General features: G+C 44.1%; 2 protein-coding genes and 1 long non-coding RNA gene across 8 annotated transcripts in view; 2 read left to right on the top strand and 1 right to left on the bottom strand.

The window, feature by feature from the left end:
- The window catches only part of LOC141173841 (uncharacterized), a 92,079-nt gene extending 73,460 nt beyond the window's left edge, over window positions 1–18,619 (bottom strand). Inside the window, exons 1-2 of one of the 2 annotated variants that reach the window (XR_012252690.1) lie at window positions 18,530–18,619; window positions 17,971–18,440 (exon numbers count right to left, since the gene is read on the bottom strand). This is a non-coding gene — a long non-coding RNA (uncharacterized lncRNA). The other variant, XR_012252689.1, reaches the window with a different exon arrangement.
- Window positions 17,230–32,366, top strand: CTCF (CCCTC-binding factor). Of its 5 annotated transcripts, none has more exons than XM_073658315.1 (11): window positions 17,230–17,298; window positions 23,866–24,650; window positions 25,246–25,416; window positions 25,630–25,763; window positions 26,975–27,095; window positions 27,935–28,084; window positions 28,258–28,418; window positions 28,886–29,068; window positions 29,551–29,698; window positions 30,120–30,293; window positions 30,705–32,366. In XM_073658315.1, the coding sequence occupies exons 2-11, from the start codon at window positions 23,876–23,878 to the stop codon at window positions 30,887–30,889; spliced, it is 2,202 nt and encodes a 733-aa protein (XP_073514416.1). In that variant the 5' UTR covers window positions 17,230–17,298; window positions 23,866–23,875; the 3' UTR covers window positions 30,890–32,366. The 5 variants fall into 5 exon arrangements, with proteins under 5 accessions (XP_073514416.1, XP_073514415.1, XP_073514418.1 ...); XM_073658314.1 differs by having other exon boundaries at window positions 17,230–17,416; XM_073658317.1 differs by lacking the exon at window positions 17,230–17,298 and adding an exon at window positions 17,447–17,537.
- A 16,544-nt stretch (window positions 32,367–48,910) lies between these two features.
- LOC141174534 (capping protein, Arp2/3 and myosin-I linker protein 3-like) lies at window positions 48,911–141,757 on the top strand. Its single transcript, XM_073659470.1, has 26 exons — window positions 48,911–49,159; window positions 62,676–62,767; window positions 63,836–63,886; window positions 65,864–65,923; window positions 69,559–69,680; window positions 70,687–70,781; window positions 88,097–88,167; window positions 93,192–93,265; window positions 94,249–94,324; window positions 95,649–95,737; window positions 97,600–97,694; window positions 99,666–99,752; window positions 104,271–104,380; window positions 107,637–107,714; window positions 107,814–107,890; window positions 126,901–127,005; window positions 130,062–130,131; window positions 132,663–132,744; window positions 133,162–133,258; window positions 134,356–134,413; window positions 135,191–135,363; window positions 136,420–136,488; window positions 138,005–138,098; window positions 139,820–139,891; window positions 140,808–140,879; window positions 141,171–141,757. The coding sequence occupies exons 1-26, from the start codon at window positions 49,132–49,134 to the stop codon at window positions 141,198–141,200; spliced, it is 2,127 nt and encodes a 708-aa protein (XP_073515571.1). The 5' UTR covers window positions 48,911–49,131; the 3' UTR covers window positions 141,201–141,757.
- Window positions 141,758–144,179: the final 2,422 nt, after the last annotated feature.

The raw sequence follows: 144,179 nt of genomic DNA, 5'->3' as shown, positions 1-144,179 counted from the left end.
CCTGCTGTCACTTGCCGTGACCATCCGCCTGTCAAGAGACTGTCCCCGTCACTTGCCGTGACTTCCTGCCCCTTCTACCCAGAGACTGTCCCTGTCACTTGCCGTGACTACCTGCCCGCCTTCCCTGGGAGCCACCCGCTTCCTTACAAGGACTGCCCCTTTGTATAGTTGCTCAGAGGTTCCACCTCCCAGACCCGTTACAGAATAATTACATTTTTACCACCAAAGTTTTGTTTTAGCCCCAGATTTTAAATTTTCACACTGGGAAATGGGTAAACATGGCACCAAAAATTGGCACACAATTTTTTGCTGAATGTAGAAATACCCCATATGTGGCTGTGCAGTACTGCTTAGCCACACGGCGAGACTCAGGAAGGACAGAGAGCTATTTGCCTCCTGAAGCGCAGATTTTCCTAGAATAGTATGCAGACTCAATATACAGAGACCCTAAGTGCTATAAGAGCAGAATCCTCCCTCAAGTGACCCCATTTTGGAATTTTTACCCCTTTGGGAATTTCTCTACTGGTGTGGTGAGGATTTTAACTACATGTGTTTTCCAGAAACAAGAAGCACTGGATGTTGCGGAGTGAAAATTGCAAACTGCCATTAAAGTGACCAGTACATTATGCCCAGCTCATGCTTCTGGAGACATGCACCCGTAAATTAGGCGGGCTCTCATCACTACAGAAATGTGGACGCTAACTGCGGTTTAGGCACACTGTGGAGCTCAAAATGGAGGTGGGTAATTGTATTTGGGAGCACAGAATTTGCTGAACTTATTTTGGGGGGCAAGGGCAATTTCGCTTTTCCAGTGCCTTTGTGCTACTAGTAACGTGGAAGCCCCCTATATTTCCGTTAACAGATGACGGACCGGAGTGGGGACTTGCTTTTTTTGTGGATTGAGTCAAAGCTTTTATTGTGATCCAAAATGTTATGTAAAATGTTCCCATTTATCCTGTGCTCTACGCTGAGCACTGATATTGGGTTTCCATTTAAATCTCCAAGTCACATAATTCAGATGAAACCCCCAAGGGATCCATTCACTATAATGAGGCAGCAGAATTAACTCTGGACTCCATCTGGCCTTTGTTTAGCGGTGTCCTTTTTTCAAGAGGTTCTCAAAACTGTGGCCGACAGCACTTTTATGCGCGCCTAATAAAAGACAGACACCGTGGGATCACAGGTCAGACGAGGTCCACGGTGCCTCTATCTGCCTCATTACAGGGAATCTTCCACCAGGGGTTCCATCTGAATCACGTATTTCAGAGATTTACACGGAAACCCCGGTGTAAGCGCTCAGCGCAGGATAACTGTAAGCCAACTCATACTGCAATCCTTGGGAGGCAGAATGAACAAATCAGCAGCAGGTGAAACACTGGATTTATTTATATTTTACGCAGTTACTCGTGTGGTACAAGTGATTAGATGACTTTTTTCTTTGGGTTGGTGCGATTACAGCGATACCAGATTTATATCGGGTTTTTATGTTTGGCTGCTGTCACACACTAAAAAACACTTTTTTTTTTTGCAAAAACTAGTTATTGCATCGCCATATTTTTAAAGCAATAGTTTTTTCATATTTCAGCCGACAGTCATGTAAGTGCTTGATTTTTTGCGGGACAAGTTGACGTTTTTATTCGTATCATTTTTGGGCACGTGACTTTTTATTGCTTTCTATTCCGATTTTGGGGAGGGAGAATAAACAAAAACTAGCAATCCATGAATTGTTTTTTTTATGCCGTTCCACGTGTGGTGAAATTGATAAGGCAGCTTTACACTGTGTTCCAAATTATTATGCAAATAATATTTTCTCAGATTTTCCCTAATTACCTATATGAATTGCAGTCATTGTAATTTTCCAGTCAAATAACTATTGTAACGGGTCTGGGAGGTGGAACCTCTGAGCAACTATACAAAGGGGCAGTCCTTGTAAGGAAGCGGGTGGCTCCCAGGGAAGACGGGCAGGTAGTCACGGCAAGTGACAGGGACAGTCTCTGGGTAGAAGGGGCAGGTAGTCACAGCAAGTGACGGGGACAGTCTCTTGACAGGCGGATGGTCACGGCAAGTGACAGCAGGGTAAGAGTCTCTAGATAAGCTAGCAGGCAGGTAGCAGGTGATCGCTCCCAGGGGAGCAGGTAAGAGTCTCTGGACAGGCAGGTGGTCACGGCAAGTGACGGCAGGGTCTCCAGGTAGGCTAGCAGGCAGGTAGCAGGTGAGCGCTCCCAGGTGAGCGGGCAAGAGTCTCTGGACAGGCATGTGGTCACGGCAAGTGACGGCAGAGCCTCCAGGTAGGCTAGCAGGCAGGTAGCAGGTGAGCGCTCCCAGGTGAGCGGTCAAGAGTCTCTAGACAGGCAGGTGGTCACAGCGAGTGACGGCTAAGCCTCCAGGTAGGCTAGCAGGTAGGTAGCAGGTAAGCGCTCCCGGGTGAGCGAGTAAGAGTCACTGGACAGGCAGGTGGTCACAGCAAGTGAAGGCTAAGCCTCCAGGTAGGCTAGCAGGCAGGTAGCAGGTGAGCGCTCCCAGTTGAGCGAGTAAGAGTCTCTGGACAGGCAGGCAGGTATCTGGCAGGTACTTCCTGGTCCGCAGGCGGACTGATCCATAGACAGACTGGCAGGTGCTGGTAGGCAGACTGTCGGACCACAGGATAGCAAGCAGGTAAGCAGATATCAGGCAGGTATCAGGCAGGAATCTGGCAGGTGACTGGCAGGTAACTGGTAACGAGACCTGAGGGCTGAAGCAGAGTTGAAAGGCTTTGCAAAAACATTGCTCGGGCACCTCCATTTTGGAGGAGGTGCCTTATATATGTTGAGGTCCTCCGGCCATTGGCCGGGGACTCCTTAGGACGGCGCGCGCGGTCCCTTTAAGAGAGGGGGAGCGCGCGTGCCCTAAGCACAGAGGCCGGGAAGCAGAGCGCGCTGCCAGCAGAGCGGGAGGAAGACGCCGGGCACGGAGCGGAGAGGTGAGGGGAACGGCATCCCTGCCTAGCAGGAGGCAGGTACGCCGATGCTACAACTATTAGAGTACAATTGAAAGGTTTTTGTACAAACTGCCTATGATAACAGTATATTTAAAAAAAAAAAACAAACCTCAAACTGCACTCAAAATGCATGTTCCAAATTATTATGCACATCAGAGTTTTCAACCTTTTAATTTTAATAAAGAACAAAAAAATGGTAATTTTTGAAATTATAAGCATTAGCAGGTTATTGCAAACTGAAATCAAACAGTTTTCAACTCAAAACTTTATTCTAGGTGATGTTACATTTGCACATAGGACCCCTTGTTCGAAATGAGCTTCTGAACTCTCTCGTCCATTGAATTTGTCAGGTTTTGGATGGTTTCTGCTTTAATTGTTTTGCATGAGGACAGAATACCCTCCCAGAGCTGTTGCTTATATATGAACTGCCTCCCGCCATCATAGACACTCCTTTTGATGATGCTCCAGAGGTTCTCAATGGGGTTGAGGTCAGGGGAGCATGCCACACCATAAGTTTGTCCCCTTTTATGCCCATAGCAGCCAGAGATGCAGATGTGTTATGTGCAGCATGAGACGGGGCATTATCATGCATGAAATGATCTCGATGGTCCAGATGGATGGAGTGGAGGATGGTTGGTTGATGGACATCCCATGCAAACATGGCTACGGCGCTAACAAGGAGGAGGTGGAGTAATGTTTTGGGCTGGAATCATGGGGAGAGAGATTGTCGGCCCTTTTAGGATCCCTGAAGGGGTAAAGATGAACTCCATAATGTATGTTGAGTTTCTCAAACAGCACTTCCTTCCATGGTTCAATAAGAAGAACCGTGCATTCCGCAGCAAGATCAATTTCATGCATGATAATGCCCCGTCTCATGCTGCACATAACACATCTGCATCTCTGGCTGATATGGGCATAAAAGGGGACAAACTTATGGTGTGGCACCCATGCTCCCCTGACCTTAACCCCATTGAGAACCTCTGGAGCATAATCAAAAGGAGTGTCTATGATGGCAGGAGGCAGTTCACATCTAAGCAACAGCTCTGGGAGGGTATTCTGTCCTCATGCAAAACAATTAAAGCAGAAACCATCCAAAACCTGACAAATTCAATGGACGAGAGAGTTCAGAAGCTCCTTTCGAACAAGCGGTCCTATGTGCAAATGTAACATCACCTAGAATAAAGTTTTGAGTTGAAAACTGTTTGATTTCAGTTTGTAATAACCTGCTAATGCTTATAATTTCAAAAATGACCATTTTTTTGTTCTTTATTAAAATGAAAAGGTTGAAAACTCTGCTGTGCATAATAATTTGGAACATGCATTTTGAGTGCAGTTTGAGTTTTTTATTTTTTAAAAAATATACTGTTATCATAGGCAGTTTGTATAAAAACCTTTCAATTGTACTCTAATAGTTATTTGACTGGAAAATTACAATGACTGCAATTCATATAGGTAATTAGGGAAAATCTGAGAAAATATTATTTGCATAATAATTTGGAACACAGTGTATTCTTCGGGTCAGTATGTTTACAGCGATACTACATTAATATCGATTTTTATATGTTTTGTGCTTTTACACAATAAAAACTATTTTCTAGAAAAAAATCATTTTTTTGCATCGCTTTATTCTGAGAGCTATAACTTTTTTATTTTTCGGCTGATGGGGCTGTATGGCGGCTTGCTTTTTGCGGGACAAGATGACTTTTTTTCAGCAGTACCATTTTTATTTACATTCATCTTTTCAATTGCGTTTTATTCCACTTTTTGTTTGCCGGTATGAAGATAAAGCATAGTTTTTTGCTTTGTTTTTTTTATTTTATTTTTCTACCGTGTTCTCTAAAGGGGTTAACTAGTGAGACTGTTTTATAGGTCAAGTTGTTCCGGATGTGGCAATACCAAATGTGTACTTTTATGTTTTGTTTTGTTTTTCCATAATAATATTTCTTTATGGGTATAATTATATATTTTATTATTATTTTTTGATTTTTTTTTAAATAATTTTTACAACTTTTTTTTCTTTGTCCCATTATGGGACTTTTACTTTCTGCAGTCTGATTGTAGATATAAAAGATATAGCAGTGCTATAGTTAGTTAGATCATGCACTGCACCTGCTCTAACTAGCTTACTAGTGCCTGGTGACCCGGATGTCGTCATGATTACATCAGGTCACCATGGCAAAGATCGGGACCACGTGATGACTTCGCCGAGTCTCCCATCCAAGAGCGGAGGTGCTTCTGTCCCTCTGCTCGCTTCCTAAATGCTGTGATCACAGCATTTAACGGGTTAAAGTGCCGGGAACGGTGCGGGCACAACTCCTGGCACTGAGTCTCAGGTGTCAGAATCAGCTGACACCCGGCGGCAATCGCACGCGCACAGCCTCGGTGCGCGCAAAATCACCGAGACGTATCCATAGGTCCCAGGGCACAGGGACCTATGGATACGTCTCATGTCAGAAAGGGGTTAAACACATTTTATATGTGAAAAAAAAGCTTTTCAAGCTTGACAGTGTCATAATTGCACTGATCCGGAGAATCATGTTACCAGGTAATTTTTCTCACACAATGAACATTGTAGAAAAAAAAACAAAAAAGAAACACAAACAATGGGGAATAAGTGTTTTTTTGTTCACTAATTCACTTCATTTAGATTTTTTTCCCCATTTTCAGTACATTTTATGATCAAAAAATGAACAGTCTTTCAAATCTACAACTCATCCCACAGTAAAGAAGCCCTGTGTAGCCCACAGTAGAGAAGCCCTCATACGGCTATGTCTGAGGAAAAATAAAAAAAGAAGGTTACAACTCTTGGAAGATGAAGCAGGGAAAAACAAACAAAAAAACGCAAAAAAAATAAAAATTTTCCAATAGGGAAGGATTTAAATGCAATCTGTAACCTCGAAAATGCTACTTAACTGACTGTAAAAAAAAAAAAAAAAAAAGTGTTATCCAACACTTAATTCCCTCCTCCACCCATTGTTGTCCCTCATTTTTGCAGAAGACTTTGCTGCACATTTCAAAAAGAGAGTCAACCAAATCAGGCAAGTCTTCACTAATCAACCACCATAAACAGACCAATACCCTTCCCCCATAACCTTCCTCCCCACCATCACTGAAGGAGAGCTCTGGTGTTTTCCCTTCAGCTTTCAAATACGCCACAATCACACCTATTGTAGCATCGGCGTCTCTGCCCCCTGCTAGGCAGAGACGCCGTTCCTCTCACCTTCCTGTTCCGGACACGGCGTCCTCCAGCGCTCCTTCTCTCGCACCTGCAGGCGCGCGCTCCTTCCCGGGCACTGAGCTTAGGGCGCGCGCGCACCCTAAGCTCAGTGCCCGGGAAGGAGCGCGCGCGCGCTCCCCCTCTCTTAAAGGGACCGCGCACACCGTTCTAAGGAGTCCCCGGCCAATAGCCGGAGGACCTCCCATATATAAGGCATCTCTTCCAAAATGGAGGTGCCCGAGCAAAGTTGTTGCAAAGCATCCTCACCTCTGCTTCAGCCCTCAGGTCCCATTGCCAGCCTGACTACCAGGCCAGTCTGCCTGCTTGTCTGCTCTTCAGCCCGACAGTCGGTCTCAAGCATCCACCAGTCAGTCTATGGGCAAGTCCACCTACGGACCTGGAAGCACCTGCCAGTTACCTGCCTGCTACCTGCCGTACTTGCTAGCCCGCTCACCTTGAAGCGCTCACCTGCTACCCGCCTGCTAGCCTACCTGGAGGCTCTGCTGTCACTTGCCGTGACCACCTGCCTGCCTGCCAAGAGACTCTTACCCGTTCTGCCGTCACTTGCCGTGACCACCCGCCTGCTCACCCAGAGACTGCTACCCTCCGGTTGTGTCCACCCGCTACACCGGTCAGTCCCAGCTATCTGACCCGTGGGAGCCACCTGCTCAATTACAAGGTCGTCCCCAGACTAACACCTGCCCCTCGGGGTCCCTACAAACAGAGTGATCTATTTCAAGTGTTTATTTCTGTTAATGTTGATGATTATGGCTTACAGCCAATGAAAACACAAAAGTCATTATCTCAGTAAATTAAAATAATTAACAAAAAACACCTGCAAAGGCTTCCTAAGCATTTAAAAAGGTCCCTTAGTGTTTCAGTAGGTGCCACAATCATGGGGAAGACTGCTAACTTGACAGATGTCCAGAAGGCAGTCATTAATACACTCCACAAGGCCCCAGAGTCGGGAGGAAGAGTGGAGAGGCCACAATCCAAGCTGCTTGAGGTCTAGTGTGAAGTTTCCACAATCAGTGATGGTTTGGGGAGCCATGTCATCTGCTGGTGTAGGTCCACTGTGTTTTATCAAGACCAAAGTCAGTGCAGCCGTCTACCAAGACATTTTAGAGCACTTCATGCATCCCTCTGTCGACAAGCTTTTTAGAGATGGAAATGTCATTCTCCAGCAGGACTTGGCACCTGTTCACACTGCCAAAAGTACCAATACCTGGTTTACCAACAACAGTATGACTGTGCTTGATTGGCAGCAAACTTGCCCGATCTTAACCCTATAGAGAATCTATGGGGTATTGTCAAGAAGATGAGAGAAACCTCACCTGCAGGCTGTTCCGGTCCAATGGGGGTCGCTGGTCTTGATACGATGCCTCCTCTCTTCTTACGATCGCTGACCTCCATCCCTGCTTTGCTTGGATGACACTTGCCCTGTAGAGGAAAAAAATTCCAGCGTATAGGTCTTCCATAAAAGAATAAATGTTATTAGTAAAGTTAAAAATCGATCCAAAAATCAATCCATAGTCAATGCAATGATTAAGGATCAGTATCTGAAACGCGTTTGCTAAATATCCTCTTATACGTTACTGCGGTTGTGACTATGGATTGATTTTTGGATCGATTTTAACTTTACTAATAGAATTGATATCTTTATGGAAGACCTATACGCTGGAATTTTTCTTCTCAGGATTGGCTCCCACACGGCAGTGCTGGCTCAGTGTGTTTGATCTCTACATGGGTGAGCTGACTCTTTACCCTTTTTTCTATTGACACATCCTATCTCATCCACACGGTACCCAACATCGTGCTCCTTCGCAAGTGCACTTCTCTCTGCCCTGTCAAGGGCAGAGCAAAGTACTCCGGTGCGTATGCCCAGGAAAAGGACAAAGAACGCCGGACGCATGCGCACTATAGTACTTTACTCTGTCCTCGACAGGACAGAGAAGGGTGCCTCTGCGATGCTGGACACTGTGTGGATGAGATAGGATCATGTCATCCACACGAAGCAGTGAAGGAAGACGGAGATAGCAAGAAGAGAGGAGGCGCCGGATCAAGACCAGAGACACCCATCGGACCGGTCCGCCCTGTAGGCGAGTATAATAAAAGGTCTTTTTCTTCTCTTGCCTGCTGGTTTGGGGACATATATACAGCATATTAGAATGCTGTATATCAGGGCTGAAAGGTATTAACCTTACCTCATATGGGACAAACCTGGTGACAGGTTCCCTTCAAATCTCTAACCCCACTCTTCCCCATTTATACCTTTGGCCTGGGACAGAATGTATATTAGGGATATTCTCCTTCTCCTCTTGCTTCCTAAAACTCAATGTAGACAAAATCAAACTCATCACCTTTCCTCCATCCTACTCAACCCCATACCCAATCAATAAATAATATCATGCTTTCCCCTGTACCAGAAGTCTGCTGCCTTGGAGTAACCCTGGACTCTGCCCTGTCCTTCAAACCACACATCCAAGCACACGCCACCTTAAAAACATTTTTCAGATTCTGCCCTTTCCTTAACCCAGAATCTACTAAAAAGTTAGTCCATGCCCTCATCATCTCCCACCTCAACTACTGCAGTAGCCTTCTCTGTAGCCTCCCTGCTAACACTCTCCCACCTCTCCAGTCCATCCTTAACTCTGCTGCACAACTAATCCACCTCTCTCCTCTGAATATCCCATCATATGCTCCCAATTCCCCAATGTATCCAGTTCAAACTACTAAAATTTACCTAAAAAGCCACCCATAATCAGTCTCCTCAATATACCTTTAAACTAATCTCCTGATATCTTCCCAAGACCTTCTTCTCTCTTCCACAGTTATACGTTCCTCATCCAATCACCTCCAAGACTTCTCTTGAGCTACCCCCATCTTCTGGAATTCTGTGACCCAACACATCCGATTATCCGCTAGTTAAGGAACTTTCAGATGGAACTTAAAAACTCATCTCTTCAAGAAAGTTTAAAGCCTGCAATGACCCAGATGTCACCTCAACACCGCCGAGCTACTGCAACCCCCCAACCTACTGTCTCCTTCTCAATAATCCTGTAGACTGTAAGCCCGCAAGAGCAGGGCCACCCTCTCCACTCTGTATCAGTCTGTCAGTGTTAGTTTATTCATTGTACTTTATATTTGTAGGTAACTCCTTCTTGTGTACAACATTATGGAATCAATGGTGCTCCAAATATAAATAATCTGCAGGTAGCAATGCCGCCTGGCCGTCTTACTTAAACAGCAGTTACAGGGAGAAAATGAACTTTATACCTCCTGGTAGCCGCCAGCTTTCAGTCATGGGGCCGGTGGTAGAGAGCGATTACAGTTACAGTTCACTATACAGTTAGCGTCGGCTGCAATCATTCCCTGGCACGTTGATTGACAGCTGTCTCTTCAGTGAATCAGTGCAAAGCGAGCCTACAGCATAGTGAGTGATGACTGAAAGCCGACAGCATTGTAATGCTAATTACCTGCAGATCAACCCTATATATGAAGGTAAAAAGAGCTTTCCCCGAGGAGATAGGTTCCCTTTTAACTGCAGCATTCCCAAAGTAATTGTGAAACAACATATATTTATTTTACTCACTTATATAGCGCCTTTAATTCCACAGTGCTTTACAGACATTGTGAGCCCCGATGGGAACAGTGCCCTTAATCTACATTCCCTATCAGTATGTCTTTAGATTGTGGGAGGCAACCGGAGAACCCGGAGGAAACCCACACAAACATGGGGAGAACATACAAACTCCTTGCAGATGTTATCCTTGGTTGGACTTGAACTCAGCACCCCAGCGCTGCAAGGCTGCAGTGCTAACCACTGAGCCACCGTGAGATATAGAGATATATATACACTGCTCAAAAAAATAAAGGGAACACTGAAATAACACATCCTAGATCTGAATGAATGAACTATTCTCATTGAATACTTTGTTCTGTACAAAGTTGAATGTGCTGTTAACAAAATCACACAAAAATCATCAATGGAAATCAAATTTATTAACCAATGGAGGCCTGGATTTGGAGTCACCCCAAAAATTAAAGTGGAAAAACACACTACAGGCTGATCCAACTTTGATGTAATGTCCTTAAAACAAGTCAAAATGAGGCTCAGTATTGTGTGTGGCCTCCACGTGCCTGTATGACCTCCCTACAATGCCTGGGCATGCTCCTGATGAGGGTGCGGTTGGTCTCCTGTGGGATCTCCTCCCAGACCTGGACTAAAGCATCCGCCAACTCCTGGACAGTCTGTGGTGCAACGTGACGTTGGTGGATGGAGCGAGACATGATGTCCCAGATGGAGGCCGTCGTTTACCGACCCCCAGGGCAAGCCACCACCTTCTTAGACCATTTCACCACCTGGCTGCTTCACTTCCTTTCCACTGACATAATGGGTGACTTCAACATCCCCATTGACACTTCCCACTCGTCTGTCTCTAAGCTCCTATCCCCCCACTTCCTCCTTTGGACTCACTCAATGGTTTTCCACACCCACCCACAAAGATGGCCACACACTGGACCTCATCTTCACCCGCTTCTGTTCCCTATCTAACCTCTCTAACTCACCACTCCCTCTCTCTGACCATAACCTCCTCACATTCTCTACCCTCTCCTCTCCAGGTGCACAATCCCCACTCCACAAACTCACACACCCTCGCAGAAATCTCAAACACCTTGACCTACACTCTCTCTCTGAATCCCTCCTTCCTCTCACAGACATAAATTCCTTACACGATGCAGACGTTGTTGCTGCCTCATATAACACCACAATAGCTTCAGCTCTAGACTCGATCGCCCCTCTCACACACACCACACCTCGCACATTCAACAGGCAACCCTGGCACACTAAACTTACCATAGAACTGTGCCGGGCCTCCAGGGTTGCGGAGCGGAGATGGAAAAGGTCTCACTCCATCGAGCACTTCATCGCATTCAAGCAATCCCTCACTAATTTCAAGTCCGCACTCACTGCAGCAAAACAAACCTACTTCTCATCTCTCATATCCTCCCTATCTCACAACCCTAAACAGCTATTTAACACTTTCAACTCTCTCCTTCATCCCCCAGCACCTCCTCCCTCTTCTCTCATCTCAGCCGACGACTTTGCCTCATTCTTCAAACAGAAGATTGACCCCATCAGACAAAACTTTTGCCTAAAGTCCACACAACCCCTCCTCATATCTACTCAACCCTCCTCCTCCAAACCCCACTTCTCCACCATTACAGAAGGTCAAGCCTCCTCTTTACTCTCCAAATCACACCTCACCACCTGCGAACTTGACCCAATCCCATCCCACCTCATCACTAACCTTACCACAGTCTTCATCCCAACCCTAACCCACCTCTTCAATCTGTCACTAACAACCGGAGTCTTCCCTTCATGTTTCAAACATGCCGCAATCACACCCATCCTCAAAAAGCCCTCCCTTGACCCTTCCTCCCTGACTAGCTACCGCCCCATATCACTCCTCCCCTTTGCCTCAAAATTTCTAGAACATGTCCACCTTGAACTGTCCTCCCACCTCTCCTCCTGCTCCCTCTTCGACCGCATCACTCGACTGAAACTGCCCTGACCAAAGTCACCAACGACGTACTAAATGCCAAATACAAGCAACACTACTCCATCCTCCTCCTTCTGGACCTGTCATCTGCCTTTGACACAGTGGACCATTCCCTCTTACTCCAGATTCTCTCATCTCTTGGCATCATGGACTTGGCTATATCTTGGATCTCCTCATACTTAACAGACAGGACATTCAGCGTCTCCCACTCACGCACCACCTCCTCATCTCGCCCCCTATCTGTCGGTGTCCCCCAAGGTTCAGTTCTAGGACCTCTGCTCTTCTCCATCTACACCTTTGGCCTGGGACAGCTCATAGAGTCTCACGGTTTTCAGTATCCCTCTATGCTGACGACACACAGATCTACCTCTCTGGACCCGACATCTCCTCCCTACTAACCAGAATTCCACAATGTCTGTCCGCCATCTCATCCTTCTTCTTCGACAGATTTCTAAAACTCAACATGGATAAAACAGAGTTCATCATCTTTCCACTCTCTCATTCACATCCCCCATCCGACCTATCCATCAACGTCAATGGCTGTTCACTCTCCCCAGTCCCACAAGCTCGCTGCCTTGGAGTAACCCTGGACTCTGATCTCTCCTTCAAGCCACATATCCAAGCCCTTTCCACCTCCTGCCGACTCCAACTCAAAAACATCTCCCGGATCCGTGCATTCCTCAGCAAAGACTCTGCAAAAACACTAGTGCATGCCCTCATCATATCCCGCCTCAACTACTGCAACCTCCTGCTCCGTGGCCTCCCTTCCAACACTCTTGCGCCTCTCCAATCTATCCTAAAGTCTGCTGCTCGACTAATCCACCTGTCCCCCCGCTATTCCCCGGCCTCTCCTCTCTGTCAATCCCTTCACTGGCTCCCCATTGCCCAGAGAATTCAGTTCAAAACCCTAACCATGGCATACAAAGCCATCCACAACCTGTCTCCCCCATACATCTGTGACCTAGTCTCCCGGTACTTACCTGCACGCAACCTCCGATCCTCACAAGATCTCCTTCTCTACTCCCCTCTTATCTCATCCTCCCATAATCGTATCCAAGATTTCTCCCATGCTTCCCCCCCCCCCTACTCTGGAACTCTCTACCCCAACATATCAGACTCTCGCCGACCGTGGAAACCTTCAAAAGGAACCTGAAGACTTACCTCTTCCGACAAGCCTACAACCTGCAGTAAACACCACTGCACGACCAGCTCTACCCTCACCTACTGTATCCTCACCCATCCCTTCTAGAATGTGAGCCCTCGAGGGCAGGGTCCTCGCTCCTCCTGTACCAGTCGCTGACTCGTCTTGTTAAGATTATGTAAATGCTTTTGTTATGTATATCCCTATCACATGTAAAGCGCCATGGAATAAATGGCGCTATAATAATAATAATAATGTAGAGTCCATCCGTTCACCTTTTCTGCGTCGCACAAAGACACGGTGGTTGGAACCAAAGATCTCAAATTTGGACTCATCAGACCAAAGCACAGATTTCCACTGGTCTAATGTCCATTCCTTGTGTTCTTTAGCCCAAACAAGTCTCTTCTGCTTGTTGCCTGTCCTTAGCAGTGGTTTCCTAGCAGCTATTTTACCATGAAGGCCTGCTGCACAAAGTCTCCTCTTAACAGTTGTTGTAGAGATGTGTCTGCTGCTAGAAATCTGTGTGGCATTGACCTAGTCTCTAATCTGAGCTGCTGTTAACCTGCGATTTCTGAGGCTGGTGACTCGGATAAACTTATCCTCAGAAGCAGAGGTGACTCTTGGTCTTCCTTTCCTGGGGCGGTCCTCATGTGAGCCAGTTTCTTTGTAGAGCTTGATGGTTTTTGCAACTGCACTTGGGGACACTTTCAAAGTTTGCCCAATTTTTCGGACTGACTGACCTTCATTTCTTAAAGTAATGATGGCCACTCGTTTTTCTTTACTTAGAATTTGTATTATGGCAAGAAAAAAGCAGCTAACAGTCTATTCAGTAGGACTATCAGCTGTGTATCCACCAGACTTCTGCACAACACAACTGATGGTCCCAACCCCATTTATAAGGCAAGAAATCCCACTTATTAAACCTGACAGGGCACACCTGTGAAGTGAAAACCATTTCCGGTGACTACCTCTTGAAGCTCATCAAGAGAATGCCAAGAGTGTGCAAAGCAGTCATCAAAGCAAAAGGTGGCTACTTTGAAGAACCTAGAATATAAGACATATTTTCAGTTGTTTCACACTTTTTTGTTAAGTATATAATTCCACATGTGTTAATTCATAGTTTTGATGCCTTCAGTGTGAATGTACAATTTTCATAGTCAGGAAAATACAGAAAAATCTTTAAATGAGAAGGTGTGTCCAAACTTTTCGTCTGTACTGATAGATATATATATATATATATATATATATATATATATCTATATATATATATATATATATATATCTATCTATTAGTGCTGGCCAAAAGTATTGGCACCCCTGCAATTCTGTCAGATAATACTCAGTTTCTTCCTGAAAATGATTGCAATCACAAATTCTTTGGTATTATTCTCTTCATTTAATTTGTCTTCAATGAAAAAAAACACAAAAAGAATTGTCCTAAAGCCAAATTGGATATAATTCCACACCAAACCTAAAAAAGGGGGTGGACAAAAGTATTGGCACCCTTTGAAAAATCATGTGATGCTTCTCCAATTCGTGTAATTAACAGCACCTGTAACTTACCTGTGGCACCTAACAGGTGTTGGCAATAACTAAATCACACTTGCAGCCAGTTAACATGGATTAAAGTTGACTTAACCTCTGTCCTGTGTCCTTGTGTGTACCACATTGAGCATGGAGAAAAGAAAGAAGACCAAAGAACTGTCTGAGGACTTGAGAAACCAAATTGTGAGGAAGCATGAGCAATCTCAACGCTACAAGTCCATCTCCAAAGACCTGAATGTTCCTGTGTCTTCCGTGCACAGTGTCATCAAGAAGTTTAAAGCCCATGGCACTGTGGCTAACCTCCCTAGATGTGGACGGAAAAGAAAAATTGACGAGAGATTTCAACGCAAGATTGTGCGGATGGTGGATAAAGAACCTCGACTAACATCCAAACAAGTTCAAGCTGCCCTGCAGTCCGAGGGTACAACAGTGTCAACCCGTACTATCCGTTGACGTCTGAATGAAAAGGGACTGTATGGTAGGATAGCCAGGAAGACCCCACTTCTCACCCCAAGACATAAAAAAGCCAGGCTGGAGTTTGCCAAAACTTACCTGAGAAAGCCTAAAACGTTTTGGAAGAATGTTCTCTGGTCAGATGAGACAAAAGTAGAGCTTTTTGGGGAAAAGCATCAACATAGAGTGTACAGGAAACACGGTCCCTACAGTCAAACATGGCAGAGGTTCCCTGATGTTTTGGGGTTGCTTTGCTGCCTCTGGCACTGGACTGCTTGACCATGTGCATGGCATTATGAAGTCTGAAGACTACCAACAAATTTTGCAGCATAATGTAGGGCCCAGTGTGAGAAAGCTGGGTCTCCCTCAGAGGTCATGGGTCTTCCAGCAGGACAATGACCCAAAACACACTTCCAAAAGCACTATAAAATAGTTTTAGAGTAAGCACTGGAGACTTCTAAGGTGGCCAGCAATGAGTCCAGACCTAAATCCCATAGAACACCTGTGGAGAGATCTCAAAATGGCAGTTTGGAGAAGACACCCTTCAAATATCAGGGACCTGGAGCAGTTTGCCAAAGAAGAATGGTCTACAATTCCAGCAGAGCATTGTAAGAAACTCATTGATGGTTACCGGAAGCGGTTGTTCGCAGTTATTTTGGCTAAATGTTGTGCAACCAAGTATTAAGATGAGGGTGCCAATACTTTTGTCCGGCCCGTTTTGTGTGAAATGATCAATGATTTGATTTTTGCTTCTTTCTCTTTTGTGTTTTTTCCTTGCAAGCAAATTAAATGAAGATAATAATACCAAAGAATTTGTGATTGCAATCATTTTCAGGAAGAAACTGAGTATTATCTGACAGAATTGCAGGGGTGCCAATACTTTTGGCCAGCACTTTATATATATATTCCTATTTTTTTGAATATTGATTAAAATATAATATATTATAATTAATTTATTAGAGATGAGCGAATCAGACCAAATTCGAGTTCACCCATTTATGTGGATTTTCTCAGGAAATTTGATTTGCAGAATTTATTCTCTGTAGACCCCAAAGCAAAGTAAACATAAGATTATAAAATATATAATATAATATATAAGAAAGGCTCAAACACAGAGCCAAAACGTTGCCTTAGCTCTTTTGCGTTAAAAAAAAAATCACTGGATTTTCTACAGGAGTGTTGTCTTCATTTTTTGCAATCTACAGTACAGACCAAAAGTTTGGACACACCTTCTCATTTAAAGATTTTCCTGTATTTTCATGACTATGAACATTGTACATTCACACTGAAGGCATCAAAACTATGAATTAACACATGTGGAATTATATACTTAACAAAAAAGTGTGAAACAACTGAAAATATGTCTTATATTCTAGGTTCTTCAAAGTAGCCACCTTTTGCTTTGATGACTTGTTTGCACACTCTTGGCATTCTCTTGATGAGCTTCAAGAGGTAGTCACTGGAAATGGTTTTCACTTCACAGGTGTCCCCTGTCAGGTTTAATAAGTGGGATTTCTTGCCTTATAAATGGGGTTGGGAAAAAAAAATAATTTCTCTGGAATAGCCCTTCGACAGGATGGAACATTTGATTGCCCAATCCCCCACTGACTGTGATAGATATTGTGAGACTGGATTGATTTCCAGGAATCCGATGCCTACCGTCTTACATCAGACTGACGTCACCCACCTTTTGATATATAAAAATTGAAATTTGAAAAAAAAAAAAAAACTCTTCTGCTCCTGATTGCATCCTTTGATCCCTGATGCTCGCGCTCTAATCCCCGGGCCTCTCATGCTCAGTCTGGACTTTTGGCCTTGATGGGGTCCGGGAGGGATTTGTGCAAGGTCACGGTGCACACGGCAGCGTCATGTGACCTTTTGTGCATCTGGGCAGAACCCTCCCGGCCCGGCATGAGATGCCCGGAGAATTCAGCGCTGGCGGTGACCGGATGGATGAAGTGAGGGACCTAGGAGTATAAGGATTTTTTTTTAACTCTGATGGCCTTATATGATCAGTAAAAATGGCAGCCAGCAACTTACTGGAGCCAAAGAAAAAAAAAATGCATTTTTTTCAAATGCAGATTTTTGTACAGTTAGAGTATAATTCACTCATCTGTAACACATAGAAATCTATATAAGTGGAGCACGGAACTGCCCTGACACCTGTGTAACCTGCCACATCCGGGGCTGCACGTCCTCCTCCTACGTCATCACCTTTCAAACTTGGCGCTCAAACTGCGTCTGCTCGCCTCCTCCCCGGAGCAGTTATGTAGTTTCTTATTCTGCGAGCGCTTCAAACTACAACTCCCAGAAGCCCTCACGGCCACGCCTTGGACTGCGCATGCCCAGTCGCCGATTATTCCGCCATTTTGTGAAGCAGGGGTTTCGGAGAGATTAAACGGTGAGCTGGTTATCGCCTTGGCGCCTCCTTTCTCGTTTGTGCTCCGGTTTGTGGAGTCTGGATCATCCAAATCTGTCCGAAAAGCAGAAAAAAACAGAGAAAAAGCTGCTCTAGGGAGGTAAGGAGAGGGGGAAACGCGATTTTGCAGGATCTTTCTCCGGCCTCTAGGTGTCACGATGGGGCTCCGGTTCGGGCGGCTGATGGGGTGTTTGTCTCCCTCTATCGTTATTAGTATTTTGGTAAGATGTCTGCAGCCCGGGCCCAGGAGCAGCCGCTGTGAGGCGGTGCGATGCCGGAGCTCCCCAGGATGGCGCTGCTCTGGGCTGCGGATGGCGCTGCTGCCGCTCCTCAGGGCCTCTCCTCCATTTTCCTCTCTGCTGCCTTTTTTTTTTTCCTTGTGCATCCAGACTTAGTCGCGCCGCCCGGCCGCCACAATCTGTCACACACAGATTCTTATAGACGGCTTGTGCGCCATGTTTTTTACTTCACGATTACGCGGACTATATTATTACAGATTTATGCGCGCGAGGTCGCTTCCCGCGGTTTTTATAGATATATTTTTTTTACCTCTTCTATATTTTCGTGAGGAAAACTATTTAATAAAAAACGCACAACGCCCGTGTTATTAATAACAAATATATCTACCCACCCGAGCAGCTGGCGGCCTCTTACCTGTGTGGATGGAGCAGGAGGACGGAGCCGCTTCTCCTCCGCTGAGGGGACAGGACGCCGCTGCTGCTGCTGCCTGGTTTTGGCGGTAACTCTGAGCCGCGGCTGCCGGAGGCTCCTTATGGCGGAAGGGACGGCACACCGGCCTGAGCCCGTCTGTGGCGGCTCCCGGTGCCCGGCCTGAGCCCGTCTGCGGCGGCGGCGGCTCCCGGTGCCCGGCCTGAGCCCGTCTGTGGCGGCGGCGGCTCCCGGTGCCCGGCCTGAGCCCGTCTGTGGCGGCGGCGGCTCCCGGTGCCCGGCCTGAGCCCTTCTGCGGCCGGCACACCGCTCCTCAGCCGTCATGGCAGGTGCTGATTTACTTTTTACGCCTTTACCTCCGAGGCGGGGACGCGTCTGTGGCCTCTGGGGCTCTTGCTCAGCTGTTTTGGGGTTCTGAGCTGTAGGTGATTTTTTCCCCGGAGTGGAAGCGGCATCTGGGGAAACACATTTGTCAGGGAGGAGAATGTGGTGCGGGCAGGTTTGTCGCTTCGGGGTGGATAGGGGCCGGTGGTGCGTGTGTTACCTCAGAGGTGGAGCTGGCTGTGACACTTGTCACCAAGGGGCTGTAATGCAGGTGGCGTGTTGCCTCGGAGGTGGGGTGATGGGGGGGCCTGTGGTGTGGTGTGCGTGTTGCTTCGGAGGTGGGGTGATGGGGGGGGCCTGTGGTGTGGTGTGCGTGTTGCTTCGGAGGTGGGGTGATGGGGGGCCTGTGGTGCGGTGCGCGTGTTGCTTCGGAGGTGGGGTGATGGGGGGCCTGTGGTGTGCGTGTTGCTTCGGAGGTGGGGTGATGGGGGGGCCTGTGGTGCGGTGTGCGTGTTGCTTCGGAGGTGGGGTGATGGGGGGGCCTGTGGTGCGGTGCGCGTGTTGCCTCGGAGGTGGGGTGATGGGGGGGGCCTGTGGTGTGGTGTGCGTGTTGCTTCGGAGGTGGGGTGATGGGGGGGGCCTGTGGTGTGGTGTGCGTGTTGCTTCGGAGGTGGGGTGATGGGGGGCCTGTGGTGCGGTGCGCGTGTTGCTTCGGAGGTGGGGTGATGGGGGGGGCCTGTGGTGTGCGTGTTGCCTCGGAGGTGGGGTGATGGGGGGGCCTGTGGTGTGGTGTGCGTGTTGCTTCGGAGGTGGGGTGATGGGGGGGGCCTGTGGTGCGGTGCGCGTGTTGCCTCGGAGGTGGGGTGATGGGGGGCCTGTGGTGTGGTGTGCGTGTTGCTTCGGAGGTGGGGTGATGGGGGGGGCCTGTGGTGTGGTGTGCGTGTTGCTTCGGAGGTGGGGTGATGGGGGGCCTGTGGTGCGGTGCGCGTGTTGCTTCGGAGGTGGGGTGATGGGGGGGGCCTGTGGTGTGCGTGTTGCCTCGGAGGTGGGGTGATGGGGGGGCCTGTGGTGTGGTGTGCGTGTTGCTTCGGAGGTGGGGTGATGGGGGGGCCTGTGGTGTGGTGTGCGTGTTGCCTCGGAGGTGGGGTGATGGGGGGGCCTGTGGTGTGCGTGTTGCTTCGGAGGTGGGGTGATGGGGGGGCCTGTGGTGTGGTGTGCGTGTTGCTTCGGAGGTGGGGTGATGGGGGGGCCTGTGGTGTGGTGTGCGTGTTGCTTCGGAGGTGGGGTGATGGGGGGGCCTGTGGTGTGCGTGTTGCTTTGGAGGTGGGGTGATGGGGGGCCTGTGGTGTGGTGTGCGTGTTGCTTCGGAGGTGGGGTGATGGGGGGGCCTGTGGTGCGGTGCGCGTGTTGCCTCGGAGGTGGGGTGATGGGGGGGGCCTGTGGTGCGGTGCGCGTGTTGCCTCGGAGGTGGGGTGATGGGGGGCCTGTGGTGTGGTGTGCGTGTTGCTTCGGAGGTGGGGTGATGGGGGGGCCTGTGGTGTGGTGTGCGTGTTGCTTCGGAGGTGGGGTGATGGGGGGCCTGTGGTGTGGTGTGCGTGTTGCTTCGGAGGTGGGGTGATGGGGGGGGCCTGTGGTGTGGTGTGCGTGTTGCTTCGGAGGTGGGGTGATGGGGGGGCCTGTGGTGTGGTGTGCGTGTTGCTTCGGAGGTGGGGTGATGGGGGGCCTGTGGTGTGGTGTGCGTGTTGCTTCGGAGGTGGGGTGATGGGGGGGGCCTGTGGTATGGTGTGCGTGTTGCTTTGGAGGTGGGGTGATGGGGGGCCTGTGGTGTGGTGTGGTGTGCGTGTTGCTTCGGAGGTGGGGTGATGGGGGGGCCTGTGGTGTGGTGTGCGTGTTGCTTCGGAGGTGGGGTGATGGGGGGGCCTGTGGTGTGGTGTGCGTGTTGCTTCGGAGGTGGGGTGATGGGGGGGCCTGTGGTGCGGTGCGCGTGTTGCCTCGGAGGTGGGGTGATGGGGGGGGCCTGTGGTGCGGTGCGCGTGTTGCCTCGGAGGTGGGGTGATGGGGGGGGCCTGTGGTGCGGTGCGCGTGTTGCCTCGGAGGTGGGGTGATGGGGGGGGCCTGTGGTGTGGTGTGCGTGTTGCTTCGGAGGTGGGGTGATGGGGGGCCCTGTGGTGTGGTGCGCGTGTTGCTTCGGAGGTGGGGTGATGGGGGGGCCTGTGGTGCGGTGCGCGTGTTGCTTCGGAGGTGGGGTGATGGGGGGGCCTGTGGTGCGGTGCGCGTGTTGCCTCGGAGGTGGGGTGATGGGGGGCCTGTGGTGCGGTGCGCGTGTTGCCTCGGAGGTGGGGTGATGGGGGGGGCCTGTGGTGCGGTGCGCATGTTGCCTCGGAGGTGGGGTGATGGGGGGGGCCTGTGGTGTGCGTGTTGCTTCGGAGGTGGGGTGATGGGGGGGGGGCCTGTGGTGTGCGTGTTGCTTCGGAGGTGGGGTGATGGGGGGGGGGCCTGTGGTGTGGTGTGCGTGTTGCTTCGGGGGTGGGGTGATGGGGGGGGGCCTGTGGTGTGGTGTGCGTGTTGCTTCGGAGGTGGGGTGATGGGGGGGCCTGTGGTGCGGTGCGCGTGTTGCCTCGGAGGTGGGGTGATGGGGGGCCTGTGGTGCGGTGCGCGTGTTGCCTCGGAGGTGGGGTGATGGGGGGGGGGGGGGCTGTGGTGCGGTGCGCGTGTTGCCTCGGAGGTGGGGTGATGGGGGGGGCCTGTGGTGTGGTGCGCGTGTTGCTTCGGAGGTGGGGTGATGGGGGGGGGGGGGGGGCTGTGGTGCGATGCGCGTGTTGCCTCGGAGGTGGGGTGATGGGGGGGGGGCCCTCTGGTGCGGTGCGCGTGTTGCCTCGGAGGTGGGGTGGGGGGGGCCTGTGGTGCAGTGCGCGTGTTGCCTTGTGGGGGGAGTTCCTGTGGTGCGGTGCGTGTTTTGCCTCGTGGTGGGGGGGTGGTTCCTGTTGTGTGGGTGTTTGCTGCCTCACACCAGTGGGGGTGGAGCAGGCTGTGACACTTTTCGCACCAGCACCACAGCCCCTTGGTGTCTGTCAGCTCGGAGGTCCAATACAAAGTATAAACTAACTGGCGGCACATCTGCAATAAAGGAACTTCTTTGTCTCTGAATTTTTATAAGCAATACAACTGGCAAAGCAGGTTATAGGCGATGGATGTTTTTCTTCTACCAACACTTAGGGTATGTGCACACGATGCAGAAATGCTCAGGATTTTTTCCTGAGCTTTTCTGCATCTCTCTGGCAGGAAAAAACGCATGCGGATTGTACATGCGGTTTCCTGCCAGGGACATGCGGAAATGAAGCGGTCTTCACTTTCATTTCCGCATGCGGGTTGACAAGCGCTTCCCAAGCGATTTTAGCATCACTTGGAAAGTGCTTGTCAACTTCACACTATATAAATCCATGCAACCGGCATGGATTTATATAGTGTGTGTGAATGTCAAAAAATAAATATATACTTTACCCTCTGATGGCCCCCGGTGTCCGGCTTTGCTCGGTCCCGGCTGCCGGCAGTGAAGACTTTAGGACCTTCCGACGTCAGCGTCACGTGACCCGTCACATGACTCTGACGTCAGCGAAGGTCCTTCTTCATTCAACCGCGAAGTGCGGGGAATCAAGCAGGAGCGCTGCGCCTGCCGTCAGAAGGTGAGAATATATATATTTTTTATTTATTTATTTTTTTAATGGTACCTGGGTCTGGATGAGACTCTCCTCTCCTCCACACCCGGGTACCATCCGCACATTAGACCGCATGAAAAGCACATCAACATATACAGTGATGCGGATTCCATGCGGTCTAATGGAAGTCAATGGCGGCAAAAGAGCAGCGTTTCCGCAAAATTAATTGACATGCTGCGGATTTTTGACCGCAGCGTTTACGCTGCGGAAAAATTCGCATCATGGGCACAGCACATGCGGATTTCAATTGGGGAACATTGCTGCCCTTCTACCATGCGTTTTTCATGCGTTTCCGCAACTGCAAAAACGCTGCGGAAACGCATGAAAAACGCATCGTGTGAACTGAGCCTAACAGTAATTTTGACCAGGGGTGCCCAAAGATTTACATGCCACTGTATGTCATCGGTAGCACTGTCTGGATACTCATCTGCTCTATCATTAAATGAGGCTAGCAAAACTATATGTGACCTGCAGGGGAGGGGGGGGGGGGATATGGTAATTTAGCACAGAGGCGGCAGATTAGAGGGGTTTGCTTGGGGTCCCCTGGACAACAAGCCTCTGGAAAACAGACTTTATAAAACCAGATTTCTCTGCAATCAGACCTCTGCCATGGGCCATACAGGTAAGTATGGATTTACTTCTCTATCACCTGTATGCCCATAGGAGAGGTCTGATATCACCCAGGGGAATGACAGATTCCCTTTAATGAAGACATTTACGTTAAAATATGTAAGGAAAAGTGCAACAATTCATGGAAAAGTATAAAGGATTCCCATATATGACTAATTTGGCAGAACAAAATGTCCCGTGCTCTACCATATTTTTTTGGATTGATTTCATATGGAATTTTTTTTTCACCGAGAATCATAGCAAAGTGAGTCAAAATGGAAATCTTGCCACGCTTCGAAGATGTGATAAAATGTCGATGTTCTCTGCTTCTAAAGGGGGAGAATATCTCTGTAATATGGGGCCATATGGCAAAATGGACACTGATATTATATAGGCTCTTTGCAGAATTTGGAGAAATGGGGGAAAAAATAAATATAATCTTGAGAATGGGGAAGAAAAGTTCAGCTTTCAATTCCTTTTAAAAGGGTTGTCCTCTTTAAGAAAATCTTGGTCACCAAAGGCAGCAGTTACGGTATATAAAACAAAAAAATTAAACTGCGTCACTCACCGTTCCTAGATCCACCTATGAGTCTCTTCAAAAGATGCTTGTGAGGACACCGTAAAAAAATGCAAAAAAGTTTGAGCCTCTAGTTCTGCAGCTGAAAACTCCGCACGTATCCCTCCTAACAAGTGCAGCTTCTTCAAGTAAACCATGGATCCCGGGTTTTTCTGGTTTTATTAAGATCTTGTGGAATGTCAACGTTTTTGACAACCCTTTTCATTTTGGGTGTGTGCTCTTATTGAAGGTGTTCTTTACTTTTGATATTTAGATGGTATTGGAGTTTAGCCTCATTCACCTATAAGGAACTTTTCAGGAGGTTGATGCTGCCCAAACTACGGGCACAGGCTTCTCCTCAAACGGCCATGTTTTATCCTGTGAGCGGACAAGGGTCAAATGGAAGCCATGATGACATTTTGAGCAGTGGTATTAAGCTTTTTTATATGGAAAGGCCTGTTCCTGATCATTTCTCTGTGTAAACATGCCCTGTGATCAGCTAAATTTATTTATTTTTTTTATATATATCCTAAAAAGTAAAATAGAGATAAAAATTACTGTATCCACAGACTGGTTTTCTGGCAGTGGAAACCCCCTTTAAGACTTAAAATTCTTATGTATTGCATCTCCATTATACAATGTTATATATTACATTTGCATCTTTATTTCTTTTAGTTTGTTAATAATGGAAGGTGAGATGGAAGAAGCCATTGTAGAAGATTCTGAGTCGTTCCTGAAAAGAAAAGAAACAAAGACATATCAGAGACGCAGAGAGGGAGGCGCAGACGAAGATGGTTGTGTTTTAGTCCAGAGTCAGACAGACGTGAGCGACGTGTCCAGCGATGTCAGCAGCAACGTACAGATGGTTATGATGGAGCAGCTCGATTCTACCATACTACAGATGAAGACTGAAGTCATGGAGGGTGTAATCCCCCAAGAGGGTGATTCTACAGTGGACGATACACAGATTATAACCTTGCAAGTTGTAAATATGGAGGAACAGCCAATTAATTTAGGAGAACTCCAGCTTGTTCAGGTGCCAGTAGCGGTTCCCGTTGCGGCTACCTCAGTGAGTGAGCTTCACGCCGCTTACGACAACGAGGTGGTCAAAGAAGTTCTGACAGAAGGAGAACCCATGATCTGTCACACATTGCCTCTGCCAGAGGGTTTCCAAGTTGTTAAGGTTGGAGCAAATGGTGAAGTCGAAACATTAGAGCAAACAGAGCTTCAGTCACCAGACGAATCAACATGGCAAAAAGATCCCGATTATTCACCACCCATCAAAAAAGTAAAGAAAATAAAGAAAAGTAAACTGCGCTACACAGAAGAAGGAAAGGACGTCGACGTTTCTGTTTACGACTTTGAAGAGGAACAGCAGGAAGGGCTGCTCTCCGAAGTGAACGCAGAAAAAGTAGTCGGAAATATGAAGCCCCCTAAACCAACAAAAATTAAAAAGAAAGGTGCAGTAATCTAACTTCTTTTTTGAGGGGGATGGGGGGAAGAAACAGCCATTTGGCCATTGTGCCTTGAGCTTTGTCGTTCACTGTAAAATTGGAACAATACTGCCTTTTTTTTTTTTTTTTCAATAAAATGTCTCGCGTAAGAGTTAATCACTCATAATACACTAAAATACTTTATCGGCATAAAGGTTACACGTTAGGCTTAATTTGGCCCAACCCAGTGATTTTGTGGTAGTTGACTGCTATATTACAACCTCGGAGTTGACCAACGCCACTCATTTCCATAATGGGAGGTGAGCGGTGCTGATGTTGCATCTGCACGTACCTGCTGGGACATGTGCACGATCCCTGGGTATCATGCACTCCTGATGCTGGTGAGCAATGCCATACAGCCCTTTTTAAGGTGGCCATACAAATTCTCCATGTGTGCATAGTACCTAGCATTGTGTGCTCAGCATCGGCACTGCTCACCTCCCAATGCAGAAGTGATCAGTGCTTGATAATCCCTTAAATGCTGACATGTCTTTTAATGCCCTGCATCTGACAGATAAGCTTTTTGACTAATTTGTATTTCTTTTTTTTTTTTTTCTTTCAGGTGTAAAGAAAACTTTTCAGTGTGAACTTTGTAGTTATACTTGTCCAAGACGTTCAAACCTCGATCGCCATATGAAGAGTCATACCGACGAACGACCTCACAAATGCCATCTATGCGGTCGGGCATTTAGAACGGTTACCTTGCTTAGGAACCATCTGAATACCCATACAGGTTGGCTTTAATCATCAGTTTTTTTTCTTTACTATTTTATTATATATCAGGATAAAGTAAAAGGGTAGATTTATTGACATAAACTTCATAAATTGGATTGTGTTGTCTAAGAAACAAGTAATGACCAAGATTATTAATGATGTACTTTGTTTAAAATTTACTGTTCATTGTAGCTTTTTCTATAATGTTGCGTATCTGCTCATTTATTACTAGGTACTCGGCCTCATAAGTGCGCAGACTGTGACATGGCCTTCGTGACAAGTGGCGAGTTGGTCAGACATCGCCGCTACAAACATACTCATGAGAAACCTTTTAAATGTTCCATGTGCGATTATGCCAGTGTTGAGGTAAGTGGTAGTAAAGTGGGGGTTTGTTTTTTATAGTACATCTGTTGTCAAATTTGACGCATCCAGTGCAGATCATCGGCCAAAAAAACAACTACTGATCAGTGTTTTGAATGTTTACAAGCATTTGTTGGCCAGTCATCAGGGAACAACCACTCATTTCACTGAAACAACTGTTGATCGTTCTTTATCATTGAAATCTGCCATTTCTCACTTGACACAGACACGCATGGCTGTGCGCACTACAAAACAAGGATTGGATCCAATAGAGAACCATGAAGCTTTCTTTATATTTTTCTTTTAAGGCTATGTTCACACGTTGAGTTTTTGCTGTGTTTTTTAATGCGAATTATAAGATGCTTTTTTAAGGTACCAGAAAAAGCTGAGATTTCAGAAATATCATGCACACAGTTTTGTTTTTTTTTCCTGACTGAATTGAAAAACTGCTGCTTTTTTGAAAACTGCAACATGTCACTTGTGTTTTTTTTTTTGTTTGTTTTTCACCCATAGAAAGCATTGAGTAAGTGCAAAAAAAGTTACCATCAGTTTTTGCTGTGTTTTTAGTGAAAAAAAAAAAAAAGCATGTACAGCAGTATGTGAAACCCATTTCCTTTTTCAAGTTTGAACCAAAATGTTTAGGTGTTCTCACCTGAGAATGGCAGTTAGGATTAGTACAGTTTAATTAAAGTAGTAATGTGTAAAGTAAACATTCCCTGACCAATGTGTGAAATTGAACAATGCCTGACCTACATAATGCACTGCTAATGTCTTGGTTAAACTATTACCGACCAATTCAACTCGCCCAGCTGTTAAATTTACAATTGTTTTTTCTTTCACTAACTTTTTGTTCAGAATTTTTCCACTAAATGTGATCCAATTGCCCTTTTTTCAAAAAAAAAGTTTTATGGTGCCACATATGTCTTGCATTGGTGGCCTAACACCTCGCATTGTTCATGCTTGTATGGTGGAAGCAAAGCTGAACTTTAGGACCCTGAAAAACGCAGAAAAAAAAAGTTAGCAAAACCTGCTTTTTATCTGGAGCCTTTATATTGACCAAGAGATCAGGTTTTGGCTGCAAAAAAGCAACATGTGAACATAGTCTTAAACCCACTCATGGGATTTGCAATACAAAAAATGATTTCCATTAAACAATAGAGTGTGAGTAAGACTTTGTTGCGACTATTAATCAACAGAACAAAACGTTTAATTTTTAGGTAAGCAAGTTGAAGAGACACATTCGCTCTCATACCGGGGAGCGTCCTTTTCAGTGCAGTTTGTGCAGTTATGCCAGCAGAGACACCTACAAACTGAAGCGACACATGAGAACTCATTCAGGTAAGCTCACCCCCGCCTCCTCAATACGTTCAGAGCACATACTTTACAGCAGCTGTATGTACATGGAAAGCAAGAGACTAAGGATATTCTTGACTTTTAAAGGATTTTCCCAAAATTGCAAGCAAGCTCCTATTTATTCGATAAGGGATATATTTTTGTGGTTCTGAACCTTGGGAGCCTTCTCTCTGTCCCTCCCCCCAGCTATACAGAGAACATGGCTCTGAAGAGATGCATGTTGAACAAATTGGAGGAACGCCGCTCCATCTGTTGTCTATAGGAATGCTGGAGAAAGCATAGTACAACGCTCTGCAATTTCTGGCAGTCTCATTGACAATGAATATAGCGGAAATCTAGAATGTGCACATCTACTTTATTCACCATAGTGCTCTGCAGAGTCACATTTTCTTGATTGCTGAGTTGGGGATCCTAGCGGTCAGATTCCCAGCAATCTGCAAACTAGGCCCTATCAAATTGTTTGGGGTAATTTGTGATTTGCAAATAACCCCTTTAATAGCATTTGTCCTGTACCGTAATGGAGGGGAGCTGTGACAGGTATTGTGCTTCATTGTATTCCTTCCTGTGATCAGGAGTTTACTGAAAAGTGATCAAAATTTTTAATAGGCTGTTCAAAATAAATAAAAAATGCTTTCACTACCTGTAATTAAACAAGTCTATAGTTTGCCTTCTGAACACTAGGCTTAATAGACTGACATGGAGGACCTGTATCAGAAAATGCAGTAAAATTTTAGATCCGAACAGACTAGAGGTTATCAGTATCTGCTTTCTCCATTTAATGTTTTCTGCTGGTAATCTGTAAATTTTCTTGTAAATTCTTCTAGGTGAAAAGCCATATGAATGCTATATTTGCCACGCACGTTTTACCCAAAGCGGTACTATGAAAATGCATATATTACAGAAGCATACGGAGAACGTCGCTAAGTTCCACTGTCCGCACTGTGATACGGTTATTGCAAGGAAAAGTGATTTGGGTGAGTTGCACACAGGGTACAAGCGTGAGAGAAATAAAGAACATTACTGCAAATCATTTTACAGACTTTACACCATGCAATGATCTCTAGAACACGCAAAAGTTCTTCATGGCAAACCAGTGACACTTTAGTTATGGTGTGTTCTTTAATTTTTATTTTTTTTCTTTATTAAGGTGTCCATCTACGTAAACAGCATTCCTTCATCGAGCAAGGCAAGAAGTGCCGCTATTGCGATACGGTCTTCCATGAGCGTTACGCCCTCATACAGCACCAGAAGTCTCACAAAAACGAAAAAAGATTTAGGTGTGACCAGTGTGAATATGCCTGCAGACAGGTAACGTAATGAAGCGGGGCAGCAAGTTTTTCTTACCCATAGGGAAAAGCAGTCTGAGTTCTTACCAAGTGGAATGGGTGAAGAAGTCGTCAAAGTAAAATGGGGGAGGGGAGACAGCAATATTTCATAGGGTAAATCCTGGTCTTTTGTGAAGCCCACCCTACCATCACATAGTAAAGGGGTGATCAGCAGTGCTCAGAGCTAGCTCACACCTCTGCTGGCTCTGCCATTTCTGGTGCGACTTCTGCTCCTGAGCCTGCTCCGTATACTCCCTGACCCTTTCCATGAGGTGTATATCCATCATAGTGCATGGACTAGTTAAAACCTTTAAAATAATATATACACTTTAAAAAAACAAAGCTGAAGTCCAATTTCATAGCTTTTTTTTTTTTTTTTTATAGATGGTGATTTAAATGGGGCACTACTGTTTATAATTTGTCTTAAGTCTTTTTCTATATTTTATTCAGGAGCGTCACATGATAATGCATAAACGTACTCACACCGGCGAGAAGCCTTACGCATGTAGCCATTGTGACAAAACTTTCCGTCAGAAGCAGCTCCTGGACATGCATTTCAAGAGATACCACGATCCAAGCTTCGTTCCTGCTGCTTTTGTCTGTTCCAAGTGTGGGAAAACCTTTACACGGAGGGTAAGGTATTTGCTGTTTTTGCTTTTAAGAAAATGACTGTATTGGCTTTTTAGCCACAGGAAAAAGTTATGGCAATAAGCAAAGGTTGTGTACAGAAACTACTAGGCAGTACGCACAGGGTCGAAGATAAAAAAAAAAAAAAAAAACTAATGTAAAGCAACCCTGAAACAACTGTGATATAAATATACTTTGTTTCCTTTTAAGGGACTTTATTTTATACACTGTATAGCAACCACTATCAAAACCATTTTATGCCTCACAAGCACTGCGCATGCTCACGTCCCAATGTGTTTCTAGCATTCCTCGCTTCGTGCCATGACAAACCCTTTGGGCCTGAAATGTTTATAACCTCTGTATGAAAAGGGTTGAATCCTTTGTCTGCTCTAATGTTTTTGTCCCTTTGCATTAAATATTGTACGATGCATAGTTGCTTTTTTATGTGCTGTTGATGCAATAATGGTTTTGTCAACTTGTCGCTTCAGAACACAATGTCAAGACATGCAGATAATTGCACTGGCCCTGATGGCACAGATGGAGAGAATGGAGGTCACAGCGAAGTATTGCATAAAAAAGGGAAACGTGGCCGCAAGAGAAAGATGCGCTCCAAAAAGGAAGGATCAACGGACAGTGGTAAGAATATACAATTTGGGTAAATGGCCCACAGTTGTTGGCTTTACTGAATAATCACCTTTTTAAGTATCATTGTCCTTTTGCATTTCTTTTCATCGGTGATGGGTGAAAAGTTTTTAACTAAATGGTGGTCTGGATTTTGGGACACTGAACGGCTTTTTTGGCTCTTGAGTCGAAAGCTGAAGGTGAATCGGCCATAGAAAGTGAGTGAGCCCATACACTCTCTCCCAGGAAATAGGAAATATGGCTCCGTCTTCAGTGGAACGGACACAGCTCATCTGTTGGTTTCCACCAAATAGTTACAGCAAGTTGTTGGGGATTTTCCCACACCCAGTTCCCAAATGATCAATTAGGGAATGGATACACTTTATTGCTTTCATTTCTGAAACTTCTTGATTGAGGTTGTCTTGTCAATTTTTAGAGGATAACGCAGATCCAGATTTGGATGATGATGATGAAGATGAGGATGACGAGGACGACCTTCCAATTGAAATAGATGCTGACCATGATCATGACTCAGAACATGCCCTAACTTCTCTAAGCCCACCTGTTAAGAAACGCAGAGGAAGACCTCCAGGAAAAGCTAACAAACAAAGTATGTTTAAGTTCTATTGTGATCACATGAAGTTAGGTGGTAGTGTAATAAAAAAAAACCCTAGAACATCAGCCACTAGCTCTAGGAACAAACTCCTATTTTATTGGCTGCTAGTGATGCTCAGATGCTGATTTTATTTTTGCAGTGGTTGTATCTAAGCTGTAGTACAAAGCCACTACAAAAAGTGCCTGGTAAGAAGGGAATGAGTGCTCCAGCCTCTTCCTTCAGCCAGCAGATCAGTGGTGGATGGAACAAAGTCAGTTTTCATCTTCGAGGAGATTGAGGTTTTAATGTTTGGTTTAATGGGGATAAAGGTGGTATACTTGCATTGTCTGAGCACCATCAATAACGTGAGCTTTGTCAAGTTTTGCTGATCTTTATACCTCATTTTAAAACTTGTTGTCTTTACAGTTTCTAACATTATTCAAGTGGAGGATCACAGTACAGGAGAAATTGAAGACATTATAGTACAAGTGAAGAAAGAAACTGATCTGGAAGCAGAAGTAATAGTAGATGCTCCTCCAATTGCTCCTACAGTCGAAGCTCCGAATGGAGATATTACCGCAGAGATGATCTTTAGCACGATGGACCGGTGATGACTGAAAGATTTATTTTCTTCTGATTGAACTGGCCCGGGCTGTGTTTAAATGGCTCACTTCTATTTTATGGGAAATTTGTTTTATTTTTTTCACTTTTTTTTTTTTTATTCATTTTTTTTTTTTTTTTTTTGCTTTCAGTAAGTTTTAAGGACTTTTACAAAAAACCCATAATGGGAAAAGTGGTGATGCACATCAGCCGACTAAAGGATGTGATCTTCAATGTCGGAGAAGCCTGAAATCATGGACTCGTGAGCTGTACGTAGTAAGGATGGCATTTTAGCCATTTCACTAAGAAAAGAAGAGTTGACTACTGGTCATGGTTGCTCATTTTTTTATGTATTGACATTGAGATCGCAAGAAGGGTTTTTCTTTTTTTCCCCCAATTTAAAAGAAAAAAAAACGTGTACTTTTAGCAGATTCTTTCAAATTTTAAATGGTAAATAGGCATATGTGAAGAAAGGTAAATGTCAACTGCAAATGGACTGGCTAAATTGTCAGATATTACTTTTGCTTAAACTGTTATGTTTGCATTAAGGAGCATTGAATTCTGGTAAGGCCTATATATATATATATATATATATTTTTTTTTTTTATTAAAAAAAATTACGGCATAAAACATTGTTCCGATAAGTGCAACTGATTGCAAACCATGGATGTCCATCATTAGTATAAATATATATAATATATATATATATATATATATATATATATATATATATATATATATATATATATATATATATATATATATATATATATATATATATATATATATATATATATATATAGCATGCTTAAATGTTTATTTTGACTTTCTTTTCCAGACTTTGGCTTTGTTGTGCAACACTTGATTCTGTAAATAACTTTTTTTACATTTAATCTTTTTCTATCAAGAAGTTAAAATCTGTGGAAAGCTGTAGTCAGATCAATTTTAATTTCTGACATGGGGAAAATAAATATACATATGCGTTCATGGATGCTACTATTTGCAAATCCAGTACTGTCAAATTCCAAATGTTGTGTTTTTTGGGGTTTTTTTTTTTTTTTTTTTTCTTCCTTCCTTTTCCCCGTCCTCCATCCGGCCATAAGTTTAATGATGTATGGTAAGCATTTTGACACATTTTCTTTTAGACTATTCTTTTATGTACTTTACGTTCACATAGGACTCATACATACTATATATATTACATCACAATAAGAGACTCCATTCCTTCTGCCTGTAATTTAATTTTCCCTATATGTGCTGCTTTTCAATAGCTAGCCGTTTAGATTTTGAAAAGTCTGAATCTTTTTTTTTTTTTTTTTTTTTCATGGATTTTTCATTAATTATTTTATAAATTTCTGTCCTGTGATATTTTCATTATTTTAAAAGGCCAACATTGATTCATTGTTAAAATATTGTGATGGGCAAAAAAGTAGGATTTTTTCAAATGCGAATGTACTACTGTACAGCTAATAAATAATGTAGGATTATCTTGTGTGGTGGATTCTTTAAGACTACAGCTGTTTAAAGAATTTTTTTTTTTTTTATAATATATCAAAAAGTTAGGGATGCTTGGCTTTTGGGGGAAGCTTCAGAATGATCCTAAAATGCATTCTAAGGACCAGTCTCTAAACTTTTGATTACACATGTCCAACTGTTCAGTGTTTCACTACTTATTGCTCAATTTGCTGTTCTCTAACAAGGAGCTTAATGACAAAATTTTCAACAGGTGTTTGATCCATGAATCGGGCAATACATTTTGGAGTTCTATTAGAATTGGTATTAAACAGCCCTCATCATTTTGTTCACATTTTAACATCATGAGACCTAGCTGACACCTGACAATTGATCACTAGCTCCTCGCCATTACGAGGCTTCAAGCAGGGTGTACTCAGCTGGAAGTAGCCACTTAGTTTAGAGTCAGCCATCAACAATTTGCAACAGAGATACAGAGAGGACTGGAAGAGTCACAGAAAGGCGGAGAAGTGGTCATTCTTTGACCACATCCCACATTGATGACCACTTCATTGTGAATAATGCCCTTCGGAATCGGATGATGAAAGCCACACAACTCCAGGCACATTTAAGGGAGGTGAAAGGCACCCAAATGTCACGTCAGATCATTTGAAACCATTTGCATCAGCGTGGTTTTGCATGCAAGATGGCCTGCCAGGGTACCTGACCACACCACCATGCACAGGCGTCATCGCCTTGCATGGTCCAGGGAGCATCTACACTGGATGAGGCACCAGCGGGCGTCCGTTCTGTTCACTGATTAAAGTTGATTTAGGCTGAGCAGAAATTATGGCCACCAATCATGTTGCATAGCACTCTCCTTGACATCTCAATCAGCCGCTGTTGTCACCAGACGAGCCTTTGGTAGGCATGTGTGTCTCGTCACTACAGAACTGCCCTACACTTTGGAATTGGTACAGTTGCAAACCCCTGCTACTTGAATCACCTCAATAATCCAGTCATTGTGCCTCTGCATGAACAACACAGGACTAATTTCATCTTCATGGATGACATTGCTCCAGCTCATCGAGGTCAGTTCATCATGAAACAGTTGCTGGAGACTGGGGTACCTCAAATGGGGCAGCCTGCACTTTCCCCAGACCTGAATCCCATACAAAACATATGGGGTCAGCTGAGGTGCCTTGTTGAGGCTCCGTAACTGTACCCCAGAACCTTAATGACTTGAGGGCCGCCCTTCAAGAAGAGGGGCATGCCATGCCTCAGCAGACAATAACTCCACTTGTGAACAGTATGAGATGTCATTGTCAAGCTGTAATTGATGCTCAAGGCCATTTGACAAGTTGAGACAATTTTTTGGGGGGGAGGCGGGGATATACCCACCACTGTTGGCTTTTGTTTCCATAAATAGTTTGAGATGAGGAAATCACCATTGCATGTTTCTACTTAAATATCCTACTTTTCATGATAAAATATCACTGTAGCGTGAACTTTTTACATTTTGTACAAATTTCACCCGTAAGTCAAATATCCTTAACTTTTTGTGAGGTGTGTATAGATTTTTAAAATTGTATAGAATTTTTTTTTGTTTTTGTTTTTTTCCTTTTCTACCTGCAGTTTTCCTTTTTGCATTGCATAGTTACTTAAGGGGGACCTGTCATGTTGCACATGTAATCCAATTTGTGGACAGCATGGTTTGGTGAAAAACCTGAGCAGAATAATCTATAAGTTTGTTGGAAAAGATTCAGTATAATTTGTATTTTATTCATTGAAATTCCTGGTGTTTTAGGCATGAGTCTAGTGAGCGGTCAAATAGGGAAGACTGTCCATCACTGAATAAGACCGCCCACTGGGCTCATACATACAAACACCAAGGATTTCAAGAGTGAATTGCAAATTTTACTGAAACTTTTTTCCAAAAAAATGTATATCAATCTGATCAACTCCTGCTCTATAATATCCTGCCTGCAGATCATTTACCATTAACATTTTACATGTTAATGTACCCTTTAGAAACAGCTGTGTGCTCCTGCAAGGCTAAACTCTTAGAAGTAGCAATGTCCTCCTAATTTTAGCTAGGCTGCAGAATGTACAGGGAATTTTATTGCATGGCTGATTTATATAACAATACTGTTAGTTAATTTCCGGTAAGGAAAAAAAATTTGCCCAATTTTACATTTCATGAATTTGTTTTCTACTGGGATAAATTGGGGAGTTCACCATGTTTGTTTGTGAATAATTAAAAATTTGTGAGAAAATGATGTTACTTGAATCTCCTATTGTATTCTTTGGACAAAGGGCAAAAGAGGTAAGTTTGAGTCTGCGTTACTCTACTACTGTACAAGATAGCTGCCATTCTACAGTATAGAAATGTCATGCGTCTGGGTTCGAACCCTTCAGCCTGTGCTTCATGGTCGACTTCGGTCTGCCTAGCCACAGCAGATACACCTTTTGTCCTGGTGTTTAGTTTCTGTTACCCTAAAAAGACTGAAGCAAGGATAACTGGTGTTTTCATTTGTCTGCTTATCACCTTTCAGGTGCAGCTATATATACTTTCCACCTGCTGGTGTTTTCTGATGGTGATAGTCTCATTTGGATGTCCAGCCATACTGCTGTAGTTTAAGCCAGTCAGTGAAAGACCAGCTAGGGTTTATCTCTGCTGTTTATGATGTTTACCCTGCACCTATTTTTTTTTTCTTTTTAGAAAGTAGGCAGCATATTCTCTTAACAGTACGTATTTAATCCTTTATTTTGTATTTCGTGTTTTCTTTTACTCTCTGGGATCTTTCTATTTCAGCACACTTTCCCTTCTGTAGGTAATTTGCACTCTGCTCTGCCCACCGGTTCTTTAGGAGGAACGTGAAGTGCTCGACGGCCTTTCAGGCCGAGTTGCCATCTAGTCTGTGGTTAGGGCGATCTACGCTCACGCAAGAACCACTAGAAACTGCAAGATTACTTGCAGGTTTTTAGTGTGCTACTTATTTTCCCGAGTGAGTTGCTACACAATCATATTGTACCAAACATTTGCAGGTCCCTAATTAACCTTTTTGGAATTACTTGTATTTCTGTGTCTATTACTAAAAACGTTTTGGTAAGAACATTCTCCATTTTTCAGAATTCCTGTAGAACGTGAGAACAAGGCAGGGACTACGTCGATCATACATTTTTATGCCTAGTCTTGTGGATTCAGGAATAACCCATAAATTACAACTTTTTGCCTATTAGCTCTTGGGGGATTTAAGTTAGTACGGCACAAAGCAATGAAGAGGAAAGTGGATCTTTGTAAAAAAAAAATAAATAAATAAATAAATTCTAGTTTATTGCAAATCCATAAAAACGTCAAACATAGTTTTCACTGGTGCTGTTGACATTAAATTAAGGTACACAAAGCTTGGTTAATGACATCTGTTAGTGTTACTGTAAGGCCACCCTATATATACATTAAATGGTTGTTGGCTGAACGATAGTTTCGGCTCAACAATCAGATCGTGTTCTGCCAGTTGAAAAAAATAAATTGAGCCATTTTCAATTTGAGCTGGTAGAGCTATTTGGTTTATTTCTGCTGCTTCAGTACCCGGAAGGATATGATGAAGGACTAGATTGATTGCCCTCAACACTGAAATTGGAAAACATGCCGCTCTCTGCTTGAGAATAGGAGTCTTTCACCATGAGGGTTTCTAGATGCCCTTTCCACCCTGTTCACGAGGCATCTGTCTCAATGAAACACCGGGCGCAAATTCCCTTCTGTTCCCAGCATCTTAGCAAGGTTTTTGTTTCCTGAGAAATAAGTAATGTTCAATCCTTGCCCTAAAAAAAAAAAAAAAAAAAAAAAATCCGGGGTAAATGACTTCTCATCCACGGAATTGAATCTATGGATGTCGTCATCAATCTCAACATTCTCCAAATGGACTTGAGCTGCACTCTGATTCTTGATAGAAGACCTGTAACTAGCGTCTCCAGACCCATCCGTAAACGAGCTTGAGATATCCTCATCAATTAGCAATAATCCATGATTATCAATTCAATGCCAAACTAGACTGTGGAAGTGAAGGAGTGTCAGATGCAGATGGCATGAAGGAACTATTGGTCAAAAATTGGAAAGGTATCGCTGTGCAGAATTATTAGGTAAGTTGTATTTTAGAGGATTATTTTTATTATCGATCAAAACTATGTTCTCAATCAACCCAAAAGACTCATAAATATCCGAGCTTAATATTTTTGGAAGTTGGAGTATTTTTTTTTTTAGATTTGGCTATCTTAGGAGGATATCTGTTTGTGCAGGTAAATATTACTGTGCGGAATTATTAGGCACCAAATAAAAACCAAATATTATCCCATCTCACTTGTTTATTTTCACTAGGTAAACCAATATCAGTGCACAAAATTTAGAAATAAACATTTCTGACATGCAAAAACAAAAAACAAAAAAATTAGTGATCAGTATAGCCACCTTTCTTTATGATGACACTCAACAGCCTTCCATCCATAGATTCTGTCAGTTGCTTCATCTGTTTTCGATCCACATTGCGTGCAGCAGCCACCACAGCCTCCCAGACACTGCTCCGAGAGGTGTACTGTTTTCCCTCCCTGTAGATCTCACATTTTATGATGGACCACAGGTTCTCTATGGGGTTCAGATCAGGTGAACAAGGGGGCCATGTCATTATTTTTTCTTCTTTTAGACCTTTACTGGCCAGCCACGCTGTGGAGTAGTTGGATGCATGTGATGGAGCATTGTCCTGCATGAAAATCATGGTTTTCTTGAACGATACCGACTTCTTTCTGTACCACTGCTTGAAGAAGTTGTCTTCCAGAAACTGGCAGTAGGTCTGGGAGTTGAGATTCACTCCATCCTCAGCCCAAAAAGGTCCAACAAGTTCATCTTTGATGATACCCGCCCATACCAGTACCCCACCTCCACCTTACTGGCGTCTGAGTCGGAGTGGAGCTCTCTGCCCTTTATTGATCCAGCCTCTGGCCCATCCATCTGGCCATCAAGAGTCACTCTCATTTCATCAGTCCATAAAACCTTTGAAAAATCAGTCTTAAGATATTTCTTGGCCCATTCTTGACGTTTTATCTTATGTTTCTTGTTCAGAGGTGGTGGTTTTTCAGCCTTCCTTACCTTGGCCATGTCCCTGAGTATCGCACACCTTGTGCTTTTTGATACGCCAGTAACGTTGCAGCTCTGAAATATGGCAAAACTGGTGGCGAATGGCATCTTGGCAGCTTCACGCTTGAGTTTCCTCAATTCATGGGCAGTTGTTTTGCACCTTTTTTGGCCAACACGCTTCTTGCGACCCTGTTGGCTATTTGCCATGAAGCGCTTGATTGTTCGGTGATCACGCTTCAAAAGTTTGGAAATTTCAAGACTGCTGCATCCCTCTGCAAGACATCTCAGAATTTTGGACTTTTTAGAGCCCGTCAAATCTCTCTTCTGACCCATTTTGCCCAAGGAAAGGAAGTTGCCTAATAATTAAGCACACCTTATATAGGGTGTTGATGTCATTAGTCAACACCCCTCCTCATTACAGAGATGCACATCACCAGATTTACTTAATTGGTAGTTGGCTCTCAAGACTATGCAGCTTGGAGTAGGACAACATGTATAAAAAGTATCATGTGATCAAAATACTCATTTGCATAATAATTCTGCACACAGTGTAGTTTCATATGTGGACTGAGACTATGGCAAACACGACTTTCGCGAACACTGTTTGCTGTGGAGATGCGGAAGGGAACAATTGTGAATTGGAAACCTTGCAGCTCCCTGAAAAAATAGCTGCGATTCTCAAGTATTTTTGATTAGACTGGGAACGTGTAAATAGGTGTCTTCAAAGTCAATCAAGACCATTTTATCCCCATGATAAGGAAGAACAAAGGATAGCTTTTATTCTGCATTAGCTCAACAAAGATATTGTAAAGTAGTTACAGGTCAGTTATTCAGAAATTTTCAGCACCAATAGATCCTCTTTGAACCTCCAGTGATCTCTCCTTTGGAGGAACATCCTCAACAACCTGCATAAAAATCAGTTCCAGAATTTGCTGATCCTCTGCCCTTACAAGTGTTGCGACCAGGAGAGTTCACTACAAGGCACCACATAATTTATGTTTTTCTGAAGACTTTAAATCTGCTGAGTTTTAACTGTTATATGAGGCTAGTTCAATCTTGACCCTGGCTACTACAGTGATGAAACGTGTTAACATACAATCAGCTGTTCTGTACATAATATCATGTAAGTATATAATAATAATTTTTATTTTTAGAAGTATGATCCATTCTCCAAAGAAACCATGGTATGCTTTTACTCATTTGGCTATAGTTACGTCTACTTTACTCGATGTCAGATTGTGATCGTGCTCAAGGGATATATAAGATCCTGATCATCTTTTTGGGTTCTCTGGTGGGAGACTGCTACTGGAACTATCATCTCTAAGAAAGTTAAATGGAACTGGAGGCTACGTAATCACTTCAATCAAGACCAAAGACCGACCTGAGAAGTTTGAAACTGCAGAACCAGATTGTAATTAAAAATCCATAGAAGAAGGCAGCGCTGAAATGTGCATTGAGGAGGACACCATCACAGGGAACATGCAGTGTTCATTTGAGATTGATTTCTTATTACAAACCTGAATTATGTCCTGTAATTTCACATTAATATTTTGTACTTTTACGCGTCACTTTTTTTTTTTTATAAGAAAAATAATAAAATTTTAGAGTACTCAGTGGATGATACCTTTTTAATTGCTAACTGGAAAGATTGTAAAAAATAGCAGCTTTCGAGACTGCTCAGTTCTCTTCATCAGTCTCAGTATAACATAATAATAAGAAACAAAATGAACAGGGCAGCACGGTAGCTCAGTAGTTAGCACTGCAGCCTTGCAGTGCTGGGGTCCTGGGTTCGTATCCCACCAAAGACCACATCTGCAAGGAGTTTGTATGTTCTCCCTGTGTTTGTGTGGGTTTCCTCTGGGTTTTCCGGTTTCCTCCTACACTCCAAAGACATCCTGATAGGAAATCTAGATTGTGAGCCCCAATAGGGACAGTGCCCATAATTTCTGTAATGCGCTGTGGAATTAATGGCACTATATAAGTGAGTAAAATAAATAAACGCTGCTGTAACTAAATAAGTAAATAGCAAAAGTGCATTTAAATAACAGGGTTCTTAGCAACACTGTTTTTGATGAAAAAATGTTTCTTGTAGGTTTTGTTTGGCTATAAATCAATGTGAACGTGCGTTTATGTGCTGCATGTATACCAACTTAAACCAAGCTCAATTTTTGTGTTTTTTTCTTTGTATTTTATGCAAGCCAGGGCGTGGCCTCCCTTCCTTGAACTGGAAATTACATTTAAATAGCTTCTCAAGGCTGGTGTCCACAGTTCGGGACCTGGTACTTGGTCTGCCCTTATTCGTACACTGAGGTCAACTCTGACACATGGTAAGGTTTTTAATATTAGACAGTGTAGGACCGTCCCCAATAGGGTCACCTTGCCATGATGGGATAGCTTTTATGCTATTTTTGATCAAAACAGTGTTACTAAGAACCCTATTCTATTTAAATGCACTTTTACTTAGTTACAGCAGGGTTTATGTTCATTTTGTTTCTTGTAGTTTTTGTTTGATTTATGGCCAATGTGAACATGTGTTTATGTGCTGCATGTATATCAACTTAAACCAACCTCAATTTTTGTGTTTTTTAAGTATAACATAATATCTGAAGTTATATTCATACACAACAGGACATGGCATAATGCAGTAAATAAAACAAGTGACGTAAAGCAGAGCTATCGATGTGGGACACAGAGAAACAGTTCATAGATTGAGGCCTGGTCCAGGATTGTGATGTCCCCAAATGGTTTGAAGAGCAGAGTCCCTAATTGATGTAGAAAGCCACAAATCCATGCGACACATTCATTTCTGCTCTTGAGTGTGTCATAGATTGTCATAAGTTTGTACTCCCAGACTCTTTTCTTCTCTCTGGCTGTTACAGGAGAAGGGCGCAAAGCCCAGCATTGGAGTCGGAACAGGTGAGTAACGTGATTGGCTGGGCATACAAATTCCTCTTATTTTTTGAGTTGTCAAAAATTCGACCAGCAAGCACAGACCAGGAAGGGTCCTGATAAATTCCTGAGTGGGAACGGCAGGGGATCGCAAGAGCAAGTATCTGTTTTTTGTAGGGGGAGGGTGGTGGGGTTACCAGACTCTTCTTTCTCTGGGATGTGAGGTTACCTTTTATTACCTACATTACTCTGTCGCCTCATTGGGGGACACAGGACCATGGGTGTTATGCTGCTGTCCACTAGGAGGCGACACTATGCTTAATCTGAAAAAGATTAACTCTGGCTCCTCCTCTGCAGTATACACCCCTGGACGGCGTCAGCCTTCTCCAGTTTTTGCTTAGTGTCGCATAGGAGGCACACCTAAAGATTTTTACTCCGATTTTTTTCTTTTTTTCAGATTTTTTTCCGACGGAATTACAGATGAAGATAAGTGGGTCTCCTGCGAGACTCCCGGCATGGCTCCTTCCTCTGCCCCCTTTAATGGGGTGCACAGTAGAAGTCGAGATGTCTACTTACCATGTCGCTCCTTCCCCAGCCTCTCGGGTGCTGGTTCGAAGTCGAGACCCCCTTCCTTCCCCAATTCCTTTTGGTCTCTGGGTTGAGGTCGAGGCGAGGATAACAGCCCCCTGATGGTGACAGCAGCACCCTCCCTAATCCCCCTCTGGGGTGTATTAGGTTGAGACGCCTCAGGTAGGGCCTGTGCAGGCATCCGCAGCTCCCAGTAGCTGACACTCTGCACAGAGTCCAGGAATCCCAGCCCTGCTGCGGACTCCTGTTGGGGCCGGGGGAGAGTGCAAGGCAGACATGGCATATATAGACACAGGCCTTCCCAGCCCTGTCTCTTTGCTGGCACCAGCGCTATGGTGCCTCAGGGGGACCCTTCAAGGGCCCCCCCTTACACTAATACCCCCACCGCCATCACTGCCGTTAAATCGGGGGTCCGGTTCAGATCCGGCACCCCCCCCCCCGGACTTCCGCGCTGGCCTGGAGCCCTTTTGGGCGTCGGCTATAAATTTACACCGCGGCTCCGGCCTAGCCGAAGCCGCCGCCCACTCTCCGCCCTCCGGCCTGCCCCCCGGATGACGAAGATGACACTCTACAGCGTCATAGAAGAGGCGGAGCCAGACTGAAAGGGCGCGTTTTTCAGCAATAATGCCGCCCTTTTCAACTCTCCGCCCACCTTCTTCTCCACACTCCGGCGGCCATTATCTGCTACAGGAACATTAACCCTGCAGCTACCGGTCGGCACATACAGACCAGGCCTGCCAGTCTCCGGAGGGCACAGGATTGTGGATCTGCGGCGCTGGTCTTAAGAGGCACACTGGTGGGGTAAGATCACAGCTAGAGCCTCTCACTCGGCTGTGAATCCTATAAGCTTCTCTGCATTGCTGGCCCCCTCTGCATAGCCACCCCTGTATACTATGCCGGGCTCGAGCTCCAAGAGAATCAGGCAGGACTGCTATTATGCACTCTGTACAGCCTGCAGTAATACTCTCCCCAGTGGCAGCACGTATCCACATTGCCAGGACTGCATGCAGACTGCTGTGCCAGAGCTCCATGAAGCCCTTGCCAATACTTCGGTGCCTAATACCACACCGGAATGGGTCACTCAGATGTCGCAATCTATGACGCAGTCTATAGATAACCTCACATCCACATTGCTTCAGGCTTTGCAGAGTCATGCCTCGGCTATGAACACTACTCAGCAAAGGGAGAGTTCCACTCGGGGACATGATGGCACGGGCACATCCACGTCTAGGTCAGGACGCAAGCGGACCCACAGGTCACGTTCATCTGCGTCATCCCATACCACACGGTCGTCCCCTTCCAGTGAGAGACACTGTACTCCCAGCTCATCTAGACCGTCCCCTGACAGGGACAGACAATGCAGATCCCCACAGCCATCCTTGACCAGAGAAGGCCTCCGCTCCGGTTCTCCCAGCAGGAGACGCCTTAGTGATACACAGGATTCGGAAGACATCTGTGATTCCGACTAAGACAGGGAAACCGAAGGGTCCCTAATCCCTATCCCCCCTAAAGTCCGACAAGACCTGGCAATCAAGGGCAGACCAGTCAAAATTTAAAGGGGGAAAATCTCGCATTTCCTCCTCATCATGACTCACGGACTCCGGAAGACACCCCACCTGTAGGCTGCCGTCTTTCGCTCTTTCACCAAGTCTGGCTGCCTATTACAGAAGACAGGTGGGTCAGGGAACTAGTGTCTTCAGGATACAAAATAGAGTTCACGTCCAACCCGCCAAGCAGATTCTTTCTGTCTGTTCCCCCAAAACCGCCAGCCAAGGCTCTTGCCTTCCACCACGTGGTCTCCTCTCTTCTTTAAGCAGGAGTCATAGTCCCCACGGCCAAGCGCTTCCAAGGGTTCTACTCACATTTATTCGTAGTCCCCAAAAAAGGAGGAAGCGTACGGCCCATACTGGACCTAAAATAGCTCAACAAATATGTACGAGTATGTCATTTTCGCATGGAGTCCCTTCGGTCCATAATTGCGTCCATGGAGAAAGGAGAATTTCTCGCCTCCATAGACATTCAAGACGCATACCTGCATATACCAATTGCGCCCGCCCATCAGAGATTTCTCAGGTTCGCAATCAACCAGGAACAGTACCGGTTCGTGGCTCTCCCGTTCGGACTCGCCACGGCTCCCAGAGTGTTTACCAAAGTCATGGCAGTCACCATGGACGTCCTGCACTCCAGAGGCATAATAGTCATTCCATATCTGGATGATCTCCTCATCAAGGCTTCCACCTTCAAGGACTGACTCAGCGTCTCAATCACAATAGACATTCTGAGTCGCCTGGGCTGGTTAGTCAACCTGCAAAAGTCATCACCAACCCCGAGTCAGTCTCTGACCTTCCTGGGAATGTTATTCAACACCCTCAAGGGTCTAGTACTCCTTCCCAAGGACAAGGCACTGCCTCTCCGTTTAGGAGTCCGCACCCTACTTCGCAAACCCCAGGATGGTGGCGGCAATAGAAGCGGTCCCATTTGCCCAGCTTCACCTCAGGCCTCTCCAACTAAACATCCTCAAGTCATGGGACAGGAACCCTTTTTCTCTCGACAGGGAGTTCCAGTTGACGTCGTCAACCAGGAGGTCCCTGCACTGGTGGCTCAAGCCAACCTCACTAACAAAGGGGAAATCCTTTCTCACGGGTCAATGGAAAGTTCTGACCACCGACGCGAGCCTGACGGGTCGGGGTGCGGTACACCTACACCACAGAGCACAGGGCAAGTGGTCCCCAGCAGAAGCGACCATGCCCATCAACATCTTGGAAATTCGTGCCATTCTCCTGGCGTTGAGAGCCTTCCATCACTTACTGGCAGCCTCTCACATCAGAGTACAGTCGGACAATGCCACGGCTGTGGCATACAGTTATATGAAAAAGTTTGGGCATCCCTATTAATCTTAAGCTTAATGTTTTATAAAAATTGGTGTTTTTGCAACAGCTATTTCAGTTTGATATATGTAATAACTGTTGGACCCAGTAATGTTTCTGCCTTGAAATGAGGTTTATTGTACTAACAGAAAATGTGCAATCTGCATTCAAACAAAATTTGACAGGTGCATAAGTATGGGCACCCTTATCATTTTCTTGTTTTAAATACTCCTACCTACTTTTTACTGACGTACTAAAGCACTTTTTTGGTTTTGTAACCTCATTGAGCTTTGAACTTCATAGCCAGGTGTATGCAATCATGAGAAAAGCTACTTAAAGTGGCCACTTGCAAGTTGTTCTCCTGTTTGAATCTCCTCTGAAGAGTGGCATCATGGGCTCCTCAAAACAACTGTCAAATGATCTGAAAACAAAGATTATTCAACATAGTTGTTCAGGGGAAGGATACAAAAAGCTGTCTCAGAGTTTTAACCTGTCAGTTTGCACTGTGAGGAACATAGTAAGGAAATGGAAGAACACAGGGACAGTTCTTGTTAAGGCCAGAAGTGGCAGGCCAAGAAAAACATCAGAAAGGCAGAGAAGAAGAATGATGAGATCAGTCAAGGACAATCCTCAGACCACCTCCAGAGAGCTGCAGCATCAACTTCCTGCAGATGGTGTCACTGTGCATCGGTCAACTATACAACGCACTTTGCACAAGGAGAAGCTGTATGGGAGAGTGATGCGAAAGAAGCCGTTTCTGCAAGCACGCCACAAACAGAGTCGGCTGAGGTATGCAAAAGCACATTTGGAAAAGCCAATTTCTTTTTGGAAGAAGGTCCTGTGGACTGATGAAACCAAGATTGAGTTGTTTGGTCATACAAAAAGGCGTTATGCATGGCGGCAAAAAAACACAGCATTCCAAGAAAAACACTTGCTACCCACAGTAAAATTTGGTGGAGGTTCCATCATGCTTTGGGGCTGTGTGGCCAATGCCGGCACCGGGAATCTTGTTAAAGTTGAGGGACGCATGGATTCCACTCAGTATCAGCAGATTCTTGACAATAATGTTCAAGAATCAGTGACAAAGTTGAAGTTATGCAGGGGATGGATCTTTCAGCAAGACAATCATCCAAAACACCGCTCCAAATCTACTCAGGCATTCATGCAGAGGAACAATTACAATGTTCTGGAATGGCCATCCCAGTCCCCAGACCTGAATATCATTGAACATCTGTGGGATCATTTGAAGAGGGCTGTCCATGCTCGGCGACCATCAAACTTAACTGAACTGGAATTGTTTTGTAAAGAGGAATGGTCAAAAATACCTTCATCCAGGATCCAGGAAATCATTAAAAGCTACAGGAAGCGACTAGAGGCTGTTATTTTTGCAAAAGGAGGATCTACTAAATATTAATGTCACTTTTCTGGTGAGGTGCCTATACTTATGCACCTGTCAAATTTCGTTTGAATGCAGATTGCACATTTTCTGTTAGTACAATAAACCTCATTTCAAGGCAGAAACATTACTGTGTCCAACAATTATTACATATATCAAACTCAAATAGCTGTTGCAAAAACACCAATTTTTATAAAACATTAAGCTTAAGATTAATAGGGGTGCCCAAACTTTTTCATATAACTGTATGTGAATCACCAAGGGGGGACCCGCAGTGCCCAGGCGATGCAAGAAGTGACACACATTCTCCACTGGGCGGAAGACACAGGTTCGGTTCTCTCGGCGGTCCACATTACGGGTGTGGACAACTGGGAAGCAGACTTCCTCAGCCGGCAAGGAATGGACTCGGGAGAGTGGTCTCTCCATCCCGAAGTTTTTCGCCAGATCTGCCATCGCTGGGGGACTCCAGACGTGGACCTAATTGCATCCCACTTCAATGCCAAGGTCTCCAACTTCTTGGCCAGGACACACGACCCGCGGGCGCTGGGAGCGGACGCCCTGGTCCAAGACTGGACCCAATTCCAGCTCCTGTACATTTTTCCACCTCTCCCCCTGATATCCAGAGTTGTGAGGAAGATCAAGCAAGAGGGAGTTCCAACCATCTTAATCGCACCAGACTGGCCCAGACGTACGTGGTACGCCCACATCGTGCAGCTCACAGCAGATGTCCCCTGGCGTCTTCCCGACCGCCTGGATCTTCTGTCACAAGGCCCGTTCTACCACCAGAACTCAGGGGCCCTCAATTTGACGGCATGGCCATTGAGACCTGGGTTTTAACCCAGTCAGGGTTCTCGCCTGATGTCATTGGAACCATGATCAGAGCACGGAAGCCAACCTCTGCAAAGATTTATTACCGTACCTGGAAAGCCTTCTTTACCTGGTACGAATCTCGTGGCCAGACCCCATTCCTTTATTCCCTCCCCAGGGTACTTGGTTTTCTCCAATCGGGTCTGGAGACCAGACTGTCCCTGGCCTCCCTTAAGAGCCAGGTGTCAGCTCTCTCAGTGCTTTTTCAGAGGCGCATTTGTGGCACCCCAGAGGGTCTGGTTGCCACAGTGGTATTGCTTCCCTCCAAAGAGGTAATGCCATGTCTGAAGGCAAGCAGGGGTTTCCTGGTCAGGAACTTAACACATGCAACACTTCCTGGCTTCAGACCAGCAAGGGGAGGACCCTGACCCTGACAACTGGATCTGGAGGCGGGGTTAGCTTAGTCTAGTGTGTGGAGTCGAGTTTAGGACATCAAGGAGTGAGGAGCTAGGGACTGGAGCTGGAGATAGCGCGTCCTAGCCAGAATACACAGAGAACTGGACACCGGAGTCCGAGGCTGTGGGGGATTCCAGACCCAGCAGCAGATACCGTAGGGCAGGAGATTGCAGGTCTCCTGGCCCCCATCAGACGCCTGGAGGCTCAGCAGCACCGAGGGACCAGTACCGCCAAGGAGGAGCGAGGCATCCACAAGGCCCGAGCTGCCAGCAGTACGGGTGAGCGCAGTACGGGTGAGCACAGCACGTTACACTCAGGGACGTGGGCTACAACACAGCTACAAGCAGAATAGCCAAAGAGTATAGTAAGAATGGCAGGCCTACAACTCCACCTGTCCAGGAGGACTCTTTGCTTGCTCCAAGACTGACCGGGCTCTTATCACTAGCCAGTACTCCAGTCCAGGCCTGTTTAAAGTGTCATCTGGGACTGCACTGCACCGACTCTGTGGTTATTTCTGCACCGCGACACCCTGCACAACCACCATCATCCACACACACTGCCCTGAAGCTACACTCTTCCTGTGGTCAGTTATACCACCTTTGCTGCCAAACCACCAGCTTCAGAGGACTGTTCCGCAGCGGCAGCCTCATTAGCCGCACTCCACAGGTGGCGTCACGGACAGGGTCACTGCCACTGTGACTACTACCCACAGCGTCTACCGGCCCGGCTCCGGGTACCCCACGGCCCAGGGGGCGCGTCACATTGCTAACAGGCCGCAAGTAAGGACATTTCTTCAGGGGGTTTCCCGATTGGTTCCCCCCTACAGACGACCACTAGAAACGTGGGATCTCAACCTGGTGCTGACAGCATTGCAGGAAACACCTTTTGAACCCCTTAGGGAAGTCTCTCTCCGCCTTCTATCCCAGAAAGTGGTTTTCCTAGTGGCAATCACCTCGCTACGCAGGGTGTCTGAACTCACAGCACTCTCCTGCAGACGCCCCTTCCTGGCTTTTTACCAGGACAAGGTAGTTCTCCGTACGGTTCCATCCTTCCTTCCGAAGGTTGTGTCCAACTTCCACCTCAATGAGGAAATCTCACTGCCATCCCTCTGTCCGGTCCCGGTTCATAGAGTGGAGAAGGCTCTGCATACGCTTGACCTTGTCAGGGCATTACGTGTCTATGTGTCTAGGACTGCCCCCTTCCGGAAGTCTGATTCTCTTTTCCTTCTTCTGGAAGGTGGCCGCAAGGGTCTACCAGCTTCCAAAGCTACCCTTGCCATGTGGATCAAATCCACCATACAAGAGGCCTACTGCCTCAAAAATTCTCCTCTTCCAGCAGGTATTACGGCACACTCTACACGTGCTGTAGGGGCCTCCTGGGCCATTCGGCACCAGGCCTCGGCGCAGCAAGTGTGTAAGGCAGCCACCTGGACTAGCCTACACTCGTTTACCAAACATTGCAGGGTTCATACCCAGTCCTCAGCCGACGCGAGCCTGGGTAGACGTATCCTGCAGGCGGCAGTGCCCCAATTATAGGGTCCTGTCTACACAATATTCGTCCGTTGCTTCCCACACAGGGACTGCTTTTGGGACGTCCCATGGTCCTGTGTCCCCCAATGAGGTGACAGAGTAAAGGAGATTTTTGTGTACTCACCGTAAAATCTCTTTCTCTTAGCCTCTAATTGGGGGACACAGCTCCCACCCTGTTGCCCGTTCCGGGCCGTTGTTATGTTGAGTTCTCATATTGTTTTCTTGAGCTCGTACATAGTTGCCTTCTTATAGGCATGGTTATGTTATCCATGTTACGTTCCTCCTACTGCTTTTGCACAAAACTGGAGATGGCTGACGCCGTCCAGGGGTGTATACTGCAGAGGAGGAGCCACAGTTAATCTTTTTCTGATTAAGCATAGTGTCGCCTCCTAGTGGACAGCAGCATAACACCCATGGTCCTGTGTCCCCCAATTAGAGGCTAAGAGAAAGTTTTTTTTACTGTGAGTACACAAAAATCTCCTTTTTTGTAACCCTGATCACAGCATTGGACATGAAATTGTTGGTTTAAATTACCTACATTTTTGTAACCCTGATCACAGCATAATGGACATGAAATTGCTGGTTTAGTAGAAGGGAGCAAACCCCGGCATTGGAGCCAGGACAGGCGAGGGTAACGCAGTGATTGTCAGGACTGACAAATTCCTCTTCTTTTGAGTTGGCAAGAATTAAAGGAAGCACAGACCCGAAAGGGTCCTGGTAAATTCCAGAGTGGGAACGGCAGGGGATCGCAAGGGCGAGTATTTTTTTTTGTGTGTGTGTGGGGGGGGATTACAAGTCTAAGTCCTTTTAAGGATAAATTTCATCATGTAGAAAAACCCTTTTAAAAACACACAAAAACCTATTACCAATAAACTGATAAACTTTAAGTGAACTCTGATATGCTCGATCATGGCCATAAACAGATCCATCCGTGTGTGAAACGACTGTAAGAAAGAAAGTAAACTTTAGTTGAATTTTAATGTATCACAAGCTAATATGATTTCCTTACCATGACACAGTTAGAGAATCATTCAATGGGTGGAGTTGGTGTGAACACATTGCCTTCCTGCGTTCAGCTAATATCACTTCACCCTGAGAGTTTATACAGTAAATGTGGTAGCATCGTACAGAAAGCAGCATGCAGGTCATCAGCTATGACTTACAAGGTATGTATGTGTTTCTCATATATTGATGTGCTGTGCAATGTTCTGTCTCCCGTTGCTAGTCCATGCTAAATGTGTTTATTTTATGATGTTGAAATGTCTCATGTTAGATGTAAAATTAAATGTCAGAATGATCTGGGAGATGGAGGATGTTTGCTCTGGGTGTATATCTTTAACCCTTTCTCCTTTTTTTTTTTTTTCACCACCGCTTTTCAAAAACCCTAACTTTTTTTTTTATTATTGTAGAATTAGTTGCAGTTTATTCTTCCCCCATTCAATTTACCATGTAATGCATTGTAAAATTTGCCGCTGGGTTGGAAGGAGAACAGCACTGCTGCTATATTTTGTGCCCTTTGTTTTTGTTGAATTCACTATGCTTTAAAAATGACGGTGACTTAATTCTGAGAACGATGAAACCAAATTGATAGAGCTTTGTTTGTTTAACTACTTCAAAAGTTGTTTTTTTTTGTAAAGTTTGACTTGTGCTATCTTATTTAGATCCATAAATCTTTTTTTTTATTCTTACACCAATAGAGCTGTAGTTTTTTTATTGGTACCATTTTGGCGTACATACGACTTACTGATCACTTACTTTTTTGGGGTGGGTAGGTGAGTTGACGAAAAGCAGAAATTCTAACATTTTTACAGTACAGTTTTAGTCAAGTGTAGGGAATAAAAGGCTGCAAAGTAAGAATGAGTGAATAATAGAGAAATGTACATCACATAAATATTTGGCGTGACCACCCTTCAAAACAGCATCAAAGTATCAATTCTACGTAAACTTGCACATAATTTTTGAAGGAACTTGGTAGGAGGTTGTTCCAAACATCTTGGAGAACTCACTCCAGATCTTCTTTTTATGAGGTTCGCACAAATCCTTCTGTCTCTTCATGTAATCCCAGACAGACTCGATAATGTTGAGATCAGTGCTCTGCGGGGGCCGGATCATCACTTCCAGGACTCCTCGTTCTTAATGACATTGGCTGGATGTTTGGGGTCATTGTCGTCTGCACAGTAAATTTGGAACCAATCAAATGCCTCACTAATGGTATTGCATGATGGATAAGTATCTGTCTCTATTTCCCAGGATTGAGGACGCCATTATTCAATCCCCATCTCCATTTGCTGAAATGCAGCCCTAAGCTTATAAGGACCCTCAACCGCTCCTCACTGCTGCCTGCAGACCCTCATCATTGTGCCACTCTCTAGCCCTCGGGCGAACAATCTGTCTTCTGTTACAGCCGAATATTTCAAGCTTGGCTAATCTGTCCAGAGAACCTGCTGCCATTTGTCTGCTCCCATTACTATGTTTTAATGCATATTTACCGTATTTTTCGGACTATAAGACGCACCGGACCATAAGACGCACCTAGGTTTTAGAGGAGGAAAATAATTAAAAAAAAAATGTAAGCAAAAAATGTGGTCATGATGCACTTTTAAGGGGGAGGGGGTCTTCTGCTGACACTGGTATAGGGGTAATGTCCCCCAATTATCCTACTTAGTTTACACCTACTGATGACTACGAGTCTGAGGCTCCTGCACGTTGGTGATGCGAGCTTTGGGGCTCCTTAAAGTGGAGAGACCAGAGACCATATGTAAAGGCTCGTGCAGATGGCCATAGATTCTCTCAACCAAGAGAATTGGGCCTATTATGCAAATGGCACTGATCAGAGTGTGATCCGATCCTCTCGGATTGTGTCAGTGCAGTCCGATAGTTTTCACGCATTTATTGCATGTGTAACATCCCTGGCTGCGTGCTGGCATGGCTTACGACCTCCCACCATGCAAGACCAACATCTTACCGATCAGTCCAGGCTGCACACTTACCTCCAGTACCTACTGTGTGCATATCTCTTGTCTGATTGCTTAGGGTGGCGGCGCGGTTACTGCCAGTCTTATAGTTACTGTGTGCACAGTCCTAATGCGTCCCCAGCCTATTGCTGTGAGTCACTGGATACTTAAACCCCCTCCACCCAGTAGGAGGAGCCTGAGCAACACTTTCTTTCAGTGTGTTCTGTGCAACTGAGTTGCCAGGTCCTGTCCTGTATCTTGTCTGTTCCGCCACCCTGGGGGCTGTATTCCCAGGCCCGTTACCAGTATCTGTGACTTCTAGTCTGTTTACGCCACCCTGGGGGCTGAGTTCCCAGGCTCGTTCCTGTATCTTGTTCCTGGTTCAGTTCCTGTCTGAACAGTGTCCTAGCCCGTTACTTGTTTGTCTCTATGTCCGTATCTTCCCTTTTCCTGCAGTGTCTGAACCTGCACCTAACTCCAACTCATTGTCTCTGTACTTCTGTTTGTGTGTTTAGTGTCCACTCGCTACTTCATTGTAAGTACCTTGTGTGTATTTGCTCTGCTCTGCTTGACTACCGCACCTGCGGGTTTTGCTCTGCTCTGCTTGTCTACCGCACCTGCGGGTTTTGCTCTGCTCTGCTTGTCTACCGCACCTGCGGGTTTTGCTCTGCTCTGCTTGTGTACCGCACCTGCGGGTTTTGCTCTGCTCTGCTTGTCTTCCGCACCTGCGGGTTTTGCTCTGCTCTGCTTGTCTACCGCACCTGCGGGTTTTGCTTTGCTCTGCATGTCTACCGCACCTGCGGGTTTTGCTTTGCTCTGCATGTCTACCGCACCTGTGGGCTTTGCTCTGCTTGTCTACCGCACCTGCGGGTTTTGCTCTGCTCTGCTTGTCTACCGCACCTGCGGGTTCTGCTCTGCTCTGCTTGTCTACAGCACCTGCGGGTTTTGCTCTGCTTGTCTACCGCACCTGCGGGTTTTGCTTTGCTCTGCTTGTCTACCGCACCTGCGGGTTTTGCGCTGCTCTGCTTGTCTAAAACACCTGCGGGTTTTGCTCTGCTCTGCTTGTCTACCGCACCTGCGGGTTTTGCTCTGCTTTGCTTGTCTACCACACCTGCGGGTTTTGCTCTGCTCTGTTTGTCTACCGCACCTGCAGCTCTGTTCCTGTATCCCAGTCTGTACTGGTCCCTATCCTGCCTGCGTTCCTACCTGCCAGTACCCACCTGTCTGCACACCAGCCGTGCTTGCCAGTACCCACCTGTCTGCATACCAACCGTGCCTGCCAGTACCCACCTGTCTGCATACCAGTCGTGCCTGCCAGTACCCACCTGTCTGTATGCCAGCCTAACCTGCCTGTTCCTGCATTCCCCGGTGTGGGTCAACAGCTGTGACCGGGGTCTGACCTGGAGTAGCACCTGGTCCCTCTGCTCGGTTCCTCCCTGGTTCACGGAGTCGATTGAGCCGCTGTGCAACCTTGGTTGGACTTAGTTGATACTTAGTCTCGCCCCTCCAGGCACTCCTCGGTTCATGGTCCAGTGGGATCACTAGCCATGCTCACGCCAGTCTGTCCGGGCGTGTGCGTAACAGCATGGCTGAGTGCGATACAAATATTGGCTCAAACTTGGACATGCAGCAATATTTCCTCTGACAGACTGTCCAAGGAAAAAGTTTGACATGTGTATGGCCCCATAGCATAACATTGGTCCTACTGCGATCCAGTATTTTGTTGGATCACACTTGTACCTGTTTTACCAAAGTTCTGTTTTACAAAATTAAAAGTACAAGTGCCTCCATATTGGATGATGGTAAATAAAGCCGCGATGACCTGTTGCTATCGTTGGGTTTCTTCAGGGAGCCAGTGTATGCCCGGTGCATGTAGAAAAACTACAACAAGACGTTTCAGCCCCTTACAGACTTTTTTCAATTGAAAAAAAGTCTGTGAGGGGCTGAAACGTCTTGTTGTAGTTTTTCTACATGTGGAATAAATGAACTGATCGAATACACGTGAGTGCCGGGATTTTCTTCATTCTATTTGCCATCTCTCCACGTGCACCACTACTACTAACGAGGACTACGGAGTGCCGACTATTTCTTTGTATTTGTATGCCCGGTGCAGACTGCCATTTTTTACAGTCTGGTATGCTCTATAATTGTCAGGATAGGACACGAGATACCGGACTACTGATCAGTGAACATGGCAGAGCCCCTGGGCGAATGAGCCCTGGAAAAAGGAAGCCGGCTTCAGTCGTGTTTATGCCAGTTCACACACTGGGCTTCTCATCGTCTCAACCTCTCGAGAAGACGACAGGAACTCTGTCTCTCCAAATTGTCACTATCACCGAGCAGTGTCTCTCTACTCCTCCATAGCAAAACCCTGTTTTATAATCCTAGCTTTTATTCCTACTAATTTCTTTGAACTTTTGCTCCAGTCTTGTCACAACATATGACTTAACCCCATATAGCCTCTCGGGAAGATGCGGCACCGTTTAAAATGCAAAAACATTGCTTTACATGTAACATTAAAAAAAAAATTAACAAAATTTATAGGCCCAACGTGGCATCCTGCCAAACATGTAGAAAGGTCAATTCTAACTGGAACTAAATATGAAATCAACAGAAATATCAATACATAAATACATGCTATCTATTAAACCTGGTGACCTGTATTTTTCCTATCTCCGGGCCCAGCCACATTCACTGGATGTTATTTACAGACATCGTCCCACTGCAACGGCCAGGATTGGATATGACCATCTATAAATGATTGTCGTAATTCATAGCGGTCGGCCAATTACTGCCTATGTGCTTCAATGGCAACCTAAAGCCTGTAATGGCTGTTTGCCTCCAAAGGCACGGCCCGATATATTTTATAAGAGATTGAGAAATCCCTAAGTGAGACAAAGACGATAATCCAATAAAGAATAATACAAGAAGATTATACAAAGAAAAAAAAAACATAAAAAGTGGGTTTTATTTTGCAAACATGAAAAAAAATAAAATACACATTTATAATATCAGCTGAATTGTAACAACCCATATACCAGTACATGTTGTTTTTTTTAAAGTTAGCATTATTTAAACCACATGTAAAAAAAAATGACTAATACCACAATAAAACAAGTTCAGATACAGCTTACACTGATGGAAAAAAAAAAGTTCTAGTTCTTGTCATAATGCAAAAGGCATGACATCGACACACTATTTGTGCATTGTACAGGCACAAATGAATCACCAAAGTAGTTAGGAGAGAGAAAAAAAATGAATATATAAAGAGTATCACTGCCACATAATGCTGAATGTACAGTTGAAACCAGAAGTTTCCATACACTATATAAAAAGACACATCTGCATGTTTTTCTCAATATCTGACATGAAATCAGAATAAACCTTTCCCATTTTAGGTCAATTAGGATTACCATAATTTTTAATATTTGCCAAATGCCAGAATAATGAGTGAGAGTGACTGTTTTAAGGCATTTTTATTACTGCAAAGTCAAAAGTTTACATTCACTAAGATTACTATGCCTTTAAACAATTCTGCACTGCCCATATGATGATGTCATGTGTTTGGAAGCTTCTGATAGGTTTTGTGGCGACATCTGAGTTAGAGACACACCTGTGGATATATTTTAATGCACACCTGAAACACACTGCTTTTTTGTGTAGCATCATGAGAAAGTCTAAAGAAATCAGCCAAGATATCAGGAAGAGAATTGTGGACTTGCACAAGTCTGGCTCATCCTTGGGTACAATTTCAAGATACCTGAAGGAGCCTCGTTCATCTGTACAAACAATTATACGCGTGCACAAACAAGATGGGAATGTCCAGCCATCATACCGCTCAGGAAGGAGACGGGTTCTGTGTCCCAGAGATGAACGTGCTTTGGTCCGACATGTGCATATCAGCCCAAGGACAAAAGCAAAAGACCTTGTGAAGATGATGGCGGAAGCTAGTAAGATTGTGTCCATAACCACAGTGAAAAGAGTACTGTATCAACATGGGCTGAAAGGCCACTCTGCTAGGAAGAAGCCATTACCCCAAAAGAAACATAAAAAAGCCAGATTAATGTTTGCAAATGCACACAGGAACAAAGACCTTAATTTTTGGAGACATGTCCTGTAGTCTGATGAAACTAAAATTAAACTTTTTGGGCATAATGACCATCATTACATTTGGAGGAAAAAGGGAGAAACTTCGAAGACTAAGAACACCATCCCAACTGTGAAACACTGTGGTGGCATCATCATGTTGTTGGTTTGCTTTGCTGCAGGAGGGACTGGTGCACTTCACAAAATAGATGGCATCATGAGAAAAGAAGATTATGTGACAATACTGAAGCAACATCTCAAGACATCAGCCAGGAAGTTAAAGCTTGGGCGGAAATGGGTCTTCCAAATGGACAATGACCCGAAGCATACTGCCAAAATGGTAACAAAGTGGCTTAAGGATAACAAAGTCAATGTTTTGGAGTGGCCATCACAAAGCCCTGATCTCAATCCTATTGAAAATTTATGGGCAAAACTGAAAAGGCTGCGAGAAAGGCGACCTACACACCTGGATCAATTCCACCAGTTTTGTCAGGAGGAATGGGCCCAAATTCCGACCAACTATTGTGAGAAGCTTGTGGAAGGATATCCCAAATGTGTGACCCAAGTCATTCAGTTTAAGGGCAATGGTACCAAATGCTAATGAAATGTATGTAAACTTTTGACTTTGGAGTAATTAATAAAAATGCCTTAAAACATTCTCTCTCTCATTATTCTGCCATTTGGCAAATATTAAAAATTATGGTAATCCTAACTGACCTAAAATGGGAAAGGTTTATTCTGATTTCATGTCAGATATTGAGAAAAAACATGCAGATGTGTCTTTTTATATAGTGTATGGAAACTTCTGGTTTCAACTGTAGGTATTCACAAATGGGAAAAAAAATTTAACTAAAGGTAATCACTAAGTATCAGGCTATAATTATCATTAATTTATTTGCAAATTCCCTTATATTACGTTTGCAGCCTTCTATCTTCAGATCTTATCAATACAAGGCCTTATTCACACGTCAGTATCTTTTCAAGTTCGTAAAAAAATGGCACTGATGTAATCAGAGTTTTGGGTCCATGAGTCATCAGTGTGTCATCAGTATTTTCACCTATGGATAAATGACAAAGTTTTTCCTATCCTTTGCAATGCTAGTGAGTAACTGTTGGTTTGATTTTTATTTAATAAATCAATAGTACGTAGGAAAATAAGAAACTTTGTAATATATCTTATCAGAGAAATCTGCTTCTTTCTCCACCAGGATTCATTCTCAAAAGTCTCAATTCACGGGTAAAATCTGTATTCAGTGAAGACAGATTGTTACTTTACTGAGATAGGAGATGACAGTTGCCACTAATAGGATTCTATGAAGAGGAGAGAAGGTGAGGGCGAAGGAGGAGGGAGGTGCAAGAAGCAGAGCTCCCCTCCTCCGGTCTACTTAGGAGATGGCAGCTGCTATTGATAAGATGCTATCTCAGTAATGTAGAAATCTGTCTTCACTGAACACAGATTTTAACCATGAATTGAGACTTTTGAGAATGAATGATTAGTCCAGGAGGAAAATGAAGTATAATTCTGTGATAAGATATATTACAAAGTTGTTGTTTTTTCAGGTGTACTATAGAATTTCTGAAATAAAAATGAAAACAGTTACTCTTTAAATATGTGCAGCCCACAGGTGGCACACGGATGCCATCTGTGTGCTGTATGTGTTTTTCATGGACCCATAACTTGCATTGGCACTCTTCATCTGTGATACTGGAAAAAAACGGACATGTCTGTGTCAGTTTAGCAGGTATACACGGCCCGTGGAAAAACACAGACATGTGCACAGCCCCATAGACTATAATGGGTAAATGTTGTAAAACTCGAATAGAATACAAAAAATGCAACACAGAAGTCTGAATGAGGCCTTAGTCTATGGGAGCCAGAACGAGACTCTCATGGACTTCCACTAAGAAACTTTGACCGTTAGCTCTGACTTCAAGTCAGTCAAGTGGACAGAAGACCAAGAACAAGTAGTAGAAGTCCTGGAGACCGCAGGCAGACCGGAGACCTGGAACCAGTAGTAAAGGTTCTGGAGACCACAGGCGGACTGGAGACCGGGAACAGGTAATAGAGATCCTGGAGACCGCAGGTGGACTGGAAACCGGGAACAGGTAGCAGAGGTCCTGGAGACCGCAGGTGGACAGGAGACCGGGAACTGGTAGTAGAGGTCCTGGAGACCGCAGGTGGACAGGAGACCGGGAACAGGTAACAGAGGTCCTGGAGACCGCAGACTGACAGGAGACCGAGAACAGGTAATAGAGGTCCTGGAGACTGCAGGTAGGCAAGAGTCCGGGAACTGGTAGCAGAGGTCCTGGAGACCGCAGACTGACAGGAGACCGAGAACAGGTAATAGAGGTCCTGGAGACTGTAGGCTGACATGAGACCGGGAACAGGTAGCAGAGGTCCTGGAGACCGCAGGTAGGCAAGAGTCCGGGAACTGGTAGCAGAGGTCCTGGAGACCGCAGACTGACATGAGACCGGGAACAGGTAATAGAGGTCCTGGAGACTGCAGGTAGACAAGAGTCCGGGAACTGGTAGCAGAGGTCCTGGAGACCGCAGACTGACAGGAGACCGAGAACAGGTAATAGAGATCCTGGAGACTGTAGGCTGACATGAGACCGGGAACTGGTAGCAGAGGTCCTGGAGACCGCAGACTGACATGAGACCGGAAACAGGTAGCAGAGGTCCTGGAAACCGCAGGTGGACAGGAGACTGGGAACAGACAGCAGAGGTCCTGGAGGCTGTGGGCAGACAGGACTCCAGAGCAACTAAAAAGTCTTTATACCAAGATACAGGTGTGTGTCTTGGTAGGGACAAATGATTTCATGAGATCACACCGGACCATCTGTAAAGCTTGACATGGAGCACAACAGAGGTCAGCAGATGGAGGTCAAGGAAGCAAAGTCTGGATCAGGGGCAGGTGTGTAACAGAGGCACAGGATGAAAAGAAAAACGGCAGATTCAAGAGAACAGTGGCATTTACACCAATTAAAAAAAAATTACGCCCAGTGACAGGTCCTCTTAAACTGCTGCTGTTTAACATCAGATACTTCATACAGTTTTTCAGTCAGTTTTTTTTTAGTTAAAGCCGTAATTGCAGCAAAGTAGAGAATACGTCATACTGTAATATTTCCCATTCTTGTTGAATCCACTTCTGGATTTGGCACAAAAGAAAAACGGACTAAAAAAATTTCACCAAAAACTGTGCTGTTCTTTCATCTTACCAGAAACGGAAGATATATTATATTTTGTTTGTACTGTGCATGTGGGTGTGTTATCAAGCCAAAGATCTCGCACAGCGTGTGGTTTCCTGTAAAGCTGGTAAAATGACTAGGTAAGAGCAATTCATATACACCTGTATTCTAGTAAAAGCCTACAGCTGCCCTTAACTCATAGATTTATAGATTTACCACTTAAAAAAAAACATAACATTTTCAGCCATCACATTATCTTCAGCCCCAACTTCTATGTTGTGACAGTAAAACTAATCAAGCGAACAATATGTCAGCTGGGTGTTAGGAGGTTAATCTGAGAGGTTATTCTGCTTGCACAGCTCCCTTTTGATCTGCTTTCCTCCAACAGAAATGTACAGATCAAAACGTGTGCATCTACTTATTATTCTGCGAAGAGGTTAAAAACACACATAATAATAACAGCCTTCAGCTCGATCTCGAACCATGGCGACTTGATGTATGAACTCTGTAGGAAGATTGATCTTGTGCAATTCTAGATAGGTCCACCAGGGTCTTCTCCGTCATTATCTTGATACTATCAAGCCATCGGGTTGCTGATCTTCCTCTTCGCCTTGCTCCTTCTATTCTCTTCCAACCATGATGTCCTTCTCCAGTGATTGCTCACTTCACAAAGTAGGCAAGTCCTAGCTTGGTGATCATTGCTTCCAGTGACATGTCTGGCTTGATTTGTTCCAAAATTGATTTTTTTTTCTTTTTTCCATTCATGGTATTGATTATCCACCTAAATCAGATGTTTTATAAAGTGTGAGTCAAATGAGGCGTCATTTATAAAAGCTAATGTAGACAAAAACTAAAGTGACTGCTTATAGTGAAAAAGTAGTTTTTTTTTTTGTAAAGACCTTCGACTCGATCTCGAGTCATGGCGAATTGATGAATGAATTATCTGTAGGAAGATCGATCTTGTGCAAGCCTAAATAGGTCCACCAGGGTTTTCTCCACCTTCATTTTGATTGTATCAAGCCATCGGGTTGCTGGTCTCCCTCTTCGCCTTGTTCCTTCTATTCTTCCTACCATGATGTCCTTTTCCAGTAATTGCTCTCCTCGTATGATGTGTCCAAAGTAGGCAAGTCTTAGCTTGGTGATCCTTCCTTCGAGTGACATTTCTGGCTTGATTTGTTCCAAAATTGATTTGCTTGTTCTTTTTCCCATCCATGGTATTGATAACATCCTTCTCCAGCACCATATTTCCATTTTTTTTTTAAGCTGACCCAATGTAAGATTACCTCGAACATGGTGCGCTGTGTTCACACGGAGAGATAATCTGAAGTGTAGGGGTATTCAATGTTCAAATCCCATAAGTGATAATATTTATTTTGCATACATGAATTTATAAAGTATTGTACAAACATTTCTTTTGATACAGTACAAAGAAAATGTATTTGAATTAGCAAAGCAAAAAAATGCATAATAATGATAAGGCAGAGGCCGACGGCCGTATAAATCGATACGAGATCGGAACGTAGTGCACGGGCTGGCCGGCGGCTGTCCTGACCTGAGCGTAACAGCTGAATGTTCTTCTACGCTGCTGCCACGCTTTGGTCTGGAGAGCCGCCGGCCAGCCCGTACTCTGCGTTCCAATCTTGTATCGATTTATACGGCCGTTTGACTCTACCCTAATATGTACTCATTCCAATGCTCCAACTTCTACTGAACTATTTATCCCATTGGAACAAGATGAACCCTATTTAGGACTTCAATTTCCACTTCTACTTTTTCCCAGTCAAATCATTGAACTAGTGAACAATCTTCGAAAGTTAGCGTTTTTTGGACATATCGTTCAGTCGCGCAACCCATTCACATTACACAATTATCTTGAAGGATGGGTCTTTAACATTAGAATCTGATGTATCAGTCAGTGTAAATGCAGCTTTAGGCTGGATAGTCAAACTATGCTCTGTCGGCCTAAAAATTGGTTGGCTGGAACCAACTTCCACAGCTATGCTCTTTGCCAAGCTCTTCTATGTTTTCTATGAGTAAGCCTCTGCCAAATTTTCCTGCTGGTGGCTTATCTGTAGAGAACAAAAGCATTCGCAGTCTGAAATTGGACACGCCGGATCCTTATCTCCCCGACATCACCTGTCAGGGACCCCGTTCACATTAGACTGTCAGCAAATCTGTCGATATTTGTGTTTTTTATGCCAGTGTTAGTCAAATTTGTATCGGGGCCTTAAGTTTACATCATTTGTTAGATGGCTTACTTTATGGTACAAATTTGTGCCAAAATTTTTGTGCATGGTGCAAACCACATCCCTATTTTTGCAAAGCACAGTCACTTAGGCGGCCAAAGATCAGCAAATATCTAAAACACATAATACAATGTTTGGAGAGAAGCCAGCAACACCATTCTATTAGCTTCATACATGGGGAAAGGACCACATTCCGGACATATCTTTACCGTAAAACCCAAGCACAGAAGAGAACGGAGGCAATCCTTAACACTCAAGTTGTACATTTTTATGTGATTCGGCAAAATGATAGGCAGATATTGTGTGACGGTTTGACCTATGTAAAGGTCCTTATCAAGGATATATGAATGGTAGCAAGATAAAGAAATTGTAATGAAAGTAGTGACGCACATGGCATAGCACTGGAATTCTGCACTACTGTTCCTTCGGCTGGCTACCAGTCACGTCCTTGAAAAAGTCCTTTGCATTGTTCGAAACGTTGGACAATATCTGCCTATCATTTCGGATCAAATAAAAGTTTACAACTTAAGTGTTACTGATTACCTTTGTTCTCTTCTGTCCTTAGGGTATTTAGTTTAATAAATATGCACCAGTATCCTTCAACAGAATGCAAAAGTATCATGTGAACAGGCTCTGACATGTCCTAAACTCTTTCAGATGTCTCACCTTCAAAATCTTAAATACGTTAGACATATGCAGAGGAATACGTTTGGATACTGAAATCTGTGGTCTCAGTAGTGCATATAATGAAGGAATTTCCCAGAACGTACACCAAGTTCAATGTGAATAGAGCCTTTGACACAACTGTAATTGAAAGATGCAACATTTGATTTCTTATGTGCAAAGAAGGAGACTTTTTGTGGCACATAGGTTTGTATAAAATAAATATCTTATACTTAGGGCTCATTCATGTGACCGTATTTTCGGTTCGAGTGCTGTTCGTGGAAAAAAACGGACAGCACTCGGACCAAAGTAATTCAATGGGGCAGTGCAGATGAGTGATATTTTTCAATGGCCGAATCTGTATGTGAAAAAATATTGCAGCATACACTAGTTTCTGCCGTAGATCGGATGAGACTCACCCATTCAAGTCTATGGGTGCTCGAAAAAAATTGGATGCCAAACAGAGCCACATTATTACATCGGATTTTTGCTGATACATTGTAATTCTGTAACAGGAAATTGTAAATGGTCTTGTAAATGATTAATAGCTGATGCTGGATAAAAAAAACTGATGACAAGTGAGAAGAAAATCGTCCCACTTTTCTGGATGAAACTCTGAACTATTTTTTATACGCTCATGTGGACCTACCCTTACTGGAACATAAATCTGATAGCTGTGCAGAATGTTAATTGATGAAATCTTTTGCAAAGCTCTTGTTTTATTAAACAGTGTGTCACGGGCTTACCACGACAGAGAGGGGCCAGAAGACCGCAGTGTCTGATTTTACGTACTCCTGAACTGATTAGAAGCACTTCACCATCATATTACACATTGCAGGTTTCTGCTAGCAGTGCAAGGGTTAATCTGTTTAGTTGAGAGCTTCTGGTGCTTTCCTGCTTTGATGGTCTCTGCTGTTCAGTATTGGCCACTCCCTCGGCTATACTTACTCGCCTCTGGCTATTAGGGATTGCCAGTGTTAGTTCACACTGCCTGGTTCTTGAGTTGGAGGTGTTGGTTGTTGGATGAGACGTTTGAAGAGTTGTTCAGAAGACTGTTACTTGGTGATTTGTCTGTATGCACATCCTCCTCCTCTCCTATTTGGTTTCTCCTTCCTTAACCCCCCGGTGTTCCACTCCATTGTTTGTGAGTGCATTTTTGTATGATAGGTATTCTCATTTAACCCTGTCTGTTGTCCCTTTTTTGTCTGGTTGGTGTATTCTTATACACTTCTACTCCCCACTTTCCTGGGTGGGGAAGGGGACAGATAAGGGTTGATATAGGAGCACAGCAAGGCACGTGGCCCCGGCATCTTCACCATCAGAAGTAAGCCGGGGAACTGGGATAAACTAGGGCGCCCCCTAGATTGAGGGATAGGGAAGGAGCCCCTAGCACTGGGATATCCTGCAACAGCGCCATGACACAGTGAAAAATTTGTGGCAAATGAAAATATATATACAGTATATGTTCTACTGTACTCTATTAATAACACACTTTTACAAAATCATCGAGGTTCATTTATTAACCTATACTTTATTTTTTGCAGCACGTATCGTTGATTTTTTGCATCCTAGGCAAGTAATGCTAATAAAACCTGTTCAGCTGAAAATGAAATCCCAATTCAGAGACTTTGCTTTGGTACGTATACATATATCCTCTTTCCCATGTAATTTAGAATAATAAAAAAGTAATATAGACATCAGAAGGATTTTTCAAAATCTACATTTTATTTGTATGCGCCGTGTCTTCTTGCATATTTCAAAGCTGTGGTGATTACAGTTTCCCAGGTTTACATCACGCTTTAATCCTGTTCAAATCTACTGTTGTTTTGTTTTTGTGACTTTTCTTTATTTTTGTCTTATTATATTCATTGATGTTTTTGCACCAAATTCTTCACAATCGCGCAGGTGGTTCATGAGTTTCAAGAAAAAAACAGCAACTTTATTTTGTCTTTAACCTTTTAAAGGAATGTTGCAATATTTGTGCAAAGAAATTCAGATGTAAATAAAATGATTCCAAAAACTAGACAAAAAAAGGTGCAAATGCAATATTGCATTGGCCCAAAAAAGTTACATAGTCATAATTTTTTTAAATTCTGTTTAAGACCAGTAGCCAGAAAAATCCTGTTTTCATGTAAGATAGTAGTCAGTGAGGTCTCCCCTACACACCACAGCACACAGGGATGAATTTCTGCTCTATGTTCCTCAGTTAGCAATCAGACAGAAGCAACAGTGTGGAGAGAAAATTATACAGTAGTATTGAGTAGTGAATACAGCTCTAAAATGAGGTAAAAGACTTGTTAGAAAGCTCAGCATGATCTTTCCAGTCTCCCTTTGCTTGTTGTTTCACTCTGCTCCTCACTCCTCCTACCCTTTTCGTAAAGTATAATATACTGTGTAACCGGACACTTCACTTTGCTGGGAACATCATCTTCTCTTGTACAAGACAGATTTTAGCATTTTTTTACAGAGTGGATAATGAATTCAGCTGTCTGAGGGGAAAAGGTGAAGAAGTGTCTCATAAGCTGAGAAACAAACATATTTCTTTGATAAAATATATGGTAACGTTTCTTTTATTCGTCCGTACTAATTTATGTAAATTTTGTTGAAAGTACAGGTCCTAGTAAATTGATGACTTATTAACAGAAATGGAAAAGGAAGTTGTACTGATAACTGATACATAGTGTTGTTTTCATTCAATTCATAGGTTCTAACTTCATGCAGAGCATTCCTGCTACATCACACACTTCCCCTAAAGGTTAGTACAATATATTGAAGAAAACAACTGTTTTTTTTATTTATCTATCTTAAAGGTTTTTTTTCAGATTATTATAGCATTGTAAAGCCTATCAGCAATTAAGAAACTTCACAATTTACTTGCTTTTAAGATTCTGCTCTGTTTTTGAGCTGTGACATGTGTTGATGTGACCCCCAGCTCCTTACTTCTTTCTAAAGTCTGCTAAAAGCACAGGGAGTAGAGATTTCTTGTCTGTGCTTTTAATAGCTCACCCAGAAGCTCCACGGTGAGCTCTAAATGGTGAAATCATGGGGTCGCGGCCAGTGATCCTCAGCAAGTTTACAGTGACTAGTGATGTGCACAGCGAAGGAGCGGGAGAACTCAGAACATGTAATCATTTCAACCTGCGACTGTGGCCAGAGGGGATGATGCTGAGCATTCTAGAGTGCTAGATTACATTATAAATAAATTATATGACTTATTGCTCCCCGACAGTACACTGAGCCTCTTTGGAGCCAGTGTCAGCACCTGTAATATTATTGTTATTATTATGCTCTTGCTTATATAGCGCTATCATATTCCGCAGCACTTTACAGACATTATCATCACTGTCCCCATTGGGTCTCACAATTTAAGTTTCCTATCGGTATGTCTTTGTAGTGTGGGAGGAAACCGGAGAACCCCTAGGAAACCCACTCAAACACGGGCAGAACATACAAACTCCTTGCGGATGTTGTCCTTGGTGGGATTTGATTCCAGGACCCCATCGCTGCAAAACAATGATGCTAACCACTGAGCCACCGTATTGTATCATTATTGACTGCAGGAGAGTTTCAGGACAGCATAGAGTGAAGTGGGAGGCATGATAAGAGGGAGAAACTGTGTAGGCAGGGATTTATCCATCTTGAGACTGTATAGGAGTCTCAGGATGGTGCATTATTGGTGGAGCGACACTGATGGTGGGAGTGAGTGAGCTGAGAGACAGATAAAGCTCTGTCTTTTGGGAAATGTATTAGAAGGTCAGCTGGCAGAAAGTTTAGGGCGTAAACAATGACAAACCATAAGGAGGAAGGGGAACTAAAATATGAAAATAAAAATTATCTGGCTGTCCTTTTAGCAAGTTCCTTTATTTTGTTGTGGCCAATAAACCCCTTTAATCCACATTCCGTTTTTCCACATAAAGTGACTACTGGGGCAATAACTTCACCATGAATTTTTTCAATAAAGAAATAGACTTTTATACTCTTTCTACAAACCAAGATAATACATTTTCAACTAAAACACACTTCACATCTGTGGATATTATCTCCTTAAAGCATAATTGCCTACATGCGACTCAAACTCTACCACAATTAAGGCACCATGACACGTGTGTACATCATGGTGATTTCACAGGCTCTGAAACTGTGCAGGAGCTCAATGTCCCATAAAATCTTTGCATGCACAGAAATCATACATTTCCATACCTGATGAAGGCGTCAGTTCAGCACCAAAATGTATTGTAAAATATGTGTATTATTTTATTTCACTTATATTTGTATATGCAGCTGCGGATTTTTGCCACAATTTTTCCAAAAATACAAAAGAAAAACTGCCATTTTTTTTCATAAATTTTTGAAAATTGCTACAAAAACTGTATTTTTTTTTTAGTTCAAATTTGGAAAATTATTGCAAAAAAATGCATCATATACACATGCCCTAAAAGTTACACTCAAACAGTGCAACAAAAAGACTTTAAAAAAAATCTGAATAAGAGTTGATTGTACTGCCAGACTTACACAAGTTATTTGGGGAGTGTGAATTAGATTTTTTTTTTTTTCATATCCTCGAATATTTAATTATTATGTTACCATGTCAAAAAATCCCCACTGAGAGGAATGTCATAAGCTGGCCAAAGGCATAATAATTATCGCGAAAAGTCCAAACAGCTGAACGATTGTAAAGGCTAATTGTTTTCATTAACAGAGAATTGTAACATTTCACTTCATATTACTTTAGGTGGAAAATACCTTCAGCTACTTAGAAATTAATGACATTGATATTCAAGATCTTAAACTGGTAAGTGCTTTATATTTTTGGTTTAATGAATAAGGCTAGGAAAATATTTCCCATAATGAATTTCAATACATATTTACATACACAACAATAAAAGTTGATATTTAAGACAAACTAACAAAAAAACAAATAAAAAAACCCTCAAACCATTGATAAAATCAATAGTCTGTGTATTCATGATGAAATATTAGGGTGGCATATTAAAGGAAACTTTTCAGCTGATTAGTGATACCACAGGCGGCATGAATCAGGCTCTGGCTCCGTTATTGCAGCTGTATGTTTCGGTCTGAAATGCTGCAGCGTTTAGGAGAAAGTGTACTTTGAAAATCCGGCTGGGGACTATGTTTCTCAGATGACTAGTGTGCATGTGTATGTCAAGGATGACAGCGGGGAATAATCATGCAGATCGTAGCACTTGCTACCAGTTTGTCAGGGGACGCAACTCTGCTGCCTCCAATCGTCAGTTCAATTACACAATTGACTGACGAGTAATGGACAAGGCCACGGCTGCTTCCACTACTAGGCCGGTTATTGGGGAACTCAGTGTGTGTATCGTATATACACCTCCGATTGCAACGCATGGAATATATATATACCCCAATATGATCACTGCCAACTCCACAATAAAAAAATGAACTACTCGCTGCCGCCACCAATCGTTTATACAGGTCGATTGGATACCCGTTACAAGTAACGTATGGTTTCAGGGGTGCAGTTTACAGAGCAAGAGGATCAGAGCTATTACAGCTTTTACATATATTTAATCCAGAAAGGTAGGCGGTGTTTATAAAGAATATACAAAATGAGAACAAAACAATACGGTATATACAATTACCCTATTTTTCAGGCTATAAGACTCACCGGACCATAAGACGCACCCCAAATTTTGGGGTGGAAAATAGAAAAAAATATCTTTTATAAGATGGGGGTCTATCTTATAGTCTGAATAGGTACGGTATCTTACCTGGGGGGCAGGGTCCCTCTTGAAGTCGGCGGCTGCAACAGAAGAGGTCAGATGCTGTGGAGCCTGTGCCGGCTGGGGCCTGTGCCTGGCTGAGGCCCTCAGCCTGGCCGGTTCCTGTGCTGAGGCCTCTGGCTGGGGCTGAGGCCGGGGCCTCTGGCTGGGGCTGAGGCTGGGGCCTCTGCCTGAGGCTGGGGCTGGGGCCGAGGCCTCGGGCTGGGGCCTCTACCGGGCTGTGGTCGGTGCAGGGCTGTGAGCGGCATCGGGTGGCAAAGCAGTGCGGCCTGCGCAGGTTTCCAGTGTGCGTGGCCATCTTCCTAGAGCTATGATCTACAGGAAAATGGCCTCCGGAGCTACCGGTCAGCGCATGCGCTGGCTGGGCGGCCATTCTCCTGTAGATCACAGCTCTAGGAAGATGGCTGCGCACACCGGAAACCTGCACACGCCACACTGCTTCCCCGCCTTAAGCCACTCACAGCCCGACACCAGCCCCAGCCCCAGTACCGGCCAGGCACAGGTGCCGGCCCCAGCCACTCTGCCTGACCTCTGCCGCTAACACCACCGTGTTGCTGGAGGGCCCTGCGATCCCACTTCACCACCACCGCAGGTAACGTTCAGACCATAAGACGTACTCCCATTTTCCGCCCAAATATTGGGGAAAAAAAGTGCGTCTTATGGTCTGAAAAATACGGTACATAGGGTAAAAGGGATAACAAAAGAAAAAGTACTAAACCTGATGTCATGGAAATGGCTCAGAGCTTAGCGGAGGGAGTTACTCCTTAGGAAAACGGACAGAGCCCACAGCAATCTGTACCTTCCAGGACTAAAAAAATATAAAAACCCAAATTCTACTTTTTATCAGATCAATGTTACTCCCACGTACCTCCCCTTGGTGAGCTCATATGGGGGCTGGTTGTGGGATGTGCTAGGTCTTTTAGAAGTTTATGAGATTCCCAACTTTCAGGATATCTTTGACACTAGAGCTCCCAGGTGATAGATATTGTCTTCATGTTTCTTATCCTGATTTTACCTTTTTATAGAGATGAAACATGGCATGGGTAGAATTATCCATCGTCCCGATAATACATCGGGGGCGTTAGAATAGCCTTACGGTGATGTGAGTGAATGTGTTATGTTCGTCCCTTAAAACAACATTGAATATATATTCCCATAAATATCGGATCGATGCGAACCTCAATATTCATCACTGACCACTGGCTCCAAAAAGTCTGCGATCAGTGCTTTGAACATATTAAGCTCTTGCCTTGGAAGTGTACTTCTCCGACTCAGAGTAAATGAATCTCAGTCTTGGTGGCTGGTTCTCAGAGCAGATCTATGCTGTAATTACCTGGTCACTGCAGGAGCTCCCTACGTCAATGGAGATTGAAGTGTCAGCTCTTTATCACTTCCCCAGTTATAATTAATCCTAGATGTTCAATATGAGGTCCTACTTCAATGGAGGTTGAAGTGTTTGCTGTTTGTCACTTCCCCAGTTATAATTAATCCCATATGTTCAATGTGAGGGTGATATGTCCCCTCTCCAGAGATGTCTTTATGGATTTTAATTTTTCTCTAACAGTTTGTGTGTCTGATGCATGCTGCCCATGGTTCACTTTAGAAGTTCATTTAAAGGGGTTTTCAGGATGACATCTGAGTGCGGTCCAATTTTCACTGACTGACACAATGGAGAAGATGGAGCAATTTTTTTTCTCTATCTTCTCCTCATCCGAGTGAATCGGATCACGCTATGACCAAACTCTGATCAGAGTGTAATTAGCATAGTTGAATCGATTCTCTCGGATGAGATAATATACGCTCGTGTGACCCTAGCCTAATAGGGATAACTGTGAATGGGCTAAGCGGGATGTCAATCGACTGATCAGTGGACACGATTGGAGAATTGCTGTGACTGCTCCGTGCTGCTCCCTGCCACTATGATGGGAAAGGAGATGGGGCGCAGCGCAATTATAGCATTGACTTCTCCTTTCAAAGATGAGTTCTGTGACGCTAGTCTCTACTCATGGACAAGCCGTGAGCCTGGAAAGTCAAGAGGCCTGGGGTCAGATACCAAGGGGGCTCATCATCAACAAAGGGACATGGTAAAGGTGTAATCAGGTAACAGTCCGAGGTCAGAATTGCGGGAAGGTAGGGGATCAAGGCAAAAGGGTAAGGCAAACGAATAGTCAAAGGCAAGATCCAAGATCGGGCAGCTTTGCTCAAATGGTGTGCACCTGCTTTGTTCTCAGTGTTCCTGTATTTGATCTTTGCTGCTGGGCCTTAGACCTTGCCTTTGACTATCCATTTGCCTTGATCCCTTTTTTCTTGATCCCTTTTGTCTTGATCCCCTACCTTCCCGGAATTCTAACCTCGGACTGTTATGTGACTACGCCTTTGCCTTATTCCTTTGTTTATGACGAGCCCTCTTGGTATCTGACCCCGAACCTTTTGACTACCCAGCTCCACAGCTTGTCTGTGAGTAGTGACTAGCGTCACAACTTCTACGTGTGAATGATGCTCTGGGTGCTAATCATCCCTTCTAACATGCTCTGCTTTTATTTACATAGGAAGTCTTGATCTGAGATGTTTCCTTTAGGTCCCAATCACTTGCCTGAGATGTGTTTTCACCAAAGCAGGTGAATATTCTTTTGTTATAATTCTTTAATATTTATTTTAACAGGTTGTGTTAAAAACAGACACTTCTCTTTATCCCTTTCAATTCCTGTATGTGGAAGACCTTGAACAAGTACTGATGTTTGTTACGACTGGCATCAAAAAAATATTACCAGATTCGTCTCCTGGGTGAGTAACGAGTGCATTAAGGCCACATTCATAGAAACGCCAGATTCATAAAATCTACACAGATTATAAAATTCACAACATACTTCACTTTTCCACCATTTTTTATAGTTGTCACTGTGAGGCAACTAAACTTTTTCAGTGAACTGTGTGGTCTAGAGCCTCTCATTTTGGCTTTGGAAGTGAGTGGTGCCAATAATGTTACGACCCGAAACACCTGCCAAGACGTGTGCACGAGAGCCAGGTATCATTCATGTGTCCTGATCTTTACACGCACACAATACCTACCGATGGTGCACGCGTCCGTGTCGTAACGTCATCAGCACCACTCGCTTTCTGTGTCAAAGTGAGCGCTAACCTGTAAGACAATTTTAATGTCAGTTTGGGTGTTAAAAATTTTGCCTCTATACATAAGAACATCTACAAAATTAGATCTTCTCTAGGTCTTGTGCCTCTGTGCATTGACAATGGAAGCCCGGTACCGGTACAGTTCTACCGTATTACTTCCGGCGTCGCTGTTCGTTTCTTGACTTCTTTTTCTGGCAGGGGACATCACATGACCGCTGCAACCAATCTGCGGCCACTGATCTGTTGTAGCCTTTACAGTTTCTCCAGACCAGAAAAATTATTGTTTTTTTTCCAGCTCAGATCAAATGTGAAGGCTGCTGATAATAAGGGCCGCTGATTGGCAGCAGCGGTCACACGATGTCAACCCTTCCAAGGAAGCCAGGAAATTAAATCAGTTTGAGACACTGGCAGCAGGAAAGTGATGGTCCCCGATTTGAGTATATGTTTTGTAGGATTTTTTTTTTTTTTATCCCATGGGCCCCTTTTTCATATATAAAAGTACCAGAAAACCCCTTTAATTTTGCATGTAGGGAGCAAATATGCATAACCCTTTATTTCTTGCTCCTAAAATTAGCAATTCAAAGTAACATTAATATATTTAATCCGAAATTCTTCTTGCAAAATGTATATGAAGACTCTAAACATTTTTTTTTACTTTTAGAAAAATGATAAGGAAAAATCCAGACCTAAAAAGTAATTTCCTACGGATTACTGATCTGCCAGAAGATCTTACAAAAAGTAACCAAGGACCTTGTGGTAAATGTACAGTTTAACTAAATCATAAAATGTTGATTCGTCTCATGAAGAGGAATGTCATTAACGAGCTGACAAATCATCCGGATAGATAAAAATTAAAGTGTATTCAGGAATAAATACCTTTTAATTACTAACCTGTCACTCATCTCTTCCCAGCGCTGTGTCCCCCTCGGCAATCTCATGACATTATTTATGACACATGAGCGCTGCAGCCTATCAGCAGTCACTGATGGACTGCAGCCTTCATAGTTCCTTCAGATGGAACAGTCATAAATGATAATGAAACTGCTAAAAACTCTTCTTGAAAGTGTGAAAATTGCACAATTTTTATTTGTTCTTCTTTTTTTTTTAAACTCTTTTTATTGAAAAATTCTGCGGATAATGGTTACAAACAGATACTATCATAATATAAGGTCACGATAATCTAAACATTAACTATTCTCAGTTTAATACAATTTACATCATGTTCTCAATAATATAAGAGTAAACAGTCAGAAGAAAGAAAAAGAAAAAAACCCAAATAGTTTGAAACATAAGCTTCATTGTGGAGCACTGCACTCTTTACTAAAGCGGCCCATTCCTTATCAGAATTCAGGATATATATCAATTACAGTTGCAATAGAGGTACACTCTTACAGCCCATATATATCATATGTCATTTCCCATGCACTCAAAAGGGCATATGACTCACCCCCTGGGCCAGTGCTGTAGTGCGGCGCGCGTGCGCGCGGGGGATACCCGGAGCCGGATCCGATGGGGGTAGTAGTCTTCGTGTGGCGGTGACCCGGTCCGCGCCCAGGGTGGTCAAACTAAGTGGCAGTTATTGGTATGATGGTATTAGTGTCCGACTACGCCACCCGTTGAATGCGGTTATGAAACCGCCGCTGCAGGGCAGACCGCTGAGGCCGGTGGTATAGGTGTGCAGCAATGTTGATATAACCCCCAACGGGAGAGGTATGGCCTCAGGGCAGCGGATGTGGGTGATGTTGGGAGTGATGGTGTGGATGTCCCAGCACTAACGGTGCGACAAGGAAGCACGGAGACGCGAGGGTACAGTTCAGGGCCTTTACTGATGGTACAAGGCAAATTCCCCCGGGAGTACTGGCTAGTAGTTGGGGCCTGGTTAGTCTGCGAGTAAGCCGGAGTTCCCCTGGCCAGGTGGAGTTGTAGGCCTTCCCGTTAGTCTGTACCCTTCCTGGCTACCCTGCTTTCTGCGGTTACAAGTAGCCCACGTCCCTGGGTATACCGTGTGGTGCTCACCCGTATGGCTGGTGACCTGGGGCCTCCTGTTAGCCTCCGCTCCGGGATGGCGGTGCTGGTCCCTTCGTTGTGACTGAGCCTCCGGGCTTTTATGGCCAGAGGACCTGGAATCCCCTGCCGGATGGATTCTGCTGCTGGGTATATTTTAGTCCCCACAGCCCCGGACTCGTGTGTCCGGTTTTAGTACCTTCTCCCAGGGCGAGCTCTGCACAGCTCCAGCCCCTGGCGCTTCTCCTTGGCTCCTACAGAGCTCCTGATGTCTCTCTGTCCCTGTTTCTGCGTGTCCAGACCAGACTCCGTCTCTGTCTGGAACTCCTCTCCTCTAACCCTGCCTCAGCCCCAGTTTTTGTAGGGGAAGTTCTTCCCCTCCCAGCACTGGGCAGGAGGTGTGGCATGCTTAGGATTCCTGCCCAGGAGACCTCCCACCTGCTCACAGACGTAATACTGCTATTACTGTGGAAACCAGACCCCTGGGGTGCCACATTCCCCCCTAGTGAAATTTAGTACTCCCGGACTAAACATGTTTTTTTTTTTTTTTTCAAAACATAACAGGGTATAAACAATAACAATTAAATACATGAGATGGTCACGGCGTGTCCGTAACCGGGAAGCAATAAGGGTGTCCGTTTCACCAAAGAACAGGGAGCCGTAACCAGGTAGGGGTCTGTCCTGCCCCGAGTCTTTAACAGTCTTTAGTCCATTCCTGGGTTACGCTCCAAACATATTTACAACAGAGTTCCGGTTACTCACTGTCCATAACCTGCCAGTCCATATAAAGAAATCTGTAACTGAAAAACATAATTAGCAACGGCTACAACAAAACAGGTAAACATAAAATAGTTAAAGCAACTAGCCAACTTAGATTCTCCAACGTACGGGCATCTGGCCTCTGGTAACCCTAGTGGACCTACGGAGCTCACTGACCGGTCCTGCACTACAGGGTGTAGGAGGTGTTATGGGCAGGCTGGGCAGCTTTCTGCGCACTCTTTGGCTCACTAGGGGCACGGCAGGCTCACTACTAGCAGAGGGTTGATCCTCCTGTACTTCTGGTGTGGACTCTTCTGCCTCTTGGGCCGGCTGCTCTTCCAGCTCTACTGGTTCCTCTGTAGGCACTTGCGGGGCTGGCTGGAGAAAGGTGAGGACGGGTACCACGACAGCACCGTTTACTTGTGTCCAAGACCGGGGGAAGTCTCCGAGTACAGTCTTGATCATTTCTTCCCTTTCCTCTGCGCGTCGAGGGTTTTCTTGATCTTCTTCTTCAGGGTTTTGCAGCTGCTCGGGACACTTCTTCAGGTGGTCTCTGGAGACAACGGCTGTGGTTTCTCCTCCATCCTTACTGATCACGCAAATCTTTGGGTTCTCATGGCTTGATGGCAGTACGGTGTACGGGTCCTTCTCCCACTGGTCGTCCAACTTGTGGAGCCGTCTTTTCCTCTTCAAGACCTGCTCTCCAGGTACCAGGGGAACAGCGGGAGCATACTGATTATAAGCCCTCTCTTGCCTTTCTCTAGCTTGAGACAGACTTCGCTCCACGCTCTCCTGCACTTTCCGATACTGCTGCTGCCGTCCTGTATCCCAGTCTGCCTCTGGCGAGGTGTCCTCGGGCGTCAGGACTCCCATATCCAGGTCGATAGGCAGCTTACCAGGCCTCGCTCTCATTAGGTAAGCCGGGGTACAGTTGGTAGAACCTACAGGGATGTGGTTGTATAGGTCCACCAGATCAGGCAGCTTCTCAGGCCACAGACTGCGTTCTTCCAGGGGCAATGTTTTCAGGAGGTCTATCAGCACCTGGTTCATCTTCTCGCAGAGTCCATTAGTTTGTGGGTGATAGGGCGTTGTTCTTATCTTCTTGCAGCCATACAGGTTGCAGAACTCCTGGAAGACCTCTGCTTCGAAGGCTGGTCCTTGGTCTGTCAACACTTGGTCCGGGTACCCGTATGGATGGCAGAAGTGCTGCTGGAAGGCTCTAGCTGCTGTTTGAGCCGTTAAGTCCTTGACCGGGACCACCACCAGGAACCGGGAGTAATGATCTACGATTGTGAGGGCGTAGACATACCCAGATCTGCTTGGAGCCAGTTTCACATGGTCCAGGGCTACCAGTTCCAGTGGCTGTCGGGTGATGATGGGCTGCAAGGGAGTCTTCTGGCTGGCACGGTCCTTCCTTCTTAGGTGGCACGGTCCACAGTCTCTGCACCACCTCTCGATGGCTCCTCTCATGCCTACCCAGTAGAACCGTTCACGCAATAAGAACTCCAGCTTCTTCCACCCGAAATGTCCTGCTCCGTTGTGGTACGCCTCCAGAATCATAGCCGCGTCTCGTCTGGGGACCACTACCTGCCAGGTCAACTCATGTGTTCGAGAGTTAACCATTCTCCGGCACAACTTCTCCCTGTAGAGGAACAGCCTACTTTTCTCCTTCCACAGTTGCTTAGTCTCCTCTGGGGCGTCTGGGTCCAGACTGGCATCGGCTTGGGTCAGCATTTCCTTCACCAGACGGACTGCAGGATCACTGTCTTGCGTCTCCGCCCAGTTGTAGTGGGGCAAGGGATTGAACGTCGCGGAGCACCTGTCCTTCACACGGTGGGAATACAGGGTAATCCCATGACGGTGGAACGCAGGGAGCTCAACTTCTTCCAGATCTACTGGATCTTCCCCTACGTCCGGTAAGTTTGGCATTCTAGACAGGGCATCCGCGTTGGCATTTGAGCGTCCTGCCCGGTATTTGATGGTGAATTCAAAGTTGGACAGGCGAGCCATCCATCTCTGTTCCAGAGCACGGAGCCTTGCAGTGTCCAGGTGTGTCAACGGGTTGTTATCCGTGTACACGATGAATTTGGAGGAGGCAAGGTAATGCTTGAAACGTTCGGTCACTGCCCACACTACTGCCAGGAACTCCAGCTTGAATGAGCTATAATTCTCAGGGTTCCTCTCGGTGGGTCGTAGCTTTCGGCTAGCATAAGCAATTACTCGTTCTTTTCCTTGCTGGATCTGGGACAGCACGGCTCCTAGCCCGATGTTACTTGCGTCCGTGTGGAGGATAAAGGGCTGGCTGTAGTCTGGATATGCCAGGATTTCATCCCCCGTGAGGGCCATCTTCAGCTGGCAAAAGGACTCCTCTTCCAGCTTTTCCCACCTGAAGGGCGGCTTCTGGTTTTTGGCTTTTCGAGATTGACCTATCAGGAGGTCCTGCATAGGGGCTGCCATTTTGGTGAAACCGGGAATGAATCTTCGGTAGTAGCCTACCAACCCGAGGAACTGCCGCACTTCCTTTATGCTGGAGGGTCTTGGCCAGTCCTTAATCACGGTGATCTTATCAGGGTCAGGAGCCACTCCGTCAGCACTCACCACGTGTCCCAGGTATTGCACCTTTGGTTTCAGGCGGTGACACTTGGAGGGTTTCACCTTTAGGCCGTAGTTTGCCAGAGCTTCGAACACTTCTGCCAGGTGTTTCAGGTGGTCCTCGTAGGTCTTGGAATAGACGATGACATCGTCCAGGGATAACAGGACCGTCTCGAAGTTCCGGTGTCCCAGACAGCATTCCATCAACCGTTGGAAGGTTCCTGGTGCGTTGCAGAGCCCGAACGGCATACAGTTAAATTCGCTGAGACCCATCGGGGTGGTGAATGCGGTCTTCTCCCGGTCTGCCTCCGCTACAGGAACCTGCCAGTACCCGCTAGTGAGATCCAAAGTAGAGAAGAAGTTAGCAGATTTTAATGCAGCTAAGGACTCTTCTATCCTTGGTAACGGGTACGCATCTTTGTGTGTGATACGGTTGACCTTCCTGTAGTCTACACACATTCTCATAGTGTTGTCCTTCTTTTTCACTAAGACTAGTGGAGCTGCCCAGGGGCTACAGCTGTCCCTGATTACCCCAGCCTCCTTCATGTCTCTAAGCATCCCCTTGGCGTGTTGGTAGTGTGCAGGGGGTACGGGTCGGTATCTCTCCTTTATGGGAGGATGGTCTCCCGTGGGGATGTGGTGTTCTACCCCCTTTACTCGCCCGAAGTCTAACGGGTGTTTACTAAACACTCTCTCGTACTCTTGAACCACCCGATAGACTCCTTGTTTCTGGTGTGAGGGAGTGGAGTCATTACCCAGATGTAGTTGCTGACACCAGTCCTCCACTGGTTTCTTAGAGCCGTTACCTTCCTCTGGTTGAGATGGAGGCAAGGGTTCCACGGCCTGTACAGAATTCTGGTTTATGGTGAACAATTTAACTAGCGTGGCATACCGGGGCAGGTGTACTTCTCTCTCACCGATATTTATGATGCGAACAGGCACCCTCCCATGGCGTACTTCGACCACCCCCCGTGCTGTCAAAATGGTGGGCCTACTGTCTGAGTAGACGGGTTCTACCATTGCTTGGTAGTCTCTACCTCTTAGACCAATAGCTGCCCGGCACCAAATCATCATCTCACTTTTTGGGGGCATGGCAATAGGGAACGGGTCACACATTCTCACGCTACCTATCTCACCACCAGATAGTTCCACCTGTTGCCGCTTCATCAGTGCCCGGATCTCTTTTTGGAGCACACGCTGCTGGCCGGAACTGGCGTTCTTGGCAACCTGCTGTAAAATGAGAATCACCTCTGCAAGACAATTTTCAATTACATTGGTTCCCAGGGTGATTCTAGGGTGACTCTCATGACGGTCTATGTCCACTATAATCAGTCCTTGTGCCGCCAGTTCGACTTTACCGATTTTAATGGTCACCTCCTTGAATCCCACCTGCGGCACGGGCTGACCATTGGTGGCGATGATACTCAGGTCGTCGTCTGGGTAGCGGGTTATGTCCGAATCATTCCAGTACTGCTTGAAGAGCACGTACGGGATGGTGGTGACCTGTGACCCAGTGTCTAGTAGGGCACTCATAGGAATGCCATCCAGTACCACAGGCAAGATTGGACGTCCCCCTACGTATTTATCACGCCAGTTTGATGGGCCTGATGGTCTTATGCCTGGGGGTTGGCCCTCTACCCCAGGTTGTGCCCGTTTAAATGACAGTACCTTGCCACATGTCCGGGTTGATTGCAGCGGCGGCAGATGGGTCGTCCGTCCTCGTTGTATCTGTCGCTGGGTCTTCCTCTGGCCGGTGGGGTCCTCCTTGGTCGGCGCCACGGGTTGTCCTCCGGTCCGGATGCCAGCTCGATCTTCCCTGCAGTAGAAACCTGTAAAGACTGCACAGTTCGGGTTAGCGCGGCAACGCTTTTAGTTAGCTCTTGGACCTGATGGTGCAGGTCTGTAGCCGGGTCACTGTTTAAAGCCTGCGCATCAGCTCCCACAGGCCCTGCAGACAAGGGCGCCGTCTCCTGGTGATAAGTGATAGCAGGGCGCCTGTGGGTCACAGCGCCACCTGGTGCCGGTTCTCGGAGCACCCGGATGGCTCTGTCCTTGAACTGTGCAAAGTCCAGGTCAGGGTCCTGTAAGGCCATTGCCCGCAACTGGGTTCGGTGAGCATTGCACAGTAGACCCTCAATGAATTGTTCAGTCAACAGCTTATCTTCATTTCCCACGCTGTCAGGGTCTGCCTGCTTAATGGCTCTCAGGGCCTCTTGTAGGTTTAGAGCATAGTCTCTTATACTCTCATGTGCCCGCTGTTTACACCCGTAAAATCTGAGCTTTATTTCGGCTGAGGTGCGGGTGTCAAATGTGTCTTTCAGCCGGGTTAGTATGTCTCTGACAGTCCTCTTCCTCCCAGGTGGCCAGGACTTTACCTCCCTTTGGGCTGCCCCGATTAATTGGGCCACCAGGATGCTCACTTTTTGCGCCTCCGTGAGGGGATACACCTGGAAGAGGCTATCCAGCCTTTCTCGAAAGTGATTTAAGGTATGTGACTCCCCTGAGTACTGGGGTAGCCAGGTTGCCCCCGGGATATAGGGCATGGTGAATGGCATGACTGTTGCAGCGGTTGCGCTGGCGGTGGCTGTGGCAGTGGAGCTCCCCTCGGTATCCGGCATCCTCCTCCCCCCTAGTGGACGTGGCCTACCTTGCTATGCTCTTCTTCCGTAGGCCGCGGCTCCGCAGTCAATCGTCGGGGTTGAGGACCTGGCGTCGCACTCCGATGACGTCAGCGTCGCTCTTCCTTCCTTCCAGGACCTTGCGCGGCGTCAGCGTGGGGCGGAGCTTCGGATCTCGCGCGCTTTCGGCGTCCACGCCCCTCTTCTTCCTGTGCGGCGTCCTGAAGATGGCGTCCGAAGGCGGGAAGCAGCTGCGGATGGCGGGAAGAAGGCAGAAGATGGCGGGAACCGGTCCAAGATGGCGTCTGATGGCGGGAATCGGCTCCGGACAGCGGGAAACTTCACCACAGGTAAGTTCAAAAGTCTTTTTCAGGCACGCAGTACCCGGTGGTTGCGGGCACGAAATCCTGCCGACTACGCCAAAGTTGACTCACCCCCTGGGCCAGTGCTGTAGTGCGGCGCGCGGGGGATACCCGGAGCCGGATCCGATGGGGGTAGTAGTCTTCGTGTGGCGGTGACCCGGTCCGCGCCCAGGGTGGTCAAACTAAGTGGCAGTTATTGGTATGATGGTATTAGTGTCCGACTACGCCACCCGTTGAATGCGGTTATGAAACCGCCGCTGCAGGGCAGACCGCTGAGGCCGGTGGTATAGGTGTGCAGCAATGTTGATATAACCCCCAACGGGAGAGGTATGGCCTCAGGGCAGCGGATGTGGGTGATGTTGGGAGTGATGGTGTGGATGTCCCAGCACTAACGGTGCGACAAGGAAGCACGGAGACGCGAGGGTACAGTTCAGGGCCTTTGCTGATGGTATAAGGCAAATTCCCCCGGGAGTACTGGCTAGTAGTTGGGGCCTGGTTAGTCTGCGAGTAAGCCGGAGTTCCCCTGGCCAGGTGGAGTTGTAGGCCTTCCCGTTAGTCTGTACCCTTCCTGGCTACCCTGCTTTCTGCGGTTACAAGTAGCCCACGTCCCTGGGTATACCGTGTGGTGCTCACCCGTATGGCTGGTGACCTGGGGCCTCCTGTTAGCCTCCGCTCCGGGATGGCGGTGCTGGTCCCTTCGTTGTGACTGAGCCTCCGGGCTTTTATGGCCAGAGGACCTGGAATCCCCTGCCGGATGGATTCTGCTGCTGGGTATATCTTAGTCCCCACAGCCTCGGACTCCTGTGTCCGGTTTTAGTACCTTCTCCCAGGGCGAGCTCTGCACAGCTCCAGCCCCTGGCGCTTCTCCTTGGCTCCTACAGAGCTCCTGATGTCTCTCTGTCCCTGTTTCTGCGTGTCCAGACCAGACTCCGTCTCTGTCTGGAACTCCTCTCCTCTAACCCTGCCTCAGCCCCAGTTTTTGTAGGGGAAGTTCTTCCCCTCCCAGCACTGGGCAGGAGGTGTGGCATGCTTAGGTTTCCTGCCCAGGAGACCTCCCACCTGCTCACAGACGTAATACTGCTATTACTGTGGAAACCAGACCCCTGGGGTGCCACACATATATCAGGACTCATATTGAGATTAACGAAGTCATGGCACCAGGGGACAAGTGTTAAGGGCAAGTTACACCATATTTCCCATATCCTTTGGAATTTCTGGGGACATCCCCTATTCCTATATACTATATTTTCATACGGTATTGTATCATTCAGTAGTTTTTTCCATTGGTTGATAGTAGGAGATTTCCCTCCGATCCATCTTAGTGCTATCGCTTTCCTAGCCATAAATATAACCTCCCGAAGGAATATCCAATCATAGTGTGTCCACATTTCCTCATCCACAACACCTAAGACACATAACTCTGGACTACATTCAATTGGTATCCCAATTATCTGTTCTAGTGTAGTTATCACTTTACCCCAATATTTGCGTATTATCCCACAATTCCAAATAAGATGCCAGAAATCCGCTCCTGATTCCTCACATCTGTGACATTCATCAGATGCCATTCTGCCGAATCTATGCAGTCTTATTGGGGTCAGGTAAGATTGATGGCGTATATATAATTTAATTAATTTATTATTAGCGGCTGGTGACACCACCATATGCGCTTCCATTGTATCATTCCACTGATCATCAGTGATAGAAGGGATTAATTGCCGCCATTTACTCTCAACAGCAAGTTGGGTAGAAGTGATTTTAACATTCAGTAGAAAAGTATATAGAGAAGATACCACGCCTGTGGGTTCTTGAGTTTTTAGTACTCCTATCAATGGGTATTTAGATATTCGCCTTCTAGGATATGGGAATTGATGTGTTATGGCATGCCTCATTTGTAAATATCTGTAGAAGTCCCAATGAGGAATCCCAAACTTTATACGAATTTGATCAAATGACAATAAAATTCTGATTAAGGCTGTGTGCCCACGATGCGTTTTTTAAGCGTTTCCACAGCGCCAATTCCGCTGCAGAAACACTTAAAAACGCTTGGTAGAAGGCCTGCCATGTTCCCCAATGATAATCCGCGTGTGCTGTGCACATGCTGCGCAGATTTGTGCTGCGGATTATCATTGCGGAAAAATATGCAGCATTACCAATTATTTTGCGGAAGCGCTGCGTTTTCGCCACCATTGACTTGCATTAGAACCTATGGAATCCGCATCACTGCATCTGTACATGTGGAATCCAAGCGTTTCAATGTGGGGATGGTACCCGGGTGTGGAGGACAGGAGACTCTCCTCCGGACCCAGGTACCATAGAACCTGTAAAAAAAGAATAAAATAAAAAATAAATATTATACTTACCTTCTGATGGCCCCCGGTGTCTTTGTCTTGGCTTGCCGGCAGATCGCGGTGAACTCAAGGACCTGTGCTGACGTCATTTAGTCATGTGATGGGTCACGCGACTGCTGACGTCGGCAGGTCCTTTAGTGTACCGCGAGTTGCCGGCAAGCCAAGACAAAGACACCGGGGGCCATCAGAAGGTAAGTATAATATTTATTTTTTATTTTTTACCATTCTTTTACAGTCACACTATATAAATCTATGCCATTTTCGTGGATTTATATAGTGTGACCAAGTTGTCAAGCACTTTCCAAGTGATGCTAAAATCACTTGCGCTTGTCAACCCGCATGCGGAAATGCATGTGAAGAACGCGTCACATCCGCATGTCCCTGGCAGGAAAACGCATGTACAATCCGCATGTACAATCCGCATGTACAATCCGCATGTACAATCCGCATGTACAATCCACATGTACAATCCACATGTACAATCCGCATGCGTTTTTTTTTGCCAGGGAGATGCAGAAACGCTCAGGAAAAATCCAGAACATTTCTGCATCGTGGGCTCATAGCCTAAGTGTTGTTATTCTGTGTTGCTTCCAGAAGATTGGGTCCTGTAGGTTTTTAAGCTGTGGAAATTCAGGGTTATCCCATATATTTGTGTTCCTCCCATTTGTTCAGTAAACCCCACAATACGCTTACTCTCGCGCCACACCTGCATCGCTAGGCTATGTGCAAATAATAAGCCCTGTGGTGGTCTGTAAGAGCATTCTAATATAGCCCATGGTGTATTCTCATTTAATAAATGTATAAGATGCACTTCTGCATTAGTTAGTTTATCAAATGTCGTATCTGACCAGCTAAATAATAGAAAATCGGTTGGGCAACTCGCTGCCCCCTTGATCCTTGGGTCTCTGCAGAGATCCAATACTTAGTTTGGGCCTTGCTGAGCCCCATATAAATGTCGCCATCATGCTGTGCAGTTTTCAAAAAAATTCTTTGGGGATTTTAATGGAAGAATGTTCTAATACATGAAGACATTTTGGAAGGATGATCATTTTGATTAAGTTAATTCTTCCCGCCACAAACAATGGAAGTTGGGACCAACTTTCAAATTTTTTCCTCATCATATCCTTTATGGGGTATACATTGTCCTTCAGATCCATAATTGGATTTTGATTAATTATAATGCCTAGATATTTGAATTTTTGCACTACCTGTAATCCAAAAAAAAAAATGGTTCAGTTATGTTATCTATGAGTGGCATAACCACAGATTTGCTCCAATTGATTTTAAGGCCCGATAATTCCCCAAAGTAATTAATAAAGTCAATTGTTCTTGGAAGGGATTGTTCTATTTTGTTTTGAAAGAGAATCAGATCGTCTGAGTATAACTCCACTTTATCTATTCTAGAGTTTATACTAATGCCCTCCACCAGGTGGTCCTGCCTAATTTTAAGGGCAATAGGCTCTATCGCTAGAGTGAATAGCATCGGAGATAGGGGGCAGCCCTGTCTGGTTCCTCTACCCAGGTTAAAGTATTCTGACAGTATTCCATTTACTAGAATGTTAGCCCTTGGCATATAGTAGATCAATTTAATCCAGCTACAAAATTTATCAGAAAACCCAAATTTCAGGAGCACACATTGTTGAAGCGTCCACTCCAAGGAGTCAAAGGCTTTCGCCGTATCTAAAGAAGCTATAGCCCAGGGTTCTCGATATTTATGGCCCATCTGTGTCAACACTTGAGCTCTTCTAATATTAGATGAAGTAGACCTTCCCGGCATAAAGCCAGATTGATCCTCATGTATAATGTTTAATATTACTGTTTTTAGTCTATTGGCTTTGAGTTTCGTAAGTATTTTGTAATCTGTATTCAATAGGGATATGGGGCGATAGGAGCTACATTCCTTAATTGGTTCATCTGGCTTGGGGGATCAATACTATAGTAGCATCATAGAAGGATTGGGGAGAGAGCGTCCCGAAAGTGCTTCAGAAAACGTTTGCAACAGAACTGGAGCTATCGGGTCTATGTATCTTTTATATAATTCTACAGGAATGCCATCGGGTCCCGGTGCCTTCCCATTAGATAGAGACATGGCTGCTTCCCTTATTTCTTCCAAAGTGATATCTCCATCCAGGAGTGTCCGATGTTCACAAGAGAGTTTAGGGACTTATATTTGATTTAGGTATTCATCAATTTCCTCTTTAGTGTGGTTGGATTGGGAGTTATAAAGTTCTCTATAGTATTCTTCAAATCTGCTAGCAATCTGATCTGATTTAAGCAATGGGCTACCTTGCCTTGTGTTAATGGCCAGTATTGATGGGGACATCTGATTTTGTTGGACTATGTATGCTAAGAATTTACTCGATTGGTTACCCAGCTCAAATTAAGTTTGTTTTGAAAAGAAAAGTTTTCTCTGCGCTTTTTCCTGCAGATGGGTCAGGTACTCCCTCCCTTTCCCAAGCCAGTTATGTAAGAAATTATCTGAGGGATAGTTAATATATTCAGCTTCTAATAATTTGCACTCTTCGGCAAGCCTCTGTTCCCCAATAGACGATTCACTTTTAATGTATGCAATCGTTAATTTAACTCATCCCCTAATATATGCTTTAAGTGTGTCCCATACTATCAATCTGTCAGGGAAGTCCCCATGATCTGCTATAAATACTTCCATTTGATCTGGTATCCTATCATGTTCTCCTATAAGAGACAACCAAAACGGATGTATGCAAAACCTCTTGGGTCTGTTAGCATCTTTTCATTTGGGGGGTCCTATCAGTGGAGCATGGTCCGAGACCGTTCTAGGGGAATATTCAATTTAACTTAAATCCGGAAATGCTGTACTGTTTCCTAATATATGATCAATTCTTGATAAACCTCGAACAGCAGGTGTGTAGCAGGAAAATTCTCTCGAGTGGGTGCTGCTGCCTCTACAAATCAATCCAACCCACCTCCGTTATGAAAGTATGTAAAGCTGTGGTGTCCTGACTATCAGATCTAGTGTGTATTAAAAATCATATTGAAGTCTCCCATTCATAGCATTTTAGCATCTGGGTACTGTGATACAAAAATCACTGCCTGTTGGGAGTACATCCATTTTGGCTGGTGGTGGGTTCTATATGTTGACTATTACATATGGCACCATATCTATAAATGCGTATACAAAAATAAATCTACCCTCTGAGTCTCTTTTGACGGTTTGGACCGACCATCTCACTGACTTATGCACAATGGTAACTACACCTCTAGACTAAGAAGTATGTGTAGCGTGTTTGTGCCACTGTATCCAGGGTTTGTTCATTCTGGACACAGTGTCCGGGGTTAAATGGGTTTCCTGAAGACATATTATTTGCGCTTGAGATTTACGTATCCGGGAGAATACAATATTCCGTTTCTTGGCATTCCCCAAACCCCTAATGTTCCATGAGAGAGTTTTAAGTGACGCCATAAAGGTTCCATTTAAAATTTTGACCAAGGAAATTATTCCCCTCAGGAGTGCATGCTTCAATCATTTGTAGGCCATTTCTGAACATTGAAGTAAGAGCGCAGTGCTCACATTCAGTTAAAGCTACAATCAGATATAAAACAAGTGACCAGTATTGGCCATAGAAATACAACTGGAGATGCCCATGAACTTTTAAAGACTTAAGTACAGGCATGAATAGAAAATCCCCCCCCCCCTTTTTATGATGAAAATAAGGAATTATCCACTTTTCTAACCGAACCACTAATAAGGATTATTGGTCCAATAACCTGGTTTTTGCTAAACCCAAAGGGTAACAAAGTCCTCGGACCCGGGACTGAGGCACTAATACCCAAAGAAGTGGATACCTCGCCACCTTCCCAATACGAATTTTTAATAATTTTTATCAGCCCTTTCCAAGAACATTAACATGAGGATATATAATCACAATCTGGATCCCACCCCTTTCAATATATACTTCGCCCTTCCCTCCTGGCTAATAAATTCAGGAAGGACAAAACTTCTTCTGTTTGATCACTATATGAACTGCCCAACTCAACCTTATGGATGTAAATTATATTTTGTTTAGATAATTGGGCATTAGTCTAAATTCAGAGAGGTATTCTGATTAATCATTATGATAATTCTTCACAGGTATAAACATAGAACATTTCAACAATATCCTGCAGGATTTAAATTGATGTCCTCCATCTGAATCAAATAATTCAATATTAATACAATAAACTTTTCATATCAACATATGTAATCATTACTGCCTCTGACGTCTCTCTCTCCTGGAAATCCACTCCTCCGCTTCCACAGGATTCAGAAAGAAAACTACCCTCTCACCATCCACCACCCTTAGCCTGGCTGGATATGCCATAGAGTAGCTCACATTAGAACTTTTCAGATGTCTTTTAATCGATATAAATGAGGCCCTTTTTTTCTGTAAGTCAGCTGAAAAGTCTGGAAACAACATTACGGTGACTCTTTCATCTTTAATCACTTGGGCCTTCCGTTCCAATTGTAAAGTATAGTCTCTAATAGTGTTGAGCGAGCATGCTTGACACTGCTCGGTACTCGCCCGAGCATCTCACTAATCGGGATGCTCGGCAACCACCGAGCATTTTCGGGTTACTCAGGCGGGAGCTCGGGTCTCCGCCCTGCATGTTTGGCGCTCTTTACAGAGCCAATGAACATACAGGGATTGCCAGCCAGTCACTGTAATGCCGCAGCAATGTTGGTTGTGGGCATTACAGTGATTGGCTGGCCGCACAACATCACCTCGAGTATTTAAAACCGGGCGCCGCCATCTTGGACACAGTCGCTCCCGATCAGACAGTGTAGGGAGAGTGCTGCTGAGCTAGGGAGAGATTTATACTGCAAAATAGGTAGCGTAGGGTCTCTAAAGCCTGCAAAATCAAACAAACCGTCCTTCTGAGGACTAATATCCATCCCAGATAGACAAGGACTTGCACAGGGATAGTTGCAAGTCTGCATCTTCTGATGCGGCAAGGATCACTTCTGATGAGCACACTTTTAGGCAGTGACCTGGGTGTCAGAGATGCTTCCAAGGGTCTTCCCCATGCTTTTCCCATGTCTTTTCAGCACTGTATGCATGTGTCACACAGCACATGGCCAGATAAGTTTGTAAAATGTTAAAATGACATTTCCCAGTGAATGCATTTGTCACGGTTGAAAGCAATACAAAAGTGCAAAAACGCATAAAAAATGCTACTTGTGAACATAGCCCAAGGTGTGGAGGAGTATTTATTTTTTTTTTTGTTATTTATTTTACCTTATACACAAGTCTTTACCCTGGAAAGGATGTTCCTTAACATATTTCCCAGGAAAACAGTTTCAGTTTCGTTTTTGAACGTTTTATTGTGAGCCCTTAAAAGTGGCTTAATACCTCTGACCACGTTGTTGACAGCAGTGACCTGGGGGTCAGAAATGCTTCCTGGGGCGATGCCCATGCTGTCCTCAAGTCTTTTGAGCACTGTCACTATCGTTTTGGGCACTTTTTAGGCTTTCTACAGACTGCCGAAGGTGCCCCCGCAAAAATGCTCGGGTCTCCCATAGACTAACATTGGGCTCGTTGCTCGGGTCGAGCACCCGAGTATCACGGTGAGCTCGGCCCGAGCTTCGAGCACCCGAGCATTTTAGTGCTCGCTCAACACTAGTCTCTATCTTTCCAGTTAAGGAATCTGGCCAGTAGAGGTCTGGGAAGGGCCCCCGGAGGATTTGGTCTCCCAGGAAACCGGTGTGCCCTTTCCACCGCATATGCAGCAGAAAAGGTGGCATCTGGAAATAGGCTACGTATCCATTTTTCCACAAAGTCACTGGGGTTGTTTCCTTCTGCTCTTTCTGGCTAACCAATTATACGGATGTTGTTTCACCTCAGTCTATTCTCCAAATCATCATTCTTTTGTATACACAGTTCCATTTTGTGTTCTATTTCTCAGATACACTCTGGAAAAGGTGTTACTTGGTCCTCCAGATTCAAAATTCTATCCTCCGCCTGCCGGACTTTCTCTCCCAGATTTGACATAGCATTGTGAAGGAGTCCCAGATCAGTTTTAACCTCCTCAATTTTCCCAGTCAGGGATGCTGTGCAGTCTTGAATAGCAGCCAGCAATTGTGTGGAGACCTGCTTCAGGGTAGGGTCTGAGTCTATATCATCTGGTTCTTGTATTAGTGGTGTCTCCCCTTGAGATAGTTTTGAGGATCTCTGGGCTGTCACCGAGATATTCCCTCTGGCATAGGGCTTCAGTTTCTCAGCTATGGATTGTTGTCTATTAGGACTCATGTTGTTTTTCCCTGAGAGGCGTGTGTAGTATAGGGGTGAACTTGTAGTTGGCAATTTAATATGTGTTTCAGGATATTGTCAGTGGTTCGAAGGGAGGTCACCGGCCAGCCGTCGCTCCCGCAACCGCAGCGCCACACCGATGCAGGCTCCGCTGAACGTGGGTCACAGGGGGGCCGCGTCCCAAGATGGCGCCTCTCCTCCCAGGCTCCTCTCCTCACCCTCAGCCGTCCTAGGAGGCACCAGACTCCGGGCCCTTTCCCGACACCGTGCGCCCCGACCAGCAGGGCCGCTATCCGCGATGATCAATAGGCTCTCCCAGGGGCAGGAAACACCGCCGCCTCGCACGGGTCCAAGCGCTGACACAGGCTCCCCACGTCTCAGCACCGCGCACCACGGGCGTCCGCAAAGGCTCCACAGGGGGACCCCGTCTGTCACAATACCTCAATCCGCAGTCGCGGGCCTCCGCACCGGAGAGGTAGACTGGTGATAATGCAGGGATGGGTGAGGGCCCTTGGGCGAAGTCGCGGTCACGAGGCGGGAGTAGGCCTCAATCCTTATCTTCGCCTAAATGACGCCGATCCGGTTCAGAGAGGTCTCAGATGGTCGCTTACAGTCTGGAGAGTAATGTGTGGGCAAAAACAGTCTAAGATGGCTTAGAATGCAAAATGATTGTTATAGATAGCTTGGCAGGGTCACAGAGCTTGAGCAAACACGTCCTGCTTCATGGACTTCCGGCCACGCCCTTTTTTTATTTTTTAAATATAGATTGCGATATGGAAAAAAATGACTACAACTTGAAAAAAAAAATACATTTACAAAAAACTTTGCTTTAAACAATAAATCATTTTCTGATGATACATTCCCATTAAAGGGGTTTTCCATTAATTCCCTATGTGGCTTCAATGTGCTCCTAATAGAGTATGTATGGAGCAGTTGTCAGGCATCTGTTCTACCACTTCATTGTAATGTGGATAAAAGTTTCCTGTTCTACCGATCAGTTCAGGTCCCAATGGTCAGCAAGTTATCACCATTACTGTCGATAAGTGATCATTTGCTTTAACTGGACACCCCCTTTAAGTAATTACTACACAGTATGATATGTGTTTTTTTTGGTCATAGGAGGCTTTTCTGAAACATATGCTGCATTATGTGATTACAATGGATTTCTTATTCGAGAAGAAATACAGTGGGTACGTTTTATTTTTGCCCTAATAATATCATTTTTTTCTGATTAAAGGGGTTTTCAGGCTTATATTGATGATTCTTAGGGTGCAGTCAAATGGTTGTATAAATTGGACTGAGATCGGAAGAAAGTACACAGAGAGGCTGGCGGCTCTCCTGGCATAGAAATACATGAAGCTGTCACATTCAGGTCGGGAGAGCTGCCAGCCAGTCTGTGTACTGCGTTCCAATCCCATTCTGATTTATACGTCCATCTTACTGTGCCCTTAGGATAGGTCGTCAGTTTCCAATCAGCGTGGATCTGATCTACACCAATGTATTGTAGCTGTTGAATTTCTGCTCTGCTCCTATTGATTTGAATAGTAGCTGATCTGCAGTTCATGGAAGCTGCTATTACATAGTGTATGGAGCTCTGCTGTTCCTCCTGTACATCCGGCCACCGCTGTAGGTGAAAACAGCTGATTGGTGGACGGGTCAGGTTATAATTTTGAACAACACCATTCATTTTACCATACAATTTACTGAAAAACTGGAAAAAAATTCTAAGTGGGATGAAATGGCGAAAAAAAAAATGCAATTCCGCCATGGTATTTTGCGTTTTGTTTCTACAAGTTACTAAGGTGGAGGGTGCAAGCACACCGATTACTAATAATGAAGTTCCAGCATGCACAGAACCATGATCCAACTAGAAAATGTAGTAAAAATTCCAGCTCCTGGTAAAAAATGTCATTAATTTTATTTCATTCAAAATATAAAAAATTTCTACAAAAATACATGATGCACAAAGCGACGCGTTTCGAACGCTCTGCTGCGTTCTTTGTCAAAGCTTAAGCTCAGAGATTTAAAAAGCGGTATATAAATGGTTAAACAGTAGCGATAAGAGTAAGTTGCTTTTAGAGTCACATGCTGGCTGTGTAACACAGCAGGCATCTGCCTAATATGAAGGTCCTGAGCATATGTACAGCTCCACACATACATAGGCTATGTGCCCACGATGCAGAAATGCTGCAGATTTTTTGCGCTTCTCCCTGGCAGGAAGAACGCATGCGTTTTTTACATGCGTTTTTCCCACCAGGTAGAAGGGTTTGTCAAGCGTTTTTGCATGTATTTCTGCATGCGGGTTATCAAGCGCTTTTCCAAGAGATTTTAGCATCACCTGGAAAGTGCTTGACAACTTGTTCACACTATATAAATCCATGCAACCGGCATGGATTTATAGTAGTGTGACCAAGTTAGTTAAAAAAAAAAAAAGAATAAGAATGGTAAAAAATAAAAAAAACAGATTATACTTACCTTCCGATGTCCTCCCGGTGTTTTCTCCGCCGCGTCCGGTCTCTTGCACTGCTCACGGTGGTGTGAAGGACCTGGACAGGACAGGTCACATGACTCAATGACGTCATGGCAGGTCCTTCACAACACCGCGACCCATACAGCAGACCAGACGGAGGGGAGAAAACACCGGGAGGACATCGGAAGGTAAGTATAATCTTTATTTTTTATTTCAAATTCTTTTTTTTTTTTACAGTTTCTATGGTACCCAGGTCTGGAGGAGAGTCTCCTCTCCTCCAGACCCGGGTACCATCCGCACATTGAACCGTGTGATATCCGCTTGTGCACATGTAGTGATGCGGATGTCACGTGGTCCAATGCAAGCCAATGGCAGTGATTACGCTGCGTGTCCGCAAAATTAATGGACATGCTGCGGATTTTTGAGCGCAGCATAAATGCTGCGGAAAAATCCGCATCATGGGCATTGACATTGCGGCTTGTCATTGGGGACCATGGGGGACGGATTACCAAGCGTTTCCCAAGCGTTTACGCTGCGTAAATTCCGCAGCATAAACGCTTGGAAAATGCTTCATGGGCACGCAGCCATACAGCAGCGCAGACCTACTGATGCTTTCCTTTGCTCTAAGGGGTTAATTAATCGATGGAGCATTCAGACTTTAGAAAGCGAAGTTCATTGATGATCTAAGTTTTAGCGATAAATACAACATGTAAGAAACTCACTAAGGCTGTGTGCCCACTATGCGTTTTTTAAGCGTTTCCGCAGCGGCAGTTCTGCTGCAGAAATGCTTAAAAAACGCTTGGTAGAAGGTCTGCAATGTTCTCCAATGATAATCCACATGTGCTGTGCACATGCTGCTGAAATTTCCGCTGCGGATTATCATTGCGGAAAAATCTGCAGCACTACCAATTATTTTGCGTAATCATGGCGTTTTCGCCGCCATTGACTTGCATTGAATCACTTAATATCTGCATGACTACATGTGCACATGCAGATATTAAGCGATTCAATGTGCGGATGGTACCTGGGTCTGGGGAAGAGGAGACTCTCCTCCTGACCCGGGTACTATAGTACCTGTAAAAAAAAAAAAATTAAAATAAAAAATATACATTATACTCACCTTCTGACGGCCCCCGGTCTCCTGTATGATGCGTCCTGGCTCCCCGGCAGCTCGCGATGGTCTAAAAGGACCGCTGACGTCGGCGGTTGCGTGACCTGTCACATGACTAAATGACGTCATGGAAGATCCTTTTACACCACCGTGAGACACCGGGGAGACTGGACACATTGGATAAGGAGACCGGGGGCCATCGGAAGGTGAGTATATGTTTTTTTTTATTTTTTTACCATTTTTATTCTTTTTTTTAACTAACTTGGTCACACTATATAAAATCCATGCCGGTTACATGGATTTATATAGTGTGACCCAGTTGTCAAGCACTTTTCCAAGTGATGCTAAAATCGCTTGGAAAGCGCTTGACAACCCGCATGCGAAATCGCATGATCAAAACGCTTCACATCCGCATGTCCCTGGCAGGAAAAACGCATGTACAATCCGCAAGCGTTTTTTCTGCCAGGGAGATGCAGAAACGCTCAGGAAAAATCCAGAGCATTTCTGCATCGTGGGCACTTAGGCTATGTGCCCACGATGCGTTTTTCAAGCGTTTTTGCTGCGGTCTTTGCGCAGCGTAAATGCTTGTAAAACTCTTGGTAATCCGTCCCTCGTGGTCCCCAATGACAATCTGCAATTTCAATGCCCATGCTGTGGATTTTTCTGCAGCGTTTTTGATGTGCGGAAAAATCCGCAGCATGTTCATTATTTGTGCGTTTACGCATGCGGAATTGCCTTCTCAATGCAATAAAAAACGCAAAGCAATTCCGCATGTCCAAAACACTTCAAAAATGCGCGAAAAACGCGTGTCAAATTCCGCACGCATTTTTCTGTGCAAGGACATGCAGAAATGAAGCGGAAATTTTCCGCTTCATTTCTGCATCGTGGGCACATAGCCTTAGCGTAAAAATGCATGTAATCCACACATGACTGTTTCAATAAAGTTTAATAACTAACTATGTTATATTACATGCCATAATATATGATATATGTTATACCTGTTGTGTACCACCAGCAATATGTTATTGTAGAAAATTGTAGAGGTCAGATACAGGCAGAGAAAGCTAGAAGAAAGAAATGTGGAGCCCTGCAGAAAGACCTGTGCCTTAGCTAGCTAGCAAGTGGGAGAGAGTAGCTCCAGCCTAAGCAATCAGTATGTCCCAGCTGGATGAGACCAGCCCTCCTGCATGAGAGTATTACCTCTACTAAGGATAAGTCTGTGTACCCACGATGCATTTTTTAAGCGTTTCCGCAGCGGCAATTCTGTTGCAGAAACGCTTAAAAAACTCTTGGTAGAAGGTCTGCCATGTTCCCCAATGATAATCCGCATGTTCTGTGCACATACTGCGGAAATTTCCGCTGCGGGTTATCATTGCGGAAAAAAACGCAGCACTACCAATTATTTTGCGGAAGCGCTGCGTTTTCGCTGCCATTGACTTGCATTGGAACGCGTGTAATCCGCATCACTGCATCTGTACATGCGCATTCCCTGCGTTTCAATGTGCGGATGGTACCCGGGTCTCGAGGTGAGGAGACTCTCCTCCGGACCCAGGTACCATAGAACCTGTAAAAAAAAGAATAAAACAAACATTATACTTACCTTCTGATGGCCCCCGGTGTGCTAGTCTTCGCTTGCCGGCAGATCGCGGTGTACTGAAGGACCTGCGCTGACGTCATTTAGTCATGTGACGGCAGGTCCTTCAGTGTTTCGCGAGCTGCCGGCAAGCCAGGACGGATCGAATAAAGACTCCGGGGGCCATCAGAAGGTAAGTATAGATTTATTTTTTTATTTTTTACCATTCTTTACGGTCACACTATATAAATCCATGCCGGTTGCATGGATTTATATAGTGTGACCAAGTTGACAAGCACTTTCCAAGTGATGCTAAAATCACTTGGAAAGCGCTTGTCAACCCGCATGCGGAAATGCATGTGAAGAACGCTTCACATCCGCATGTCCCTGGCAGGAAAAACGCATGTACAATCCTCATGTACAATCCTCATGTACAATCCGCATGTACAATCCGCATGGACAATCCTCATGTACAATCCGCATGTACAATCCGCATGGACAATCCGCATGTACAATCCGCATGTACAATCCGCATGTGAAATCCGCATGCTTTTTTTCCTGCCAGGGAGATGCAGAAACGCTCAGGAAAAAATCCAGAGCATTTCTGCATCGTGGGCACATAGCCTTAGGTTGCAGCTACCTAGTTGAGTTTTGAGACTTATTCCTGTACGTGAAGAGTGCATCCACCATAAAGGCAAGGATATGTCACAGGTGAGAATAGTATAAAGGCTTATCCCTGAAATTCATAAAACACCCTACAGTATAAATTATATTAATATCCTGCAGCTTATACCAAGTTAAGGTATGTGCATACTGAGTCTTTTTACTGATTTTTTTTAACAGAAACTTAGTGGAAACTCCAAGTTTTTGAGGAGTTTTGAGATTTGAAGAGTTTTTGGTCAATTTCTGCTCAGTTTCTACTCCAAAAACTCCTTGAAAAACCATGTGTGCACATAGCCTTACAGAGTTTTTCCAGAAAATGAAAGGAAGTTATCTGAATGAGTGAAATATCTTGCTTTTCTTGTTGACAACTGTGTGTATATTGATAAAAATTTTGTAGGACATTGATAACATATATCACAGTCAGGAGTCTCGAGAGTTCAGAATATCAGATTTCATGCACTTGGATGCCAGGTAAGAATAAGAAATGTAATAATGTTTATAATTTGTGATGCTGATTTCTTTTATTCCTGACCACTGCTGTATTAAATATGAAATGTCTTTCCACTTACCTCTTATGATGCAGCTATTTTTTTACTTCTTTATCTCCACCTTTAGAGAGCCTTTGTTTCTATTAATGTAGCCGTACAGGATTTTTTTTATTTGAGATGACATATTTTTTTCTAATGGCATCATTTGGAGCACATATTTAGGGCACTTTTTATTCCATTTTTGATGAGCAATTCTGGCATTGTTTTTCATTTTTTTATGTATGGTGTTCTGACGAAAAAGATTGCACCATGCACAATTTTCCTCCGATCGGATGGCACTCAACCATTCATGTCTATGGGTCCGTGATGACATCCAAGTATGGTCCGATTTTCATGTACAGACTGAATGGAGAAGAAGGAGAAAACTTTTTTTTTTTTTTTTTTTACATTATCACATCCGAGAAAATAGGATGACACACTGATCAAACTCTGATCAGAGAGTGATTAGCACCATCGGACCGTTTTTCTCGGATGGAGAACATACGGTAATCTGCACCTGCCCTAAAGCTATGTACAGATGGAGATTTTTTGAGTAAACTGCATTTTTGTAGGAGTTTTTCTTTATCTGAAACAGTTTTAGCATAGGTGCTTTAAAAAAAAAAAAAAAAGTCCACGGTGATCTGATGGACGTTTTCGTGATGATAATCCTTGCAGTCATCAACAATGAGCATCGCTGTTGCCCAGCGGCCACTCTCATGAGACCCATACAAAGAGCAGGATTATTGAGTTGTAATTATTGCTACAAGCAACAACTACAGAGTCTGCCAACATTGAGGATCATTTATAAGTTAGCAAGGTTGACAAAGGACAATAGTGAGGTCAAAATAGGCAATTATCACTATGGTAAAAAGACTGACGTTGACGGCATTCCATTGGCAAAACTCTAAATTCCATTTTGTATTTTAGTGATGTCGCACTCGCAGTAGCTTCATTGTCATTCAACCAATGGTTCACAAAACTCTATTGCAAAGATTTCCGCCTGGTAAGTGTAATGCCAGGGGTATTTTATTATCTTTAAGAAGTATGTGTAAAAAGCACTGTTTTCCATAGACTCCAATGTTAAAAAAAAATCAGAGATCACTTTTTTAAAAAAACGGACTAAAAAGTTGTGCAGACACAACTTTTTTGCCAACGGATTGCTGATGGATCCGTTTTAACAGATAATTACTGAACATGTGAAGCCTAAGAAGATACGATGCCCCCTGAAAGAGCATCTTGTTCATTCGGCCAAACCCTGCACTGATGAAGGGCACAGACTCCAAACAGCTGTCTGCAGATGGTTGTCTAGTATCCATTGTCAAGTTGCAAAGATTTGGACATTGATTTATACTTTAACTACCCAAATAGATGGCACTATTGAGAGAGTTTCCATTCCTTTTAGTAAACAGCTAATTTTCATTCTTTTCCCTTGGACCAATACACATCTGGTCTCCCTAATGAGAGACTGTCCCATCTTGCCCATAGCATTACATGGCAGTATTAAATACATGCCTGTCATGCACAGTGTGGGAAAGACTAAGTGCAACACGAAGGGATGAGGGGAGGGTAGCCCAAACACTAGGGAAAGGGGGAGTGGAGACCCCTAGGCAGATCTAATATCACCCTACCTGTCCTACCGTCCCTATATAGGTTCCGCACTTATCGCCGAACAGGAAACCTAATCCCTGTATATCCCTAGAGCTAGGCCCTAGATAGGGAGGGGGTGAGCACTGGCCAGTCCCCACTATAAACTAAAGACAACAAGGGAGAAAAACAAAGGGGGAAAACTTAGCTTGAGCAGACACCAGAGAAATAACACCAAATGTCCTCCAAGGGCACCAGAGAGGAAGCTAGCTGACTGGTATTGCTCCAAGCCTTCACAAGGGAAAAATTAGAATATCACCGGCGACTCCCTGAAGCAGACTGAGAGTTTATAAACACCCAGGGCGTGTCAATCAGAGCAGGAGGGAGGTTGCCGCTGGATCCAAAAGTCAGAAGGATTAAGAAAGCGTCTGCAATGCCAAATGCAGTGACCTTCTGCAGCCAGTTCCAGAGAGACGGTCTGTTACATCTGGCACAATCCTGACAACGCCAGTCCGAGAAATTCAAAAGTTCTGAAATATGATTATTACTTTACAAGACTAAAATTAACTTTTTTATTATATATTTCTATAGCATTAGGGGGTTAATATTCCAATAAACAAAATAAATGTTACTGAGGGTCGTAGCTGCAGAAAGTAATAATTATAATTTCTAGCATGCAGATGTTGGTGGTTCTGGTGGAAAGAAGCCCCTATTCTTATTATTACTTCTTTTTTTTTAATTAGAGACCGGAGATTTCTGAACAAATGTTATATGTGTTAGGAAGGTCTAAGAAAATGGAAGAACTAGTTTTGGAGAACTGTGGATTAAAATGGTAAGAATGTTATAAATCTCTAAAAATTACAGAAAAAAGGAGCCCGAGGAATAAACGTAATAATGTAATTACTTTGCAAAATGTAGCCCACCAACATCTGATTGCCAAGTGATGTGTTGATTTAAACATCATTTCTTTAGGGGCATAGAGGACATAATGGAGAGAAACTATCAAAGTATATCTACCGCTCGTGTGGACCGAGTATGTATGGTTATTTGTGCGGTAGTTGTGTGTCCGGGGTAGTAAAGCCAGGCAGGACTGGGTTAAATCTGAGCACTGCAGGCTTGATTAGATGCACCTGTCTTGCTTTAACTAAGAAACAGGGCCTGTGTTCACTAAGGGTATGTGCCCACGTAGCGTTTTTCAAGCGTATTTGATGCGGAATTTCCGCAGCGGAAACGCTTGTAAAACGCTGGGTAATCTGCACCCCATGGTCCCCAATGAGAATCCGCAAGTTCTATGCCCATGCTGCGGATTTTTCCGCAGCGTTTTTGATGCGCACAAAAATCCGCAGCATGTCAATTAATTTGCATTTCCGCATGCGGAATTGCCTTTCCAATGCAATAAAAAACGCAAGGCAATTCCGCATGTTGAAAACGCGCGATAAACGCTTGTGAAATTCCGCATGCGTTTTTCCGGGAAAGGACATGCGGAAATGAAGCAGAAATTTTCTGCTTCATTTCCGCAACGTGGGCACATAGCCTAAGTGTGTCAGTCTGCTGGGTGAAGCAGAGTCGAGTGTGCTGCTGGTGAGTGACCAGCCAAAATGTGAGCTGTAGCTAGGAGAGACAGGCAAGGTTCTCTCTCTGAATGGAGACTGCATAGGTCATTTAGGAAAGCTGAGCAGTCTGTGTGTTGGAGGTGTTGAGAACGTGTGGAAGCTGCAGCCTGTTCAGTGTGAAATGTGTCCAGAGTTGAACACTTCTGTTTGGTGCTGGAAGCTGTTGGACCTTGGGTGGAAGGTGATACAGAGACTGGTGGGATCGTGCCTCTTCTGAGTGCGAAGTTTGCTCCGAGAGAAAGGACTGTATTCTGTTCAGGTGAGCCCGCAATAACATGTGCCTGCTGAATGAACTGTTTATTTGCCTTTGTGCCCAGAAGGGGCTGTTTTTGGTTTTGAATCCTTTGGAGTTCAATGAAAGCAATAAAACTGCACTTGTTTGAACCAAACCGCATTGTTTGTGTGAACGCTACCTAATGCCTACCTGGGAGAGTGAATCCCTACACCGGTTATATGTTCTGTAATTGTGAGGTCACCCTTGCAGCTTATCAACAAAGACTGGGGTCAGCACTGAGGAGGCAATGCTGGACCTGTGGAGGTGGGGAGTATGAGTGTGTGAACCCATAGAATTTTTCAAGCAGAATACACTTAAGAAAATGCTGGCCTCTTTTTCCTGTGAAGCGTTTTTTGCAACATCTTTGGCCGCTGGATTTTTCATTTTTTTTACTTGTAGTGAATAAACTAATTAGCGTGAAGAATGGTCAATAGTTAAAAGAATCTCAAAAGACTGAACATATGAACAGCAAATCATTTTTACATTGCTATGCATATGTTTATCCTTTGCAATGTTTATTTAGCGCTTCTTCAGGTGGGCGACGGAGCATACCCCCCTGAAAAAGCTGTAATAACCCAACTTAAGGGCTCGTACAAATACCAAGTTTTCTAGTACAAGTTATATTTATGTTTTTTCACAGATAGAACTCACACCTATTATGTCTATTATGTCCGTGCATTTTTGCTCATTGTGGGAAAGTAGCCTAACTTTAAATTTATTATCGTTCTTTAATGCAAACCTACAGGCATAAAAACAATCGATCTATTCTATCTTATCCATCTAATAATATTTCTCTTTTGTTTACAGTGAATTTGCCATCAAAATGGCTCAGACACTTGATAACAATGTCAGCACTATGCTCCATACCATAAATCTTTCTGGAAATCAAATAGAAGATAGAGGTACATTAAAGCACGTATGTGTGTACGTATAAGTGTATGTGTTGTGTGTGTATTTTTGTGAATACATATGTGTGTGTGATGTGTGTACTTGTGTGTATGTATGTACAGTACAGACCAAAAGTTTGGACACACCTCATTTAAAGATTTTTCTGTATTTTCATGACTATGAAAATTGTACATTCACACTGAAGGCATCAAAACTATGAATTAACACATGTGGAATTATATACTTAACAAAAAAGTGTGAAACAACTGAAAATATGTCTTATATTCTAGGTTCTTCAAAGTAGCCACCTTTTGCTTTGATGACTGCTTTGCACACTCTTGGCACTCTCTTGATGAGCTTCAAGAGGTAGTCACCGGAAATGGTTTTCACTTCACAGGTGTGCCCTGTCAGGTTTAATAAGTGGGATTTCTTGCCTTATAAATGGGGTTGGGACCATCAGTTGTGTTGTGCAGAACTCTGGTGGATACACAGCTGATAGTCCTACTGAATAGACTGTTAGAATTTGTATTATGGCAAGAAAAAAGCAGCTAAGTAATGAAAAATGAGTGGCCATCATTACTTTAAGAAATGAAGGTCAGTAAGTGCGAAAAATTGGGAAAACTTTGAAAGTGTCCCCAAGTGCAGTTGCAAAAACCATCAAGCGCTACAAAGAAACTGGCTCACATGAGGACCGCCCCAGGAAAGGAAGACCAAGAGTCACCTCTGCTTCTGAGGATAAGTTTATCCGAATCACCAGCCTCAGAAATCGCAGGTTAACAGCAGCTCAGATTAGAGACCAGGTCAATGCCACACAGAGTTCTACCAGCAGACACATCTCTACAACAACTGTTAAGAGGAGACTTTGTGCAGCAGGCATTCATGGTAAAATAGCTGCTAGGAAACCACTGCTAAGGACAGGCAACAAGCAGAAGAGACTTGTTTGGGCTAAAGAACACAAGGAATGGACATTAGACCAGTGGAAATCTGTGCTTTGGTCTGATGAGTTCAAATTTGAGATCTTTGGTTCCAACCACCGTTTCTTTGTGCGACGCAGAAAAGGAGAACGGATGAACTCTACATGCCTGGTTCCCACCGTGAAGCATGGAGGAGGAGGTGTGATGGTGGGGGGGTGCTTTGCTGGTGACACTGTTGGGGATTTATTCAAAATTGAAGGCATACTGAACCAGCATGGCTACCACAGCATCTTGCAGCGGCATGCTATTCCATCCGGTTTGCGTTTAGTTGGACCATCATTTATTTTTCAACAGGACAATGACCCCAAACACACCTCCAGGCTGTGTAAGGGCTATTTGACCAAGAAGCAGAGTGATGGGGTGCTACGCCAGATGACCTGGCCTCCACAGTCACCAGACCTGAACCCAATCGAGATGGTTTGGGGTGAGCTGGACCGCAGAGTGAAGGCAAAAGGGCCAACAAGTGCTAAGCATCTCTGGGAACTCCTTCAAGATTGTTGGAAGACCATTTCCGGTGAGTACCTCTTGAAGCTCATCAAGAGAATGCCAAGAGTGTGCAAAGCAGTCATCAAAGCATAAGGTGGCTACTTTGAAGAACCTAGAATATAAGACATATTTTCAGTTGTTTCACACTTTTTTGTTAAGTATATAATTCCACATGTGTTAATTCATAGTTTTGATGCCTTCAGTGTGAATGTACAATTTTCATAGTCATGAAAATGCAGAAAAATCTTTAAATGAGAAGGTGTGTCCAACCTTTTGGTCTGTACTGTATATATATATATATATATATATATATATATATATATATATGTGTGTGTGTGTGTGATGTATGTGCGTGTGTGTATCTCCAGTAAATTTTTCACAAATGGAGTTGAAAGAGGCTCACCTATAGTGTTCTTGATATCTCATATTTATGGACCCCACTGTAAAACCACTTGTAAAGAAAAACATAGAATTGTTAATCATGTAATTATGTAATAATTACATTTTGTCTTGTTTTCTCATAAGGACTGGTAGCAATTAGCCAACATTTTAAACAACGTCAACAAGTTTTACAACATCTCAGCCTTGCAAGAATTTCAATATCAGCAAAAGGTAATCAAAAGGTGTATATACTCTGGTAAGACGACTCGCTCGGCTGCTTCCGGAAGTAGACTCAGGAACCCGGGTTTTCTCTGCAGGCTTTATTAAACAGCATAAAGTTCTGCACTCCAGCATAATAAACAGAGCCTTACTGGCAAAACGACAAAACAAAAGAATAAACGATAGCAGAGTCCATATGCCTATGGGATTTGCCCTCACAGGTTGTAGTCCCAGCCTTCAGCTCCCTGCTGAGCTGAAGCTCTCCCAGTCTGGAGACCTTGCCTCTCCAAACCACAACAGAGAGAAAAAACAGGACTGATCATTTAAACGTTGCTCAGCCACACCCTGAGGTGGAGGTATGGGGAATGACTTACCTCCCATCTCTATGTCATTCCCATAAAACCACACACTTTAAAAGAGTTAACCCCCAGCATATAGCATGCTGGCAGAAAGTTTATTGGTTTCAGTTCACACAGGCTAGCAACCTGCGTGACTCATACCTCCCCTCATATATCATACCAGTGACCCTGTCACAATATATAAATATATATATATTGTAGGGTTTGGTACTTACTCAGCCGCATTAGAGTTAGAGGTAGGCACAGGATACTGTTTCTTTAAAAACGTCCAAGGCAGGTTTATTATACCTTCATAAACCGCACTTTTAGAAGTAAACAAAAGACAGCCTTGTCTGGCACAGAGTAACAAAACAGAAAATAAACAGTCCATACAATATGGTGGGTTTGGCCGCTCACGGTCAGTGTCCTTTAGCACAAACACTTGGGAGGTCTCCACACCTCCAGCCACAGCCACTGAATGAGACACTCTGTCTCCATTTTATTTACAGGCCCCCGGTGGGGATATGTGAGCAGCCAATCCCTGCCTTCTCTTATGACTGCTCGTAAAAACCAGCCCTGATACGCCCTAGTAACCCCCCCAGCACTATGTGTGCTGGAGCATGCTTCCCAGGTTTACATCACCGAAGCTACCAACCTCGGTGACACATATCTCCCCTCAAGGACCTGTTCGGCAGCCATCTTGTTACATATATATACACTGCTCAAAAAAATAAAGGGAACACTTATACAACAGAATATAACTCCAAGTGAATCAAACTTTTGTGAAATCAAACTGTCCACTTAGGAAGCAACACTGATTGACAATCAATTTCACATGCTGTTGTGCAAATGGAATAGACAATAGATAGAAATTATTGGCAATTATCAAGACACCCTCAATAAAGGAGTGGTTCTGCAGGTGGGGACCACAGACCACATCTCAGTACCAATGCTTTCTGGCTGATGTTTTGGTCACTTTTGAATGTTGGTTGTGCTTTCACACTCGTGGTAGCATGAGACGGACTCTACAACCCACAGAAGTTGCTCTGGTAATGCAGCTCATCCAGGATGGCACATCAGTGCGAGCTGTGGCAAGAAGGTTTGCTGTGTCTGTCAGCGTAGTGTCCAGAGGCTGGAGGCGCTACCAGGAGACAGGCCAGCACACCAGGAGACGTGGAGGGGGCCATAGGAGGGCAACAACCAAGCAGCAGGACCTCTACCTCTGCCTTTGTACAAGGAGGAGCAGGAGGAGCACTGCCAGAGCCCTGCAAAATGACCTCCAGCTGGCCACAAATGTGCATGTGTCTGCACAAATGGTTAGAAACCGACTCCATGAGGGTGGTATGAGGGCCCGACGTCCACAGATGAGGGTTGTGCTCACAGCCCAACACGGTGCAGGACGCTTGGCATTTGTCACAGAACACCAGGATTGGCAAAGTCGCCATTGGCGACCTGTGCTCTTCACAGATGAAAGCAGGTTCACCCTGAGCACATGTGACAGACGTGACAGAGTCTGGAGACACCGTGGAGAGTGATTTGCTGCCTGCAACATCCTTCAGCATGACTGGTTTGGCAGTGGGTCAGTAATGGTGTGGGGTGGCATTTCTTTGGAGGGCCGCACAGCCCTCCATGTGCTCGCCAGAGGTAGCCTGACTGCCATTAGGTATCGAAACGAGATCCTCAGACCCCTTGTGAGACCATATGCTGGTGCGGTTGACCCTGGGTTCCTCCTAATGCAGGACAATGCCAGACCTCATGTGGCTGGAGTGTGTCAGCAGTTCCTGCAAGATGAAGGCATTGAAGCTATGGACTGGCTCCTACAGACCAGTTAGATGCTCCTAATCAACTCGTTACCTGCATTAAAGACAGCTGTCTTACATCGTCACCTGTATAAAAGACTCCTGTCCACAGACTCAATTAATCAGTCAGACTCTAAACTCTACAACATGGGCAAGACCAAAGAACTTTCTAAGGATGTCAAGGACAAGATCATAGACCTGCACAAAGCTGGAATGGGCTACAAAACCATAAAAAAGACGCTCGGTGAGAAGGAGACAACTGTTGGTGCAAGAAAATGGAAGAAATACAAAATGACTGTCGACATCGATCTGGGGCACCATGCTAAATCTCACCTCGTGGGGTATTCTTGATCATGAGGAAGGTGAGAGATAAGCCTAAAACTACATGGGGGAACTTGTCAATGCAGCTGGGACCACAGTCACCAAGAAAACCATTGGTAACACATTACACCTTAAAGGTTTAAAATCCTGCAGTGCCTGCAAGGTCCCCCTGCTCAAGAAGGCACATGTGCAGGCTCGTCTGAAGTTTGCCAATGAACCCCTGGATGATTCTGTGAGTTATTGAGAGAAGGTGCTGTGGTCAGATGAGACAAAAATTTAGCTCTTTGGAAATAACTCAACTCGCGGTGTTTGGAGGAAGAAGAAGGATGAGTACAACCCTAAGAACATCGTCTCAACCGTGAAGCATGGTGGGGGAAACATTATTCTTTGAGGGTGCTTTTCTGCAAAGGAGACATGACGACTGCACCGTACTGAAGGGAAGATAGATGGAGTCATGTATTGTGAGATTTTGGCCAACAACCTCCTTCCCTCAGTAAGAGCATTCAAGATGGGTCGTGGCTGGGTCTTCCAGCAAGACAATGACCCAAAACATACAGCCAAGGCAACAAAGGAACACAGTAAGGTCATGGAGGGGCCTAGGCAGTCTCCAGACCTTAATCCCATAGAAAACTTATGGAGGGAATTAAAGCTCCGAGTTGCCAAGCGACAGCCTCAAAATCTTAGTGATTTAGAGATGGTCTGCAATGAGGAGTGGACCAAAATTCCTCCTGACATGTGCGCAAACCTCATCATCAACTACAAAAAACGTCTGACTGCTGTGCTTGCAAACAAGGGTTTTGCCACCAAGTATTAAGTGTTATTTGCCAGAGGAATCAAATACTTATTTCTCACTGCAAAATGCAAAAAAAAATATCTAATTTATACAGTGTGATTTTCTTGATTTTTTGGGGGATATTCTATCTCTCAATGTTAAAATTAACCTATTCCTATAACCTAAACCTGTTCATGTCTTTGTCAGTGGGCAAACTTACAAAAACAGCAAGTGATCAAATATTTATTTCTCCCACTGTATATATATATATGTATGTACATGAAGGAAAATAAAATAATTTGTGATCCTAAAGGGAATGTGTCATCTAATTTCACAATGCCAACAGCATACATTATAATTTCATCATACATTATTATTTGATTATTTGGCTGTTGTACTTGCAGTGAAAATCCATTTCAGAATGGCTCAATATCCACCCATCTAGTCTGACAGTTCCTCAGTGTCCCTCCTCCTGCTGAGATCTCACACTGCTCAGTACAAGATGCATTGGTCAGTCAGACTCGGTGGGTAGTTGAAGACTGAAAAGACTGGTACTCATGAGCGATGTCATTCTATAGCTGTAGTCATAAAATGTCAATGTTAGGATTATACAAGCATTCTGGCATGGATTTCCAATGTAAGTGACCAGGCTCATCAGGTCTAAAAGAAGTACTTAATAATATATAAAATTTTTGTATTGTGAAATCTGATAACTGATCCACCTTTAAGTCCACATGCACATAGCACTATTATTATTATAGATAAAAAATACACGTGTTTCAGCTGTTTACAGCCTTCTTCAGGTGTAAACACCTGAAGAAGGCTGTAAACAGCCGAAACGCATTGTGTACTTTTTTTTTATCTGTTTTTACATTTGTGTAAATACATTTTTAAAATTCAAGTAACCTGAAGTTTCTTCACCCTGATTCAACTTGATGGCATAGACAGCGCCAATCCCTGGCTCTCTACTTTAGATTTAGGTATGAATTATTATTATTATTAATTTATTAATATAGTGGCATTTATTCTATGGTGCTTTAAATGTGAAATTAAAAATTTAAATTAGTGAGAGGAAATGATGGTCATGTCTATTACATGACATAACACTGACATACCCTGTAGTGGAGCAAAACAAGATCAACATCAGACCAAGGAACTTTTTGGATTGGAACCATGGGATTTAAAAGATAAGTACAACATTTGTGATTATGAGGCTATTCAGAAGATTTTGTAATTTGTTTAGGAAAAATTAGTTTAAAATTGTATTTTATTACAAGCACTATTTTTTTCAACTTTCTAGGTATTAGCAGCTTATTTCAGTCTCTTACTTTGAATGGATCATTGAGCAATTCTCTGATCTATCTTGATCTGTCTGGCAACCCTGGTATCTTTGCCACAGAAGATTCCTCTGTAAGTTATAATAAATTCATTTTCTAAATATTTTTTATAATAATGATAATCTAACTGGTTTGGCATAAAAAAAAAAAGATAATATAACTTACAGCTCTCGGGATGTAGTGACACAAAAATGCCTTTTGTCTTCATAATAAGACGTATTTATAATACCAAAGTATAAAACATAAAAAAAAAAACATAATTGGTATTGTGGCATTTGTACCGACTCATAGAATAATCTTAACTTGTTATTTTTGCTGTACAATAAATGACGTAAAATGAAAACTGTAAAAAAGAAAGGCAGAATTACAATTTTTTTCAGTCAACCCTCCCAGAAAGTTGTAAAGAGTAACTTGTCATAAATCAATAGTAAACATGAAAATAAGCAACTTTGTAATACATCTTATCAGATATATTGCTTCTTTCTCCACCTGGATCGATCGATTTACTCTCAATTCATTCTCAATATGTAAAATCTGTATTCAGTGAAGACATACACTGCTCAAAAAAATAAAGGGAACACTTAAACAACACAATGTAACTCCAAGTCAATAACACTTCTGTGAAATCTACCTGTCCAGTTATGAAGCAACACTGATTGTGAATCAATTTCTCCTGCTGTTGTGCAAATGGGACAGACAACTGGTAGAAATGATCGGCAATTAGCAAGATACCCCCTATAAAGGAGTGGTTCTGAAGGTGTTGACCACGGACCATTTCTCTGTTCTCATCCTTTTTGGCTCTTCTTTTGGTCACTTTTTCATTTTGCCATTGCTCTCACCCCTAGAGGTACAGTAGCATGAGGCGGTGTCTACAGTACAACCCACAGAAGTTGCTCAGGTAGTGCAGTTCATCCAGGATGGCACATCAGTGTGAGCTGTGGCAAGAAGGGTAGCTGTGTCTGTCAGCACAGTGTCCAGAGCATGGAGCAGATGCCAGGAGATGTGGAGGGAGCCATAGGAGGGCAACAACCCAGCAGCAGGACCGTTACTGTTATGTTCTGCTACCAGAGCTAAGGAAAGAGAGGAGATCTGTCCCTACGATAGAACTCAGCTTGAACCCTACGATGTAACAGGGGACCTGATCCTGCGATCAGACCTGCTAAAGTCCTAAGCTAGTCTGTACGGAGACCTATAGATGTGGGGAAGGAATCCCTACAAGTACTAAGGACTGGGAGGAAAATGGGACACCTCCTAACAGAAATAGTAGCAGACAGATGAACAAAACAAAATATAAAGAACACAGAGGTCCGTAGACCAAGCAAACTAACAGAGTAGATACAGAGCACAGGCTAGCTATAAAGTAGTAATACAATGAAGTCCAGCAAAGCCAGAAGGGCGGAGCAGGATTAAATAGGCCAACAAGGTCATGTGACCAGCAAAGGAAAAAACCTAAGAGCAAGGTTCTAACAGTTACCTCCTCCTTTGTGCAAGGAGGAACAGGAGGAGCACTGCCTGAGCCCTGCAAAATGACCTCCAGCAGGTCACAAATGTGCATGTCTCTGCACAAACGGTTAGAAACCGACTCCTTAGGGTGGTATGAGGGCCGACGTCCACAGATGGGGGTTGTGCTCACAGCCCAACACCGTGCAGGATGCTTGGCATTTGCCACAGAACACCAGGATTGGCAAAGTCGCCACTGGCGCACTGTGCTCTTCACAGATGAAAGCAGGTTCACACTGAGCACATGTGACAGACGTGACAGAGTCTGGAGACACCGTGGAGAGTGATTTGCTGCCTGCAACATCCTTCAGCATGACTGGTTTGGCAGTGGGTCAGTAATGGTGTGGGGTGGCATTTCTTTGGAGGGCCGCACAGCCCTCCATGTGCTCGCCAGAGGTAGCCTGACTGCCATTAGGTATCGAAACGAGATCCTCAGACCCCTTGTGAGACCATATGCTGGTGCGGTTGGCCCTGGGTTCCTCCTAATGCAGGACAATGCCAGACCTCATGTGGCTGGAGTTTGTCAGCAGTTCCTGCAAGATGAAGGCATTTAAGCTATGGGCTGGCCCGCCCGTTCCCCAGACCTGAATCTGATTGAGCACATCTGGGACATCATGTCTCGCTCCATCCACCAACGTCACGTTGCACCACAGACTTCCAGGAGTTGGCGGATGCTTTAGTCCAGGTCTGGGAGGAGATCCCACAGGAGAGCATCCGCAACCTCATCAGGAGCATGCCCAGGCGTTGTATGGAGGTCATACAGGCACGTGGAGGCCACACACAATACTGAGCCTCATTTTGACTTGTTTTAAGGACATTACATCAAAGTTGGATCAGCCTGTAGTGTGTTTGTCCACTTTAATTTTGGGGGTGACTCCAAATCCAGGCCTCCATTGGTTAATAAATTTGATTTCCATTGATGATTTTTGTGTGATTTTGTTGTCAGCACATTCAACTTTGTACAGAACAAAGTATTAAATGAGAATATTTCATTCATTCAGATCTAGGATGTGTTATTTCAGTGTTCCCTTTATTTTTTGGAGCAGTATATTTTCCCATTACTGTGAAAGGAGATGACAGTTGGTGCTTATAAAATTCTATGGAGGAGGAGGAGCTAGAGGAATACACGGACATTCTGCTGCAAGTTCTCCTGAAACAACAGTCACAGTTCTCCAAAGAACTTTGTGAGCACCAAGTGTTATCTCCTATCTCGGTAATGGGAAAGTTTGCATTCACTACAGACAGATGTTACCCATGAATTGAATATTTTGAGAATGAAGATCAGTCGAGGAGGAGAAAGAACTGGATTTCTCTAATAAGAAATATAACAAAGTTTCTAATTTTCATTTGTAAAAATAAACAAATAAAATGACGGTTAGACTTTAATACAATTTGACAAAAAAAAAACTATATAAAAATAAGGTGTATATAGTACATATAAATATATATCTATATATGTCTTCTCAATGTGTGCATGAAATGCCATAGGGCTGATGAATGTGTGTAGGTGGCCGTGCCTGAAACATCCAGCACAGGTGACAGAGACCCCAACCAAGCCTATAATACCCCCTCTCCACCACACACAAAGTAAGGCCATGTTCACACGTTCAGTATTTGGTCAGTATTTTACCTCAGTATTTGTAAGCCAAAACCAGGAGTGGGCGAAAAATACAGAAGTGGTGCCGTGTTTCTATTATACTTTACCCCTGATTGTTCCATTCCTGGTTTTGGCTTACAAATACTGATGTAAAATACTGAATGTCTGAATGTGGCCTAAAGCAAATAATTTTATATTTCACTAATACACTGATTTTTTTTTTCTCATTTAGAATTTATCTAACTTTTTAATTCACTGCACTTCCCTTTGTCATCTTAACCTTTCTGAAACAGGCTGCGCTCTGGATTCTGTAAGTAAAGACTGGATGCTCGTACTGAATTCTTACCCTTTGTAGAGGGTGGTATACTGTACATTTTCAACGTATATATTTATTTTTCTATTGTTTTAGCTTTTAGAATCCTTGCTTCATGGTTGCTGCCACAGCCTAAGTTATCTGAATACTGCAAGAAATGTGTATTCACACAGGTAATCTGACAATGTTAACTTGATTTTTTGATTTTTTTTTTTTTTTGGCCATCAAACATCATGGAAATATTAACCCAGATCAACTCTGACACAATTTATTGTCAGATTACAATGTCGGTCCAAAGCTTCCATCAGCCACTACGGACCTACAAGGCTCATCTATACAATCCAACCAACAGTGACGTAACTAGAGTCCAATGGGCCCCGATGCAAGATCTGGACCTGGTACCCCCCCCCCCCGCATGTTGGTCAGATGTATAGGCCCTTGTAGCGTTCTAAACCCTATAAGGACATACAAGTTGCAACCCCTTCCCCATTATATAGTAGTATGTCAGTAAATTAAAATAATTAACAAAAACACCAGCAAAGGATTCCTAAGTGTTGACAAAGGTTCCTTAGTCTGTTTCTGCAGTGCCACAGGCTGATCGGCTCCATGCCACATTGCCGCATTGATGCAGTAATTGATGCAAAAGGACCCCCGACCAAGTATTGTGTGCATTTACTGAACATACATTTCGGATTTTAAAAACATTTTTGAAGCTGTTGTTATAAAGTATTCTAATTTACTGAGATGATTGTGGAGCCTACTGAAACGGACTAAGGGACCTTTTTAAAAGCTTAGGAAGCCTTTGCAGGTGTTTTTTGTTAATTAATCTAATTTACTGAGATAATGACTTTTGTGTTTTCATTGGCTATAAGCCATAATCATCAACATTAGCAGAAATAAACACTTGAAATAGATCACTCTGTGTGTAATGACTCTATATAATATAGGAGTTTCACTTTTTGTATTGAAGAACTGAAATAAATTAACTTTTCGATGATATTCTAATTCAGTGAGATACACCTGTATATCCCCCATACTGGTATGTATGTTCCCCATCCTGGTATATATACCCTTCATCCTGGTATATACAGTCATATGAAAAAGTTTGGGCACCCCTATTAATCTTAAGCTTAATGTTTTATAAAAATTGGTGTTTTTGCAACAGCTATTTCAGTTTGATATATGTAATAACTGTTGGACACAGTAATGTTTCTGCCTTGAAATGAGGTTTATTGTACTAACAGAAAATGTGCAATCTGCATTCAAACAAAATTTGAAAGGTGCATAAGTATGGGCACCCTTATAATTTTCTTGTTTTAAATACTCCTACCTACTTTTTACTGACTTACTAAAGCACTTTTTTTGGTTTTGTAACCTCATGGAGCTTTGATCTTTATAGCCAGGTGTATGCAATCATGAGAAAAGCTACTTAAAGTGGCCACTTGCAAGTTGTTCTCCTGTTTGAATCTCCTCTGAAGAGTGGCATCATGTGCTCCTCAAAACAACTGTCAAATGATCTGAAAACAAAGATTATTCAACATAGTTGTTCAGGGGAAGCATACAAAAAGCTGTCTCAGAGATTTAACCTGTCAGTTTCCACTGTGAGGAACATAGTAAGGAAATGGAAGAACACAGGGACAGTTCTTGTTAAGGCCAGAAGTGGCAGGCCAAGAAAAACATCAGAAAGGCAGAGAAGAAGAATGGTGAGATCAGTCAAGGACAATCCTCAGACCACCTCCAGAGAGCTGCAGCATCAACTTGCTGCAGATGGTGTCACTGTGCATCGGTCAACTATACAAGGCACTTTGCACAAGGAGAAGCTGTATGGGAGAGTGATGCGAAAGAAGCCGTTTCTGCAAGCACGCCACAAACAGAGTTGGCTGAGGTATGCAAAAGCACATTTGGAGAAGCCAATTTCTTTTTGGAAGAAGGTCCTGTGGACTGATGAAATCAAGATTGAGTTATTTGGTCATACAAAAAGGCGTTATGCATGGTGGCAAAAAAACACAGCATTCCAAGAAAAACACTTGCTACCCACAGTAAAATTTGGTGGAGGTTCCATCATGCTTTGGGGCTGTGTGGTCAATGCTGGCACTGGGAATCTTGTTAAAGTTGAGGGACGCATGGATTCCACTCAGTATCAGCAGATTCTTGACAATAGTGTTCAAGAATCAGTGATAAATATGAAGTTACAAAGTGGATGGATCTTTCAGCAAGACAATGATCCAAAACACCGCTCCAAATCTACTCAGGCATTCATGCAGAGGAACAACTACAATGTTCTGGAATGGCCATCCCAGTCCCCAGACCTGAATATCATTGAACATCTGTGGGATCATTTGAAGAGGGCTGTCCATGCTCGGCGACCATCAAACTTAACTGAACTGGAATTGTTTTGTAAAGAGGAATGGTCAAAAATACCTTCATCCAGGATCCAGGAACTCATTAAAAGCTACAGGAAGCGACTAGAGGCTGTTATTTTTGCAAAAGGAGGATCTACTAACTATTAATGTCACTTTTCTGGTGAGGTGCCCATACTTATGCACCTGTCAAATTTTGTTTGAATGCAGATTGCACATTTTCTGTTAGTACAATGAACCTTATTTCAAGGCAGAAACATTACTGTATCCAACAGTTATTACATATATCAAACTGAAATAGCTGTTGCAAAAACACCAATTTTTATAGAACATTAAGCTTAAGATTAATAGGGGTGCCCAAACTTTTTCATATGACTGTATATCCCCCATATATGGTATGTATGTTCCCCATTCTGGTATATATACTGTATAATCCTCATCTTGGTATATATATATATATATATATATATATACACTGCTCAAAAAAATAAAGGGAACACTTAAGCAACAGAATATTACTCCAAGTAAATCAAACCTCTGTGTAATCAAACTGTCCACTTAGGAAGCAACACTGATTGACAATCAATTTCACATGCTGTTGTGCAAATGGAATAGACAATAGATGGAAATTATTGGCAATTATCAAGACACACTCAATAAAGGAGTGGGGACCACAGATCACATCTCAGTACCAATGCTTTCTGGCTGATGTTTTGGTCACTTTTGAATGTTGGTTGTGCTTTCACACTCGTGGTAGCATGAGACGGACTCTACAACCCACAGAAGTTGCTCCGGTAGTGCAGCTCATCCAGGATGGCACATCAATGCGAGCTGTGGCAAGAAGGTTTGCTGTGTCTGTCAGCGTAGTGTCCAGAGGCTGGAGGCGCTACCAGGAGACAGGCCAGTACACCAGGAGACGTGGAGGGGGCCGTAGGAGGGCAACAACCCAGCAGCAGGACCGCTACCTCCACCTTTGTGCAAGGAAGAACAGGAGGAGCACTGCCAGAGCCCAGCAAAATGACCTCCAGCAGGCCACAAATGTGCATGTGTCTGTACAAACGGTTAGAAACCGAATCCATGAGGGTGGTATGAGGGCCCGACGTCCACAGATGGGGGTTTTGCTCACAGCCCAACACCGTGCAGGACACTTGGCATTTGCCACCGAACACCAGGATTGGCAAAGTCTCCACTGGCGCCCTGTGCTCTTCACAGATGAAAGCAGGTTCACGCTGAGCACATGTGAATGTTTTTCCCAGCAATATGCGCTCCTGAAGGATGATAATAGAACTTGATATTCGGATTCAAAGATAATTTTTATGTTGAATGTGCTGACAACAAAATCACACAAAAATCATCAATGGAAATCAAATTTATTAACCAATGGAGGCCTGGATTTGGAGTCACCCCCAAAATTAAAGAGGAAAAACACACTACAGGCTGATCCAACTTTGATGTAATGTCCTTAAAACAAGTCAAAATGAGTCTCAGTATTGTGTGTGGCCTCCACGTGCCTGTATGACCTCCCTATAACGCCTGGGCATGCTCCTGATGAGGGTGCGGATGGTCTCCTGTGGGATCTCCTCCCAGATCTGGACTAAAGCATCCGCCAACTCCTGGAAGTCTGTGGTGCAATGTGACGTTGGTGGTGGAGCGAGACATGATCTCCCAGATGGGCTCAATCGGATACAGGTCTGGGGAACGGGCGGGCCAGTCCATAGCTTCAATGCCTTCATCTTGCAGGAACTGCTGACACACTCCAGCCACATGAGGTCTGGCATTGTCCTGTATTAGGAGGAACCTAATACAGGCTGTGCAGCCCTCCAAAGAAATGCCACCCCACACCATTACTGACCCACTGCCAAACCGGTCATGCTGAAGGATGTTGCAGGCAGAAGATCGCTCTCCACGGCGTCTCCAGACTCTTTCACGTCTGTCACATGTGCTCCGTGAAACAAGAGGGGATTATAGGGAGAGAAAATGGGAAGCGCAGGCTTCTAAGTGTAGTAGTTAGATTCCAAGGGTATATACTCAGTATAAACCCACTCACCTATTTGGTGTCTTGAGGTTCTGCATGTAAATCCAATCAGTGGATCACTCCATTCCTCTTTCCATTCAGTTTGCTGCAGAAATCTGGGAGCTGATGAGAGCACTGGACAGAGCTTTCATGGGCAATACCACTTTGTGAATGTTTTTCCCAGCAATATGCGCTCCTGAAGGATGATAATAGAACTTGATATTCGGATTCAAAGATAATTTTTATTTCAAACTAAAATACAACCGGTTTCGACTTCTTTTAGCCTTCCTCAGGTATAATATCATGCACATAAACAGATCTATCTACACACATTTTATAGCAGACATCCCTGCTTGTCATTTTGGGTGGAGACTGAAAGATCTGTTTTTCAGACACATCCAGATACTCAGATATGCAGGTTTTTGCACTCTGAGGAATCTAACAAAACCCATATACTAAATTACTTTTATACAGCTTTTTTTCCTTCAAAAAAATTATTTTTTTTCCGCACAACAAATTTTTTCACACAGAAAGTATTTTCTTTTCTAAAAACACTATAAATATAATTTTATTATATATAAAATGTCTTTTAAAATGTTATTAAACATACTAAAAGTGTGATTTCATACAAAAATGTAAGATCCTACAACCATATACATTATGACAAAATTTAAAACCCTTTCTTTCTTCATATTATAGCCATTTTCAAATACATTTTTTTGTTATTTCATTCATATAGTTAAAAAAATAAATAAATAAAAATAAATGGATAAACAAAATATATATACATATATATATATATATATATATATATATATATATACTGTATATATACAGTACAGACCAAAAGCCTGTACACACCCTCTCATCCAAATATCTCCCTGCACCCTCATGACTACGAAAATTGCACATCCACACCGAAGGTACCAAAACCACGAATCAACAAATGTGGAACCACACACCCAACAAAAAAGTGTGAAACAACTGAAAACACATCCCACATTCTAGGCTCCTCAAAGCAGCCACCCCCCACCCCGATGACCGCCCCGCACACCCCCAGCACCCCCCCCCGACGAGCCCCAAGAGGCAGTCACTGAAAATGGCCCTCACTTCACAGGTGTGCCCTGTCAGGTTTAATAAGTGGGATTTCTTGCCTTATAAATGGGGTTGGGACCATCAGTTGTGTTGTACAGAAGTCTGATGGATACACAGCTGATAGTCCTACTGAATAGACTGTTAGAAATTATGGCAAGAAAAAAGCATCTAAGTAAAGATAAAGAGATGTGTCTGCTGCTAGAACTCTGTGTGGCATTGACCTGGTCTCTAATCTGAGCTGCTGTTAACCTGCGATTTCTGAGGCTGGTGACTTGGATAAACTTGTCCTCAGAAGCAGAGGTGACTCTTGGTCTTCCTTTCCTTGGGCGGAAGAGCCAGTTTCTTTGTAGCACTTGATGGTTTTTGCAACTGCACTTGGGGACACTTTCAAAGTTTTCCCAATTTTTCACACTAACTGACCTTCATTTCTTAAAGTAATGATGGCCACTCGTTTTTCTTTACTTAGCTGCTTTTTTCTTGCCATAATACCAATTCTAACAGTCTATTCAGTAGGACTATCAGCTGAGTATCCACCAGACTTCTGCACAACACAACTGATGGTCCCAACCCCATTTATAAGGCAAGAAATCCCACTTATTAAACCTGACAGGGCACACCTGTGAAGTGAGGGCCATTTCCGGTGACTGCCTTTTGGGGCTCGTCGGGGGGGGGGTGCTGGGGGTGTGCGGGGCGGTCATCGGGGCGGGGGGTGGCTGCTTTGAGGAGCCTAGAATGTGGGACGCGTTTTCAGTGGTTTCACACTTTTTTGTTGGGTGTGTGGTTCCACATGTGTTGATTCGTGGTTTTGGTGCCTTCGGTGTGGATGTGCAATTTTCGTAGTCATGAGGGTGCAGGGAGATCTTTGGATGAAAGGGTGTGTACAGGCTTTTGGTCTGTACTGTATATATATATATATATATATATATATATATATATATATATTTTTTTTTTTTTTGTTTATCCATTTATTTTTATTTATTTATTTTTTAAAATATATGAATGAAATATCAAAAAAATGTATTTGAAAATGGCTATAATATGAAGAAAGAAAGGGTTTTAAATTTAGTCATAATGTATATGGTTGTAGGATTTTACATTTTTGTATGAAATCACACTTTTAGTATGTTTAATAACATTTTAAAAGACATTTTATATATAGTAAAGAAAATACTTTCTGTGTGAAAAAACTTGTTGTGTGTAAAAAATAAATAAATAAATAAAAATTTTGAAGGAAAAAAATCTGTATAAGGCTGAGTTCACACGATGCGTTTTTCATGCGCTTCCGCGGCGTTTTTGCAGTTGCGTAAACGCCGCGGAAACGCATGAAAAACGCATGGTAGAAGGGCAGCAATGTTCCCCAATGGAAATCCGCATGTGCTGTGCCCATGATGCGGATTTTTCCGCAGCGTAAACGCTGCGGTCAAAAATCCGCAGCATGTCAATTAATTATGCGGAAACGCTGCTCTTTTGCCGCCATTGACTTGCATTAGACCGCATGGAATCCGTATCACTGTATATGTTGATGCGCTTTTCATGCGGTCTAATGTGCGGATGGTACCCGGGTGTGGAGGAGAGGAGAGTCTCATCCAGACCCAGGTACCATTAAAAAAAAAAAGAATAAAATAAAAAATATATATATTCTCACCTTCTGACGGCCCGCGCTGCGTCCTGCCGGCTTCCCGCGCACTTCGCGGTTGAATGAAGGACCTTCGCTGACGTCAGAGTCATGTGACGGGTCACGTGACGCTGACGTCGGAAGGTCCTACAGTCTTCACTGCCGGCAGCCGGGACCGATGAAGCCGGACACCGGGGGCCATCAGAGGGTAAAGTATATATTTATTTTTTATTTTTTGACATTCACACACTATATAAATCCATGCCGGCTGCATGGATTTATATAGTGTGAAGTTGACAAGCACTTTCCAAGTGATGCTAAAATCGCTTGGGAAGCGCTTGTCAACCCGCATGCGGAAATGAAAGTGAAGACCGCTTCATTTCCGCATGTCCCTGGCAGGAAACCGCATGTACAATCCGCATGCGTTTTTTCCTGCCAGAGAGATGCAGAAACGCTCAGGAAAAAATCCTGAGCATTTCTGCATCGTGTGCACATACCCTAAAAGTCATTTAGTACATGGGTTTTGTTAGATTCCTCAGAGTGCAAAAACCTGCATATCTGAGTATCTGGGTGTGTCTGAAAAACAGATCTTTTCAGTCCCAAAAAATTAGAATTGTATATCTTTATGTTTGAAGCCAGAAATGTGGCAAATGGTAGAAAAGTTCAAGGGGGTCAAATACTTTCACAATGCACTGTATATATCATCCATACTGGTATGTACAGTACAGACCAAAAGTTTGGACACACCTTCTCATTTAAAGATTTTTCTGTATTTTCATGACTATGAAAATTGTACATTCACACTGAAGGCATCAAAACTATGAATTAACACATGTGGAATTATATACTTAACAAAAAAGTGTGAAACAACTGAAAATATGTCTTATATTCTAGGTTCTTCAAAGTAGCCACCTTTTGCTTTGATGACTGCTTTGCACACTCTTGGCATTCTCTTGATGAGTTTCAATAGGTAGTCACCGGAAATGGTTTTCACTTCACAGGTGTGCCCTGTCAGGTTTAATAAGTGGGATTTCTTGCCTTATAAATGGGGTTGGGACCATCAGTTGTGTTGTGCAGAAGTCTGGTGGATACACAGCTGATAGTCCTACTGAATAGACTGTTCGAATTTGTATTATGGCAAGAAAAAATCAGCTAAGTAAAGAAAAACGAGTGGCCATCATTACTTTAAGAAATGAAGGTCAGTCAGTCCGAAAAATTGGGCCAACTTTGAATGTGTCCCCAAGTGCAGTTGCAAAAACCATCAAGCGCTACAAAGAAACTGGCTCACATGAGGACTGCCCCAGGAAAGGAAGACCAAGAGTCACCTCTGCTTCTGAGGATAAGTTTATCCGAGTCACCAGCCTCAGAAATCGCAGGCTAACAGCAGCTCAGATTAGAGACCAGGTCAATGCCACACAGAGTTCTAGCAGCAGACACATCTCTACAACAACTGTTAAGAGGAGACTTTATGCAGCAGGCCTTCATGATAGAATAGCTGCTAGGAAACCACTGCTAAGGACAGGCAACAAGCAGAAGAGACTTGTTTGGACTAAAGAACACAAGGAATGGACATTAGACCAGTGGAAATCTGTGCTTTGGTCTGGTGAGTCCAAATTTGAGATCTTTGGCTCCAACCATTGTGTCTTTGTGCGTCGCAGAAAAGGTGAACGGATGGACTCTACATGCCTGGTTCCCACCGTGAAGCATGGAGGAGGAGGTGTGATGGTGTGGGGGTGCTTTACTGGTGACACTGTTGGGGATTTATTCAAAATTGAAGGCATACTGAACCAGCATGGCTACCGCAACATCTTGCAGCGACATGCTATTCCATCTGGTTTGCGTTTAGTTGGACCATCATTTATTTTTCAACAGGACAGTGACCCCAAACACACCTCCAGGCTGTGTAAGGGCTATTTGACCAAGAAGGAGAGTGATGGGGTGCTAAGCCAGATGACCTGGCCTCCACAGTCACCAGACCTGAACCCAATTGAGATGGTTTGGGATGAACTGGACCGCAGAGTGAAAGCAAAAGGGCCAACAAGTGCTAAGCATCTCTGGGAACTCCTTCAAGATTGTTGGAAGACCATTTCCGGTGACTACCTCTTGAAGCTCATCAAGAGAATTCCAAGAGTGTGCAAAGCAGTCATCAAAGCAAAAGGTGGCTACTTTGAAGAACCTAGAATATAAGACATATTTTCAGTTGTTTCACACTTTTTTGTTAAGTATATAATTCCACATGTGTTAATTCATAGTTTTGATGCCTTCAGTGTGAATGAACAATTTTCATAGTCATGAAAATACAGAAAAATCTTTAAATGAGAAGGTGTGTCCAAACTTTTGGTCTGTACTGTATGTTCCCCATCCTGTTATATATATCCCCCATCCTGGTAATATGTTCCTTATCCTGGTATATGTCCCCCATTCTGCCGCTGTTCTTTAATGCATAGAAAAAAAAAATATTCTACAGCGTCCTCTTTTGAAGCTGGCAGCCAACTTCAGCGTGCAAGTGATGGGAGCGCATGACGTTACTTTTAGAACCCTCCTGTTTGTTCTTTACATCTTGTGTTTTGTTGTCACGTGACCATCTGCCTTTACTGTATATTCAAGCTCTGCCTTTTTGGCTGTGCTGGACTTCCGTGTTGTTTGACTGTTTTGCTAGCCAGGTGCTTTGGTACCTATATCTCTCAGTTCGCTTGGTCCTTTGGGACCTCTAGTACCTTTTTGTCAGTTTACATTTTGTTTTCTGCAACAACTTTCTCTGTTCTTTATTCCTGTCCTTAGTTCTTTTAGGGACCCCTTCCTTTTATTCTATAGGTCTTCGTTCAGACTAGCCTAGGACTAAGGCGGGTCTGTTCGCTAGGAACAGGCAGCCCGCTACATCGTAGGGATGCAGCTTAGTCTTACTGTAGGGAAAGCTTTCCCCTTCTTTCCTTAGTTCTTGTTGCAGATCATAACAGTCACTGCCATACGCCCCCAGTCACGTGCACGCCGACCTCAGCTGCTGGCCTCTGATTGGCCGGCAACATGTATTGCAGCACACAGACCCTTCAGCTGAATGAGCGTCCGAGGTCACACATCCAGTTGAAGTTTGCGCTGGTGTCGGCGGGACCCTCAACCACACTTGCCCGGTTGCTGTCTCGACCTTTGCAATCGTTACGTCCCTGCCAACCGATATAGGAAAGATATTACAGCATATACTGCATCCATGGGATCATTACTGGAACATTTCCTACTGCTGCTCTTTTTTGGATGGTTCACCTTTTAGGGGCATTTTTTTAAACTAAATGTATGTATTTTGGGCTTACTGCCATTGTGCTTCATTAAAAATGTTTGCACTGTTTGGCTTTTATACTTTCTTTGTTTCATTGCACGCTGCAGAATGAGTTATTAAGTACATATCAGTGAGCTTGTTCTAACGGGGAGTTTGTAATTCTTTTTTCCAGGACGTCCCTCCTGACAGCACCATCATGAGGTCGTCCTTCATATCATTGGTAGGGACAGGAAACACACAAGAGGGTAAAAGGCCCCTCCCTCCACCCCAACTCCAGTGTTTTTCCTGTCCCTATCAGGGACGGACACAGAAGAGGATTACGTTACCGGGAGCAGGAGTTCCTGAAGCCGGGCGCAGGAGGATCGGGCCAGGGTCCTTGCACTCCTCCCCTCCCTCCTGCCAGGGTCCGGAGGCTGATACCCCGCTGAAACCAGGGGTTCCTCATCCTTTGTCCAGTAGGAGTGGAACTGTCTCCCCCGCAAAGGGGGCTCTGGGTTCCGGCAGCTGCAGCCCTGCACACAGCTCCAGCGTGTGCCGCGAGATGGCGGAGACAGCACTTCCGGTTACAGATGGATACGATATGCTCTAGTAGCCGGCGTGCGTTCCACAGTGGAACGCACTTCCGGAAATTTTGAAAAAAATGGCGCCAAACTGAAAATTAAAGGGGAGACGCCTTTTTTTCTGACGATGCAGATGGAAGACAGGTGAGAAAAGCTATTTAAGGGGGGATGGGACTAAGGTTATCAGTCAACCTGCTCACCAGTAATGGCAGATCAAACCACTGGTCGTTCTGACACTCCGACTGATCCTCCAGTCCAAGACAAGGAGACACCTAAAAAAGACATGATGACATCAGCTCCTAAGAAAAGGAGATGTGCCATCTGTAACAAGAAACTACCGGACACATACGGGAAACAGTTATGCTCTACCTGTATTGCAAAAGTTGTCAAAGAAGAACATTCCTCCTTCATGTCATACTTAAGAGCCATAGTAATAGAGGAAGTGCAGAGTACTGTCACAGACTTAGTCGCTCCGAAAGCTCCTCAGTGTGCGCCCCATCTCAAGAGGCCACGTCAGGAGCTGGAGTCCATTTCTGGGCAAGAAGAGTTGTCGGATTTTTTTGCCCCCGATAGGGACAGGGAAGACTCTATCACTAACCCCCCAGAAGAGAAGAAAAAATATCTCTTCTGGGAAGATACCGATACACTGTTAACTGCAGTAAGAAACATTATGCAGATAGAAGACACTTACCAACCATCATCAGTGCAGGATGAGATGTTTGGGGAGTTGAGAACCCGCAGGAATAAGGTTTTTCCCGTGAATAATCACAGTAAGGCAATGATCCTGGAAGAGTGGGAAGACGCAGAGAAGAAGTTAGTAATTCCCAGAAGCTTCAGACCTCGCCTACCATTCGAACCAGAAGACATAAAATTATGATATACCGATTGCCAGGGTAGCGAAAAAAACATCCATCCCGTTTGAGGATTCGTCATCTCTAAAGGATGCAATGGATAGGAAGGCAGACAATCTCCTTAAAAAGACCTGGGAAACATCTGCGGCGATAATAATAGCCAATATTGCATCCATCCACTTCAGTGGCAAGATCCATGAGCATATGGCTAGAACAGCTGGAAGACCACCTGAGGAGGAAGACATCCAGAGAAGAGATCCTCGACTCAATTCCGCTACTTAAGATGGCAACAAGGTTTGTCGCCGACGCTTCGGCAGAATCAATAAGATTTGCTGCTCAGAATGGGGCCCTTTCTACTGCATCCATAAAAGCAATATGGCTAAAAACCTGGTCAGTAGATAATCATTCTAAAAGTAAATTGTGTGTCATTCCCTTTTCAGGCGTCCGGGTGTTTGGTCCAGTATTGGATGAAATACTGGAGAAAGCCTTAGATTAAAAAAAGGGATTTCCGGAGGAGAAACTTTCAGAAACCTTGTTACCAGCAAAAGCCAGAATATTCCGGAAAAGGGAAGTCAGGTAGATGGAGCTACCAGAAGGGAGGTATCTCGAGGAATCCCCTTCCCACTACAAGTGCTAACACACGTAGAAGATGACACAAGGAAAGTAGGAGGAAGACTCCAACATTTCCACGGAGCATGGATGAAGATTACCAACAGCCCATGGATTCTCCAATCTATCGCACAGGGCTACAAGATAGAATTCGGACAGATCCCGCAGGGAAGGTTTCACCTGACAACAACCCAATCCACCCAGGTCTCCAAAAGACTGCTAACAGACGTGAGAAAACTGATAAACTCAGGAGCAGTGATACCAGTACCAGAAGCAGAACAGTTCCTGGGCTGTTACTCTGGTCTTTTTTCAATAAAAAAACCCGGGGGGCGATTATCGCACCATAATAAATCTGAAGTCTCTAAGCAAATCAGTCATTTAAAAAAATTCAAAATGGAATCAATCAGGTCGACAATTCCCTTAATCGGACACAACATGGTGATGTGTACAATAGATGTCAAAGAGGCCTATTATCATGTCCCAATTCACCGTCACAATCAAAAATTTCTACGGTTTGCACTAAAAAAGAAGGAGACACCATTCTACATTACCACTTCACTTGTCTTCCGTTTGGCCTATCTTCAGCTCCACGTATCTTTACCAAACTGATGGCCGAAGTTATAGCGTTCCTCAGGGAACAAGGAATATTAATCATTCAATATCTAGATGACTTCCTGGTATTGGCAGACTCTCCACAGTAGCTGAAAACCAACCTAACATCAACCATCCTGACCCTAACAAATTTAGGATGGATTATAAACTGGCAAAAATTACATCTTGTTCCAGAAAGAAGGAAGATTTTTTTGGCAATCCTAGACTCAGAACAACAAATGTAGTTTCTGCCCGAAAAGAAACAGACAGAGCTCAAGGCCAAGATCAAGAAATTCAGGAGGAGGACGAAAGTTGCCATTCGAGAATGTATGAAAATCCTGGGTCTCATGACAGCTTCCATACCGGAAGTCAAGTGGAGCCAATTCCATTCTAGACAATTGCAGCAATCAATACTATCAACCTGGAATCGGAAAATGGTCGATCTGGGCAAAAGGGTTTCCTTATCGAAGGTAACCAAAAGATCATTGACTTGGTGGACCTCCGAGGCCAACCTACAGGAAGGAGTCATGTGGAAATTAACCCCATTCGTGACTCTCACTACCGATGCGAGCAGCAGAGGCTGGGGGGCTCACGTAAACAGTCAATACCTGCAAGGTACCTGGTGGACGCAGGATCGTCCCAGATCATCAAATCTGAGCGAGCTTCTGGCCATCTGGGAGGCATTGAAAAGGTGTCCAAAACATCTAAAAGGTCAACATGTCACAGTTTTAACGGACAACATGACATCAGTGGCTTTCCTCAAACATCAGGGCGGTCCACGTCACCACATTCTACAATCCTTGGTGGGAAAAATCTTCCAGTGGGCAGAAAGATCGGTCCTTTCAATATCTGCAGTGCATCTAAAAGGTTCCTACAATACAGTAGCAGACTTCCCCGGTTGAGAAACTGTTCTACAGTTAGAATGGGAGTTGAACTGGGAGGTGTTTCGTCAGGTAACACATCGATGGGGCATTCCCCAATGGGATATCTTTTCGCCACACTGAAAAACACAAAGGCAGAAAAATTCTTCTCCCTCAATCCAGAAGACAGACCAGCAGGGATAGATGTTTTATCTCAAAGATGGAACATGGATCTAGAAGATGCATTCCCTCCTTTACCCTTGATACCGTGGGTACTAAAGAAGATTCAGGAAGACCGAGCCAGGGTGATAATAATCCTACCTTTGTGGCCCAAGAGAAGTTGGTTCCCCTTACTGAAGAAAATGTCCCTGGAGGATCCAGTAATCCTTCTGGAGAGGTAGGACTTGCTGTTTCAGGGCCCGATATTCCATCCCGATGTGAAGTTTCTCCAGCTTTCGGCATGGACCCTTAAAGGCAGATCCTGAGATCTAGGGGCCTATCAGACGAACTAATCTCAACCATGCAAAATAGTAGGAAACCTGTAACATCGGCCATCTATACAAAAATCTGGAAGAGATTCTGTTCACAGTATCAACCAGCATCTGGGAGTTCCGTTCCAGACTTCCCTAAAATACTAGATTTCTTGCAGACAGGGTTTGAAAAAGGTCCAAGACCCAGCACATTAACAGTACAGATTGCTGCATTGAGCACTTTCATGGATTATCCGCTAGCTCACCATCCATGGGTAGAAAGATTCATTAAGGCTACAACAAGGTTAAGACCAACAATTAAATCCCACATCCCAACATAGGACTTAAACATGGTCCTAAAGAGCTATGCAACAAGCCTTTCGAGCCTCTCATAGAATCGAACATAAAGTTCCTCTCACTTAAGACAGTGTTCCTAGTCGCAATAACCATAGCGAGAAGGATAGGGGAGATTCAAGCATTTTCAATCAGAGACCCATACCTGAAATGCTTAGACGATTGTATTATCCTCAGGTTAGACCCAGCTTTTTTACCAAAAGTAGTTACCCCTTTCCATATGAATCAGGAGGTGGTCCTACCCTCTTTTTGTCACGACTATAAGAATGATCAGGAATTAGCCTTCCACTCACGTGATGTCAGGAGAGTAGTTCTACAATACTTAGAGGTCTGTGGCACCCTGCTGCGCATTAGTGCCACAGATCCTAGAGGGGTGCATGGACGGATTCCTCCACAAGAGGCCCTCACAGCAAACACACACCTCCACCTTCCACCTCAGACCACCAGAGGGAGCCCGTTAGGGATATAAAAAGGGAAGGTGGAGCTAGGCAGTCAGTTCCTCTGGAGAGTTCAGCAAGTACAGGTCTGAATGCAGAGTCGAGCTCAGTCTAGAGAACAGAGTTCCTGCTCAGAGCCAGAGAGGGACAGAGTTCTCAGTTCAGTTCCTCTAGTGAAAAAGCCTAGAGTGAAGCTCAAGTTAACGAGTCTAAGGCGTGCCGACGCCATAAGAGCGGTGAAGAGTAGCAAGGCCTACTGCCAGTGGGAAACCTAGTGAGGGCCCAAGCGTGGCCAAAGGCAAGTGGAGTGAGTGAGCTACATAGGGGGCAGAGGAGCTTAACCAGCTCACCCCATAACCATATACCGGACACCGGTTGCCGTCCATTCTGATGCGGCATAAAATGACCTTATTTGTAACCAGCTCCTTCTGTGTGGAAGGAAGTCACTTTCTCAATGTAAGTCTATGGGGGGTCTCAGAACTGGGTTCGTGTCACCATTGCTTTTTGGGTTTTGTTTTAATGTGTTCACTGTGCAGTAAAAATGATCTGGCAACATGATTCTCCAGGTCAGTATGATTATGGCGATACCAAATATGTTTTTATTTGTTTCTTGTTTTTTTTTTACATAAAAGCATTAAATAAGCAAAAAATTAATTTTGCAATTTGGTTTAATTTAAAAATATTGCATGGTTTGACTTTTACAGGCTGTCTCTCTGCACATTGCTAGCTGCAAACTTAGAATACGTCAGAGAGCTCGTTCTGACCCAGACTTTGTCACAGCTTTTTCTGAGTTCTTCTCAGCTGATTTATGACCTCCTCACGTGAAAGGTCGGCTCAAATCTGGTCAGTGATCACAAGACAGCACAGCGGAGCTCAGAATGAGAATGGAAAAGTAGGCATTAGACCTACCTGTAATAGGGTTTCCAGGAGTCCCTCATGACAGCACCATCAGGAGGTCAACCTTCGTATCCTTGATAGGGACAGGAAACACACAAGAGGTTAAAAGGCCCCTCCCTCCACCCCAACTCCAGTGATTTTTCAAGTACCACACCAGGATGGATGCAACTCTATTTTATTTGCCTTTCAACAATCTATGTTAATTTCACATAGCCATTTCAGGAATATTTAGGGAGGGAACATAATGGGTGCTGTCATGAGGGGCTCCCGGAAACCCTATTACCGGTAGGTCTAATGCCTACTTTCCAGGACGTCCCTCCTGACAGCACCATCAGGAGAATACCAGAGTATACATTTTAGGGTGAGACCACTGCCTGGAGGACCTTCCTTCCAAAGGCCATCTTTTGGCCCGATAGAATGTCCAGTTTATAATGTTTACAGAAGGTGTTCAGATTTGTCCAAGTTGCCGCTTTGCGGATTTGGTCCACAGATGCCCCTGCTCTTTCTGCCCATGATGCGGACATAGCTCTGGTAGAATGGGCTCTAATATTTTCTGGAGGGGACTTCCCCTCAGCTAAATAGGCTAGACTAATTACTGATCTGACCCATCTTGCTAATGTAGATTTTGTTGCTTTTTTCCCCTTATATTTTCCCCCAAACTGTATAAATAGGTTGGAATATATGCGCCAGTCCTTCATGAGATGACGCGCCCAGGGGATGGGGGCGACTCGGCGCCCAGGCCTAGTTAACGGTGCTGGGGGATGCCGCAGTGGCCGGCTCCCGGGCCCGTACCCTGGGGTCACTCTTGAAAGAAAAGGGGGGAAAGTTTATTTGGGAAAGGGGAATGTTCGTGACGCCACCTGCGGTTTCTGGTGAGGACCACCAGCGCTGCAGCAGTCCTCTGAGGCCGGTATTCCAGCAGCTAAGATGGTGTAGCTCCCCACAGGTGGAGCTGGGCCTCAGGGCATCGTAGGTAGAGGGAATGCAGGGATGCAGGACAGAGGAGACCCAGCCGGGTCAGAGTAAGAACAGGGACAGACACGATAGTCACTTCAGTACCTTTTACTGGTGGTATTCAAGGCACAATCCGGAGCACTGTAGGGTGAGGGGTGCATTTCAGGACTCTCCCCAGTGAGCGAGTGTAGGGCCTCCTGTTTCTTGCCTCTTCCTGGTAAGTTTATGACCTGCCTGGAGCTAGGCCTAACTAGTCTCTGTCTAGCACCTGCTGACCTTGTGGTAGGGCCTTCTGTTGGAGGTCACTCTCCCTGCTTGCGGGGCCTCCGTGACTCCTGGTTCTGGTACGTATCAGCTTCTGGTGAACCTGGGACATGTAGTTCTCCAGGGGTTCCGGTTGTTTCTGCTGGTCCTAGAGATCCTTGCAGACCGGAAATGGTTTTCACTTCACAGGTGTGCCCTGTCAGGTTTAAAAAGTGGGATTTCTTGCCTTATAAATGGGGTTGGCACCATCAATTGTGTTGTGCAGAAGTCTGGTGGATACACAGCTGATAGTCCTACTGACTAGACTGTTAGAATTTGTATTATGGCAAGAAAAAAGCAGCTAAGTAAAGAAAAACGAGTGGCCATCATTATTTTAAGAAATGAAGGTCAGTCAGTCCGAAAAATTGGGCAAACTTTGAAAGTGTCCCCAAGTGCAGTTGCAAAAACCATCAAGCGCTACAAAGAAACTGGCTCACTTGAGGACCGCCCCAGGAAAGGAAGACCAAGAGTCACCTCTGCTTCTGAGGATAAGTTTATCCGAGTCACCAGCCTCAGAAATCGCAGGTTAACAGCAGCTCAGATTAGAGACCAGGTCAATGCCACACAGAGTTCTAGCAGCAGATACATCTCTACAACAACTGCTAAGAGGAGACTTTGTGCAGTAGGCCTTCATGGTAAAATAGCTGCTAGGAAACCACTGCTAAGGACAGGCAACAAGCAGAAGAGACTTCTTTGGGCTAAAGAACACAAGGAATAGACATTAGATCAGTGGAAATCTGTGCTTTGGTCTTATGAGTCCAAATTTGAGATCTTTGGTTCCAACCACCGTGTCTTTGTGCGACGCAGAAAAGGTGAACGGATGGACTCTACATGCCTGGTTCCCACCGTGAAGCATGGAGGAGGAGGTGTGATGGTGTGGGGGGTGCTTTGCTGGTGACACTGTTGGGAATTTATTCAAAATTGAAGGCATACTGAACCAGCATGGCTACCACAGCATCTTGCAGCGGCATGCTATTCCATCTGGTTTGCGTTTAGTTGGACCATCATTTACTTGTCAACAGGACAATGACCCCAAACACACCTCCAGGCTGTGTAAGGGCTATTTGACCAAGAAGGAGAGTGATGGGGTGCTACGCCAGATGACCTGGCCTCCACAGTCACCAGACCTGAACCCAATCGAGATGGTTTGGGGTGAGCTGGACCGCAGAGTGAAGGCAAAAGGGCCAACCAGTGCTAAGCATCTCTGGGAACTCCTTCAAGATTGTTGGAAGACCATTTCTGGTGACTACCTCTTGAAGCTCATCAAGAGAATGCCAAGAGTGTGCAAAGCAGTCATCAAAGCAAAAGGTGGCTACTTTGAAGAACCTAGAATATAAGACATATTTTCAGTTGTTTCACACTTTTTTGTTAAGTATATAATTCCACATGTGTTAATTCATACTTTTTATGCCGTCAGTGTGAATGTTCAATTTTCATAGTCATGAAAATACAGAAAAATCTTTAAATGAGAAGGTGTGTCCAAACTTTTGGTCTGTACTGTATCTTGATAATTATTGTCATTTCTGACATTAAGTGAGATAGTTGCCATGTACAGGCTTTGCCCCTTCCCTGCTTGCCTTGTTTTCTTGTTTCCATGTTCAAACTTTCACATTTGTGTTTCCCCATTTCCCTTATCCTGTTCACAGCTATTTAATAAACAATGTCAATTTTAAATTATTTGGACTTTTTGATCATCATTTCCTTGTGTTTTTTTCTGCATACACTCTACACATGCACATTACTGGACCTTTAGGCTGAGCCTAAACAGATGTGCAGCCATGACAGGCCTGAAGACCTTGGTTAGGCCTCTGGCTGCTATGGCAACCCAGCAGGGCCAGTCCTTGTGATGCCTTAAAAGCCTGTGATCTTTCATTGTAAGATTATACATGTTAAATTATTGGTTAATATCAACTGATTATTTCGTCTTCTACTTATTTTACAGAAAAGTCAAAGATCTATCTCCTTCTATCACCATGTTTCTAAGCCAGGCCTTTTCTCTCAAACATCTTATCCTTTCTGGGACAAAACTACCAACACAAGCGTTAAGGTATTTTCCCTGTTATTTGCTTTGCTCTTCACCAGACTGTCCTGTAGAAAAAAAACTACTATATGTAATTGCCTATTTCACGCATCCGACATTCACGGTCTTAGTACGGACCGCAGTGTCCATAATGGCCGCCCGTCTCCTGACCCGAACTCAACAACCTCAAAAGCATCTATGAGGCTTCAGCGAAACCCAGACATCGTGGTCGTGAATGTCTGACATGTAAGTCCGGCCCTACACTGAGTCAATTAACTTATCTCCTTAAAGGGATGCTGCCGCTATGATAGAAATCTTCAAAATACCAATTATTTCTCTATTAATATCATTTTAACTTTGGCCATGACACCTGTCTCGTGGACAAAGTTTGCTAGGTGTCACTACTACATCGCAGCGCACTACAAGTGAATGAAGTCACATTTGGCTCTTGAGGGTACTGCGAGAGCGACAAGTAAGTTGCAAAAAAATCTGATGCAGTTGGATTTGCTTGTCGTTGTTGCTGCACTCTCAGGATCACAATGCAACCCATTCACTTGTATTGTGCCGCGATGTAGCAGTGACACCTAGCAAACTTTTGCTGTGCGACAGGTGTCACGACCAAAGTCACCCAGTAGTCCCAGCCTTAGAGTAACTGGGATTTTCAGTATTCTGTGTGACTGCAGAGTACTGATTTGTGACAGTGTCATAACTTGGAGCTTGTGGGCACTTAATGCAAAATTTCCAACAGGACCCCCAACTTTCCCAGGTCTTTAATAATATTGTTCTTCTTATATTAGCCAAAAGGATATTTTGGGCTCCTTAGTCTCTAGGGTTTGGGTGCAACTGCAACTCCTGCACTCATTATAGTTATGCCCTTGTCTGGATTCCTCAGTAATGCCAAATGAGAACCAATAGGTGGGTCATCTGTGCTGCTGATGGAGATCCCAAAAATTGTATAGAATACAAAGTAGATGCAGTTTTGAAGTCTTCAGACTTCATCAGGATATAACTACATACAAAGGACATAGCTTCATAGGAACAGACCTACCGTAAATGGGAAGTACATTCGAATAAAGGAGCCAAAAAAGAACACATGGAGTTTTTTTGGTGCCTTTATTCTAATGTTCTTCCTATTTAAATGGGTTGTCCACTACTTTTAATATTTGGCCATTCTATTTTTATGTTGAAAATAAGTATCTTTGTAAAAACTTGCTTTGCAGCTACTTCCTGTGAGCGGCGCTATCCTTGGCCGCTCACAGGCATCACATGACCTGCCGCTGATGTCACGTCAAGTGAGGCGTGACATCAGTGACGCAGTCCCTGCGGTGACTGATGGGCTGTGGGCGGGGTTACCCCGCACGTCACACCCAGCATCCACCTCGCGTTTTACCAATGAATGAGGAGAGGGAGAGCGTGCAGTGAATACCGGGTGTGACGCGCGGGGTAACCCCACCCACAGCCCAGCATCCACCGTAGAACGCAGAAGAGAGAGACCCCAGGCTGCAGCCGGAACTTGACGTGACATCAGCGGATGTCAGAGCCGACTGCAGCCGGAGGTCACGTGATGCCTGTGAGCGGCCAGCGATAGCGCCGCTCACAGGCAGTAACTGCAAAGCAAGGTATTTACAAAGATACTTATTTTCAACATAAAAATAGAATGGTCAATTATTAATAGTAGTGGACAACCCCTTTAAGTCTTTTACTATGAAGCTATGTCCTTTGTATGTGGTTATATCCTGATGAAGTCTGAAGACTTCAAAACACGTTGATTATAAAACCACTCTAACGCTAATGCTGGCATCCCTGCATGTTCCCTCTTTCTCCTCCCAGCAGAGACGCCAACATACTCACTACCTCTGCCTCTCAGTGGTGTCTCCATTCCCTGCACGGTTTCCTGGTCCTATGGGCCTGTGAACATGGCGCAGGTCTCTCAGTGGCACACCTAGTCCATGCGCACTCCCTGATTCTTAAAGGTGGCAGCGCGCGCGCACTTTAAAGATGCCCCCAGCCAGTAGCTGGGAGACATCTAATATTTAAGGCATGCTGCCCTGTAGGGAGGTGCCTGTACAACACCCTCTTTAGTGTTAGTTTGTGTTTATCCCTGCTAGTTAGTTGTCAGGTCCCAGAATTTATTCCTGAATCTATTCCTAAACCTATTTTGTTAAATCCTGAACCTATTGTAGAACCCGCTTAGCCAGAATCTCTTCCTGAGACCTGTGTTGTCTAACCCAGAACCTGTTCTCGTTTTCTGTGTTGCCTGAACCTGAACCTGCTCCGGCCGTACCTGAACCTGAAGCCGCTCCGGCGGTACCTGAACCTGAAACTGCTCTGACGGTACCAGAAACCGGACTGGCAGTACCTGAACCTGCACCAGTGTCCGTCCTGTCAAGTGTTCCCGGATTCAGTCCTGCCTTGGACTCCAAGTCCAAGCCTCTGATCCTGACCCTTGGGGCCAGCTGCTGCAGTCCCATGGACTGCCCATGGAGTGGTACCTGGCGGTCACCTGCTGCTCAAGCCTAACTCCACCATCAGGAGCTGTAGTGAAAACTAGGTGGCTGTTTAGCTACGTCCCTCCAAGGGTAAACCAGGACCGTGGTGCAGTGGGTCCACCATCCACATGCATGACAACCACATCAATTCTACTTTGTATCCTGTGCAACTTCTCAGTATCCGCAGTGCGAGTGAGCCATCATGTGACTGCAAGTATGTCATATCCATAGTTGGAGTCATGTGCCGACTAGATCTAGTTTGCATGTGACTGCAGATGTGCAAATCGCATACTTCTCTTCATGTGATCGCTCACTTGCACTGCGAATCCTGCAGAATCCTGACAGTGTGCACTTTGCACACTGTCACAATTCCGTAATCTGCAGTTACCTACAGTGACTGCTTAAATTTGTCTAGATCCCTGAAAACTCCTTTAAAACCTTCCTCTGTGCCCTTACTCCTTATAGCTCATCCTCCACTGGCTCTTGACACTCGGTATGTAATTCTCCCTGTCATCAGCTGGTGAAAAGAAATGCTCTTAATTTATAGATAATTTTCAAAAAGGATTTTGATCATTCTGTTCCTGTTTAATTCAGAGCAATGTTCCAAGGCTTGGCAAGTAATGAGAAAATATCTGATCTTCACATGGACCTTAGTAACTGTGAGGTATGGTCAGTATTATTTTCAATCATATATAACAAAATGTAAAATAAGTAAAAATAAACTTTAAGATGTTAATTTGGCAGGAAGGGGGATTATCCATGAATTAGCAGGCAAAAGTATTTTCTTCCAAGATTCCACATCTTCACAAAAGCAAATCAATTCACAGTTGTGCATTTGGTCGGCATTTTGCATCCGTGTTTTGTAAGCTAAATCTGTAATGCACACAGACAAAAGGAAGTCGAAATGTTTCTACTATCTATTTTCTTAGGATATATTTTTGCATTTGGCATTCAGGTAAACATGGATGCAACATACTAACCAGGTGTAAATAGGGCCCTAGTAGGAATAAATGAGACTTGCACTGGTGTTATATTCAATTCTATTGTCACTTATGTGATACATTGTGCTGGAGAGAAAATAAGAAGTGGAGGAGATTCATGGGGTGAAATTCTGTAAAAATTTGGTTGGTTGACATCCGGTTTTTGTTGTGGAAGAGGCACAACAAGTATTGAGTGCGATAGAAGGTGCAAACATCGCTGGAGTTTCCGATGTAACTAGAGGAATATCAAAAGACTGAACATCACTTCCTAACAGAATACAGGTTTAAACATGTGCACACTAAGAGTAGCTACCGCCATACATAACTAACAAATAAAGCTGCAGTTTGTAACACTATAGCATGTAAATATGAAATTGGAATTGCATTACTGCTCTAGAAAATAGGAAAAAACAAAGATACTTAGCACATAAATTGGTCAATCCATGTGTGCCTAGCAGCCATGACAAGGTGATCTTCTTTGCTGGAGACCTAACCTAATGTGTATCCTCTCCTTTGTATATGTAGGCTCTCTGACCGAGCACTACACCCATCAGCCTATGGTGGTTTTAATCACAGCAGGATCCTACTTACCCATATAAATGAAAATTGTTCATGGAAAGAATTAATAGCATAATCAATATACAATATATAAATAGTTTGTAACCTGGTATTATTGCTATCAGATGTTAGGACCTATGCAGGACTAATCGTCATAAGCAAGCAGTGAAATAGAACAAACAAAAAAACAATCTAACAGTCCAATTATATTTATTTAAAAAATTATGATACAAGTAAAAGGGGAGAAAATGCATCCATACATTGTGCAACCTGTGCATATAACGCCTGGAGGTGGAGCAAGTATCAAACCATAAAAGTAACAATATATTAGTGCTCAGAAGTGCCATATAGAGTGCCTATACAATTGAAACTCCTCATTAGTACCAAGAAATATCAGGTGAGTATATGAGGCTGAGGTATGCAGAGTGTGGCAGCGTTTTCATATACCTCATACTGTTGAAATAGTGCCATACCTTAAACCACCGCAACTCAAGAGGAGGGCTCCACATAACCACACGTCCGCCCTGACGTGCGTTTCGGACCACGTTCATCAGAGGTATTATTAAGGAGTTCCAATTGTATAGGCACTCTATATGGCACTTCTGAGCGCTAATATATTGTTACTTTTATGGTTTGATACTTGCTCCACCTCCAGGCGTTCTATGCACAGGTTGCACAATGTATGGATGCATTTTCTCCCATTTTACCTGTATCATAATTTTCTAAATAAAGGTTTTTCTAATTTTTGAAATATAATTGGACAGTTTGATCATTTTTTGTTTGTTCTATTTCACTGCTTACCCATATAAATGTAGGCTATCAGCCCAGGAATGGAAACACATTAGGTTAGGTCCCCAGCAAAGAAGATCGCCTTGTTGTTGCTACTGGGCATAAATGGATTTGTCAATTTATGCGCTAAGTATCTTTGTATTTTCCTATTTGCAGTTCAAATTTTATATATCTCATGTTTACATGCTATAGCATTACAGAGTGCAACTTTACTTGTTAGTAACTAAAGAAATTACTTGATTCATTGGCACTTGGATAAATTTTCTTGTCATGATTTATATATTAAATTAAGTCAGATGGACACTAACGCATTTCGGGTAAATAACGGCTTGTTCTTCATAAAGATCATATGTAACAATAGAAACAAACAAAATGATAAAATATTAAAATAAATAGATGCATAAACGCTTAAACAAAAAGAAACATTACAAGGAATGCATAAAGCAATAACACTACTGTTGCTGGTGAGTGGAGTTGGGCATGTGCCATATATAATTGTTGGGAATGCCATTGGTGTCTACAGTACTAGTGCCTGCATGTTGTAGTGCATTAGGTCATTAGAAACGCTGGTCTTGGTGCCACTAATTTTTTAATTACTGTAATCTCTGTTTGGGTATTTGCACACAATGTCTTTTTCAGGTGAATTCCACCTGGAACCCACCGGAAAAAGCACTAAAAAAAGTAAAAAAAAGTACTAAACCCGATGCAAGATACTGACCGAAATACTGCCACATGAAAGAGGCCTTTTGTAGTTTTGTCCTCCCCATTAACTCTGCCCATTGTTTCAAATTAGTTTTCCCATTTTAATTTCTGTAGATTTAAATAACATTTTGTAAAGAAAGTTCTTTTTTTTTCTTTATTTTCTAAGCTTGGGTCATCTGGTGCACAAGTGATACAAGACATGATCTTTGATGTCACTTCTGTGAGCTCACTGGATATATCTGCTAATGGTATGTAGTGTACACGTGGGTAAAATAAAAGAATCATGTAGTTTATACAATAACTGGATGATGGATAAAAATGGCGGATGTTTATGGGGTGGAACGGATTCATTTTGGGCTACCTCTCAGTATTGGGCCATTTCTATAAAATATGTTTGTAGCTAATTTTGAAGTCAGTTTATAGAGAAAAATAACAGTATTTGCAGATAAAAAGTGAAACATAACCCAATACAGAAGCGAATAATATTATATTATAGTATCTTACAGTATCTGGGGAGAAAGCTTGGGTGAGGATGTGACAAATAATATATAGACATATGGTTTACGTGGCTTGGCTTACTCCTGCAGAGAGGCGCGCCGGGGGATTCACCGCTTCCCAGTTGGGCCGATAGGAGCCTGTTAGTAATGATTTATTTTATCCTGTAGATTTTAACTCTGAAATAGTAACACTCATCTTATCAGTTGGAAGAAGTAAATCCATAAAACATTTGTCTCTGGGCAAAAACTTCAATTCAAAGTTCAAGTGAGTATTATACATTCATGTATTTAATAAGGTAATTCTGTTCTGTGGTTGTCAAAGAACATCTGAGGACAAGATAAATGTTCATGTGAACAGGGACTCGGCATCATTAAAATTCTGAATATTTATTGTACTCCCAAATTTAGTTTACTAGATAAAAGGGTTGTGCATTGTGCGTGAAGCTAATTTATTTTATTGTAAAAAAATGTAATTTTTTTTAATATACTTTCATATCACTAGATTATAACCAGACGAGTCTTGATTTATCACAGAAGTGTGTGCTTATTTAAAGGCTACATACACATTTGCTTAAAACTTTTTGCTTCTTAAATGCAAAGTTAAGCAGCTTTCCACATAGTCTTCATTAGAATGTTCTAATACCTTGCTTTTGCACAGTGCCTTAAAGTCCTTTCTCTAGTGATCTGCAGCGCTCCTTCTCCCGGTGGCTCTTTCTGCTTTGCTCATCCCTTTTCTCATTGTTAGAGATAGCAGGAGGAAGAGTGTACACAGATCTCTAAAATGTAGAGAGGGAAGAGAGCAAGTGCAGTCTCAGGGAAGGCAGAGGACAATAGGCTATGAAAAAAGGAGGAAAGAACACAAGGAAGAAATAAGTACAGGATAGAAGGCAATGGAGACCACAGCATCCTAGATGCACACAGAGCTCACATCCAGCCTATATTACTGGGAGGCACACTCCCACGAGATAAAATCTGATACTTGGATCATACTTCTAACTACATACCAGATGGGTGAAAATGAATGAAGGAATAAAGTTATATCATAGCATTTATGAGTATCCCTCCAGGTATTTTTTTATATACATTTATTTTGTCATATTGTTCCCCTCACAACTTACACTGCAAGCCGCATTTTCACTTTAAGCTACCCTGGGAGTCAACAATGTCTGTATTTGCTGTATGTGATATTTATACATTTAAGTCATTTAATGAATATTAATGCCCATAAACTGCATCAAAATACATTCACACTGCAAGCATTATTTTTAGAATAGTAACAGAATACATGCTATAGATTATATTTTTGTTGCACCGTTCTTCATTTTTTACAAGCGTCGTTAGTAATTTTTCTTTCTATTTTAGCACTTCCGTCACAGACATACTTCACCGAATTGTTCAGCTGTTGCAAGATGACGACTGTGTATGTATTTAATATGCCATGGTGTAAGCTGGAAAGCAATATAACAACTCTAGAAAGTTTATATTGATTTTTTCTTTTTGGTATGCTTCCTGCAGTTGTCTATGCTATCTAATGGATTGGCCAGGTCTTAAACGACATAACATTGACACATTAATGGTTGAACGTTTCAACAACTGCTCACACCTAGAAAATGACTCATTGTTCTAATGACCTTGCTTAGGAATCCTGTACAACTGAGCACATCCGGCCGGCGGTGGCGCGGCATCGGGAACAGTTAGTTGGGTGTAGCACCGCCACCGATCAAATAATATTGACCTATCCTAAGGATAGGCCATCAATATAAAGGTCCTGGACCACCCCTTTAAAGAGGATGCCCACAAAGACAAAGTTACCCATACCTAACAAATTATAGTAGATAAAGTATCGTAGAGGAGGTGTCCTTTATTACATGACGCATCAAAATTTTTCACAAACTAGCTAGGAATTTCTGGTTAGTTACAACCCTGAATCTGCATCAAAAACACATAGAAAAAGGGAAAAACGCAGTAAAAAAAAAAAACTCAGCAAAAATGCAATGATCAAAACAGACTTTGGTGACGACACCTGTTGAAAAAAACACAATGGAAAAAAAAAGTCAATTTTGTCTTAATATTTTTTGCTTTAGGCGCTTTAATATTTTGTGAGTATTATACTGTATATTGTATTAATTTCTGAAATATTTCCTATATCACCTAAATTTTTTTTTTTTTTACATTATTTTCTTTTCTTTAAATGTAGACAATTTATTCTCTGTCTCTGGCTGATTCAAGATTAAAGTCAGGGATCCACGTTATTCTGCACGCCCTGAGAAACAGCAGCAACCTTACCCAGCTGGACATAAGTGGGAACTCAATGGGAGACCCTGGAGCAAAACTATTGGCAAAAGCTTTACACATCAATAGAAAACTCAGGTGCCTGACCAGTTTATCATAAGTAATAGTCATCTACATATCATTAATTTCATAATCAATCATCTAACATTAGATTTACCCCATTTTCTCTTTCGTTTTTTTTTCCCTTCCCCATCTTCCAAGAGCCCTAGTAATATTTTTTCTCAACAGTTGTGCAAATTAATTAAAAATCACATTACCGGTATTCTGCAGGTCACTGCACTTATGGTGATACCAACTTTATAAAGGTTTTTTTTTATGTCTTATTACTTTTAAAAATAATAATAATTAAAAAAAAAACATTTTAGACATAAAAATTAGTTTTGCCTTATTCTGAAATGCTATTTTTATTTTCTTGTTTTTTTTTTTTTGTGGGGGTGAGCTGTTATTTTTTTTTTAAATAATTGATAATTCATTGTGCCCATTTTGGGTGTATTACTTTTTGATTACTTTTTATTCCTTGTTTTTATTTTTGGGAGGTGAAATCACTGAAAAATTGCAATGATAGTTTATTTATTTTTCTATTTATGGGGTTCAGTTAATCCATCTATTTATTTTTTATGAAATGGGAAAAGGGCTGACTTGAATTTAGAAATATTTTTTTACATTTTTTAATTACTTTTTGTTAGTCCGTCTCAAAAATGCGATCACATAATTGCTGTGTACAATATACTGCAATACTTGTTGGTGCAATACTCGTGTATTGCGGCTTATTGTGGTTTTAGTCTTCATAAGAGCACAAACACTCTAAGGCCACAGCCCCACTATCAGTATTTGGTCAGTATTCGGTCAGTATTTTTTCTCAGGAGTGGGAGCCAAGACCAGGTGAGGAACAATCAGAGAAAAGGTATAATAGAAACAAGTCACCAATTCTGCATTTATCACCCACTCCTGGTTTTGGCTTCCACTCCTGAGAAAAAATACTGACCGAATACTGATAGTGGGGCCGTGGCCTATTTCGCCTTCTTCCTCTTCTTACACAGCTGCATTCAGCTTAATAATAAATCGCTTTTCTAAATTAATTATCACCATATTCCTACTATTAGTTTCATTGTGTTTGTTTTTACCTCCCAACAGAACATTAATTTGGGACAGAAATAATACAACATTTATTGGGTTCCTGGATGTGGCAAATGCCTTAAAAAGGTAAAAATGCATATTTTTACTCCATCTAAAAATAGTTTAGATGGAGTAAAATAGCAATAGCAATAGTTTCTATTCTTCATTTCTTTTCCATATCATTCATTTCCTCTGTTCTTCTCTATCTGGCCCAGACCGTCATGAAAACTTCTTCCATCCACTTCTTGTTTCTGCAGAAAGTAACCCACTGAGGTTTTTGGCTCATCACTAAGGGATCAAGGGTAGTGATGAGCGAGTGTGCTCTGTTAACCCTTTCGACGAGTATGCTCGGGTGCTCGCCGAGTATTTGCAGCGTGCTCAAATGTTATGTTTGAGTCTGTGTGTGTGCATGATTTGCGGCTGTTTGACAGCTTTAATACATGTGAGGAATGCCTAACAAACAGGCATTCCTCACATGTATTAAAGCTGTCAAACAGTCGCGAATCATGCACACGGAGTGACTGAAATATAACATTCAAGCACGCCGAAGATACTCGGAAAACACCCAAGCATACTCGTAAATCTCGAATAGCGAGCATACTCGCTAATCACTAATCAAGGGATTTTTTTCTTGACTTCTGTATCACAATAGTTTCTATTCCTTATTTCTTTTGCATATCATTCATTTCCTCTGTTCTTCTCTATCTGGCCAAGACCGTCATGAAAACTTCTTCCATCCACTTCTTGTTTCTGCAGAAATTAACACACACAAATCTTTGGTTCATCACTTTTACCCACCTCTAAACATACCCCATAGTGCCATACACGGTACAAATCCCACACCCCATTGTCATACACCAGTATTGTGCTCAACAGAACTAACAGTGCACCACTTGTACCACCACACCGTTATAGTGCCGCCACGCAGAAGTCATGTCTCCTTGTCAATGTCTCCCATTCAAAAACTAGCTTCCTCTTTGTGCCTCATACAATAATTATGTTCCACTTTGTGCCTCCATACAAATGTAATGCCCCCTTTGTGCCTCCGCACACTAATAATGTCCCCTTTACACCTCCACATGTCAAAACCACCTAACCCTGCTCCCATGACAAGTGTCAGGGTGCACCTCCTATTCCATAAACCCTGCGGTTGGGCACAGGTGGCCCAATTAAGTGGTATCATTGCGTTGCCTACGGCACTGCAGACCACTGGTAGACCACAGACTTACCAGAGCAAGTAGCGGAGCAGAGAGTTAAGGGCCCTGGGCTCCGCCATACTTCTTACCTGTATCGGCATCTTGGAGACGCAGTGTTTTATCCTCTGGACTGAGTCGTGGTGACACTGAGACAAGCGGCAGGAAGCTTGAGCGGTATGCTGATGCTGGAGCGGGAATCCCGTCCCCTTCCCAAACTTTTTTTGCAGTAGCGCATAAGCCGGATACTGTTTAGTTAGTAGTGAAAAATCAGGCTAGGGTAATCCTCAGGTTTCAGTCCCCTGAATAGTCACTAGTTGGCAGCCACACACAGCACTGATGACAGGACAAGACCATGCTTGTGCATTTGTAAGGGTTAATTCTCTAAACAATTTAACATTTTTTTCCAGGAATTTTACACTAATGTCAATGCCTTTACCAATGACTGACATATCACAGGCATATCGAATGAGTCCAAGAAAAACAGAGGATGCCTTACAGCAGGTTTGTTTGGATGCTTTTTTCATTTCACTCCCAACTGTAAAATGCTATTTTTTTATACTATTAAAGTGCACGACATCCGCTGTTCATTTGCCCTTTATTGATGTCATAGAAGGATTTCCTTTTATGTGTATGTGGACTCCAGCTCTGGCAGGCGTTAGATCATGCAGCTGCAGGAGTGGGGAGCCGGCTGTCAGGTACTGCCAGACTCCACATAAAGAAGGCAGAGATGGCTCATTACCATCTCTTCCTTCCTGATCACTATTCCACAGTGCAGAACAAATGCTGCGTATACAGTATAGATAGCACTGACAGCACTTTAAGGAGTTGTCTAGGCTTGAGACAAAAGTTGCTGAATCTTAACAGAGTGTGGTGCACACGCATTTACAATACCCCGATATTACTGGTGCAAGCAGGTAGACAAGTGACCGCATGTATTCTATTTGCATAGCTGCAGTCACATGCCAACTTGACGTGTCCAGCTGTTCTGAATTTACTTCTAAGAGAAGCCAAACGTGCCTAGACAGCACATGACCTCAAGTATGCAAATCACATACATGTGGTCACATGACCGCCCACTCGCAGTGGCAATACTGGGAATCGTGATAGGCTACACACAGCATACTGTCACGATTCAGCAGTCTGTAGTCACAGAGAGTGACTGCAGACTGTTTTCCTAAGCCTGGGAAACCCCTTTAATCCTCCGGACCCAGTGATCATGTGATCACCAGGTGTTGGGAGGAAGCAGGAGTTGCTGGGTCCTAACAGACACAGGTAAGCTCTGCAGTGCAGGCAGGAGGCTGAATTCTGAATTAGCCCTGTAACTGGGGATAAGATGCCAGCACAAGTTACAGAGGACATCAGATATTAAAAAAATCATTAAAATGTTGTAATGGTTTTTCATGACTTTATGGGTAACACAATGTGTGAAATATATGAAAAAATGAATACATTAAGAAAAGCAGGAAAAAAAGAAAGCCACTGCCAGTCTGAATAGTTGTTTCTAGCCCATCCCCCATAAAAAGACTTGTGTAAAATATATATAAAAAAATTTTTTTAGCCCAACAATTATCCCGTTTTCCTTCCCTTACACCACCCTTACCCTCTCTGCCTTCTGTGTATGTCCTGTTTTGTGTACATGTTTTTGCTGAAATACTCTATTACATTCTGAGATTATACCTCTCTAGCCAATATAAAATCAGTTTTCTCTTCTGCTGATCTAGCAGTTCTCTGAATGCTGTGCTGTGCATAACTCCGCCCACACCACTGATTGGCAGCTTTCTGTGTACCTTGTCAGAAAACAGCCAATCAGTGGTGGGGGCAGGGTTAAACAGAGCAGCAGGACTAGGAGGCATGAGACAACTAGTCCTCTAGTAATAATATCCTGCTGCTAAAATAGTGATTTTATTAAAACTACAACAAGCAGCCCAGTAAGTGACACATCACTGGAATCCGGGTCTCTGTCATTACATCATGCTGCTCTAAAATTAGGAGACAAAATTCAATTTAAAGATTATGAGACCTTTTCCTGCGTAGATAGATGTTTATTGTATCTTATATACAACGATGCATTTTATGAATTTTCTATGATCGATGTCGATTTAGAAAAGAATATTGTATATGCTGAGACCTCAGGATTATGTTACACTAGTTTGTCTAATGTTATTGAAAGCAGATAATAATCACATTGCTCTAAATACGGAATGAAATATTTTCTTTAACAGATTCAAAATTGTCTTATGAGGAACAATCAACTTTCCAATGACGTTACTGGACATACCGCTGCATCTCAAGGGGTAAGAAAAATCAAATGTATAAGACATGATGGCAGAGTTATACTTCAAGTTACCAAATTATTTTTTTGGTACTTTTACCATTTTGATTTTTTTTTTATTGTTTTTTCGAGGCCAAATCTAGGAGTAGGTCCAATGAAAGACAAGGTCAAATTTTCCCTATATACTTGCCACATTTTTTAAGGGTTTGTCCCTTTAAACCCTCAATGACAAATGATGGAAATTCATGGTTGGGTCATAATGATTTTGGGGAAGCTGTCAGGGTATCCTTATGACCAACTCAAGAAAGAGACTTCCTCTTCTTTTTTTTTTTCGGACTATTATTCTTTTAGACAAGTTCCCTATCCTTATGATTCATGGGGGTCCCAATGGTGGAACAACTGGTAATCATAAATTTATTACCTATACCTTGGATAGGTAGTAAATCTTGTTCATGGGCCGACCCAAACCATGAAGTTGCCCCCATCATTGTAGAAAGTGATTATTACCAGTTGTAGGTCGCTCCTTCTGACCGCTGTTTATACTTAAGAATATATTTGCGCTAATAGAAACAGATGGGTCATCGACCATATGTGTAATAAAATTGATACAATGTATTGAAATTAATAAAGTATAATATATATATATATATAGGTAGATTAGGCGCCTTCTATAAAACATAAAATTCATTTCGTTTATCTTTTTTCCTTATCTCGGGGGTGACATTTTCGGAGCTTCACAAACAATTATAAGTTTTCCTAAAATTGTATATTCAACTTAAAAAAATATATATTTTGGATGTAGAATAGACACCCCAGATCCAATCATTATTGTATTTTGAGAGCCTGCTGTACTATGTTACATCTGTTTCTCTAAAATGAATCAAAGGAAATAGAAATCACATTGTTCCAAATTTGTAATGAAATATTTTCTTTTCCAGGTTCACAATCATCTCCTAAGGAGCCATCAGTTTTCCAATACCATTACCTTATATACCGCTGTATCGCAAAAGGTAACAAAAAGGAAACTAGGAGTGGGTTTAATAGAAGACGAGTCAACATTTTCCTTTTCTACTCACGCACACAGCGATATTCTGCAATGAAATTTGTTTGAATATGCTTTTATTTCATTTTCAAGCTGTTTTTTTGGCCTTTTTTCCCCCATAAAATACTGCAGTTATCCCACCCTTTACTACTAAAATGGTTCAATTGTTGGCACTTATAAAGTCACGATCTTTGTGCACCCAACACAAACCAAACACCCTGGATGGCCTCTACAATAAACTTATTCACTGATTTTTCAGAAAGGATCCAGCATATTGGAGAAGATTTGAACGTGACCCTGGATTCCTTGATGGATCCCTCTACAAGCAGATCAACGGTGTCATAAAAATGCCCGCCTAGCATTAGGAAGTCTCTCCCCAAAGAAAGATCATTGGTTAATATTTGCAGAAATTTTTGTCTCCAAACCAAAGACTAGACTCATTTCACATCCTAGATCATTTCACATCATTCTCTGGACATTTGTTCCCGCAAATGGTCAACTTCCCAATGTGTTTATATATATATATATATATATATACATATATATATATATATAAACAAACCATAGCTCACCCCTGTAGAAAACAAACCATAGCTCACCCCCGCAGAAAGCAAACCATAGCTCACCCATGCAGAAAACAAACCTTAGCTCACCCCCGCAGAATACAAGCCATAGCTCACCCCCGCAGAATACAAACCATAGCTCACCCCCGCAGAAAACAAACCATAGCTCACCCCCGCAGAAAACAAACCATAGCTCACCCCCGCAGAATATAAACCAAAGCTTACCCCCGCAGAATACAAACTATAGCTCACCCCCGCAGAAAACAAATCATACCTCACCCCCGCAGAAAACAAACCATAGCTCACCCCCGCAGAAAACAAACCATAGCTCACCCCCGCAGAAAACAAACCGTAGCTCACCTCCGCAGAAAACAAACCATAGCTCACCCCCGCAGAAAACAAACCATAGCTCACTCCCGCAGAAAACAAACCATAGCTCACCCCCGCAGAAAACAAACCATAGCTCACCCCTGCAGAATACAAACCATAGCTCACCCCCGCAGAATATAAACCATAGCTCACCCCCGCAGAATACAAACCATAGCTCACCCCCGCAGAATACAAACCATAGCTCACCTCCGCAGAATACAAACCATAGCTCACCCCCGCAGAATATAAACCATAGCTCACCCCCGCAGAATACAAACCATAGCTCACCCCCGCAGAAAACAAACCATAGCTCACCCCCGCAGAAAACAAACCATAGCTCACCCCCGCAGAATATAAACCATAGCTCACCCCCGCAGAATACAAACCATAGCTCACCCCCGCAGAAAACAAACCATAGCTCACCCCCGCAGAATACAAACCATAGCTCACCCCCGCAGAAAACAAACCATAGCTCACCCCCCAGAATATAAACCATAGCTCACCCCCGCAGAATATAAACCATAGCTCACCCCCGCAGAAAACAAACCATAGCTCACCTCCGCAGAAAACAAACCGTAGCTCACCCCTGCAGAATACAAACCATAGCTCACCCCCGCAGAAAACAAACCATAGCTCACCCCCGCAGAATACAGACCATAGCTCACCCCCGCAGAATACAAACCATAGCTCACCTCTGCTGAATACAAACCATAGCTCACCCCCGCAGAAAACAAACCATAGCTCACCCCCGCAGAAAACAAACCATAGCTCACCCCCGCAGAATATAAACCATAGCTCACCCCCGCAGAATATAAACCAAAGCTCACCCCCGCAGAATACAAACCATAGCTCACCCCCGCAGAAAACAAACCATAGCTCACCTCCGCAGAATATAAACCATAGCTCACCCCCGCAGAATATAAACCATAGCTCACCCCCGCAGGATACAAACCATAGCTCACCCCCGCAGAATACAAACCATAGCTCACCTCCGCAAAATACAAACCATAGCTCACCCCCGCAGAATATAAACCATAGCTCACCCCCGCAGAATACAAACCATAGCTCACCCCCGCAGAAAACAAACCATAGCTCACCCCCGCAGAAAACAAACCATAGCTCACCCCCGCAGAATATAAACCATAGCTCACCCCCGCAGAATACAAACCATAGCTCACCCCCGCAGAAAACAAACCATAGCTCACCCCCGCAGAATACAAACCATAGCTCACCCCCGCAGAAAACAAACCATAGCTCACCCCCGCAGAATATAAACCATAGCTCACCCCCGCAGAATATAAACCATAGCTCACCCCCGCAGAAAACAAACCATAGCTCACCTCCGCAGAAAACAAACCGTAGCTCACCCCTGCAGAATACAAACCATAGCTCACCCCCGCAGAAAACAAACCATAGCTCACCCCCGCAGAATACAGACCATAGCTCACCCCCGCAGAATACAAACCATAGCTCACCTCTGCTGAATACAAACCATAGCTCACCCCCGCAGAAAACAAACCATAGCTCACCCCCGCAGAAAACAAACCATAGCTCACCCCCGCAGAATATAAACCATAGCTCACCCCCGCAGAATATAAACCAAAGCTTACCCCCGCAGAAAACAAACCATAGCTCACCTCCGCAGAATATAAACCATAGCTCACCCCCGCAGAATATAAACCATGGCTCACCCCCGCAGAAAACAAACCATAGCTCACCCCCGCAGAATACAAACCATAGCTCACCTCCGCAGAATACAAACCATAGCTCACCTCCGCAGAATACAAACCATAGCTCACCTCCGCAGAATACAAACCATAGCTCACCTCCGCAGAATACAAACCATAGCTCACCTCCGCAGAATACAAACCATAGCTCACCTCCGCAGAATACAAACCATAGCTCACCTCCGCAGAATACAAACCATAGCTCACCTCCGCAGAATATAAACCATAGCTCACCCCCGCAGAATATAAACCATGGCTCACCCCCGCAGAAAACAAACCATAGCTCACCCCCGCAGAATACAAACCATAGCTCACCTCCGCAGAATACAAACCATAGCTCACCTCCGCAGAATACAAACCATAGCTCACCTCCGCAGAATACAAACCATAGCTCACCTCCGCAGAATACAAACCATAGCTCACCTCCGCAGAATACAAACCATAGCTCACCTCCGCAGAAAACAAACCATAGCTCACCTCCACAGAATACAAACCATAGCTCACCTCCGCAGAATACAAACCATAGCTCACCTCCGCAGAATACAAACCATAGCTCACCTCCGCAGAAAACAAACCATAGCTCACCCCCGCAGAATACAAACCATAGCT

The sequence above is a fragment of the Phyllobates terribilis genome, unplaced genomic scaffold, assembly GCF_046119375.1.
Source record: "Phyllobates terribilis strain yellow unplaced genomic scaffold, ASM4611937v1 Scaffold_13__5_contigs__length_258822181, whole genome shotgun sequence".
NCBI classification, from domain to species: Eukaryota; Metazoa; Chordata; class Amphibia; order Anura; family Dendrobatidae; genus Phyllobates; species Phyllobates terribilis.
Note: the sequence above shows the minus strand (reverse complement) of the source record. Positions and strands in the feature narration are given on the sequence as shown.

Coding starts and splice junctions, on each gene's coding strand:
- CTCF (XM_073658313.1), top strand. CDS start 22,826: ATGTCCCGTGCTCTACCATATTTTTTTGGATTGATTTCATATGGAATT. Junction 25,417..25,629: donor CCATCTGAATACCCATACAG/GTTGGCTTTAAT, acceptor ATTTATTACTAG/GTACTCGGCCTCATAAGTGC. Junction 30,294..30,704: donor AGGAAAAGCTAACAAACAAA/GTATGTTTAAGT, acceptor TTGTCTTTACAG/TTTCTAACATTATTCAAGTG.
- LOC141174534 (XM_073659470.1), top strand. CDS start 49,132: ATGCAGGTCATCAGCTATGACTTACAAG. Junction 69,681..70,686: donor TTACCAGATTCGTCTCCTGG/GTGAGTAACGAG, acceptor TTTTACTTTTAG/AAAAATGATAAGGAAAAATC. Junction 99,753..104,270: donor AATTTCAATATCAGCAAAAG/GTAATCAAAAGG, acceptor TCAACTTTCTAG/GTATTAGCAGCTTATTTCAG.